This window comes from Ustilaginoidea virens, chromosome 3 (genome assembly GCF_000687475.1).
Source record: "Ustilaginoidea virens chromosome 3, complete sequence".
In the NCBI taxonomy this organism is placed as follows: Eukaryota; Fungi; Ascomycota; class Sordariomycetes; order Hypocreales; family Clavicipitaceae; genus Ustilaginoidea; species Ustilaginoidea virens.
The window spans coordinates 3,403,576-3,528,228 of NC_057318.1; the positions used below are offsets into that span (position 1 = coordinate 3,403,576).

The following is a 124,653-nucleotide window of genomic DNA, read 5'->3' on the forward strand; positions in this document are numbered from 1 at the left end:
CAACAGGGCGATTGCAGATCGGAAACCCGGCGGGATGAAGCAAGGGATGGCGCTTGGAGGGATTTCGGGGTCGAGACTCGGGACTCGGCAGCGAAGCTTGCGAAGCTTGCGAATCCACGTTGTGCGAAACATGACCTAATGGGGGGGGGGGAGGGGTTCATGACTGACTAGTCGGTCGTCCCTGGTTCGCATGAGACGATTCTGGCACCCTAAGCGTCAACGTGTGCTCCGTAGTAGGACCAACAGGTTGCCAAATGCCAGAGGTCCGAAAAAACGTGGGTGGAGAGAATGACCACGATGCGAAATCTGTCGGGGCGGGGGCGTCTCTGGCGGACGGTACATGGCATCTACTCCGTACCCCAAGGCGGTTAGCGGGCAGGAGTTCTGGTCCACTCAAGCTGATTGCGGCGGCAGCGGGCGGCGGCGGCGGCAAGGAAGCGGGGGCAGGCTCAGGACTCATGGGGGCAGAAGTACTCGGTACGGAGGGGCTGTGCTCCGTGCACCGGATCGAGACCTTTGCTTTTTTTTTTTTTTTTTGCTGCTGGCCGTGCAACCTGGTCCTTGCTTGTCTTGTCTGTCTTTTTTTTTTTTTTTTTTTTTTTAAAAGGTCGGCTGCGCCTTGACCGCTTCCGTGGATGCAATGCAGGCGATGCCAGGTGCTTCCGAGTTTTGACGGGTACTCCGTAGGTAGATATTCCTCGGACCCGACCAGAGACAGATTGGCGACAGTTACCTTGTCTCGTAGGAGGTACTCAGTACTTGGTCGCGTTGAGCAAGGTACCCAAGGTACCTAGGTACCTAGGTTAGGTACCTATGCCGTAGCGTGCCGATTGATAAGGAATGGATGGGGTCACGGAAAAGGCACCAGGCTATTAGGAGAGGTAGGTGCCCTTGGAGGTGTAGTTTCTGACGGTGAGGCGTCATGGGCAACGGAAGGAGGGGTTTTACTGCTACAGCGCGCACGCTTATGGTGATGCCGGGATAAGCTGATATCTCATGTTGCAAGACGTGCCAGCCTTTCCTCTTCTTCTCTCTCTCTTCTTTTTTTTTTCCCCCGGTCAGGGTCAGGGAAACGCTCCGTTGATATTCGGATAATTAGATGGATGCAGGTCTGCAGGTCTGCAGGGATCTGTTATAATGGGCTGACATGTGGGAACTTGTCATTCTAAGCAGGGCCGAGGCCCGGAGTACCGCCTGGTACCTAAGGCACCGGCAGTTTGCCGTTGCCAAAGATAACGCTAATTGCTTAAGTACCTTAGGTATTTATTTCCGTGCACGCAACATAACACGCGACTTGCACCCATCTTAGTACCGATCGAAATACATACGAGGAAAACTGTCCGGTTGCGAGATTGAAGATTTGTATGCCTACCTCTCCTAGCCGATAGCTATAACATAAGCTGGTAGGCAAAAAAGAAAAAAAAAAAAAAGGGTTAGGTGCCTTACGAGGTACCTCTCGTCCCGGCAGTTGGAAAACAAGCTCTGTCCACAAAAAGTACCGCGCTAGCAGGGGTCGCTTATACGCCCTGTAAAAGGAATAGTTGCTAAGAAACATAAAGTGCGCTAATTCGGCGCACAACGGCAGTTCGCTGGTGCGCTAATTCATTTGGCGCAGTCTTTTAAAATTGGCGTTTTAAAACTGGCGTACAATAAACATGGCAGGGTTTCTTCTACGGCAGTAATAGCTGCAACAGCACTGCTATAACAGCTACAACAGCCATCATAGCCATAACAGCTATGTAGAGGTTGTTTTACCTTATTACTCACCTACCATATCGCTATAGATACTGCTAGCTGGTAGGCGTATTGCTTACAGGTTGTCTATTAATCAAGTGCTAGTGACAAGGGTACATGTATCGATGGTATAAACAGGTACCTAGGTGTTTCACAAATCGCGAGGCGCACTTACTTGCATCACGGTCTCAAGCTGGCGCCAGGTCACGTGCCCCCCATTAAGCACCCGTCGGTGGGTCCTGGCACGTCACGGTCGCCAAGGCGCGTCTTTGGTTTTGTCGTGGGGCAACTGTTACCCGAGCCGCGTCGCCAATTTATCAATTCATCAGCACCATCAGCACCATCAGCACCCGACTTCGTAGCTGCTGCGAACATTCGATAATTCGTCAATCCTGGGCCGAGACAGATTCTGCCACGGTGCAATCCCGCGCCCAAGACTGTTTCGTAATTGCTTTGCTCCTCCCTCCCTTTCTGTTCCCTTCTTCCATCTCTCTCTCTCCGTCTTTCTCTCTCCCATCTCACTCTCTCCTTCTTTCCCTCTCCGTCTCTCTGTGGATTGGATCACTGCCACTAGGCATCGCGTCGACACGGGTGCGAGGCATGGCTACACTTCTTCCCCAGAAGCGAGTTCTGGGCGAGGCCGGCACTCGCCAAAATATACCCCCCTCGACTCCCGGGTCGACCAAGAAGCGCAAGACCAAGACGGACATTTTCTCATCATCACCAGCTTCCAGATTTACTGGCTCTCAAAGAGACCCCAGAGCAAAGCTCGGTTCAAGCCAGCCCAAGAGCACGTTCGAAACCGACGTCCTCGAAAAGCTAAGCCAAGACATATCGGATCTCAAGCGCAGCAATGTCGAAAAGGATCAAGCGTGGGAGCGTCCGCCAGTCCAGGACTTTGACCCGTCACGGGATAGCTTGTGTTTCCAGGCCATTGAAGCTGAGGAAGGCACCCTGCACGGGGGCAAAGCAACGGTGAAGCTGTTTGGAGTCACCCGCGAGGGCCACTCCGTCATGCTTCACGTCACCGACTTTAAGCATTACCTCTACATACAGGCTCCAGTCATGTTTCAGCCGCAAGATGTCAACGCCTACAAAGCTTATCTCGACTCGCAGATTCCTCAGCACCAGCCCGCCATTCACCGCGTTGACTTTGTCTGCCGAGTAGACATATACGGCTTCCAAGGCAACACGCAGAATCCATACCTTAAAATCACTGTTACCGACCCCAAGTTCATCAATAAAGTCAGGTCCACCATTGAAGGTGGTAATGCCAACTGGAAGGGCATGTGGAAGGGGGCTGCTGATGGCATCAAGACATATGACAATATTCAATACGTCCTCAGATTCATGGTGGACTGCAAGGTAGAGAAGGCTTTTTTCCCTCCAACCCACACCACCACCCCAACCCCAATACATTTTGGATGCCCCAACTGGGGTTCATGCTAACTCATCATGGCCTCGCAGGTCCAAGGCATGTCATGGGTCGAAGCGCCGGCGGACAAGTACAATCTCGTGCCCGAAAATCAAAGACAGTCCAACTGTCAGATCGAGGCCGAGGTACCCTACCTAGACCTGATTGCTCATAAACCGGAGGGAGACTGGGCCAAGATGGCCCCTCTTCGCATCTTGTCTTTCGACATTGAGTGTGCCGGCCGCAAAGGAATTTTTCCCGAGGCTAACCAAGACCCCGTCATTCAAATCGCCAATATTGTCACCACGTACGGTGAGAAGAAGCCGTTCGTTCGAAACGTATTCTGCCTCGATACGACAAGTTCTATTGTAGCCACGCAGATACTGGAATTCGACAAGGAAGACAAGATGTTGAGCGACTGGCAACAATTCCTCATCAAGGTCGATCCCGATATCATAATCGGATACAACATTGCCAACTTTGATTTTCCCTACCTGCTGGACAGAGCAAAGCACCTCGGCGTCAAAGGTTTCGAGTACTGGTCCCGGCTTCCAAGTGTTCAGACCAGAGTCAAGGAAACAAACTTTTCGAGCAAGCAGATTGGCAACCGAGACACCAAGGCTACCAACACCAACGGACGGCTGCAACTAGATCTCTTGCAGCTGATCCAAAGGGATCACCATCTGCGAAGCTATACCCTCAACTCTGTGTGCGCCCATTTCCTGGGCGAGCAGAAAGAGGACGTGCACCACACCATGATTACCGAGCTATTCAATGGCACGCCAGAGTCGAGACGACGCCTGGCACTGTACTGCCTGAAGGATGCCTACCTGCCGCAGCGACTGATGGACAAGCTCTCATGTTTGGAAAACTACACCGAAATGGCGAGAGTCACGGGGGTGCCGTTCAACTTTTTGCTCTCCCGCGGTCAGCAAATCAAGGTCGTCAGCCAGCTGTTCCGAAAGGCTCTGGAGCACAAGTTGGTCATACCCAACATCAAGTCGGATGCCTCGGACGAACAGTACGAAGGCGCTACTGTGATTGAGCCGGTCCGAGGATACTACGACGTGCCCATTGCGACGCTCGATTTCGCGTCTCTGTACCCGAGCATCATCCAAGCCCACAACCTCTGCTACACCACCCTTCTACCCGACAAGAAGCTTGCTGAAAGACTTGGCCTCGTCAAAGACGAGGATTACATTGTCACGCCAAACGGCGACATGTTTGTCACGACGAAGCAGAGAAAAGGCCTGCTGGCCGAGATTCTCGAAGAACTATTGACTGCCCGTAAGCAGGCCAAGCGTGAGCTGGCGCGGGAGACGGATCCGTTCAAAAAGGCTGTGCTCAACGGTCGTCAACTGGCCCTGAAAATCAGCGCCAACTCCGTGTACGGCTTGACCGGGGCTACGACGGGAAAGCTGCCTTGCCTTGCCATTGCAAGTAGCACGACCAGTTTCGGACGGCAAATGATTGAGAAGACAAAGGACGAAGTTGAGAGCAAGTACAACATGGCGAATGGGTATTCGCACGATGCGCAGGTTATTTACGGTGACACGGATTCCGTCATGGTTAAATTCGGCACCAAGGATCTGGCCGAGGCCATGAAGCTGGGTGAAGAGGCCTCACATTTCGTCTCGTCCAAGTTTATCCAACCCATCAAGCTCGAGTTCGAGAAGGTATACTTTCCATACCTCCTAATCAACAAGAAGCGATACGCCGGGCTGTACTGGACCAAGACGGAAAAGTATGACAAGATGGACACCAAGGGTATTGAGACGGTTCGACGGGACAACTGCTTGCTGGTCCAAACCGTCATTGAAAAGGTGCTGAGGATGATTTTGATTGATCGAGACGTTGATGGCGCGCAAGAGTAAGCTTTTCCCTTTTTTTTTTTTTTTCCCTTTGGTTGACACGGGGGGGGGGTTGGGTTCGGGGCAACGACATGGGAACCGCAGCAGAAGACTAACGACGGATACAGCTATGTCAAGGAGACGATTGCCAACCTGCTACAAAACAAGGTCGACATGTCCAAGCTTGTCATCACAAAAGCCTTGACCAAGGACGACTATGCCGCCAAGCAGGCACACGTGGAACTGGCGCACCGTATGAAGAAGCGTGATGCGGGTTCGGCGCCAGCTCTTGGTGATCGCGTCGCCTACGTCATGGTCCGTGGCGCTACGGGGGCCAAGAACTTTGAGAAGTCGGAAGATCCGCTCTACGTGCTGGAGCACAACGTGCCAATTGACACCAAGTACTACCTGGACAATCAGCTGGCGAAGCCCTTGGGACGCATTTTCGAACCGATCCTGGGCGAGACCAAGGCAAGAACTCTGCTGACTGGAGACCACACGAGGACGATTTCCGTAGCAGCGCCGTCGGTGGGTGGGCTGATGAGGTTTGCGAAAAAGACGCAGACCTGCATGGGCTGCAAGAAGCCGCTCACGGGCAAGCAGGAGAGCGGCGGCGCGGTCTGCTCCGACTGCGCGCCGCGAGTCGGGGAGCTGTACAAGAGAACGTTGGACAAGGTGTCGGATCTCGAGGTGCGATTCGGGCGGCTGTGGACGCAATGCCAGCGGTGCCAAGGCAGCATGCATTGCGAGGTCATCTGCAGCAGCAAAGACTGCCCCATCTTTTACATGCGAATGAAGGCCAAGAAGGATCTGGAGGATGCAGGCAAGGACCTGTCCAGGTTTGACCTGGACGCTGCCGCCATATGGTGAGGACGAGGTTTTTTTTTTTTTTTAATTTTTTTTTTTTGTTGCTCTTTTCTTTTCTTTTTCTCCAGTCTTTTTGTCTCACGGGGTGGCGGGGTTTGTTTTATGCGGGCGATTTGGAGTTTATGATGCACAGGGGTCAGTCACAACATGGGTCTCGACGGTAAACGTTGGGAGGTTTTTTTATTTTTTATTTTATTTTTTTTATTTTGTGGTCTCGTCGTCTGTATGCGTGACCAAGGGTTTCCGGCATGTCTCGCCCGGATGCAGAGTGTCGTATGAAGAGGCAGATGGGACGGTTAGTAAAAGTACCTAGTAAAGAGCGGGTTCGTGCCACAAGATGACGGACGTCGAGATTGAGGCTGCGGTCGCCTAGTGATTGGATGAATGTGCTGAAGCAATCGCAGGTCTCTGACGTCTCTGACTTGGCCATCAACCACTCGGGGGGGGGGGGCGGCGAATCAGCAACACCGGTGCGCATTGGCTGGCACGCCGAGTCCCCAAATCACAGGATGCATCTTGACGGGACGCATCTTGACGGGACGCCATCTTGACCGCTCATGTCTCCCAACTGAAGGGAACCTCGCCATTGATTATTTACACATGCCCTCCCCTCGCCCGCCGCCCTGTTCCACCCCGTCCGAAGCCGCAGGTATCCCAAGCCAGGCCCGTCCATCATCAGACACCGCCGACAGCTGGGCCGACGCGGCTCAATGCAGCGGTCTAGAATCCAGCTAGATGCACGCAGCAAGCACCGCCGTCCAAGTCACACAAAACGGACAAAGGAAAGCCTACAGCAACACGGACGGCTGAGGGCGGAGGAGGGGGAAGGGGAACAAAGAGAAGAAAACAAGACAAGGGAAAGAAAACAGGGCAAGAAGGGGGCGAAAAGATCATTCTCGAAGCTTGGACATGATGAAGTCGATCTGCTCCTTCACGCGAGGTCCGTACATGAAGTGAGCGGGCGTCAAGGCATACGAGCCGTTGCACATGCCGTCGGCATTGTCGCAGACGATGTGGGTTTTGGACTTGGGGAAATTGGCTATTTGACCTTGTTCCTGCAGCACCCAAAAAAGAAGAAAAAAAGAAAGGGAGAGAGAGAGAGAGAGAGAGAGTTAGCTAGGCCCGCGTGACACAAGTTGGACCAGGGAAGGGGGGGGGGGGGAAGGAGAGTGGCTGTCAACGTACCCAGATCATCAGAGGATCGCCATAGGTAATGGCAGCTACGATCCTGCGCTTCTGGCTTCGCGGAAGGCCGCTGACAGACCGGTGCGTGAGCGAGGCGCCCTGGCTGTATCCTCCGACCACGAGCTTCGTCTTGGGGCAGCTGTGCAGGATGTCTGCTATCTGCTTCTGCATGATCATGACGTCGGCCGGGTCGGCGCCCATGTTAAAGTTGCCCTGGACAGAGGCTGCGTATTTCACGCCTTGGACCGAGAGTCTGTCGCCGCCGAGGGCTGCTTGCAGGGCCTGCGCCGTTGCAGGACCAAGTGATAAGCCCAAGTCTCCCGGTTCGCCTGTTCCTCTTGCGAAGAGAAGGGTTACCTCTTTGCAACCCCCCGAGGATGAGTCAGAGTCGCCCGCTGAGTCGCCCGAGTCTTTGTTTTTCCCCGAGAGCGACGCTTGATCCGAGCCTCCGCCCAGGCTTGGGCCGGGAGTCCAACCACTACCGCCCCCAAGGCCGCCTCCATACCCAGGGAACAAGCTGCCGCCTGCGCCTGGGCTTAAACCGCCAAAACCGCCAAATTGCCTGCGGAAAATGCCGCGTCTGGGAATCTTGCCGCCGAGCCACGTCCGTAAAGTCGCGCCGCTGAAAGCTTTACCGACGGCCCCGACGGCCCAAGTGGAAGAGCTGTCACTGGAACGTTTGACGTGGTTTCCAGCACCAGCAGCATCAGGCATAGGGTTCCCGCCGGCAGCTTTACCGCCCGGTAGAGGAGTATCACTGGAGTCTTTGCCAGTAGCTGGGGGTTTATCGCAGGGAGGTTTGCCGCCAGGTAGAGGAGCATCAGTAGTATCCTTGCCAGCAGGTGGGGGAGTATCGCCGGGAGCTTTGCCGCCAGGTAGAGGAGCATCAGTAGTATCCTTGCCAGCAGGTGGGGGAGTATCGCCGGGAGCTTTGCCGCCAGGTAGAGGAGTATCACTAGAGTCCTTTCCAGTATCTGGGGGGGTATCACCAGAATCTTTGCCGCCAGGTACAGGACTATCACTACAGTCCTTGCCAGCAGGTGGGGGAGTATCGCCGGGAGGTTCGCCGCCAGGTAGAGGACTATCACTAGAGTCCTTGCCAGCAGCTGGGGGGGCATCACCGGAACCTTTGCCGCTATCACTAGAAGTGTTGCCAGTGGCGGGAGGAGTAGGAGTATCGTCCGAGTCTTTTTTCTCATCGCTGGAATCTTTGCTGCTGTTCTCACCAGAAGTCTCGCTAGTGGCTGGAGTAGGAGTGTCGTCCGAGTCTTTATCATCATCGCTGGAATCTTTGCTGTCGTCACCAGGAGCCTTGCCAGTGGCTGGAGGAGTAGGAGTGTCGTCCGAGACTTTAGCATTGTCGCCGGAACCTTTGCTATTATCACGAGAAGCCTTGCTAGTGGCTGGAGGAGTAAGAGTGTCGCCCGAGGCTTTGGCATCAACGCCGGAACCTTTGCTGTCAATATGAGAGGTCTTGCCGGTGGCTGGAGGAGTGTCGTCCGAGTCTTCATCGTCATCGCCCGAGTCTTTGCCATCGGATGAAGAAGAACTGCCACCGGCCCCGAGGCCACCAAGGCCACCAGGTGGAAAGCCACCACCAAACATTTTGGCCAAACCACCAAGGCCCCCTGCTCCAGAACCGCCGCCGAGTCCCTTGCCTAGGCCCCCCAGGCCACCGGGCGGAAACCCGCCGCCCAGTCCGCCTAGGCCCCCAGAGCCACCACCCGGCGGAAACCCGCCGCCGAGTCCCCCCAAGCCACCCGGTGGGAACCCGCCGCCGAGCCCCCCTAAGCCACCGGGCGGAAACCCGCCGCCGAGTCCGCCTAGGCCCCCAGAGCCACCACCCAGACGCCCAAAGGTGCGTTCCTTCAACTCGGCGGGGACAGGGGCGGGGACAGGGGCCGAGAGACAGGTCGAAGCCAGAGTTAGCAGGATGATTGGCTTCATAATGGAAGCGTGACGGATTTCTGAATGAATTTCGACTCGACACAAGTAACACCAGGCACCTGCATATTCGTGGGTTATGAGATTTCGTCGTCAAGAAAGCAGGCAGACGCTTATATAGTACGGCTGGTTAGTTCTCCGAGCTCCTCTTAGTAAGCCTAGCCTTGCGTCATGCTCTGTTCTGGCTGTTTTCATATATCCAAACCTCCGCATGATCGACTGTTCCAGATGACTGAAGACTCTGCCGGTTCAGGTAAAGACTGCCACGTGTGGCCATTGTCAAAGCATCCGTATGACATTTTCATACTGAGGCTAGTCAGGTACCGGGAGAAAAGCCGCCAGAGAGATATTGCAAAAGCGGAGTGGGTTTCATCTGGCCTCCTGCGGTAGCGTATCGTCGTTGTGTGAACTTTATCTGCGCTGCAAAAACAAAGCAGCTTCCGGTGCTGCTGAGTCATGGCACGGACTATGTTAGACATTGATATCTGAGACATAGTGCCAGTTGCCCGGGTTTGTGCTGGAGCCTGTTGATTCGCCAGATCGCCATGGTGCTTTCCATGCGACGGTGGGACGGTCCAGAACCCCAGAATAACCTGATTTCTACTGTGAGCAGCACTCATGAACCTATCGATTCAAGAGCTTGACGACTACTTTTGCCTGTACCCCTGTGCAGAAAATGAATAGAGATATAGCAGGCTGCGCAGTTTATGAAAGAGATTAATTATGTTTGTCTCAGTTACTCCACCAGCAATGTAAATGTCCAGGATTCAGGAGCATTGGCCCTTGGTCGGGTGAAGAGAAGCATTAAACTCTCTCTTCATCTGATGCGTTCGTTTAGCTGTTTGAAAACAGCAATTGAGTACCATTACCCATTGGTTTGTAGACCTACACACTCCCAAGCAAGGGGCTTCCATGCTCCCCGGCAGCATTGAATGGGTGTTGCAATGATACTGCGTAATTTGCTGGCGGCGTAGCATCGGTTGGCCCGTGGGACAATAACCTAGCCAGCTAGCTGCCCGCAGGGAGGAGGAGGATGATGATGATGATATTGTCGATAGGTCATGGCTGGTTCTGCGACTAGTGCTTTTGTGACCCTGTCGCGGGTTGTTGGCTTCAAAGGCAAGCCTGATCGATAGGTTCTGGCCATCATCGTGCGGAAAATGAAGTAATTGTGAATGACAGACTGACTACTCCGTAGACGGCCGCCATGGGTCTTGTCAATTGGAAACGGCCTCAGGTTTCAGCCAGGGCCCCCCGCCCTTTGATCAAGCTCAAGAACATGTGACGAAAAACGGCTCTGCATGGGGCATCTCCATGGAGCAAGTCCACCAACGGCGAGTCAGGGGTGGTCCGATCGCCGGTTGTTTCCGCTCATCATCGCATGTGCGGCCACGTTCGTAATGGAAATACGGCGTTGCAGTCGTGCATTGACCTTCTTCGGCCGAAGCAAGCAGAACAAGGAAGGACATCTGAAAAGGACAGCCAAGGATCGGAGTCTGGGGGACTCGGTGGCATGTGTTCCTGGGTCAACCGCCCGTTATGGCTTCTGAGAACTCGTTGCTCCATAAGTTCATATGCTTCTCCGCAAGCTTGAGTTTCTCACTACCATGCATGGCGAGCCAACCCCGACACCGGTGACAAGTGTTCCGTTCGTTATCAATCGTAAGATGGCCCAAGAATCAATCACCCAGAGGTCCGTGACTACGTTGGCTGCAGCCCTATCAGAGCCGACGAGCTGGTGACCGTCACCCAGGAACCAGCTTAGCGCGCCATGGTACATAGTTGTGCATGTGTCAAGGTGCTTGGACACCGAAGGTTGCCAATTTCGTGGACTCTGCTCACCCGTCTTATAATGCGAGAGTCAACAACACTGGTTTCTTGACGAAAGACTGTGCGTCGTCCGGCTGCCACGAATCCATAGGTGAGTAGTATGTATTGACGACAACCTTCTCCGCACGTTGCACCTGTATTGTGGGGTATCGAATGTGTTAGTTCATGTCTCAGTTTGTGTCTGCCAGTCAGTTGGCTGCTTTTCCACTGGTAAAATCAAAAGATGGCTCTCATGACCCAACGTCTGCCGAGAATGTAATTGTCCGGCCCGCCGGTGATCCAGCCACCGGCACCTCTACCAAAGCGTTTGTTTTAACTGCATCGTGCTGCCAAGCAAGTCTGTTCCTCATGATTCGTTACCCAAGTAAGCTTTAACTTTTCTGTTCGCAGCGACAAGAACCCTCCGGCGCGACTGATGGTCTATTTGCCGCCATCTTCTGCCTTGCTGAGTGACAAAAGAACCGGAATTCCGCTTCGGTTTATGTTCCGCTCTTCTCATCTTGCGGGGCTCGCCTGGTACGAGCTGTAGTGCATCGTCATAGCAGCCGGAAAATGCAGCTGCCAAGGACGGCTACCTGGCTGGCGGTGGCGCTGAGCGTCGGCCGAGTCGGGGCTCAAACGACGAAGTCTGATATAATTGCGATTGCGGCCTCCGACTTTCCACACTGCACTGTTCGTGGTCCCCGGTAAACACAGACGAAGCTTAAACTGACCAAGCTTCATGTCTAGTTGGACTGCATCCGACCAAGTAATCTTCTCGACTCGAATTGCACAAACAGCATATGCGCCTGCAGGCTTGATGACGCGTTGGATGATGCCCGGTCGTGTCTCCGACGATCTTGCGGCTATCCGGATATACTAGGTATGTTTCCCGCTTTCCGATCCTCGCTCTCTTTACTCCCAAGGCTGTATACGTTTTGGGCGGAGAAGAGAAGGAAAGAAGGGGAAAAGCTCACCGAGGTTTTTTGGAGTGGGTTTTTTTGGAGTGCAGCCGCGAAACACATCACCAGCTCAGCTTGTAACGGCCGGGATTACAGAAGAGACAGCGCTGGCGCGTATAAAGTGATGAACATGGCCCTCAGCATATTGACCGGCGTCGTCTGTATTTCTCGATTTGTGTTCAAACGAAAGTTTAGCGCTGCTCGCCGATATACCCCGGACGACTGGATACTCATGTCAGCCTTTGCCGTTGGTCTCCCCTGTGCCCTCGTCAATCGTCACGGTCTTGTACACAGTGGCTTGGGCAGGGATGCCTGGACATTGACGACGGATGATATTTACCATTTCGCCATATACTTCTACATTTTGGAGATTCTATACACGATCTGCATGGCTCTCATCAAGTTGACGCTTCTGGCCTTTTACCTCACGTTATTCCTAGCAGCCAGCACAAGCGTATGGACGCGCCGACTTTTGTGGGGATCAATAACTTTCCAAGTGGTGCTCGCAACAGTTACCATAATGTTGGCTGTTTTCCAATGCAGCCCTGTTTCATACTATTGGAAGCAGCTTGTTGCCTCGGATGCGTCGGCATCTTGCATAGCGTCGACACCTATTGTATGGACGAACGCTTCGCTGAATGTGGCGCTCGACATATGGATAGTCCTCATACCACTGAGAGAGGTGCGGAATCTTCGAATGCCTCTGAGGAAGAAGCTTGGCGTCATCTTCATGTTCTTGATGGGGACTTTGTAAGACCTGCTCCGCCATGTTGCTTCCCCGCAGGGGATGTTGTCTCCCCTGGAAATTCTAGAGCAAACGTGAATCATGTTGCTTCGACGCTAATCAATGGCAAAATAGCGTGACCGTAGTGTCAATCTTACGGCTGTCATCCATATATCTGACGAGCGCCTCCATCAACATCACGTGGGATTATCTCCCACTAGCATTGTGGTCCACCGTCGAAATCAACGTGGGCATCATCTGCACGTGCCTTCCGACCCTGAGACTGATATTCATGAGCATCTCGCCGAAAGTATGCGGTTCCCAGGAACCTCGTTCCAAGACGGTGAGCAAAAGTACAGAAGCGCAGTTGGGGGCAGCAGCGTCGAGGAGGCAAAGACGACTGTCAAGTCTGGAAACAAATGTTGGGACGGAGGAGGGAGAGTTGGGTGCATATGCCGGGCCGAAGTTTAACGTTGTCGTCACAGACCAAGAGCTTGGTATCCCTTTTTCTGAAGGAAGAGGTCATCAGGAGTAATAAAAGAAAAAAGAAGGTAGACAGACATGGGCGGGGGGGGGGAGTGTCTTCGAGAAATACGAGGAAGGTGGTGGTCTGGTCTGGTCACTTGGTGCCAACTCCACCAACAACCTAACGCTAGGTATACTCTGTACATAAAAAGGCCCTAGTAGGTACCTAGCTAGGAGGTACCTAACCGTGCCTAACCTAGCCTACTTGAGCACCTAATGAGCTATGTAATCACACGACTATCTTACTCCATCGTATTATCGTGATCAAGCTTTGCTCGGCTGAAAAGAGGTCTGTGTGTGGCCTGGTGCCTGCCTTTAACGCCCATTGACCGAGTCCGACTGACATGAAACAAATGCTCGCACCTGCCGCGGGTCAAACTCGTCAAACGAGGATCAAACCAACTGAATGAAATCCTCGACTCAAGCTCGGCAAAGCTTCCAGTTTCCAGCTTCCAGCTTCACCGTGTCTGTGCAGCGACATTTCTTGAAGGAATAACCCAACCACGCGAGACGAGACCCGCTTCACCATGGCAGCGTTTGGGCCTCCCCCCCTCACGGGCATCAAAGTCCTCGAGTTTGCTGGTCTGGCTCCAGGTTGGTTGATGACGATCCGACCGCGGACATGCCTTCATCTTGGAAACGCTTCCCCCCCTCTCCCCCTACTTCAAACTAACAAACGTCTGGTCACTCCGTCTCGCGATAATTGAGGCCCTTTTGCGGGAATGCTCCTCGCCGACGCAGGCGCGTCCGTCATACGCATCGACCGCGTCTCCTCCAATCCCTCTCTGCCCACCAATGACATTCTCGCCCGCCGCAAGGCCTCCGTATCCGTGGACCTCAAAACCCGCGCAGGCGTGGATTTTATCAAAGAGCTCGTTGCCCGGGGCGCCGACGTCCTCATCGACCCCTTCCGACCGGGCGTCCTCGAGAAGCTCGGCCTTGGGCCCGACGAGCTTCTCGGAATCAACCCCCGCCTCATCTACGGACGTCTGACGGGCTTCCGCCGCGACGGGCGGTACGCCGACATGGCAGGCCACGATATCAACTACTTGGCTGTGTCGGGAGTACTCAGTCTTCTCGGCCGAGCCAGCGACACTCCCCATCCGCCCGCCAACATCCTCGCCGATTTCGCAGGTGGCGGTGCAAACCTCGTTCAGGGCATACTCTTGGCTCTTCTTGCTCGCCACACATCAGGCAAGGGCCAAGTTGTCGAGGCCAACATGGTGGACGGATCATCCTACCTCGCGACCTTCCCGAGGCTCGCGCTCAAGACTGCCATGGGTGCTCGCGGTCGCGGTAGAAATCTGCTCGACGGCGGGTGCCCCTTTTACGATACCTACGAGACCAAGGACGGTAAATATTTCTCCGTCGGAGCTCTAGAACCGCGTTTCTTCGAGCTCCTCACCAAAGGAATGGGCCTCGAGGGGCGGGGCCTAGAAGAGAATCGCTTCAATGTTGACGAGTGGCCCGCCATTTATACCTTGTTCAAGGAAACGTTCAAGAAAAAGACTCGCTCAGAGTGGGAGGCCATCTTTGACGGCACGGACGCCTGTGCCGCTCCCGTCCTGGACTATGACGAGCTGGAAAATGACCCTAGCCGGGAGGGAGACCAGCGCCCCTCTGTGACGTTGCGTGGGACTCCATGTCTGGCAATCAAGCCGCGGCCAGAAGAAGAATCCGATCCCGTGAAGTACGGCCAGGGCTCCGGTGTTGCTGGGGGCGGGTACGTCTGTGAGCCGCTGGCGCCTGGTCATGGTGGACCCATTCTGCTGGAGAAATGGTTGGGGTGGAGGAAGGGAGAACACTATGATATCAAGGGGGACTTCTATGTGTTGAGAGGCGGCGGATCCAAGCTGTAACAAAGCACCTGAATCTCCCAAAATCGACGAGTAATGGATAGTACACAAAAATAGTAAAATAGACCACATGAAAAGGGTTAGAGTACTGGAACGACAGCAGCAGCAGCAGCAGCAGCAGCATCGACACATCTCCCTTGAAAATGCCACAGATTCTGTCCTTGTTGTTGGACTCGTTTGGCTGGGCTATTCAAGACATGACGACGGGACAATCAATAATGTCCTATGCAATAAAATTCGGCTAAATGCTTCATCTAGTCTCGTTTGCCCGTTCGTTCGTTCCATAGCTACCCGTCCAGCATGACCGAAATCGCCAAGCAACAGTATTCATCGTTCAACACACATTGCATCGACCCCTCCGTCTCATTTTCTGTAACCAAAGCTAAATTCAACCGATGCCACATGAGAAAGCTTCGTTTCTGCGTAGCGGCTCACAGGAAAACGAAATCGTCTAGAGGTTCCGTCCTCAAGACCCATGGATATCTTATCTTTTCGCGCTGATCTACTCTAACCCTTGTAAAACCACCCGTGGTATCGAGGAAAAAAGAGAATGGGGGAGTGGGACGAAGAATATACCTCCAAGCCTGATTACTACGGCAGTGACGCCACATCAAGTCTTCATACTCGCCATCGTCTTGACGAACCAACAAACCTGTTTTCGTAACAAAGATGTCGCCTTCTGCGTCGCAGTCACCATCCAAGTCTCTTTACTGGACTTGGCTAACGATTTCGCTAGCCTTGCCCAGCGACTCCACCATCTGTTGACACTCTTTTCGTCGGCGAATGGTAAAATCGCTCTCCTTCAGTAGATCGTCCAGCGTATCGGTTCGGTACATGTTTTCAAGAAGTTCGCGTTGCATCTCATCCTTGGTGAATCTAAACAGCACCGATTAGAATAGAATGCCAACTAGCCGCCATACCAGGCCCAATTCTGGACATACTGGACAAGATTAAGCATAATGGCCTTGGGGACCATGTCGATCATGGTTCGCTTGACAATGTTATAGTATGAAGATATCAATAGCTCTGTTCCATTTCAGCGTCGAGTCCCTTGTTCTTCTTTCTCCCACGGGGATACCATATCCGAAAACTTACTGATGACCTCAACCTCGATATTCTCGCGCTCAGAAAGAGTCCCGGAGGCCTTGAGTGTAGGAGGAGGTGCCTCCATCGCCGCAGCCTTCTTCTTGTTCTTGGCGGCGAAAAAGCTCCCGAAGAATCCAGCGTTGCCAGTGCCATCAGTCTCGGGGACCGTAGGGCTTCCAGTTCGTGCCGGCGTGCTGGGCACAGGCAGAGGCTTGCCAGTCTTGGGATCAACCTGGACAGGCTTGGAGGGGTTGTAGCGTTCGTTGACAATCGCCATGGCCTAAAAAGATGAGAAAGCGTTAGGACGAAATTAGGGAATGAAACCGGTTAGTCGCAAGCTGTTTCTTGCACCTACCCGATGGCCGTTTAAAAAGTCGGGGTGGCCAGTGTTGATGTAGCAAGCCTCCATAGCGACGAGATCTCGGACTAGCTTGTTCGTCGGCTCCATGGCCTTTTTGAAGAAGCCGATGACGACCCCGTGCATCTTTTCCTTGAGCTGAGGATATCTGCGGTACAGAGACTTGGCAAGAAGTTGCGACAGAATGCGCACCAACTCATCATAGGCCAAAGAGACACACTTCAAGCTAGGGTCTTCGAGGCGCTTGATTTGCTGCTTCACAATGAGCTCGAAAGCAGTCGTGCCGACAAAGAGGGCGGGAGAAGAACCAGAAGAGTTGTACAGGATAGTGCGAATATCGACATCTTTGACCACATCGAAGGGATCCAGAGCTTTGACGCCGTTTGAGTAGAGTTCATGGAAGACAAAACTGATACGGGCACCGCCGGACAGTTCCGTGCTAGACAGCTCCGTGTTGTTGCCATCGAGGACTGTGCGCCACTCGTTGGTAAACTCGGTAATGATGTTGAGAACAATGTTGGCACTGTTTCCGAGCATGGAAGGACCTAAGCTCTCCAGTTCCGAAGTATATTTCAGTAGAGAGCTGGAGATTCGGGCCTTGATGTCGGGAAGAGTCTGTTTGATATGCATCATCAGGATCAAGTTGAGTTTGCGCGCTAGATAGGGGGTGCCGCAGTATGAGCTCTTGTTCCGGTAAGCCTTGTGGTTTTCGAAGAAGGCCTTTTCGGCTTCTAGCGCTACGTTGATGGCCTTCTTGTTGTCAATGTCTCGTTGACCTCGGTTGACGACTGGAACATAGCCCAGCCGCAGGGGGATGACGCGGTTTGACAGTATGTCAATAACGTCGGTTCCCTCATCCATAAGATCGACCTTGGTCAAGACGCCAATGGTTCGTTGACCTTCGGGATCAACCTCGCGCGCGAGCTTCAGTCCATCCGAGTTGGCCAAATCAATGTTGGCAGCGGTAACGGCCAGGATAATGGCATTCGACTTTCCAATGTATTTCAAAACCATCTCTCGGATCTGTCGTTCAATATCGCGGGGCTGGTCTCCGACGGGGACTTTGGTCAGGCCTGGTAAATCCACCAACGTCAAGGTGAGCACGTTTGGAGAGTAGATGCGGAGGTTGATGGGGGCGGGAGAAATGCCAGCATTCTTTCCGACTTTTGACTCAGTTTCGCGGGCAATCTCCTCGCGAATCATGCCAAAGTCGTAGTATTTTTGGCCTGGAATATGCAGGAACTCCCCCCATTCGTCGGCATTGGCGGCTTTGTCGTTGGCTGTAGACACTTCATCGGCACTGACACCGTTTGTCTGCGCTGGTCGGTTGATGAGCTGCAGCACCAGGGGACGCCGTGTGACGATGCCAGAACCTCGGGGTAAGCTGTTGCATCGCAGGATGGTCAGCTTCACGGCGCTGGATAGGAGACTGACTGGGCATCAAGAACGGCGACCTACAAGTCTCGGCCCACAATATTTTCCAACACTGAACTTTTACCGCTGGACTGGCTGCCCACGACGACGATCTGAGGCAAATCGATGGGGTTGTTGACACCGACAGTCGCGAAGACATCTTGAAGCTTGTTGACAAGCCTGGGCCGCATATCAGCATTTTTCCACGATACACCGGCACGTTCAACGGGAAAGCGACATCGTCACCTACTGGATCAAGGCAGGGTCCGAGATACCACCCGGAGTCGCGAGAGAGCCGCTCATGGTTGCGTCAACTCTATGGCCTCGACCTATTCCGACAGTGTGGGTTTGCTATGATGTTGGATAGGGCTCTGGGACGTGGTTTTGTTGGACAGCAGCCAGCTGTTGTCGGAGTGGCGGTGCGTCGATTTTTAGCAACAGGAGCGTCTGTCACCAACAACAACAGGGGAAAAAAAAAAAAAAAAAAAAAAAAAGAAAGAAGGAAAGAAAGAGAGAGCCTTTGGGGTGTAACAGTTGCCGCCCAACGTCGGGAATAGAGGCGAAACAGTATCTTGGTCAAGAATATCGCGGTGCAGCAAGATGTTCCCGGCCGGGAATTGAGCAGCTGGATGTTGTAGCGGCAGGTCCTTGGAGCAAGTTGGGTTGGAGACGTTTACGTGATGGAACAGGAGTTGGTTGGTGTGATTAGCAAGAGCCTGACGAGGGAAAGGGACACCGAAGTGAAGGTTGTGTCGGTGTCCTGGCAGGGGCAAGTTGTAACTTGTAACCAATCTGGGCCTTGTTCCCTTGAGCTACGTGATCAGATCTACTCCGTACTGCGCCTTCGGGTCGGGACTGGGGAGCTCAGGCTGGTGAGGTACCCTATGCCAGACGGATTACGCACGCCGCTACAACAGCCGTTGGTCCCGCCAGGTACCCAGACTCCAGCCACATGTGGCGGGCCCTTGGCGCGGGTACAGCGTGACCAACAGGTACGAGGTATCTACCAGATCCTGAGCAGAACTACATGTAGCGACTGGGAGATTCCGAAACGTAATGTTACGCCGTGTTGTCGACAGTTGCTAATCCGCAGACGATATCTGGCATTCAAGTATTCAGCCCACTCACTGCCTTTTCCCTTCTCCTTCTTCGGTTTTTTTTTCCTTTCTTTTTCTTTTTTAGGGACGGCCATTTCCCTGCAGGTCCAGCGTTGTTAATTCTAACTGGAACTCTTCTCAACTGTTAAACATAGGGTCAATTGCACAGTGGTCTGCCGACGGAACAGTAAAGGGCCTGGAAGCCCGCGTGACAACTCCTTTCCAAGTCAACCGAAACCTGTCCTAGAAGCGCACCTAAAAAATTAAAGAAAAATAAGAGAGAAACGGGTTTGACGAATGCATGCATTCGATAGACCGATATGCACCGAGGAGGCTGGCTGTTTGGCAGTCGCTGTGGTCACTTGATGACCTGTTGGTGGACCTTATGACCTGTGACACCAACAAGACTGAATGTGACTGGCCTGGCGAACCCACTAACTAAACCAAACTAAAAAGTGCCAGGCTGCTGTGCCCTTGGATGCTGGACTCTGAATGGTCGAGGCACGACGCAAGATAACAGCTTCAAAGGTTCAGGGCGAGCAAGAAGAGATGCTTGACAGTTGGATTAAAGGGGACCCACCACCCTAGTGGTTCCGTTGCAAAAGCAAAAGACGATCATGTACGGTCCGTACGGAGTACTCTATAGACCGCGAAGGTCAAAGTACTCGGGATGGGTTTTAATAAACAAAGCAACTCCGGTTGCCAATCTCTATCATGGCGCCACGTCATGGGGAAGCGTCATGAGTATTGGCGATGTATAGTCGGTGTCGGTTCGACAGGGGTTTGCCGTTTGCCAAGGACCGACTTCAATGAGCCTACGGACTACTTGCCAGACTGCGTTGCGTTGCTCGTACTCGGCAAGGAAAACGGAGATACTCCGTACATGCCGGAGCATGGTCTGCTGGTATGAATGATATCAGCTGCCAGCATGGCATTGGGTCACATCTCGAACATTCAGCGGGGTCCGGGTCCGCAGTCCGCACGCAATCAGTGACTTACCTTGCCGGTCATACGTCTGGTCCGATGTGCACCGCCCGCCCGCCCGTCTGCTCTTATCGTTCGAACCTGGGGCGGATGTTGTCGTAACTCGTAAGCTGGCTGGGCCCCGAAGAAACGTTGGGTGCCAGCAAGCGGGAAGACGATGGCATCGTCCGGGCGTTGAGCGTTTGCACCCGCAGGGCAGGGGATGAATAGCGGACGGAGTCCATGTCGGGTTCCTGAACTCACCCATATGAGATTAGTAATGGGATAGTAACGAAACAGCAACCTTCAAGGCTTCATGCCTCGGCGGTTTGGAAAGGTTGGGTTCTTCATGGTCGACGTGCTGTGATGGGGATAACTTTGATAAGTTGAACAGTAACCTGGAGGATCAGGTAGGGTACATGTACCTACCAGACCCCATTGCATCCCGTAGCAGTGACTTATGTTTTTGCCTTTCGCCAGTAGCGCTCCGTACTAGCAAGCTACCTGTTGCCTGGTAGCTACTACCACAGGAGCTACGTGTCGATGGACGTACCAGGCCGAACCTAAGCCCCGCTCATCTCCAGTGCTGCAAGCTTGAGACGGCATTGAGGTCATGGATGCCCTTAAATGCCACATCGCCATGCCTAGTCCTTTTCCCTCCTAGTCGAGCTTCAAGCCTCCCCCCCCCCCCTCGGCCGGGCTGCTGCTGCTTTCCGCTGAAATCAAATGCTCAAATGCTCGCCGAGTCTCTGGCTGGTGCTGGGGCGTCTTGTGCCAGTGACCCCACTGACCGTGCCGGGGCCAGTGCCACGTACCCACTGGGCCACTGCTATTGACCCGAGTGTTGGACGGCCCAGCAGTGGCAGTGGTTACGTTCTATCAATTATCAAGTACCAGCAGACACCAGACACTACTTGTAGGTACATGTGCCCTCACCCGCCCGCGCTGCCGGTTATCGATTAGCCGCTTCGTTCCCAAACTGACAGAGACCTGACCCAGACGCACTTCCGGCCTTGCTGCAACTCCAACCCTCCGCCAACTACAACACCTACAACACCCGGACCAGACTCTTTCATGGTGTGCTCCAGTACTTCTGCCGGACTGATGAGCTGGCGTTTCCCATATCTCCCGGCGCCCATCTACAGAACGAAGCACGTCAGATAATATCGTCTGGGAGCCCAGCACGCTTTAGCTATTTGCAACCATCACCTCCCGTGTCTTGGTTCCTCTCGTCCTCGTCCTCGTCCTCGACATCACATGCGTGTCTAACCTGCAGGGCGTTTTAAAGTTGCGAAGCGACCTGGCCTTTAGCGCCGCCATCTACTTTTCCGTTGGCCTCTTTGCCAAGAACATCTGACGACTCGGGGCTTGTTTTGGTCATCACGGTCCTTGACCCCCAAATTTCTCCTCGAATGACGCCTCGACTGGTTACGACCCAGGTCACATAAGCTCGACTGCAACTCCCACCGCGGCTCGCCCGCGGAACGGTCGACGTGGACCAAATCTCCGACACTCGTTCCCTTCACCCCATTTCCGCCTCCGACGACCCATCCACTCCGCAGCCCCTCGAAAATCCTACCAGCACCGTCCTCTCAGCACCCAATCCCCCGCCGCTTCACCACTCTGATCCAAACCCGCCCTCTGAACCAGCTTCGGCTTCGACTGTGAATATAGAATCTTTCAATCCAAGACCGGCTCGTTCCTCCGGCCAGGTGTCCCAGGTGCTCGGCAGGCGAAGACGGCCGTCTGGCTCCTCTCCGCCGCAAGAAAGCTCCGGTTCGGCCTCTCCCGGCCAAGGTCTTGCTGGCGCAGATTCCTCTGCTTCCCCTTCCTCTAGTGGCCCACGCCTTTCGAAACGACGACGACGTGACAGCCCAGCCATGGCATCTGATACTGGGTCCGTTACGCTGTCCAACGGGAGTGCGATAGCTCGCTCCAATGGGTCAACTGGAGGTGCAGCTTTGCAACGACCGGCCATCGCAGCCGGAGTCACCAACGGTACACACAAAGCCGCTCCTCTGGCCGCAAATGGTTCGTCCAACGGAGAAAAGACTCCCGTGCCGACGCCGCGATCAACAACGTACTTCGGCCACAATAGAGAGGAAGTGACGCGGATCCTCATTCAAGCGCTGTCCGACATGGGTTATCAGGCGGCGGCCGAAAGCGTCAGTCGGGACAGCGGATATAAATTGGAAAGCCCTACCGTAGCGGCGTTCCGCTCCGCCATACTTGATGGATCATGGCCCGAAGCTGAAAACCTGCTGACGGGAGCTATTGTTTCAGGGCAAGGCAACGGAAATGGTGGTGAAGGCAACGGGCTCGTACTAGCACCAGGCTCGGACCGGGACGTGATGAGATTTCGCATGCGGCAGCAGAAATTCCTCGAGTTACTGGAAAAAAAAGACACAACCCGGGCGCTTCACGTCTTGCGTACCGAGCTGACACCGCTACACCATGACACGAGCAAGCTGCATTTCCTTTCGAGTCTTTTGATGTGCCTATCAACAAACGACCTGATGACAAAGGCAAACTGGGATGGCGCAAAGGGCGACTCTCGCAAGAAGCTACTCTCAGAACTCTCAAGTATGTTTGACTAGCCTGCCTGCACGCGAAGCCCCTTGGCAATGCCTGATTTGGCAATCTAATCCCGTGTCTCGCAGGGTGCATTTCACCGTCTGTCATGTTGCCGGAAAATCGCCTGGCTATCCTTCTCGAGCAAGTGAAGCAGAGCCAGATCAACACCTGCCTCTACCACACAGCTGCCTCATCACCGTCATTGTACTCGGACCACTTATGTGACAGACGGAACTTTCCAACAGAAGTAGTACTGGAGCTGCATGAACCCAAGGGAGAAGTCTGGCAAGTGCAGTTTTCTCATGACGGGTCCAGGCTCGCGGCTTGCGGTTCAGACGACAATGTTTTGATCTGGGAGACAACGACCTTTTCAGTCGTGACTAATCTCGCGATTCAAGTGCAAAAAGAGCATGCGTCCGGCGTGGCAAGCGTTTCGTGGAGTCCAGATGACTCCATGATTGTCACCTGCTCGCTTGATAACCATGCACGGTTATGGGATGCCAAGGTACGAAGGAAGTGCTTACCTCGGGAGAGTCTTTCCTTTCACTTGACAGCCCAACTGACGTACCAAAACACACACACACGAGCTAACGAGTTTTCTGTGCTTTAGACGGGATCGTTGCTCAAGAAACTCAAGAGATTCGATGAGCCGATTAGTGGTTGCGTATGGGTCGGTGAGGGCGATTCCTTCATATTGGGCACGTTGGATACTAAGCGAAGCATATGCACCTTTGATATCCAAAGCGAAGAGCTGCTGCAGTGGAACAAGGAGCACCGCGTTCAAGTGCTATGCGGCTCACCCGATGGGAGATGGTTGGTTGCAGCCGATAACGTCAAGACTATATACGTGTACAACATGATGACGCGGGACCTTGAATATGAGTTGAATCTGCTTACGGCGCCTACATCGCTAGCCATCAGCCAGGACTCTCGGCAGCTGCTAGTCAACAAGAAGGATAGTGAAGCACAACTCATTGACCTGGAGACGCGGAGCACCGTGCAGAAATATCTGGGGCACAAGATTGACGAATGCATCATCCGATCTATATTCGGAGGTGCGAATGAGAGTTTTGTGGTTAGCGGCAGCGAAGACGGATACGTGTTCATTTGGCATAAAAACATAGGGGCTGCCGTGGAAAGGTTGCCGGGTCATATTAAGAGATGCAACGGTGCGGCATGGAACCCAGCAGATCCGTGTATGCTTGCGTCGTGTAGTGACGAGGGTTCTATCAAGATGTAAGTGGAACCGACGCATCGTACTGCAATGAATGGAGTTTTTTTTTTTTTTTTTTTCCTTTTGTGTTTGAACCTTGTCGAGCTAACCCAAATGTCTGCAAAAAAAAAAAAAAAAACAGCTGGTCAAGTCGCGCCAAAGGCTTCGAGCTCAGGTCGAGAGTTCCGAGGACATCAAACGGATGGCGAGCCTTGTCAGATGTTGCGTAAAGGGCCTCTGTCGAATCAATCAATAGTACATGTCTTATTGCCAAATCAGCTTGATATCGAGGTCCTTGAGACAAACCGGTTCTACTGCTTCATTACGTGTTGTTGTTTCCACGCTTCTTGGTCTAGACTTTGCACACAACTGACGAATAGAATACATGGGCATGGGGTTCGGGAGGTTGAAGGGGCTTTTCTTGTCTTATAATGGTTTGAACCTTTTCATCTGCTGCTTTGTATCAAGTTTGGCTCAAATGGAAGATGCCGTGGAGAAGGGCAAGAAACTGGAGGAGTCAAATGTAATTTTCCCCTTCTTCTTCTTCTTTTTTTCTTTTTCTTTTTACACCATGGCTCGGTGCCCAAAGGCAAGCGATTTGGCAAGTTTCTCTCCTTGTAGTTTGAACCGTTTCAACTAAAGCTTCTGTCTCTCTTTTCTTTTCTTCTTCCCCCCGCGTCTACCGGCTCATTCCACTTTTGGGGTCTGGGAGCGTTCTGAAGAGGAAAAAGAAATAAGGGATAGAAAGCCAAAAAAGGAAAAAAACCCCATCTTTATAGCAAAGCACAAGCACAAAGCTCCAATCTGCATGGGTGAAGGGTGGCTCATGGATAGTCTAGGACTGTGGCTGCTGCTCGCTGCCCAGGGTACCTGCAGACGGCGTCTCTACTTGTTGGTTGAGTTGAGCCCTTTGACAAGCCCATTCCCGTGAGGTCTGAGCGGAGCGAATCAATGACGGAGAGGATGAGTGCAGCCAGATGCCCATGACAGCCACCTGACGACGACAAAAAAAAAAAAAAAAACAACAACAACAACAACAACGAGACAAAAACAAGCCAAAGCAAACAAACGGCACGCCTTAGTTGGCAGTTTGCCGACATGAGACGGCATCGAGCAACCAAACAGGTGTGCTTCCTTCCACTGACAAGTATACAGCCATGCGTGACGGGGACAGCGGCGGGATCTCAAGATTCCTGGGTTCGAGACAAGCATGACCGGGGCCATTTGCCGTTGGTCAATCTGGGGGAGGCAATACTCCGTACAGCATGGATGGTCCCGGTCGCCAGGGCAAGAAGGAGGCCAGCGCGAGGTTTTCGAGGGCATCTGCATCTGCATCTGCATCTGTATATGCAGGCCCGATGCCACAGTCGATGTGGCAGAGCCCGCCGCGGGCAGCCCAGACGACGACGCGTATGCGACGGAATCGTTCACGACGTGCCGCCAATCGAGATCATGGTGAGAGGCTGCGTAGAGGGCCCGGCAGCAGCAAAGTTTTATATCCTGGCCGTCGGGGTCGGGGAATGATACGATCGCATGGAGGGAGGAAAGGGGTGGGGGGGAGGGGTTGGTGGGCCTTTGGCGATGATTCTGTCAAGACTGGACTAGACTAGACTTTTGGTGTTGCAGAGCCATTAGTGTTTCAGGGCGGGTTGTTTTGCCCATATGATCTTGCGCTCACATGTGCCTCGGGAGGTACCTGGGAGGTGCCGGGTAGGTACCCGAAAAGAGAAGTACGTCCGACGTTGTTTCCATTGGCTGTGTGTGGTAAGGTGTAGCTTCCGTGTCGGACCCACTTTTTGCCGAGCACCTAGGTACCTCCTCGGCAACCAGCCCAGCCGCCAAACCTTTCATCACCAAAATCCTCATACTAGGAATTCCGACATATCTATTGGAGCTAATAAGTGAATTCATAAGCGTTGATACTATAGATGACGCGTTTTTCGTCTGCCTTACAAAGTTAGCCCCTAGGCCAAATTAGCGGGAATAGCCATGTGCCCCATGCAGCTCTTTGTAAGTCCGGAAATTGCCGGCGCCTATACCAATATACTATTTCTTAGTCTGCAGAGGTTACCCTTTTAATCTTCGGCTTTCTATTGGCTCCAAGCCTGATCCGTTACAAAAGCTACACCTAACACGGTCAAAGGGATGGCCGGCCGCCGTGCCCTCGGGGGCTACTCGTCCGGGTGGTCCCGGACAAAGTCACCAGGCACCCGCATTTGAAGCCAACAAGCCATCAATACCTGTTTCGTCTGGTTTCCAGCTCTCGAACCAAGCCTTAATCTGCCACCGCGGCGCCGGGAGGATCAGGTCACTCAACCCACGAACCCACGAATCCATGAACCAGGAATCGAGACAAGAGAAACGGCGACAGTGGCAGGCAACCCGCAACCTCGGCATACCAACCTTGGACCACGGTCCGCATAGAAGCATTGACAGATGAAGTCGTGGGAAAAGAAGAAAGAAAAGAAGGTGGATGCTTGCCGGACCGCTCAGCCGGGAAAAGGCACCGTCAGATCGTGCTTGCTCGGTTGGAAACCGGTTCGGCTCTTACGTCGGCTTCGTTTCGTTTCATCCAACCTCCTGGTTTTGTTAGTAATCTTCCTGGCCTGCTACCGACGCCGTAACTGCAAGGGCAGGGACAGGCTACCCAGCACCGCCTGTCTGTGCCTGCTCATCGCTCCGGGTTGACATGGAGTAGGTACGGCGCTAGGCCGCTGCTTGAGCCTTGCATATCAACCAATCGTCCAGAACTACTCCTGTACCGAGTAACTACGTCATATAGACGCCTACGCTGCATCACCTCGCCGGACCCCGTCTCGCAAGCTGAGGATTCATGCTAATTGGGGGGGGAAAGAACCATGTGATGATGGGACACGATGCCATTGCGTACTATTGTACCTGAAGATGAGGCAGGCACCCCCGCTTCTCTGCTGCCGGCTTTCATCTCGATTGCTACTGTTGCGGGCGCCCAAAAAAAAGAAAAGGAGAAAATATAAAAGATCGTACTCCCCGTGCTCGGACGACACGCGCAATTGCGTGCCTATCACGTCTTGGAGATATATTTAGCCCCGAACCCCCAGGGAAGAAGCACGCACTACGGACTACTCCATACGTAGGCGGACTTCAAGGATGAGCTAGTAAGCAAGGGAGACGGGCGATTTTTCGCATGCCCCAGGGCCCAGGGTCCCAGGCGATGGAGCCAACGGACCCGACGAGGCGGACATTCCCATGCTGATATTATAAAAAGCAGGGAACTTTCCGGCCCGAGCTTCTCCGATATCACCAAGTGCACAAACCACTTGACTTCTCCACAGCTCTCTCTCTGTTCATGTAGCACGGGATACCTAAACCGGACATGCCTGGGCTATGTAGCGAATGGACCCCAAATGAATTGTTGCGGCAAGGCCAACGAAGTGCAACAGTTAAGCAAATACACTGATGAAATGAAATCATCAAAGACCTGGGCAGCTAGCGTGTCATGGCGAGCCCCTATTGACCTTATTGACCTTACAGTATTGACCCTATTGACGGACTCGATCATGTTGAATGCATTTGGTCGGATCGAAAACCGCTTGGGCATCCTTGGATAGCTGCTGCATTGCATTGAGACACTCTCCTGCACCACGTGGCGCCTCTCAGAAGCCAGATTTCTTGCTCGCATGTAGGTCATGGCTGTATCAGATGTTCGCTGGCCAATTAACATAGGTCCTAGGTCCTAAGTGTTCGTTACAGGCCAGCCTCCTGGATTACATATTATGTATTATAGCTGAGGGTCGCTGGAACTGGCCGTCGTTGTGCAAGACGGGGACGGGCTCGGGTTCTAGAAAAGCCCGCGAGGCAATATTGAAGTTCTGTACTCCGTATATCTGTCCTGCATCGCAGACAACGGCAGCGTTGAACACAGCCCCTCTCCCCGCTCGAGGCGGACCAGTCGCCGTCTCTTGCTCGGTGTCATTCTCCTACCTAGCTGTCTTTGGTGGGAAGTGGAACGGGGAAAATGTCATGGAAGCGAGGCAAGCTTAAAGAGTCAATCTGGTCTGGCAGCCATTGAAGGGGGGAAACATGTCGGGGTGGATCCGCAATGTTGTGCTGCTTCTCTACGGATATAAATAAACATATTCCCTTTTTTAGAAAAAAGAAAAAAAAAAGGAAGGCAAAGAAGAAGAAAATGAAGAAAAAGAAAGAAAAAAGTTGCGTCATCCCCGAGTTGGCACACTGCTCCGTGCCTGCCAAACCCATCTATTAGAATTCAACACCGACCAGACGAAAGAAATCCCGCCAAGTCTTGGCGCACCCAAAGAGATAACACCTGGGTTATGTACGGAGTACCTACCTGGTAACGGTTGCATGCTGTCATTTCGCATGATGATAGGCCCCTTGCATCCTGACCAGAAAAAATCTGTTGAGGGCACGTGCAATATTGAACGCATCATGGGGGGGGGGGGGGGGGGCACCTTCTCCAACGAACGCGCACCTGCTTGCCACAAAAATGTTCGCATACATACAGTTGCATCCTGTCTTGTTTCAGCCTGGATACATGCCAATTTCTTCAAGCGAACCATGCGCCGCCGCCCCAAGTCTCCGGCAAAACCCGACCTACCTGTCACCTGCTGTCAATGCTGTCCGGTGCTTTCGCTGCCGCATGGAAACGCCCTGGAAACGCGACATGTTGCGTTTAATCACGGATTGGGGGCGCTTCTGGATGATGAACACCCAGACCCAGGATCCGGGCGCCGAGGAGGGTTTTGAGGACAGGGGCGCATCAATCCGCCCGCATTTGCACAAGCTGCCATTGAGGCTGCCCCACTCTCTTATTCCCGCTAAAAGTTTGGGTCCAGCACGGCCCTGCTGCAGCTGGACGGGCAGCTGGACGGACAGCTGGACAGACAGCTGGGCAGCTGGACAGCAGAGAGCACAGTCCTTTGCTCAAGCTCGCTCGCCGGCTGGCATCTTGACGTATGGATGGATGGATGGATGGATGGATTGACTGATTTGTTGTGGCAGGTTGATTGCCTTGCTGCGTCCTGGAATGGCTTCTGTCACTGCCCGGACTCTGGACTCTGGACTCTGGACTCTGGACTCTGGATTCGAATCTTAGACAACTCCCTGCCGCCTTGCCCTCGTCGTGCAGTCATTTGCCTCGCCCGCCCCTGTCGCGCCTCATTTCCCACAGGTCGGGAGACCCAATGCGGCGAGATCGTCCTTGGCCTGAAGGACGGAACTAGTTTCAACACCATCGAAAAAAAAAAATCGGGACCCCATCATAGCGGCATATCTGCCCACCTGTCTCCGTAACTCTCTTTTACGCCAATCTTCACCGTTGTTTTTGCTCTCGCCTTTATCCGTCCTGTTGTCTGTCTGTCTTGCTTGTTCCCCAGAAGTGCGCTACTGACCTTGGCATCGCCAACTTTTGTCAAAACTCCCAGCTCTTACGCCTTCACCCCGTTTGTTGCAACAGCTTCATAGGTCCAAGTTTCTCCATCCCTTTCGACGTCCCTTACCTGTAGAGGAGGGGAGATAAAAGGTCCACAAGTAAAAAAGGCAGCTGTCGCCTTGCCACAAGCGGAACCCAAAAGGCCCCGGACATCATCTGTTGAGACTCCCGTGCGGCTTTTCCAAATCAGAATGCGACTATAACGCCGGCTAATCTTGCTGGTGGCCTGTCTTCATCATTCCGGCCTACGAATTCTCGTCGCCAGCCATGGATAGCCTGGATGGCTATCTCCAGGTTCCTCCGGATCGGAGCCAAATTTTAGGCAGGCAATCGTGGAAGGTGAGTGCCATCCCTATGCTTCCCTCCCCCCCCCATCTGATCATGTTGCGCGGAGGTTTTGAGGTAGACTAGGCGTCATGGGGTCCCTTTCCTTACTTTACGAATCACCAAGTGGAATTATCACGACATTGACTTGCTCCAGACACGGTATATTGTCGTTGGTCCTTGCGCAGCATCCGGCAAAAGCTGGCAAGGAAGCTCCGGCTTCTGTCAGAGGCCTCGCGGGAACAGTGTCCTGCCAAAGCCTCTCACGAAAACTGCGACGGATGAGCTCTACCTATCTGTCTACAAGTCGAAAGTAGGTAAATTGCCTTCGAATATGCTGCATGAAGCCATGGATTAGCTAATGTCGCTCACAGGAGGATTCGGAGCCGATGCAGAAATGGCGGCTTGGCGATATTTCCGACTGTGAAGTCCAATCAGTTTCGCACCGTAAACAGGCTCCCGTGCTACCAACACTTGTCATCACCATTTCCGATACTCAGCGGAAACGCCGGTCCAGTCGAGCAACGGGCTTCATTTCAACGAATAAAGATTCTAGCGCGACTATACTGTTGTTTCGCACTCCGCCTCATGATGATGACCATATCAGTCTTGAGGAATGGTCGCGCGTCATCAACACAAGGAAGGCCTCCGCAATCGCTATCGGAAACCCCATGTCACCCATGTTTACGTCGCCTTTTCAAACACGGCCCAATGAGATTTCTGAGTCCCATCCTCGTCCCAGCAGCAGCAGCCGTGGCCTTCAGCATAAGAGCTCTACCGCTACGTATTCCACAGGCCCCTGGGACCGTTCCTTCACCTTTAGTTCCGAGTCCCCTAGTCTGCGATCGAAACGAAGCGACCTTTCGTCTCCCTCCAGCCACACTCATCTGACTCAAAACGGGTCGTACCCTATTCCGGAACAGCATTATACCACCATTATGCCAGGCGACATAGTAGCGTCGAGTCCAAACGGAGAGTATCAAGGCCAGTTCATCGAGGGATGGGCGGCAACTCAGCGTCGCTTCTCCGCGATGACTTCTCCGATACGGGGCAGGAATAGCATAAGCTCACAATCGCAGCAACGATCTATACTAGATGTCGCATCACCCCCTGCCCCTGGAGAGTCAATCTTGGACCGGGCCTTCCAACTCGGACAAATTCCTGGGGCCAGGTCCTTGGTACCCGGCGAAGAAAATCTCAGTTCTATCGCGCGATTTGATGCTCTGATGCGTGATACCGAGGAAAGAAGACGCAGACGAGAGACCATTCACCGAATCCGGCAGACAGGGACCCGGGTCGCTGTCGACCACGACGGCAAGACAATAGAGGACCGGAACGAGGACGGCAAAGACTTGGATGAATCCGAGTCGGATAGTGATGCATTCCCTCCGAATCTGTTCCGGAATGAGGAGCTTAGTGCAACACCCATGTCGCCATCTACCCAACGAGCACTGGCGTACATAGCTGAACGTCATGAACAGCGTCCGCCAATGTCAAGAACCCATCTCAGCTTCCACGCAGGCATTGCTTCAGCGCCAGCGCCAGCGCCGGTGTTAGCTTCACGCCCACATACCGCTTATGCCAAGAGCGGTCCAAATGCCTCACCAGGACAGACTGCATCTCACATGATTCCCACAGCCACAACTACTTTGACTTTACTTCCATCGCCCCGGGAGGAAGACCACGGTCGTTCGACCCGAAGTACAGAAAAACTCTGCTCCAACTCGAGTTCGAAGAGGTCGAGCTTCACGGAATTCACCAAGAGGCTGTCTAGCACCAGCAGCTTATTGCTAGGCCAGACCAACACGAGTGGAGCGAGCAGTCATGTGAGCAGCGACGAAGCCGACACCCAGAACTGCTCGTCTGCTCCACGGACGAATCTTGGTCTCCGCGGCAGTGGCGCTTCCCCGCGACCCAGGGACAGGTATGACCAGGACAGGCGTTGCGGCTGGAGAGGCAGCGTCAGTATGGTACGCCCAGAGGGAGCGTTTACTTTTATGAAGTGAACGATGAAGCCGAATCTGGGACGCCCATGTCGCGCTGGCTTGACGAGTCGCTCGCTTTGGTCAGCGGCTGTCCATGACGCAAAAATCAAAACGTCGTCTTTTACTTGCAGCCTTCTTCCCGGCCTTTTTTTTTTTTTTGTCAAATCGAACCACTTTAAATATTTGGAAGGCGTGGCGATCTCTTTCTCTTTCTCAGTCGCATATTATCTCGATTTTTGGGTTCATCTCCCTTTAACGGAGGAAATTACATCGACTTGTTCCGATCAATCAGATTTCGATACCACGACACAATGACTTGCTCTTTTCAATGACAGCATTTTGGAGATTGTTGAAATTCCTACTGAGTCCGACCTCGGCCCGTCTCCGGGAAAAAACCTATGGCAAGATTTACTTGGCAGCATGGGAAGATGGGGGCTCTTTCGGCGCCCGAAATGGTCAACTAGGTACCTATTCATTCCACATGACCCGGAACCACCCTTTTCTGTGGAGAAAGTCGTCTTGATGATCAAGATCCCTTCTCACCTTCATCCTCCCTCAGCACTTTTTTTTTTTTTTTTTTTTTTTTTTTTTTTGCAGCACGATCCCCGCGATGGGATACACAGGGGCGGAGGCACTGCAGATTTGGGGCTGCATAAGACCGGCAGATGATGACGATGAATGATGATTGACGACGAACGTTTTTACACGAAAAAAAAATAATACCATGCTTTATAATATCTTTTCTTGCATTCCATTTGTTTTACCCAATCTCAACGTGTATACCTCAAAAACGGCGGCTGTGGAAATGGCTGGAAAGCAAAGGAACAAATTTCGACCCTTGAGCGGAAACTGGCATTGTAGCGTTGTCCTGTCATATTTAGTGATATACGGTGGTGCTTACCGCTTACAAAATAAAAAGGCTGTATGTAGCAGGCAACTGGACCAGGGTTTGCATTTTTGCTTGGATGCCAAAATTGCTTGAATCGCTTGAATTGCAGCGCTGGGTCCGCCCGCTGCACTCCCGTGCCGAAACAGGCTGGCAAAGCTTCAGAGATGTACATGTAGACATACGTACAGATAGATTGGACGGAAGCAAACACGACAGAATGACTCTCATCTTCCCGAAATGGGGCCTCGCTTGTTCTCATGAGAGCCGTCAAAAAGAAAAACTGTTTCCTACTTTGGTATTTGACGACGTCTAAAGAGGCATCATGCTCATCGGCCAATCTTGTGTGTGCACGGTACGGCCCTGGTGACTTTCCTCCGAGCCGAGCGAAACGTTTGTTCTGGCTGTTCCGTGAACCAGTTGCTCAACCAATCAATCTCACACATGATGTTGACTTTTGTATAATTTAGCCTGTTTCGTTTCATCCTCACTGTATCCCCATGTCCAGAATGCCAGAACCACAGAAGCGTTTTACACTGTTCTTTGCTGGTGCGTCGCGTCGAATTGGACCCAGCCTTTCTTTACGCCCTTTTTTTTTTTTTTTTTTTTTTCATTTTTTTCAGCATGGGATTTAAAAAAAAAAGGAGAAAAAAAAAGTCAAACGAGTCGGTTTCCTTGCAGAAGCCCTCGTTTAACGGATATATTGTGCAATGGCTTGCTGTTGCTCAGGCGGAAGACGCTGGGTGATGAAGCCCTGGATAGCTCCGCTGTGTCGCTGGTTGGCTGCAGCCATGTAGTCCTTCACCCACGTAGACACGTTTTGGATATCGGGAAAGTCGTCCCGCGCCAGAGGTTTGCACGTGTTAAGAGCGGTGTACGTCATTCCGAATCCGATATCGTCAACGGATGCCTCGGATATGAGCTCGTCTCCTGCCCCCGCCACAACGGCGGGGGGGTTGGCTAGAAGGGATAGCAGAATGCGGCAGCTGTTGGCCCAGCCCTTCATGAACTTCTGGGCAAAGACTTGCGAGTCGCATACAGTCTTGGTCAAAGACACAACGGCTGTTTTGCGGTCGACTGGCTTGGCAAGTTTTTCCGTCTCGGCGAGCACGAACGGCGGGTATACTTGAGCAAAAGCGCGGCCATCCACCTGGTCGGATTGGTTGATGAAGTAGTCGGCGCCATATCCAGCTTCCAGCCTGGCACTGACCAGGTGGTAGAACCGAGCGAACCGAAGCTTGAACGAATCTGCAGGCGAGCCTTGCAGTTTGGTGTATAGTAGCTGCAGGATGGTTCCAAAGTATTGGCCCATGGCCGAGCTGTAGAGTGGTTAATTGGTTTTTGCAAAACTATTTTTGGCCCTTGAGTGGCGCGGAAATCACAGCAAAAGAAAGAACCAAGGGTGAAAAAAAAAAAAAAAAAAAGTTCGTAGCTCAGGCACATGAATCGACTTACGGTTCAAACGAGCTGATAATGGCGTCAAGTATGTCAAACGCCTGGGTCTCGGATTTCTTGAATCCAAGCAACTTCTGGAATATACCGAGGACGGCCTCCAGCTGGTTGCCTTGAAGGATTAGCTCCGATGTCTTTGGGATAACGGCCGACAGTAGCCGCACGCAGGCGGGGACGTTGCCACGAGTTTCCCACAGGGGCGCGGCGAGTAGAGGACCGAGAAGAGACTTGAAATTTTCTGAAATGCTGTCTGCGGGGCTTGACTCAATGAGTTGAGCCAGGATCTGAAAGACGTAAGGAATGAACTCGGTGACCTCTTCGGCCAGGATTTGGTTAAATGGTTCCCACAGCTTCTGGTTGAAAACAGCGGCATTGTTAGCGGAACAATATCGAACTAAAGCGCCCATTGCTTCGAAGTGATAGTAGTAAAACTTGGGGTTGCTTGGATTATGCTTCATAACGTTTGTAATTAGGATCAGATGCGTCAAGACGCTGTCCAACATGGGGGAAGCGCCATCCTTGATGACTATGAGGATTCGCATCACACATCGCATCAAAAACTCATTCTCTTGAAGCTTCGCGGCATTCGTCTCGCGCTCAATGAGCTTGAATAAGTGGTTGAGCAGATCCTTGGCGAAAGGCTCAATATCGGCTCGTGGGAACATCTGGCTTCCGGCATCATCTGTCAAGAACAACACACGTTCCACAGCAACGGCGGCATATGTGTACACGACATAGTTGGATGAGTTTAGGTTCTGGATCAGAGGAGCCAGAGCCACTCTCCATTGCTCTTTTGACAGTTGACTTCGGAACGTGTAGAGGTATTTGATGGCGTCAACTTTGGAGATGGGCTCGACGCCTTCGGTAGCAACAAGGTCTGACGCAATGTGCTGTTCGAAGAACTCGACCACATTCACCAACGGGTTGACTGTCTTGACACCTTGAGCTGCAGTCACTGCTCCCTTGGCCGCGATTGACAGAAACAGGTAGACCGCCGTGTCCTTGGCTTTCCAATCTGTCTTGCCCTGGTTGAGGTAATGGGTGATGTACTTGGAGACGGCAGTAGTGACTGGGGTTTCAAACCTTTCCTGCAACTTCCGTAAAAAGTCGGTGGACGATCGTCGCCTCGAGTCTGTGTCTGAGCCTTCCAGGTCTCGCCGAATGAACTCAATAGGCTCGTCTTCAAACATTTCAATGTCTGATTCGCGAAGAGCAACGTTTGGTAATATAACCTTTTCGACAATCTGGGACAAGACGTTCTCATCGTTAAACATAGCAGCGTGCTCGGCTACGGAGGCTACGGCGGTTAAAAAGTGCAACGTCTTGCTCACCAGGTTGTCATACTTGGTTTCGGTTCCGACGGTGGTCAACAAATTCCAGGCACTGGTGATGAAAGGCTGAACAAACTTTGAAAAGTCTTCATCATACTTGATGGTGTAGAGCTCCAAGACTTCGCAGATGCCAGCCTTGACAGTATCGACAATGCTGGCCTCATCATCATCGCCCGTTTCCAGTTGGGGGTTGGAATACGTGAGGTATTTGTGGAGAAGCCCGGAGATTTCTGGGAGGTGGTCTTCAAAGATGGGATTCAAGTCATGGGATGACATATCATGCAGAATCTTGATTTGCAGATCCAAGGTTTCGAACCATCTCTTTAGAGTCTCTTTGTTATTGCCGTGTTCGTCGATCTTTCTGTCTGTTGTCTGGAAATAATCTTGGTCAGCAACTGGCCGTTTGTGCTCTCTTCTTCTTCTTCTTCTTCTTATCTCAGTTCACCTACAGCTAGCAACTGAATAAAAGGTTGCCCAAACGTGTTTACGACGTGGTTGATTTCAATGTACAATTCGTCCGATCTGTTGAGGGGGCGCCATCTGTTGAAAATGGAGTGGGCGACTTCGAGAACCCCGACGTTGATCTTGGGATCGGTTGCAGAGAATCGACTGACAAGTTCCTGCGGACTCCATGGTTAATGCTAGAGAAAACTTCAGCAACTGGGAGCGGATTTACCTGGGTAAGTGTGTCCCACCGCCTCCAGAAGTCAGAGTCAGCGATGACGCTGATTGCCTCACCGAGCTGCTTCTGGACATTGGGCGGACTGGATATCATCAACCCAATAAGTCGTTCTTTTATGATTTGGACCTCGTCCTGCGTTACTTTGTAGTTTCCTTCCTCATCCTATGGAGGAAGAAAAAAAAAAAACCACCGGCGTTAGGGACCAATGGACGACGAGTGGTAGGGATGAAAGCGAGACGCACGACATAGTTGGAGCGGATGAAGTTCTTGAAGGCGAGAGACGCAGCTAATCGTGTGTTGGGGGGAAGAGAATCAGAGTTGACAATATTCAACAGCGCGAGCGAGTATTGGGGCTTCGTGGCCTCTTGCTTCAGTGCGTTTTCGGCTGCAGAATCGCGGTGGTTAGCCATCGAGGATATGGACGAGGAGCGGGGCAGTAAGAGATGGCCCAGCGATGGTGCCTTGACGTGCCTTTGCGGTGTTGAGCAGGATCAAGGGTGGCATTCAGCAGCTGGGAAATTTGACCAATATCGGCCGCCATGGTAAGACCTCGTCGGTGAGAGCTTCACTCTGGTTGGATTGTTGGAGAGTTGAGGATAATGCTGCCTGCGAACTGCAGCAGGTGGCTGTCTTTTTTCTTCTTTTTTTTTTTTGGTGTTTGCACAAGCTATCGGATTTCCATGGGGACGGGAGCGTGACAGGGGGTTCCATGTGAGTGGGGGGTGAGGAGGAGGAGACTGGAGCTTGAGGCAAAGAGTGCTCGGTCGGCCCAGTGCCAATCGTGAACTTTGCAAGAGGGTCATCGAAAGGGTGTTTGATAAAGCATATCATGAATGAAGTCGCCGGAAATTTTCTACTTTTCTCCCTAAATTTTTTTTGCTGATTCGACGATGTTTTCACGTCATGGAAATGGAGGTCCTTAAGTACCTCTGGACCAAGGTAAAGGCACCGGCATATTTCGGTCTTGCCAGCATCCCCCTCCTTTCCAACGATACTTCATTGCTCGTTCAGCTGACTAAACTCATGTAGTAGTTGGCAAGATTCATTAATATCTCATATACATAAGGTTGGTATTTATTCGAAAGATGAATTCCTGAAGGCTCGAAATACTACTGACCTGTACCTTCGAGGCCCACTTATGGCCCACAGCCCGCAGACAAGCAACCTAAGGTGGGACCGGGGGAGGTAGGTACCGAGGTATACTGTACCCGCACTCCGTGCATAGGATGTACCTTACCTACCTAAATAGGTGCCTAGGTACCTATAACTTCCATTCGCAACTGATGGTGACAAATTTTGGCTTCCAAGTTTGAGTGATGACTTATTGAATGTATGGATTCCAGCGTGCAAAGGATACCATGAGATACATTGTCGATTCTCGCTCAAACCATCTTGAAACTGATGCTGGTGACGGAAAGACCTGTCACAAGTTGATGTGGGGTCGATTATCAATTGTTTTGCAGCACTTGCCCGTTTCTCCCGCCTCTCGCCTCAACTTCAAGTCCAGATTCAGCCTCGTCTTGAATCCTAGCTTCTGTCGCTTTTCGTTGCTTGGTTCCGCCCACAGTCACCCACGCCGCCTCTGTTTTGAATGCTTTTTTTAATGCGAAAGATTATCCGGGCTGACCTTCAGGTAAGAAGCTGATTTTTCTCGCTATCGATTGTTATGTGCCAAGTCTCCCTCGCATTAGGTGCTTGGAAGTTGGGACTGGAACTTGGTTGGGGTACATGAGCGGCCCGGGACCTTGGCTTTATTGCATCCAGCCTTTCAAGAACGAGGGGTCAAGAGAGAAAAGAAAACAAAAAAGAAACAGAGCCTTTCCTTGTTCAACAGCCACGGCAGCTGATGCGGTGTCATCAACTAACATTCCATAGTCCGTCGCTGCCATCCACAAACCCTCTCGGCAGACGAGCATATGTCCCCGCGACCAGAAGATGAACCTCGCGCTCCAGATTCTAGCCGCCCCAGCGGCCTGGGTACGGTTTTCCGCAGCTTGACGAACAAGTCAATGAAGCATCCGCCGCCCCTGTCAGCTCCTTCGACCGCCTTGCCTCGAGCCGAGTTTATCAATGCGACTCCTACCAGCTCCCGAGAGCTTTCGAGCAACCACGTGGACGCGCTCGAACTCTTGAGGAATGGTAGTCCGAACGAACGAATCTCTGCCGCCAATAGCTTAAAACTCGCCATCACCGAGTATCCCTTGAATCCAATCCTCGACATCTGGTATGCTGGAAAGGACCTTATAAACCCATCAAATTCGCCACCGACGAGAGCAGCTGGTTGGGAGCTTTTGTCAGAACTTGCTAAACACTCATCATCGACCGATCTGGAACGGAGAGGCTATTTTCAAACTCTTTCCGCACCGTCCAACCCCGAAGATTTTCATCTCCAGCTGGCAGCTCTCGTGGATTTGACGAATCATGGTCGCGTGCTCGCCGGCTTTGACTACGAACTACTGCCTCTACTCACAGTTTGGCTTCAACAAGCATTCAATGCTGCCCGTACCGCGAGAAAGAATTCGCACTCCGGGCGTGTTGCAGGTAATTCTTCGCGAGGCAAGGCGACGGTTTTGGGAGAAGATGAGAACTCTGCTCAGCTATTCATCTTTCTCTTGGATGTTATCAAGTTCAGCTTCAACACTGCCGATGAAGCTGCCGTGACCGATCTCATCAATACTATACTAACCATTTGCGAGACTACAAGCCAAGAAGATGATTTGCGATCCGGCATCAATGTGCTAGATGCAATTGTCACATTTGGATCGATACCCCAGAGCAAGCTGAAGGACTGTGTTCAGGTGCTCAGTTCGATTTATTGCCTGGTGCCGAATCTACAGAAGAATTCGTGGCACACAATAGCCAATCTCTGCAAGTCTCACAATGGGCAGGCCACAGTTCGCATCCTGCTTGATACCCTCCGCAACCTTCAGCCAGGCGTCAATGAAAAAGTTACAAGAAAAATTCGCAGCAGCTTGGCTGTGCTACAGAAGTTGTTGACCAAAACAGCCGAAAAAGGATATCCTACCGTTCCCTATGCTTTACTAGTTGATGGTCTATCCAGCACGTTGAAGGCCACGAAATCATTGCTAGTATACGTATCCGTCTTGCAACTCATCAACTCACTCTTCGATGACGGAGATGGACGTGTTCACCGCTTGATCATTGATGAGGACTGGTCAACGTCTCTCGATAGCGCCGTCGAGTGTTATCGACGTGTCAGGGAAGCTGGCGACAAGCAACGAGGTTATCATGAACAGTTACAAGTCGCCAACGTCGACCGAGAGCTCTCGACCCTCATTCTGCGCTTAGACACTGTTGTGAAAGGACAGTCGGGCGAATTCATACCGCGGCAGACCGTCGTCAAGTTTTTCGCGGATGTACATAGGCTGCTGCCAGATGAGACTGCCAAGACGGTCCTTGATTACTTCCAAGAGTTTCGTTGCTGCTCTCCATCAGATTTGAGATGGGAGGAAAACTTGGACCTGGTGCTGGAAGCATTCTTTGGCAACAGAAGCCGCAGTTCCGATACCCGGCTCAGAGCCCTACAGGCTATGATGGATGCTTATGACATTGTCGACCTCGTAGGTGACGGAGCGGAGCAAAACTTCATCCCCAAACTGGCCAAGAGCATATTGCAAAATGTTGCCGAAGAAAGCGATGTTTTCGTCCTTGATGCGATTGTGTCATTGATGGTTTCCGTCATCATATCATGTGATATGGAACTATTTGACTTTATCATCGAGGCCCTACGAACCATCATCATGAGTGACAGAACCAGGTCGCCTATATCGTCACCAACCACGTCGACCATAACTTCTCCAACCGATGGTGACTCACCGGCGCCGGGACTCGCATCGCCGCAGTCGCCTTCCAGCGTCGCAACTGCAGGTTACGTGAGGATGTTTCTTCGCACTATGAACCTTAATAGCGAGAAGAGTGTCAAATTGTTCAGTGTTCTCGTTGGCATTGCTAGGCCGAGCCAGAATGAAGTGGATGCCAGGCTGACTGCGATGAAACTTCTCTTTCGTTTGCGCGCCGACTGGGCCAACAGGGTTTTTGTGACGGATGACCTTGACAACACTTCTTTGGCAACTGCTATGTGCCGCACTGACGCTTCTTTTGCCAAGAAGCAAGCTGAAGAAGCAATGCAGTCCTTCCGTCTGTGTCGGAGTGATCATGGCAATCAGTCTCGGACATCCCGTGGGGTATCCTTTGGACAATCTCCAATTCAAGAGCGAGGAGTTCCTGTGCGAACCTTGAGCGGCGGAAAAAGCTTGTCTGTGAGGTATCATCAGCAGTGGAAGTGCCCCGACGCCGGCGCATTGCCCGACGCGATTCCCAGTCTCATTAGCCCTGTCCTCGCTTCTCATGACTGGACAGCTAATGCTGGAGATGACGATGCAACAAACACGAGTCACACAAACCCCAGCGACAGGCTACCTAAATCCTCCGTTCTAAGCATGACCGTTTGGCTGGATGCTGTACTTGATATGCTTCAAGGCAGTGATTGGGAAGTCTACAGCTTCGCGCTAGTCCATCTGCCATCGCAATTGAGCAACCACGCCATCTTTGTGGATGCCATCCCACAAATACAGGCATTGCGGCGGATAATATGCGATCAGATTCGAACAAATTCCTTCCAGGAGCCTCCGTTTGTGTCTGGTCTTAGGCGAGCGGATGTGGCCATCTGCCTATTTCACAGCCTGACAATGATCCTAAGCTACCATGAGCATTTCGGCAAAGGAGACGAGGACGAAATTGTCAAAACATTTATTCTAGGAATTGGTACATGGGAAAGGACTGCCAAATACTGCATCCATGCTTTGTCGATTTGCTGCCACGAGCTCCCGCTGTCGACCAGCAAGTCCTTGGTTCAGATGCTTAATCAGATGGCTGCGAGTATCACGCAGCCTCATGTATCTGTACACATCCTGGAGTTCCTGGCGTGCCTGAGTCATTTGCACAATGTCTACGTCAACTTTAGAGAAGACGAGTATCGGATTGTGTTCGGGATTTGCTTTCGTTATCTGGAATATGCCAGGGATAAAAGACAGGCGAATCGAAACAGCCATAGCAGCGAACCATCGACTCCAGGAACACCGGGCACGGGCGTGGTTGCGGATGCTGCATTTACAGCTGCGCCCCCGGAAGAGCTCCCTCAATATGTTCACGCCCTGGCATATCACGTCATCCTGTTCTGGTTCTTGGCACTGAAGCTTCCCGATCGAGCCACGCATGTCGGGTGGATTGTGAAGAAGCTCTTTGCTGATTCCGACCAGAACGGACAGACGGCTGATGAACACGCCTTGACTTCTATCGACTTTATGCAGAGGGTTACGTACGCTGACGTGGACGAGTCCCGCGAAGACCCATACTTTACTGAGGATCGCTTCGGACGGATTGTGAAGAAGCAGTGGCTGGTCGGCAACAGCATAGTGACCATCAAACAAGCTTCCGCTTCGGGTTGGGCCCAGATTGTTAAGAGACAACCCTCAGGGACTTCAGCGTACACGATCCGCGAGTCCTACGCGTGTCCCCCACCTCATCAGGTAGAAAATCACGTCGACGTGAGCAGAGAAGGCCAAGCTAGCTCCAACGCGATCCTTCCGAGTCATATCCTCCTCCAGCTCATGTCGCCAGTACCTCAAAGCTTTGAGTCTGCGCGTCCTATCCCTCTACCAGACGATGACGCCGTGGATCGTGCCATTCGAGTGTTTGACCGGAGTTCTACAGTGGACAGCCACAAGATCGGCGTCATCTACATTGGAGAGGAGCAAACGAGTGAGGCGGAAATACTTGCCAACGTCTCTGGCAGCAGTGACTACACGGAGTTTCTGAACAACCTGGGAACCCTAACCAGATTGAAAGGTGCCACGTTCAATACCCAAGGGTTGGACCGCGAGTACGACACGGATGGCCGATACACCTTTTGCTGGCGAGATAGAGTGACCGAGATTGTTTTTCACGTCACCACGCAAATGCCGACAGACCTGGAACGAGATGCACAGTGCACACTCAAGAAACGGCACATCGGCAATGACTTTGTCAACATAATTTTCAATGACTCGGGCAAACCGTTCAGATTTGACACGTTCCCAAGCCAGTTCAACTATGTGAACATTGTTATAACGCCAGCATCCCGGGCGTCCTTTATCGCCACACGCACGGCCACAACATCTAGCGGATTACGTGGGCAGCCCTTTTATCGAGTTCAGGTCTTGAGTAAGCCAGGCTTCCCGGAACTATCGCCAGCGTCAGAAACCAAGATGATCTCGCTGAATGCGTTGCCAGGCTTTATCCGTCTTCTGGGCCTTAACGCGTCCGTGTTTTGCCATGTCTGGACCGCTAGAGAAGGCGGCGAACACATAAGCTCATGGAGTAGCCGGCTACGGGAGATTAAGCGTCTCCGGGAAAGGTATGGGCCGAAGACAGTGGTGCCAGTGGTGCCGTCGCCGCCACCTCCCTCTGCCTCGCATACGCAGCCCTCGGAGCTGTCCCGCCCAAGCAGCAGCGTCAGGGACAGCTTCAGTAGCTTGCGACGCACGAGCGTAGCCACTTTCTTCAGCAGCACGAGCGAACAGGCGTCCCACCGATCGTCTATGCTGTCAACGTCGACTTCGGCGAATGACACTGAAGTCGGGAACCCCAGCGGCACCAACCCGTTGATCGAGTCGGTCGACTTTTCCAAATGGGCTTAAAACCCCGTGGTCTTCCCCCAAGTCATGGAGCGCGAGTGTACGCGCTGAAACCGGGAGGGAGGGAAAGGACATGTGTGATGATGATGTGATGTTTCTATCCTGTTTATTGCAACATTGACGATTTGCGAAGGCGCAATTAAAAAAATGAAAGGAAGGATTTCTTCCGACACCAAAAGTTTAGTGATTTTCTCTTGACTTTGTTTTCTAGTTTCAACAAGGCCGGACTTTTAGGGCGGGAAGGGAAGTTGTATAGTTTTGGGATAACCATTCGTTGCCATGATTATATTTTCATTGTATTTAGTTCAATTCTGTTCTATTCTCCTTTCCTGGTCTCTCTTTCATCTTTTTCTCGCTGAATGGATGATAAAAAGGTAGTGACTGGACCGGTCCGACCAGCGGCGTCAAACGGTTAAAGTCACCCACGGGGATGATGGTAGAACTGAGATGTCAACGAACCGGAGAAGGAGACAGCATCACGCCTTCATTTCTCCGAGCGCCATGTGCGCTATGGAATCCGTCTTGAGAAAGGTTGATCACCAGACGGATCACCAGACGGCAAGAAAATAATCAAGCAGGGGTGCAGGAAAGAGCACACGCAGGCATGCTGTGCTGCTGTGCTGCTGGAATGCACGGAGACTTTGGCCCTGACGTGCGCTGTGGACCCACAATTGCCCCCCTCCCCCCCCCCCCCCCCCGCCAGCCAATCGATGATCGCCCTCGACTTTCAAAGTTGAGTTGAACGCGTTTGCACGAGCCCAACGAGCCTGCCATCCTCCGAAGGATTCAGGAACTTGTTGAATCAGAATAGGTACTCCCTCATTGTCATTGCGAGAGATACTCAACGGTATGGACTGACATGACACGCAAATGAGAGAAGGCGGCATGGTCCCCCATACACAATACGAAGCACAGCGCCGCCGACGCATCAACCACAATGGTTGACGACAACATCAACGATCTCATTGAAGATGTCATCAACGGTAACTCACACCCGCTCATGATGACGTTGGCCTACATGGGTGTGCTTCCAATTTCCGGCCGCGAATGCAGACTCACGTCTCTCGGTAGCATCCAAACTCCCCGCCAAAGGCCGCGCCATCAATATCAAGACGACCGTTGCCTCCCTGTCAACGCTGGCGTACGACAACGGCCTCGACTCTGCCGCCGTTGACAAGCTCGTTGATCTAGTCACCACTCCAAACTACCTTGACCAAGCAAGCTTGGCAGCTGTCGTGCGAAACCTGTACCCCGCAGAAAGGGTTTCGCATGATGTTGTTCTGCGCGTCGTATCCGCCTTGGGCCACGGCACCCTCAAAGCGCCTCTGGCGCTGCAAGGAGCGCTGCTGAAATGGCTCGTAATGGTGTACCATGTGCTGGAGACGCCGGGCGTACTGGCTCAAGCCTATTCTGTTTTGTTCAATCTCCTTGACACGGCGGCCATTCGGTAGGGGATGCCACCACCGCATAGTCTTGTTCTTAGCAAGTGGTGGAGGCTCGAGAAACTGACGGAGGAGGCTTCTGTTAGGCCCCAACTTGCGCATCTGTTGGCGCTGATCACAAGGAGAAGACACGTCCGCCCGTTTCGAATCCAACAATTGTGAGCAGCCCCCTCCCCCCCCCCCTCTCAGGTTTGCAAGACTATGCACCATACCAGAACGGAGCTAAAGTGCAAGGGGATCAGATTGAATCTGTCGAGACAAACAGGTAACGATCCGCCACTTGTGGGACTGCTCCGCGTGTTTAAAGACTACTACCCCGAGATTATCGTTGGAGAGGCCGTCCGCGGAAAAGCATCCGCGTTCAAGGTACGCTGCTGGAACCCGGCTCAGGTAATCCCGGAGGCAGAGAATAGGGACTGATTGATATGCTTCTTGGACGCAGCACCCGGATGTTCTGTGGCGGTCTAGACTCGGTGAGATTCAAGACGCGCATCGCCAACGCGTCGCTGGGCAGAGATCGACCGGACCGCAGAGCGGATTCAGGGTCAACCGGCCTGTCAATCGGGCTCAAAGGAACAAAGCTGTTCCTGTTGTATTGACCTCTCATGCTACCGAGGTAAGACGACCCGAAGAGAGGACCCACGCTTTGACGCAGCCTTGCTGAACATGGATAAAATTGCCTAGGACTCGGTAACGCTGGAAGAGGTTGAGGATGTGAATAGTTTCGTCTCGAAAATGGACAAGCTGGAGTTGCCCAATCAGCTGGTGGCCGTCCTGGCCGATCCTCTTCTTCAAAAGCTACTCATCTTGCGACCTGATCCGGAATCCTATCAGAGAATATCCAACTGGCTCAGCGCCGTGTTTGATGAAGTCCTGTCGGGTGACGCAGACGCAGCCACGCTGTGGGAGGTTCTCGATGTGGTGAGGGAGTTTGTTGTGCGGACAAGGACAATCCCTCCGCTGCTGCTGGGCTTCTTTACGCGGTTCTTTGAGATATGGGATGGTGAGGGACCGAGGGATATTGTGTTTGACATACTCGGCTTTGTGCCCATGCATGACTTTACAGGTAAAAAAAAAAAAAAAAAAAAAAAAAGAAAAAAAGAAAAAAAGCAGTCGGCTCCCTTCAACCCTCTTCCAGTCCTTTGCTGTCACTGACAAACAGACATGGCGACGACACGTAGAGCTGCATGAGCTATTGTTCAAACCCCTCGAAGCTGCAGTCGAGAGCTATGCTCCGGCTTCCCAGCTGAGTCTCCTCAAAATGTACACGCATCTCCTCCGGCACTGGACGTCGGTGCTGCAGTCCAGCGATGCAGTTCCCGAGAACGCAAGCGACGGTATCTCAGCCCTCGTCCGCCACGTCAACATCCTCGGCCTTACGCTCCTGCAGACTGCGCCATCTGTCGGCACGGACTCGCTGATTCTCGACTTTTACGAACAAGCCGCGCGTCTGGTCATCGACGCCAAGCTGAAGCGATATCTCCGCATCGAGCTGCCCCCTCCTCCGCTGATATACACCTTCCTCTTCAGCAACTCCCTGGCCACCCTGTCACGCATGTGCTACATCCTGGCCGTGTACAAACGGGGCATAGAAACCGCCGTTGCTACCCGGCCACGCGATCAAGCTGACGCGGGCGCGGGCGCGGGCGCTCGCCGGATCGACTCCCACACGTACGACCGGTCGTATGTGAACCTCTTCAACGGCTACATCATGGACATGTGCAACTGCTTGTGGAGAAGCCGCGCCTTCAACGACACGGACACCAACGCGAGAGCGTGTACGCTGGCCCCGGCGACCATCAACGCCATGGCCGCGTATGCCCTGTCGGTGGATCGCGCCTTGCCCCTCAATGCCTACTTTTCGCTGTCGCATCACCCGGTCCTGTGCTACCGGAGCATCGAGCGCGTGCGAGATCTCGAGGACGACGCGATGGAGCACGACGGTTCGATCCGGGTGAGGCACGGGGGCCCGGTGACGCAGAGCACGCTGACGAGGCTGGCCAACGCGGGGGGGATGAGGCTCAGCTGGCAGGATTATAGGATAGAAGTGCTGAAGAACCTGGCGGACAGCGGGTTTCCCGGGGTGGCGGAGCTGTTGAAGAATGCCATGACGGTTCTTAAGAAGTCCATGGATGGTAGGCTGAGCATTCAGGGAACGCCCATACAAATGTAGGGTTTATACGGTTTATATACTAGCTGCTTCGGGAGCAATGCCTGTTAGCTAGCCCCTTGGCCCCGTCTATTCTAGATAGTTGGAATGAGACGGCGACATGTATTTGTAATGAGGCGCGCTCACCCCCCTTGTGGTTGATGAAAAACGACCAAAGCCGGGCAAGACATGGCGCGGCACGCCTACCCCTGTTGAAGGTATGTATTTTGAAGCGCCGAGAATGCAGATGACGAAAAGAAGGACGGACGGGAAGGGGGAAAAAAAAGAAAAAAAAATGAAGAGAGAGAGAGAGAGAGAGAGAGAGAGGAAGAAAAGAAGAAGAAGAAGAAGAAAGTAAAAGAAAGAGCAGAGTTTATACCGCCTTTTGCTTCGACTCGTCGCCGTAGCCGCCAATCCCGATGCTTCCGAAATTATACGTCTTGCCCTCGGACCCCAGGTTGAGGCTGCTCCTGGGCCCCCGGGCCTCGAGGTCCTCCCTCAGCCAGCCCAGGACCAGCTCGCCCAGGCGGCTGTTGCCGGACCTGGCGACGGTGCCGTCGATGGACCCGAGCATCCTGTCCGTCTCGTCCCACTCCTTGACGGTGCCGAGGTGCATGTGCACCAGGTGCGTGGGCCAGCCGGCCAAGTTGTCCAGGATGTGGGTGGCGTAGACGACAGTGCACTCGCGCTGCTGCGTCTCGCGCTTCAGCCAGGCCAGGAACTCGGCGCGGCTGAGCACGTCGAGATCGACGGTGATCTCGTCGAGCAGGAGGACGGTCCAGGGCCGGAGCAGCCCCATGGCGAGCTGGACCCTGCGGCGCTCGCCGTCGGACACGGCGTGCATGCGCCAGGCCGTGTCAATGTCCAGCATGGCGACGAGCTCGTCCCTCCGGCGGGGGAAGGCGTCGCCGCCGACGGAGCGCAGGAGCTCCGTGACGCCAATGTCGTTGCGGACGATGGGGTTGAGCACCCATTCGAGGCCGAGGTACGTGACGCCCTCGACCGACTCCTTGAAGGGGTCGACGCCGCAGATGGCGATGGTGTTGCTGGGCGCGAGGCGCTTGCCGGCGAGGAGGCGGAGCAGCGTCGTTTTGCCGGCGCCGTTGGCCCCGATTAGGAGGGTGCGCGAGCGAGGCGGCAGGTCGAGCACGATGTTGCGCACGCCCGTGGCGTGGTCGGGGAAGCTGTACGAGAGGTTGTTGACCTGGATGCGGGGGGGGGTTGGTGGCATGGCGGGCTTGATGAGGCGACGACGGCGACGACGACGACGATGATGATATGATGTTGGAGGCGGGGGGGGTGGGTGCTTCCTGCTTGGCTTTGATGAGCTGCCGGAATGGCTTCAATCTTGGGTGAAATTCCCTTTTCCCCTGAACTGGATTTTTCTTCTTCTTTCCTTCTACTTCTTTTTTCTCTTTACATCGCCGTCCCTTGTCGTCGCTCCTTCCTTACCGTTGAGGTTGGCGGGGGCGGGGCAGGGCGGGGCAGGGGCTTCGTCGATTCGTCACCGAGGAACAGGGAGACGTTTGCGTTGTCATCAGTGGGGCTTCATCGCCAGGCTGTCATGGTACACGCACAGGTACACACACTCTTCTCTATGCGCCGCAAAATCCCCAAGCCAAGAATAATAATAGACGGCTAGGAGCTGTTAGAGCGATATAGTCGCGTGATTGGTCACATCTTGAAAAGGAACTGTCCTTCTGTTGTGATGTATAGTAGGGTTGCTTGCCTACTTAGGTACCTAGGTAGGTAGGTACCTTACCTAAGGTGAGGTACGTACCTAGGTACTTAGCGCAGGTCTCACGTAGGTCTCTCTTTCCAAGCATATATCTAATAAGCTATATAAAACAGTCTTGATTATTCCTTCGTTATTATTTACATATTAGGCACTAAGGAAGCCTAATAATCCCTTTTATTGCGTTATTTACAATTGGAACGAAAAAGCCGACGACCACCAAGACCCACGTACTGACCGTGACCGACACAGCTGTACAACCTACCAGTATCAAGGAACCTGAACGAAGATCCGAAAAGTGATTGCCGCTCTAAGGAAGGACCTCGAAAGAATAAACAAGAAAATAGAGCCTCTCACGAAACAAAGCCAACAAGTCAAACGAATCAACAATGGTATAGTCTTCTCACAAAAGAAATCCTACGAAATGAACGAATCAATAAAGATACAGAGTCACTCACGACACGACGCCAATAAGAAGAAAGAATGGGAATAAAAAATCCCCCAAGAAAATCGAAAATACGGCAAAGTGTTCAAGGGAGAACTAGAGACCGGAGTACCCAAGCACAGTCAATAGGATCACAAAATATGCCTAGAACTCGCCCCACGTTCCGCAAGATTTACAACCTCTACGAGAAGCAACTGGAAACGTCCCGCGACTACCTCGACGATCACCTTCATAAAGGTTACATTCGACCATCTACTTCTAAAGCAGGTTATCCTATTATACTCGTTCCTAAGTAGAATGGAATGTTACAGTTAGTTATCGATTACCGACGACTCAACGACATCACTCTTAAGGACCGCACACCATTACTTCTTGATCTGGGAACTTCGAGACCGACTTTATGGCAAATAAGGGTTTGCAGCCATCGACCTCAAAGGAGCCTACAACCTAATCTGTATCAAGAAAGGAGACGAATGGAAGGCAGCATTCAGAACGAAATTTGGGCTATTTAAATATCTACTTACGCCGTTTGGACTTAGGAATGCACCAGCAACTTTTCAGCGAATAATTAACAACATTCTATGCGGGTATCTAGACATATTTGTGGTAGTGTACCGGGATGATATCCTACTCTTCTCAGAAACCCTTGAAGAACACACAGAACACGTCCATAAGGTATTATGTGCACTTCAGACGGAACTACATGCACATCCCTCGAGTGGACATGAAGGAAATCGCAAGATAATGGATCGAATACTACGAATCCTCGACTCCCTAAAAGTCCCAAAAAAGGTACAAACAAGTATAGGCGAATGTATCACATGCGCACGAAGCAAAGCCGCACGCCAGACACCATACGGAGAGCTCCAACCATTGCCAGTACTAACGAACCCTTAGGACTCGATCCCATTCGACTACATCACAAAGATACCACCATCAAGAGAGCTAATGACCAAGACGGAACATGACAGCAGATTTGTGATTACAGACAGACTCACGACCGTACAAGGAAGCAAGCAACGCACAAGACTTAGCCTATGTGTTCTTACGAACAATTGTATGCAATCATGGACTACCGAACGAGATTATATCTAACAGAGGAACTACAATTACAGCAAACGTTTGGCAAGCGCCAATGGCACAACTTGGAACAAAACACAAACTCAGCACTGCATGCCACAGATGGAACGACTTGACCAAACACTTGAACAATATCTACGATGGTATATCAACTACGAACAGAATGATTGGGTAAATGGCTACGCATAGCGCAATTAGCAGAATCAAGCAAAGTATCACTAGATTACGCGAACCACGAAAATTACACGGAGAAATGAGAAAAAGAATTGGAATTCGTTAGAGAACGAATGGCCACTTACTACAACAAGAGGAGATGGAAGGGACCAATCTCAATCGTTTGGGAGGGAGACATGGTCTACGCACTACGACGAAACATCAAGACAACGTGACCAAGCGACAAATTAGAATTGAAGAAACTTGGACCAATTCAAAGTTGAAACAATGATTTCAAAAACCAGCTGCGAACTTTCGCTACCGAAAAATGAATTATGCGAATACATCCGATTTTTTCGTACCGGCGTACGTTCCTCGATACATGCATGTGGTGAACAGGGTTAGGATGCCTCTATAAAATTGTTGCCATCAAGTGGTGGATCCTTACCAATTCTGGTAAGGCGCCATGATTGACGTCGACATAGTGCGCCAATTCTGTGCCTTTGTAATAATGATTTATTTAGTCTTTAGCAGGGCATAGCGGAGCTCTGCTGGTTGGTGGCGCTGATATGGTGCGACGAATGACGCTAAACCAAAACGCCACATCGGTAGGGAAAAAGGATTAGTAAGAAGAGTTAGAAGAAGAAGAAGAAGAAGAAGAAGAAGAAGAAGAAGAAGAAGAAGAAGAAACAAAGAAACTCAGCCACAATGGCATGGCACCATTCCCCTTGTTGGACATCGGATAGATATTTGGGTAGTTCCCATGTGTTGATTAAAGTTATTCCGACCCGTCATGGTCTTGTCTTCTCTTCCCTCCAAGCCTTTGGCCTGTATGCTAGTTTCTTCATCTGTCATCATCTGTCATCATCGTCATCATCAATATATCCATATCATCTTGCCTTGACCACTCCCACCACTCGACTCAACAAGGAACTCCCTCAGGACGAACAACGAACAACGTATCTAAAAATAAAAGGAGAACGATTTCCCGGCAGGCATCATTCTACTTTTCAGACGTAGATAACCTCCAGTCGAGAGGAAGGAGGGTATATCGCTTCCCAAGTTGTCGTACTACAATCATCAAAATGCTACAGTCACTTCTGCTTGCGGCTCTAGCTTGTCGGGCCTTTGCCACTCCGTGCCATGCTCCCGAGCACTGGCTTTACAGCAGTGACTTGGACAACAAGACCCTGGACCTCCTGGATCGACCTGACATTGCCGGCGTCCAATTGCTCTACTCCTGGAGATCCCTCGAATCTGCAAAAGACGATTATGCCGAAGGCTTTCAGCTGTTGCAAGGAGACCTTGACAAGGTCCAAGCCAAGGGCAAGAAGGTCTGGATCCAGATTCAGGACAGGACTTTCGACCCCGCAAGAGACGCAGTGCCCAGGTATATGAAAACGCCAGAGTACAGGAACGGCAGTTCGCCGCAGGGTGAAGCCGACGCGCGCGGCGTTTTCGAGCCGCAAGGCCACGTGGCCGCGCACTGGGTTCCGGCCGTGCGCAAGCGCTTCCAGTCACTGCTAGATGCCCTGGGCAAAAAGTTTGATGGCAAGATTCACGGCATCAATCTTCCGGAGACTGCCATCGACGTCACGCCCAGCTCTCCGCAGAACCACGGGTTTACCTTCGAGGCGTACTTCGACGCCGCGCTCGAAAACGCGAAACACGCCTCAAGCGTCTTCCGCAAGACGTTTGCGGTCCAGTACGTCAACTACTGGCCCGGCGCCAATGGCAACGACGACATCGTTGCCGCCAGGAAATACTTTACGAGGTCGTTTGAGTTTTATGCTCGCAACCACATCGGTGTCGGTGGGCCGGATCTTGTTCCTGAGAATGCTCAAGGTCACCCGCCCTACGCGGGTGCAATGAAGAACTCATACCCCTTCATTCATGACTATGGCAAGAGAGTCCCCATTAGCGTCATGTCTGCGCAAGAGCCTGATTTCTGCCTCACCAACGGTCAAAACGGCACCAGGTTCAAGAAGGACGACTTTGTAAAGATTGGCGCATATCTCCACGCCCGAATTATCTTCTGGGCGACAATGGCGCCTTGGTTGAATGGGGCGGATGTTCCCTATACCGGGGATTTTTGCAAACCTTGAGCCCAACCAGCGACCAGACCACTTGGAATATCACCGAAACTTGGAGTTTTCTTCTTCCAAGAACAGAAAGAAAACACCCAACAAGAACAAGATAGAGACGACAGAAAAAGTCCTTGTATATAATTAGCGGCTAAACGGTCTCAAGGACAAGACCAACAGGAGAGGGACATTGTATTACGTCTTAGATACGACTAAATGCAGACGGTCGCATATACAGTCAGCGTAGCCCGCGATTGGGGCAGGGTAGAACAGAATCAATACTTGGAATAGTTACTGATTATAAGCCTCTTTTCCTTCGTAGTGCCTAGCTTAATAAGGCATTTATATCGAACATATATATATATATATATATGTATATATCTATCTATAGGAATCCTTAGTAATCCTAGCCTTATAGTAATTATATCAAGGATTATGCCTATTATAAACAAGTAGCCCTAGGGCGACTGCAACTAGGCGTCAAATAAATATATTATATAGACCAAGGAGGAAAAGAAGAGGACCTCTTAAGGTGTCCTCTACATAGTCTATTTATGTATATAGTAGCCTCATTCGCCGATTTCCTTCGTAGTTAATAAGGACCTTTCTGCGCTCCTCGCTTATATACCCCACTCTATGTGATACCTTCTTTGCATTATAAATCCGGATAACGATTGGGAAGTACGTCGTACGTACGCGGTATATCCAAGTGCTTGAAATCGGCTCACGCTAGGAGCTATCTACCTTCCTACCTACCTCCTGGTAACCATCATCCTTCCCCTTTTCCACCCTTTGCCTGCCTTTTCACGTCCGCAGCACTCCAGTATTCCAAGACTCACAGTCATGTGTTAGTCTTCCTCTCAGCTTCGTCTGCTGACTCCTTTGCGAGCAAACCAGGCGTTTACCCGGCCAGTTCACACAACATGACACGCAGCGGCCACGACTCTGTAGCACTACCACCAGCGTCACGCCATGACAGAAAAGGGTCCGCAACGAGTTACGACGACTGGCCAAGGAAAGCAGAGTGAATGGCCGAGTCAAGAGCATGCAGTACCTTGGCCCCGGCCGAACATTCGAGAAATCTTACCGTAGGACAAAACGACAGCATGTCCTGACAGGCCTCATCGTCGTCGTCGTCGTCGTCACATGAGAACTCGAGCCAAGCCGTGATTAGTTGCATACGTGGTCCCGTCTGTGGTGCGCGCATCTGCCCGTTACACAGGTTCCGAGCAGAGTAATCTGGGGTAAGATGGCTGAAGGTGGGTGAGTAATGAGGGGATAAATCTTGTCCTATTCCGCGGTAATGTAGCTCTTGTAGGTCGTACCTCACAAGGAAAACTTGGCCATCCTTGTGCTCTCCATTCCTTCCATGTGCGTCGCACATTCGGCCTTATCTTGACCGTGGCACCCGTTGCTCGAAAACGAGACGCAGATTTCTCGGACAAAGCGGCCCAGCCTGCCATGACAAATTAGAATAGAGCGGCTCCCCCCCCCCCCCCCCCCCCTTTTTTTTTTTTTTTCATCAAACGTACCGGCGTCATTCTATCCGGCCACGTGGGATCAAGTTTCCATTGCAAGCTCCGCAAGAGGACGTACAAGGTTGCCTTCAGCTGCAGGAGCGCAAACCTCTCCCCAAGACATGCCCTCTGACCGCCGTGAAAGGATATAAACTCTGCGCGAGACCGTCGGCGTCTGTACTCCTTCTGGATGTCTTGGCATGTAGTCCCCCATCTGGAGGGCCGAAAGGCATCGGCATCAGCACCCCAGGCTCCTGGGTCGCGATTGGTGGAGTAGCAGTTGTAGCCGACATAAGTGCCTTGTGGGAGGTGGATTCTTCCTCCAAGAAGAATGGGCTGGGCGACTTGCCGGTTGACCAGTTGACCTATGGGAGGGAAGAGACGGAGGCTTTCATAGACGACGGCTGACAGCAAGGGTATGGAATGGAGAGATTCTTGCGTCACGTCGTCGAGGGGCGAATCTTCGAGTGAGAGCTCTTTGTGTAATTGCTCTTGGATATGCTGTGCAAGAGAGACGGGGTCAGACAAGCAGGGAGAGTGGTTAGGCGCCATGCTTTCGTTTCTCTCTTCTTTTTTTATTTTATTTTTTTTTTTTTTAATTTGGGCGGGAGGATTTGGTTTTGTCAAAGAATGGGGCACTTTACGGGATGTTTGGCCAGCAAGTACAGCGTGGAAATGATGGCCAGCTGCGGATTTTCCTGCCCGGCCACAAACAGGACAGTGACGTTGTCCCGGAACTGCTTCTCCGTAAGGGTGCCGCTCCGTCTCGCTTCCAAGAGGGCGGTGGTAAGGGGTTGGCGAGAGGAATCAAACTTGCTGTCCTGGCTGGCCTGGTCCAAGGCCAGCACCAACTGATCGGTAAAATGGGAGGCGAGCCATCGAGCGCGACGGCGACTGGGAAGCCCTAGACGGTCGAGGAAGGGAAAGTTCAAGAAGACGGGCTTGAAGATTTCCCTTTTGATGCGGTACTGGATCTGGTGGAGGTAGGCGTCGGAGGATTCCAGCGTCTGTTGCCATCTGGTCAGCAAGGGGGTCACATGAGATGTCGTGGAGCTCTTGGGTGTGCTGTCGTGGCTCTCTCGAAAGCGTTTGGGCGTCTCCATACCCCAAAGTCGACGCCGAAATGGACCTGGGCAAAGTTGGCAATGGTGTATCTCTGTATGCAAGACTGGACACCAACGCCGCCGTGGCCGGCCGCGGCCTGGGCCTCGACGAGGACACGGCACAGCTTGCGGGCATTGACGAGCAGGACGCCGAGGTCGGGGGCGGCCTGCAAGCCCGGCTTGATGACGTGTCTGTAGGTGTGCCAAGGCTGACCGCGGCTGGAGATGATGTTGTCGCCCAGCAGGGAGGCGAGGACGCTGTGGGGGATCTTGTTCTGGTTGCCGCTCTTCTGATATACGGACTCGTGCCTGAAGACGTCGGCCAGAAGCGACGGCTGGTGAAGGAGGATGTTCCACCGCGAGGCAAAGAAGAGCTTGACGGCGCCGTGCTTGCGCAGAGGCCCGTCTATGTACCTGGCGAAGATGTCCTGCTGGTCGACGTCCTTGACGAGAGGGAGAAGGGCCACCCAGAAGGGGATGGTAGGGATGCCGCGAGTGTCTGGCAAGGGGAAGAAGAGACGGACGACGGCGTATGCGGCGGCGGCGGCCAAAGGGGCTAGGAGCAGGACAGTCACGGTCATTGCAACTTCTTGCCTATCGGGCAAAATACGAAAAAGACAAATCAACATTGGGAGAAGGAGAAGAAGAAGAGGAAGAAGAAGAAGGTTCTCCGACCAGAAAAACACCTAAGAAAATAAACCAGATGAGGCCAATTCAAATTAACTCTCGCGAGGTATTTCATAACCCCGACAGTAACCTTGCACAGTATCTTGTACAGTATGGAGTACAAGCCACAGCCAACAAGCCAGCAGGGCAATGGCCAACTTGGCAAAGTGCACAGTTTCAAGTCGCACCATGCTCATACGAGAGCACGCGACGCGACAGGATGATGTGCCTGTCACCTGGACCCGTGTAACTTTTAGCTACATCACGAGCGGCAAAAAAAGAAAGGATGGAAAAAAAATAAAAAAACAAGAAACAAAAGGGCGACCGCAGCGTCTCGCACGTTTTCATTCCCCACAACTCGACTCCATAATGTAGAACGATCAAGGATGATGACATGACAGCTGGAATCGATACATCTAGGTACGTGACAGGGATGTAACAATAAGCGGGCGAGTGCGATGCACAAAAGTCCATCGAGTTATACAAAAGTCACACAAGGAAGAACGCCAAGTTATACTTGGGTTCTGTCCTGGTAGAGGACGACAAACGCAGACGACAATATTTCATGATGTTGCTTATGATCTACCCCCCTTGCTACCTGCTACCTTCTTGTTTTGGTATAAAAAAGAGAGAGAAAAAAAAGAGAATTTCAGCTCGCGATGGCTCGTGAGTAAAAAAAAAAAAAAAAAGGGCAAAAAAGGCAAAAAAAAAGAAGGAAAAAAAAAACAACTTGCTCAAATACCGCGGCACTAGCCAGAAGCCCCCGGATCCAACATTTAGACCCAACACGAACGGGATCCATCAGCATCACGGCCCAGTTCTCAGCAGCAGGGGCAGAGGAGCTGCAAGGCTTGCTTCGTCCAAAAGCATCGAAAGCTTACGCTGCCAGCTCCCTTTGGAAAATAACTCCGCAAAAGAAATCCCGGATAAGGACAGGGAAGAAGAAGAAGAAGAAGAAGAAGAAGAAGAAAAAAGCCTGCTACAGGGGAAAACAAAGGCAGGAAAATCAAAGTTATCAACCCATCACCCTGACTTCCAACCTTGACGGCGAGTATCCGAGCCGGCTCTTCTTCTCCAACGTTACATCCATGGTCCCGACTCCCGACTCCCGACTCCTGCTTCTTACCACTCGCACTCACGTCAAAAGTTGATTTGACATTGCGTCCAGACTGCCGAGCACCGAGTGAAACAGAATGCACCCTTCCTCCCCCGCCCCGGGCGTGCATTTGGAACCCAGTCCAGCAAAAGCCTCCGTGCACAAACGCTTCGTGGCAGGCTTTGTCCGACGCCCCTGCGGTGATCTCATCGACTGCTTCGGCCCGTCCCAAGCCCAGGTCAACTCGGCGTGGTCTCAGATCCGGCAGCACGCCTTGCAGAGCCCGAGTAGCACCACCACCGCCGCCGCCGCCGCCGCCGCCGCCGCCGCCAGAGCGGCGTCTCTGACAACCGCCCACTTTGAGCTTGAGCTTGAGCTTGGGCTTGGGCTTGGGCTTGGGCTTGGGCTGGGCCCTGGGCTGAACGCCACGACGGCGCCCCAAGCACAGCCCAGCAAGCCCAAGCAATCCTACTCGTTGTATCAGGCGTACCGGCCCACGTCTCAGCAGTTTGTCGGCATCATCCTACAATCAGGACCCAGCCGCGAGCACGACGTCTTCTTCTCCCATCTGCTTCTGTCAAGCCTGCATGTCGACACCGCGGTGGACCACGACGTGCTCCGCGGCCTCGACAACAACGTCCACGTCCTCACAGATTCCATCGTCGACCTGTTTGACCGGCGTCTCCGATATGTTGCCAAGAACGACAAGTGGTCGTCGGGCGGCAAGGACGTGTTCCGCCAAAACGTCTACTCCTTCACCTCGCGAGGCGCAATGGTGGAATTCTGTCTGCCCGCCTTCCCCTGCAAGTCGTCCAGCCTGAGCAAAGTCTTGTCCGCGGCCCCGGACCGAGGCGAGTGCCTGGCCCTGACCAACATGCACGACTTTCTGCACGACGTGGAAGCCATCTATTCTCCGGGGGCGAAGCTCTGGATCATTAGCGACGGACACGTCTTTAGCGACTGCAGTGAGTTTGTCCTTTGCCTCGTTTCCGTTCATATATGTATATATGTATATATATATATATATATATTTATACACACACACATTAAATCTCTGTGCAATGGGCCCAAAAAAGAGAACAAAAGAAGAAGAAAAAAAAGCCCCAAGAGAAAGAAAAACCTTACTGAAGCGAAAATCTGCTAGTCGGTGTGGACGACGATGTGGTTGACGAGTACGCATCGCAGCTCAAGGCCATGAACGACCGCATCGTGGCGCTCAGAGACGGCAAGCACAGGATCGGCTTCAAGTCCCTGCCCGACTTGTTCAGCTGCGGTGCCCCCGACGGCAGCCTGGACGACACTTCCAAGATCGCCAAGGACCTGCCCGAGCTGGACCACCACATCTCCACCAAGATGAACCCCGAAGCCGAACTTTGCCGGCAAGTCTTGACGCTGGGATTCCAGCTCGACCAGGCAGAGTTGCGAAGCATCCTCTCGTCCCAGGACGCCGCCATGATTGCCCTCTACCGCGGATTCTCAAAGTTCATGCTGGAGGATCTCACCACGAACCAGTACACGCGCCATCTGAACCGTAGCCAGCTGAGGAAAAAATCGGCCAAGGTGGCCTTTGAGATGATTCAGGTATGAGCATGCCAGCATTGTCTTTTTTTTTTTTTTTTTTTTATCTCCTTCTCCCCACGACAGGTACAGCGTTGACGTGAACTGGATTTGGATGCCCAGCGCAACCAAGCTTACTCGAATCTTGTGCAAATGCTCTTCCCGCACCACGTGCGTCTGTCTATCCACGCGTAAGTCGAAACCGCTATGCGAGATTTCCCCCCCCGTTCTTTTTTCCCTATGCACCCTCTCATTACCCCACCTACCTACCTATATATGTGCATATGTGAAAATCATCAGTATGCACATGTTATACACGGTGCTTTGAGTTTTCCACTGAAACCCTCCCTAGCCATGACAATTCTGGCCCCAAATTCGGAATCCAGATGCTGGGAAAAGGAATCATACCCACCGATACGCTCCCCCCTGACGGCAAGGACGTCAACTGCTGCGACCAGCTGCATGTCCCTACGCCCTGGCACAACTGCGTCGTGGAGATGAGCGGACACGCCAATCTGTACATAACAAAGTCCGGCATCGCGCGACGGGCATTATCGTCGGTGGACTTGTCGGGCGGGATTGTGGAGTCTCCGGATCAGGGCCAGTATGTTTATATGGAGCGATCATGTAACTCTTTGTAAATTTGTTGGAGCCGGAACCGTCTTGCCAGGGCTGAGGTTTTTTTTTTTTTTTTGGTTCCTTTTCTTTCCCTTTATCCCCGCATTTAGATTCTTTTGAACTTTTCCAGTTTTTTTTCCTTCTTCCAAGCTTCTATTTTTTTTTTTTAAATTTTCTATTTTCATACTTTTTTCTGTTCGTCCTGCAAACATCAGCAACGAAATCTAGTGTGGCTTGAATAAACAATATCCTGACGTCTCTACGCCGTCGCATTCTTTGAGACATTTCTGCTGTCAACTCTTGTGAAACCAGGTTGTGCCTGTCCGCTGGGACTCGACGCCAAGGGCACTTCGGCATCCCGCATCCCCTGATCAACATCTGTCCAGACATACAACGCCAACGCCACAAGCATGAGCAGCAGATTAGGAATCATGGGGAACCGGAGGTTATGCGTCCTATTCTGGATAACGCCCTGCACGAGGGGATTAATCCACCCCGTGGCAAGGTCCAGCGTAATTTCCAGGCCAAAAAACGCGGCCTCGGACCCCTTTGGAATGAGCGATGCGTAAAGCACTCGGTTCAGCGACCTCAGCGCACTGCTTGTGCTCATGAAGAGGAAATCGGCGACCCAGAATTCAGCCTGATGCTTGTACCCGATGCTCACGTTCTTGCTTATTCCAATGCAGCCCCAGAAGACGCACAGGATGTTGACAGCGAGGAATAGATACGCCCAGCTCTTGATGTGTAACTTGGCGTAGCGGAAACTAAAAAGCCAGCCGAGAGAGCCCATGCATGCGAAAATGACCATCATGAAGGTGTAGACGGTGTAGACGTCGCTCCCTCGCTGGATGCCTGTCGTTTCGAGAAAAAGCGCGCCAAGGAGCTGGAGAAAGTTGCTGTAGCCAGTGTTCCAAAGGACCCAGCCTATGCACAGCTTGAAGGCGTTGGGATACTTGCGTATGGAGCCAATGAGTTTGAGCCCTGGGCACCGCGTAACGGTCAGTAGTCTGGCGTAGATTGGAAACGGCGAGTGGTAGGGACGTTGCGCGTACAAGTGCGCAATGGGAGCAGAAATATGCTCTTTCCTTTGGGCCTTTCGGCACCGGGAACATTTGGTAGCAGAATATGACCGATTATCGCGCAGACGACTGCCAGGAAAAGTTAGCACAGTAGTGGGAGCAGGGGTCTGGGAATCCTTTTTTGGGTGAAATGTTCTTACTGGTAAGGCATCCGCCTACGGTAATGGCGAGCAGGAAGCTGTTTAAAAATAACGGTTAAAAAAAAAAAAAGCCGCCATGTGTATTTTGCCGATTGCCTCACTTGAAATATCCTTCCGTGACATAGCTTCCTCGAGTATAGGTAATGATGACTCCGATAAGAAGCGCCAGTATCGCACCGAGATTACCAGATACCAAACCAAGAACACTGACAAGACTACCTTGGATCCAGGTCTGGTTGTCTGAGGTGGCCGTCTGTTCTTGGTCCTGAAGTCGGGCTCGCTTACTGAACCAACCGACCGACCTCATGAAAATCGGGATGTACGACGCTTCGATAACGGTGTACACACCAGACACAGTTGAAATGACGACATAAAGGGTAGACAGGGCGTTCAGATGGCTATAGTCGTTGCCTGTCAGCCCAGCAAATGGCAGGGCCAGGGCGCCAAAGAGATAGATGGAGCACATCATCATAGTTTTGCGGTAGTTGGAGAAGTCGGCCAGACCCGATGCCAGGATAGATACAACGCCCTCGGTGGCTCGGCTGATGGAACGGAGGTACAGCCTTTGCATGCGTTTGTCAGACATCCGTGGCAAGACTGGGAGGGAAATGGCAAGACTCACAGGTAGCTGAGATAGTCGACATCTCTGCCTCCCAGCTTGACCGCACATGAGATGGCACCTCTTCGGGCACATGGCTTATTGGTGCCGGGAATGTGTCCTACAGCATTGGCCGCCGATTGAATGCTGGCCGTGACATAGCTATTCACCATGCCATTGGTCGGGCCGGTCTGGTCATGGCACTGTTGTTTAGTGGTATCCTGCCTGGTGTTGTGCACGAGGGTTAAGGACGTCTCTCACGGAAAAGCACAGAATGAGCCAAGCCCAGAGGGCCTTTTTGCTGCTCAGCGGCGACGTCGTTTCGTCGTGGGATGCCTCGGCGGAATCCAGGTCGTCCTCGGTTGGATGGTGTTGGCTGACAGCTGCAGCTGCAGCCTTGTGAATTATTGCAGCATCGTCCTGACTCATGTCTGCGGGTGTGCCTGCGGGTGTGTCTGTCCGTGTGTCTGTCTGCCGTCTGTCTCTAAAGCTTTGTTCGATTATCGCAGCCGGGATGAGCGCTTGTCAGCAAAGAGAATTATCACGGGGACAGGGGACGCAAGAGCAAGAGCAAGAGCAGGAGCAAGTGCGAAAGTCCATGTTATGCTATGTGAGTCAATTTCTCTAGAGTCAAGTCTACTCGGCATAAAAGAGTTGAAAGTCTGGTAGCAAGTGAAATTGACCTCCAGTCGCACGCAACAAGGCGAGCTAATTCCTGCAGAAACTAAAAACCGCGATCATGTGGAGTCGCCTGGGTACTACGGAGAACTTGGGTACCTTGGTACCTACTTAGTCTTGGTGCAGCTGCCAGGATCATGTGGGGCAATGCAATAAGTCAGGCACAAGTGACATAAAGTTGGCAAGAACAGTTGAAACAAAAAAAGGTCCTTCCAGGTACCGGCCACTGGCCATGATGGCACTAATGCAAAGACAAGGGCAGGGGGCAGGGGGCAGGGGGCAGAGGGCAAGGGGCTGGGGGAAGGATTCTAAACTTGCTCATTCTCCCGCAGCCCTGCAGATGCGCCGCGCCGCAGGGGACTTTTTACGGAACCATTGTCTCCTAACCGCCGCGGCTGGTGGATCGTGGCGAATCCGTTTGGCGGTGATGCGATGCAATAGAAAATGAATTCCAGCAAAAAAAAAAAAAAAAAAAAAAAAAAAAAAAAAGGTTTTTAAAAAATAGAAACAAGGGGGGCGGGGGGATGGGGATGAGAGAGAGAGAGAGAGAGAGAGAGAGAAACACCCGTTGCAAACCCGTGCCATTCATTGTCCACTGCTCGCTCGTGACATGTCTGTCGACGGCACCTGCAATCGAACAGCCACAACTCCCAACGTCAAACATCATCGCCGAAAATCATCTCGCCATCCTTGACTTCTTTCCGTTGGTTCATGTCGACAGTCCTCTTTGTACGCCGTGGACATGCAACGCTCGCCATGCGCACAGCCCCATCCCTCACCCGTAGCAAGTAGTCATCATCAACATGATGATGATGATGATCCGGAGGCGATCCGTGTTCGAGATAGAGTCCAACAGCACACCGCCACTTCAATGTCTTCAGCCGACTCGGGCGTCCTTGACGCAACGGCGCCGAAGCTGCCTGCATCACCGCCACCCGTCTACTGCGCCTTTCCGCCCGCCCGTCGCCGCTTCATTCTGGCGGTAATCACCTTGGCTGGGATGCTTGGCCCCCTCTCTGGAGCTATATATCTCCCCGTGCTGCCGCTGCTGGAAAGAGAATTCAATGTCGGCAGCACGAGCATCAATGCCACGGTTTCCGTATTCATGGTCACCTTTGCCATTGCCGTGAGTTTGCCATGCCATGCCATGCCATGCCATGCCATGCCCCGCCGCGTCTGCGTTCGCGCTGCATCCGCGTTGCATCCGCGTTGCATTCGCGTTGCGCTATAGAATAAACAGCTCTGCTGACATGACATGACGGAACGTGACGGACGTGAAATTAGCCATTGTTCTGGTCCAGTTTTGCTGATTATGGCGGACGAAGACCGCTCTACATTGTTTCCTTGGCCATCTTCATAGCCTCAAATCTCCTTCTGGCGGTCTTGCCCAAAAACTACGGCGCCTTGTTGATTCTGCGCATCGTCCATGCCTTTGGCTCCGCGGCCGTCGTTTCCATGGGCGCAGGCACAGTAGCAGATGTGAGTCATCCCCCCCCCCCTGTAGCTGAGCTCTGATCTGAGCTACCGAGCCTGGCTGATGGAACGATAGATGACGGAGCCAAAGAAGCGTGCAAGTGCAATGTCGGTATTTCTACTCGGACCGCAATGTGGTCCTGTCCTTGGTCCGGTGCTGGGATCGGCCCTGGCTGGCCAGCTCAATTGGAGATGGATCCCAGGCTTCCTAGGTTCGTCACCCTCCGCAACGCACCTGAAACCGAACCGCGACTGCGACTGGAAGTCAGGAAAGAAAAGGAGAGTGCAGGAGTGGTTGACCATTGAGCTGTAGCGGTGTTTTGCTTCGTCTTATGGCTCATCATCGTGCTGATGCTGCCCGAAACACTGCGATATCGCGTGGGCAACGGAGAGATGTACAAGCATCAAAGCTGGGTACTGCTTCCCCCAAGGCTGTCCTCCGCCATGGTGCCGGAATCCGAGCGTGGCCCCAAGCCCCCCAAGCCGACCTTGCTGGGATACTGGAAGCTCTTCTCGTACCCCCCAATTGGCATCGTGACGGTCAACACCGCCATTCTCTACTCAACATACTTCGCCATGGCGGTAGCACTGCCGCATGCCCTGGAGAATGTGTACCACTGGTCTACGACAGAGGTTGGTCTCGGATACATCGCCGTTGGCATTGCCCTCATGATCGGTTCGCTCGTCGGGGGTAGGCTGAGCGACTGGCGTCGCAAGAACAAGGCAGCAGCGTCTTCGGATGGAACGGTCGAGCCTGAAAGCAGGTTGTACGACCAGATTTGGGGAGTGATGTTGTGTGTGGCTGGCACAGTCATGTTTGGGTGGTTTGTGCAAAACTCGCTGCATGTTTCGTCTGTCATAATAGCGACCTTTCTGAGTAAGTGCTCTGAACCGACAGAGGTCCTCCCTTGCCCCCCTCCTCCTTTCCTTTCCTTTCCTTTCCTCTCCCTTCTCTTGCTTCCTTCATTCGTTGGCGGAAATGGGCTGATGCGTGTTTTGCAGCCGGTTTCGGCATGAGTTGGGTGTTCGTTGCAACTACTGCGTTTCTTGGCGAATGTGCACCGCTACAGGCTGCTGGCGCCTTTGCTCTCGGCAACATGCTTCGCAACCCCGGGGCGGCCATTGCTTCTGTCGTGTATCCTCCCTTGGTAGCGAGGATGGGACTGGCGTGGTTCTTTACCGGCTTTGCCCTGCTGGATCTTGTTGTTGTGGGAGGTGCAGTTATAGGTACGTCTAGTCTGCTACCTGCACTTGAAGCCGAGTATCTCGTGCTGACGATATCATGGGTAGTCTTGCGAGTCAAGGGCGAGCACTGGCGGAGGAAAAAGGCAGGCAGTGCTGCAAAATAAACAAAAGGGGTTTGGTTTGCGCGGGGGAGGTGGCAAGGAAGCACTGGGGTGGCTCTCACAACAACAAAAGGAAAAAAAAAAAAAAAAAAAAAAAAAAAAAAAAAAAAAAAGCACAGTATCAAAAGACGCCGAAACAAAGCAGCAAGCACGGTCGGATCTTCGATTGTACGGCGGTTGAAGGATACGCAGCACCCGCGTTTCGGAAAAGCGAGAACCAGCAGCAACTGCGGTGTCCCAGGCCTCGATGGATGATTTTGAAAAAGCTCGTCGTCTACCAAGTCGAGCTCTCATGCTGACCCGTCCTTAAAGTTTCTGCTCTATTTCTTGCTTTACTTCAAACCCCCACGGGTTCTGGAGAATGCCTCTCGCACCGACCACGGCATCGCATTCTTGATCCAAGCGGGAGAAAACAGCCACCGAACCATTTCCCTTCCTCCTTGAAAGGTTTTCAACAATCAGATCCTCCGCAAATCTGCCGCGAAAACCAGCCCCTTCGAGCCTGATTTTGCCATTCAAACGAGCCGTTGCGTCCCCGTCGCCGCCATCGCCGTCCCCTCCAAGATGACACGTCTGCAGTGCAGGAAGCCCAAGGCCAACGGCTTCGCAACGACTAGTGTTTCTGCTCATGGCTCCCCGAAACTGCAAGGCGGCATCGACTTCGCTCAGGGCCCCGAGATGACCTGCCGCGCACTTGAGCTCGTGAGTGCTGCTGAGTTGAGCAGTGACTGATTTGCCTGCTTGGTGGTAACTCTATCCACGGACCCCGGCGGCACTGCACACCAGAAGCCCCAGGTCCAGGTCCAGGTTCCCGCCCTGCCCGTTTGACGAGCCTACGTGCATAGCATGTCAGCCGGTCCCGTGCAGGATTCCAATTTCCCACGTGCCCCCCCCCGCCGCCCCGGTCCGAGGAAGGGAAGCACTTGAGCCCAAGCAAGTAAACAAGTCGTCCTCGTTTTTTTTTATATAAAGTCCGCGCTTAGAAAGTGACCTTTATTTTTAGTACACTAAGTAGCCCCGCTTTACCTTACAATACATTTTTTGCTGCCAATAGATATCAAGTCCTTAGACTATGACAAAGTGATATAGGGCGTCAGAGTCGCTTCTGAGGCTATGGCGTGGGGAAATTGTGTGAAAAGGATGTGTGTGCAGTAGGAAGAAAAATGCGGTATATAGCTGCTTACAGAGACTATATGCGAAGATACAAGCGCGCGGACTTTATATTCAAAAAAAAAAAAAAAAAAAAAAAAAAAAAACGAGGACGACTTCTTTACGTGTTCACTTGAGCCTGGCCTGGCGGGTTCGGTGTTCATGGCAGAATGGGCTGGACTCGTGCAAAATCCAGGCGGAAATTCCAATTACAACCCAATCAGCTAATATAATCTGGTGCAGAAAATGGAGTGAGACTGTTTCGTATTTTCTCTCTATGTACGAGGTATCTCTAAACCTTCCACCTTCTAACGAACCCAACTATGGGCAAAGCCCGAAAATCACACCTGCTTACGCGCTGGCAACATAATGGAAGTCCTCTCCAAGAGGCAATATGGAAGGATGATAGCGACGCCTTCTACCCGCGGACCACTTCCTTAAAACTTGTGCAGCAGGCAGTTGACGAAGCCATCGTCGCAGCAGTTGATTGAGATGACGCGGCCGGAGCAGTCATCGCTGTCGTGGGTGAGTTCGCAAAAGCCCGTCTTTGCCTGGCATGCCGCAGGCGTTTTGATGTCGCGGAAGTTGGGGAGTCGGCAGGGGTATGCGTCGGCGCAGGTGCCCGCGCTGGCCAGGCCGGCGAGGCCGGCTGCCACAAGCAGCATCATGGTTTGGTGAAGCATGTTGACGTTTGGTGGAGCGTGGTGATGATGATGATGATGATGATGCAGTCGAAAACGATGGTTTCTCGTATGTGGAACTGACGGAAGACCGGCTTGTGGTGTTTTTGGCCTTGGGACTTTCGTGATGGGGAGTCGACCGGGTCCGTCCTCTTTTTATAACCTGCAACGCCCACGGAACTTACGGCCCCTTAGTAATCGCTGCATGACTCTTGCTCGTCTCTCACCATGCGATGATGCCTTCGTAAGCCCCAATCTCTGGGATGACCGTGAGTGGACCACAGGCCCTTACAGTGGCGAGGCTTGCGTCCATTCGGCCAAATTTAAACTTTGGACGTTTAAACTTTGGACGGGCCTGTTTCAACACGTCAGCCCTGCCAGCTCGAGCCGGAAATGCGGATATGTATGTATATACTACTATGCTCGGGGGCCTGTCTCTGTTTGGGTCCCAACATGCCGGTTGCCACGCGATTGACAAGGCCGGCAAGAAAGATGGCGGTGGCGCGGCTACATGGGCCGAAGCGGACCAGTAATACGGTAGTCCGTAGTAATGCGCTTTGATGGTGCTCGAGGCTTTGGGACCGTCATTTCTTACTGTCCCACGTTTTCTTCTCTTGTCTCCTCCCCCCCCCTTTCCCACCCCGCCCCCCCTTCAGGCCAGCAAATATAGTATAGTGTCGCGCCTGTTCGTCGCATTATTGGATCCCCGCATCGTCGGCTCGCCACAGGGGTTGCAGGGGCTGAGCCCACCAAGCCATATTCATATTCGTGGGCCGTGGCCGCCTGGCCCTCGTCGTGGCTACCAATGCTGCAACAAAACTGCATCGGGGAGAATAGTATGAGCCAGCCAGTTTCTCTGAGCGATGGAAACAAAGCGTCTTGAGGGCACCAGACAGCACCATGAGTCCATGACCCACGCACCCACCCTTTCGTTCGTTCCGTCGTCCTTCTTTGTAGCCTGGTGGCTGGCTGGCAGCTCGACTCAGTGAGCGGGGAGCCGTTCCATTTAGCGCGAGTTTAGTGCATCTCGAAGAAATTTTGATTATGTTAGCGTTGGAAGTCCCTTTGGCCAGAGGCAAAACAGGCTACGACTTACGACGATCAACAAGAGCAACCTTTTGCATCCAGTGCTGCGCCCCCCTTGGGCCCGCCCTCTGCTGGATCGAGATTGCGAAATGAGCAGACAACTTGCCTGGGGGAAAGTCTGTGGCGCTCGCCGCTGGGCCGGTATTATTTTACACTTTTACACATTTACAAGTGCGGAAGAGGCCAGGCAACGACGACTTTATTTCTGAGCATCTCGCTCGGCTCTAGGGAACCCGTCAGGACGTGGCCCTGATTGGGGGACGGGACCTGCCAGGGCAGGAGCGACTGCGTTCTGGTCGGTACATACCAGACATGTACCCACCCAATCGTTGTGGCCTTGGCAGCCAGGCGCCAAGGCCCAAATCCGTGACTTGACATAGTCTACGACTTCGGACAAGGAGCCGCCTGTCAAGCCGGGAATCGAGCCGTATGCCCGAGTTGACGGCAGCTATTCTGGACAGTGTATGGAGGACATGGCCGCTGTTCGCAGGGTCGCGTTTGCCAGAAGGAGAACAGCTGGACTACGCTGCTGATGCGTGTTTCTGCCATTCGGGCGCTGCACGGAGTAGGTTAGTGCCGACTGGCCGCTGCAGCGAGGTAAGTAAGCCACACCCCCAACCCCCCGGCCGCTCGGGCTTCGCGATGCCGACATGGCATGTATAAAGTCGACACGGCTGGTTAGTGCTTGTGGCCTTTCCCCTTCCGCACCAGTCAAATCAATAACTTCTGCTTCTTGATAGAACAACGTACGTATATCGATACGCCTCGCCTGCTTGCTGTTGAGCTGGACAAATGCTGCAAACGCGCATCGATACGCCGCTTACAAGTATGCTTGACGGCTCCCACACCCATCGTGCCTCACCAACAGGCCGCTCCGTTTCCAGTCCATCCTCTCCAAGAACCGGGTCTTGCCGCAACCAAAATCAAAACCGCAACCACAAACAAGCACACCAGCCAAAATGAAGACCTTTGCTACTCTCCTGGCTGTCCTCGGAGCCTTCACCGCCCTCGCAGCAGGACTCGAGATAAACCCGCGGTCTTGTACCACCAAAGCTGATGCTCTCAAGCAGGCTCAAAATGCAGGGTGCAAGAACGCTTCCGCCAAGTGCAATTCATACGGCTGCCAATGCGTCTGGGGGTGCTTTTCCCCGATAGGTGGCGGCCGCCTTACGTTGTGGACAAATCGATGTGGTACGAAGACGGTTCAGTATGGCTCAGACCTGCAGGCCATGGTAAGATTCTTCCCACGCCCTTTTTTCTCCCCTTCGGTGCGCTGCTAATCTAGGCATGCAGTGCTAGGTTCGTGGTTCGTCGCGCCCGTAGCAAATGCGGTATTCGCTGCATTAGTGGGCAGATTTCGCTCAGCTTCAACAGTCTAGATCTTGTCGTTGTGTGTATTCAGACCGCCGCAAACTCCCGAGCTGAAAGAAACTCCGGTATCCTGGGTTTCCGAGGAGACGTTGTGACGGGTCGGATGGCGAATATATCATCATGTCCATAAATGAACAGTGACAATGTGAGATGCAAGTTCACAGGTTCACGTAGAAATGAGTCATAGCAGCAAATTTCGATACATTATTTATATATATAAATATCTCACCGAGGCGAGGGCTACACAGTCCCTCGCCGCCGTGTAGGATTCAAAGATGGGAGGGATAATGGAATACTTTTGCTTCTGGTGACTTGCGCGAGGGGGCCGTTTCACTGTGCTGCGCCCGTGGTCATTGACCCTCGTCATCTGACATTTTAAACAGGATTCATGCTGGAAGCTATCTGTCGACATTCCCTGCCGCTTTGACTTGCGTGTTAGGGGAAAAAAAGAAAGAAAAAAAAATAAGACAAAATAAACGACACCTGCAGGATTCGAACCTACGCACACGAATGTAATGCCTTACTCACTTTTCAGAGTAGCAGGGCACCGCCTTAACCACTCGGCCAAAGTGTCTTCCTTACCAGAATGACAGGAATTTATAGCTAGATATAATATACTTAATTTCTTCCACATCTCCGGAATTAAATACACATCAACTTACCTGACCAGTTAATCGTATATACTGAAACATCTCCAATGAGAGAGTCTGGGTAAGTCTTCAAAATTTGCACAACCTGCAAAACAAGCATGACTTGCATGCCATTGCATCAAGCACAGCTCAAGGAACGGTACGAGGGTGTCAAAGTCCTCGACTCCCAAGGACACAAGAGGCATTAACGAGAACTCTTCCTTGGACCAGACTCTACCTGGACTGGAGCATTCATCCGTCCGACTCTGGAGGCTGCACCAGCGCGCGTTGCCACATTGCTGTCGACCTGCAGACTAGCCACTCCGAAGCCTGTACTTGCGCAGGCGTCATGCTGACGTGTCCGACCATCTTACCGGGAGGAGGGGGAGGGTGATCTGATTTGCTTTCCCACGTCCCGACCTATCCCTGCTTCCTACTTTTGAACTATGATAGTTTCGACACTGTAAAAAAGCACGAGTTCCTCTCAAGTGCGAGCGCAACTTGTCTTTCAGATCCCCGAGACGCGGCATTGTATCCCCATTTCCAGGATGCCAGACATGACCCAGATTGCTTGCCGCATTGGATGGCTGGTAATAGGCATCACCATCCTCCGAGCCCTAAACTTGCTCTACATCCACCTTCGTCCTTCAAGGTTCCACCGCTTCGCCCATGTTTCGCCCAAGGGTGACCAGCCTTGGGCCCTGGTGACGGGCGCCTCTGACGGTATTGGCAAGGCGTTCGCGCAGGAACTCGCAGCCCGCGGTCTCAACCTTGTCCTGCACGGACGGAATCACGCCAAGCTGACCCTCGTCATGTCTCAGCTGCAGAGAGCGTACCCAAAGAGATCCTTTCGCCTGCTGGTTGCCGACGCCGGCATGGTGTCCTGCCTGAGCTGCACTCGCCCCGCCGGCGACAACGGCGACAAGGCTCGCTCCGGGGACAAAGGCCCCTCAGACGCTGCAGCATCAGCCGTCGCAACCGTCGAGTTCTCCTCGATAAGGGAGGCCGTGGCCGACTTGCACCTCACCATCCTGGTGAACAACGTCGGCGGCGCCCCGAGCCCGGCTTTCCTCCCCGTGAGCCAGTCATCTCAGTCCGGCACCACGGGCAACATCAGCCTCAACGCCTTGTTTCCATTTCACCTGACGCGGGAGCTGCTGCCCCTGCTGGCCCAGAACGCCCCGGCTCTCGTGCTGAACGTGGGCTCGCTGGCCGATGCTGGACTCCCCTTTCTGGCGACCTACGGCGCCAGCAAGCAGTTCCTCATGACCTGGACGCGGGCGCTGGGACTAGAGCTGGCGTTCGAGGGCAAGGCCGAGCCGGTCGAGATGCTGGGCCTACGCGTCGGTAGGGTGACGGGGGCTTCTGGCCACAAGGAAAAGCCGTCCTGGCTGGTGCCGGACACTCGCACAATGGCCCGCGCGGCGCTGGATCGGGCTGGCTACGGCTCCGGCATCGTCGTTGGGCACTGGGCCCATGCGCTGCAGGATGTTGGCTTTCACTTGCTGCCGAAATGGGTGGGGGACAAGATTATTATTTCCTTGATGAGGCGGGAGCTGGCGACCGCGCAGACGAAACAATCGACCTCGAAGCAAGATTAAAGATGGTGCAGAGTTGGGGGGAGGGGGGGGGGGACCCTGTCGATTCGACCGTGGAGGCTGCTGATGACTCAAGACTGTGGATGGCACGGGTTTATTCAGGTGGACAGACACCCGTTGGGTCCTACTCGGTCTGTCTGCCAGTTCCTTGATTTTGATTGATCAGTCATTTCAGTTGTATGGTGATTTGAGGCTGGAATTTCATGGGCCGAACAAGCATCGTCGGATGGTCAGATTATTCCCCAACCAGAAGCGTTTATGAGAGTTGCTGCTACACCGAAGCAACCCGAAGACAAGCTCTAGCATCGCCTGTCCATGGTTGTCATAGCAGCCCGTTTCAGCCGTTATACTTTGCTGTGTGGTGTAATCAGGACATGGCTTTTTCCTATTCATATTTTTTTCTAATAATTACAGTTTGTGAGCAGAAGCCGATGCATCACTTGGGCCACAAACATGACTGGACCCTTGATATCGGGATGAATTGCGCAGATGAGGGAATAGCACGCGTAAGTGCAGCTTGGCAGTGAGTGTCAAGACCACATATATAGCTTAGCAACTTGACGGCATAAATGGCGAGGGATGATTAAACTGTACCTTGGGCCAAAAGGGAAAAGAAAAGAAAAGAAGAGAGAATAAAGCAGGAACCAGAATCACGTAAGCAAGCAGGCAAGCTCGCTCTTGTCCAAGGCGCCGGCAACATTATCTATCCTTGACCGCTCATGGATCCTGCCATGCCGCCTTTATGAAATCAAACTACTTCTTCCCAGCTTGAACCCCAACGTTGCCATAAACGTCCGGACAACGGAGAAAGGGGCCGCGGCTGCAGCCCTTGTGTCGGCGGAAAGACGGAGTTTCTCTCGCCTTGCTCACATGTTTCCCTCTGCGCCGTGCATAGTAGCCTCCGTCTATCCTGCTCTCCGTCAACGGCAAGTGAACTTGACGCTTAACATGGCAGCAAAGCTTTCTCGTGCCATATTGGACGACATGATAGCATCCAGGGTTTGCGTGACGCTGGAACGAATGTAGTTGAAATGAACCATCTCGGGGAGGGAATGCACAGAATACAGGTCTGATGTTTCTTTCCGTTCCGATGTTAAGCACATGACCAAGCTTGTCGGCGAGTTTGCCAAGAAAATCCGGGTCCCCTGTTGAAGAGTCATCGTGGACGGCTCTCGGATGCAGATAAACGAGCGATCCCTTTTGCTGAACGTGAACAATATTTCACTAGGAACAAGGACTATCAAAGAGAATAAATCCAATTTGCCCAGCCGTCTGGTTCTGCATGAGAAATCCATGCAAACGTCGAGCCTCAGACGCGGGAGTCACGCACGGCATGGCCAGGAGAGAAGGCTTTCCCTTTGTCTGCAGAGGCCCAAGATGGGTAGCAAGATGGAAGAAAGGCATCACAAGTGGTATGCTGATTGCGGACAGTGCCATTTCCCGAACGCAAGACCCAGAAGGCGTGCCCGGGATTTCCTCAAGGGACCCTGGATAACCAAGGGATAGCAGCCGAATCGGGCCCGACGCGCCGTCACCTGCAACCGGGAATCAAGAGCAATGAACAAAAGAGGGAAAAGAAGGCAAGCAAGCATACCGCGTACGAGGTAGGCGGTAAAGCACGAAGACGCAAGGAGGATCCAACATGCCAAAACCGGTAGCCACCCCCTCGGACAGCATCACGCGAATCCCTTTGCCCAGATACTTCGTTACAAGGGACAAGGAAAGGAAAACGCAGAGGGGGAAGAGAGTCGGGTTGATTTCAGTGACCATGCATCATTGGCCGCAGAACCGGGCAAACGGGAAATCTCCTCCACTCCTTCATCGTTCTGCTTCCATCAAGGACGGGCAGGGGGGTATCCGATCGACCAATAAGCGCAGGCAGTGCCCCGGGAGCGCAACACATCGTTGGCATCATGGCGATTTCATCATGATGAATACGGTTCTTACTCACAAGTATCTTTCCCCGGACCATTAGCTCCCAGCCCTCCCTGTCATGGCCCAAGGGGCTGTTGATGCTCCACCGACACAGTCCATCAAAGATGCATCACGCAGCGATGACTTCATGACGCACCTCTAGCGCTGCATAAAAGCCGACGCGGAAGAAAACTGAGAGAAATCATTCAGCCAGGACCTCTCTGGATTCCCAATGGTGAATCATTGCTTCCGACTGAAAAAGTTCCGATAATGGCTCGCAAAGTATGCATCACCGCCGTGGACGGCAACACGGGCTTCGCCATCGCGGAGCTCATCCTTGACCACCGCGACTTTTCCAGAAAGATCGACTCGGTGATCGGGCTGGCCATGGATCCCAACGCCCAACGTGCGCAGGAGCTCAAGGAGATGGGAGCCGTCATTGTGCACCACAAGCCCGGCCGGGTCAAGGACATGGCCATCACTCTCCGGGACTCGGGCGCAGACACCATCTGCATTGTGCCACCGGCGCACCACCAAAAGTACGACATTTGCGTTGAGCTGGTCGAGGCGACCAAGAAGGCTGGCGTGTCCAACGTGTGCCTCGTCAGCTCCGCCGGCTGCGACTACGCCGACGTCAAGAAGCAGCACCGGCTTCGGGAATTCATCGATCTCGAGACCCTCGTCCTGCAGACAAAGGGCGATCCGAGCACGCCAACCGGGGGCTCGCCTTGTGTAATCCGGTGCGCAGACAGAAGCACTACATCTTCCTAATCTTCCCTCCACGGACAAGGAAACTAAAACGGGAGACAGTGCAGGCTTCTATGCTGAAAACCTCCTCACTTACGCTCCGCAGGCCAAGGAGGAAGGAACGCTGCCGTTGCCGATCGGGGAAGATCACAAATTCGCTCCCGTGGCTCTAGGGGTAAGATGACTGGTCCCCCCTCTGCCCCCCGGTTTGACATCGCTTTTTTTATGCCGCAGTCATTAATGAGCAACAGGATGTTGCGCAAGTGGCGGCGCACGTTCTCACCGGCAAAGGAAAGCACGGATTCGACGATAGGCACAGAGGCCAGATGATGATCGTGACTGGTAAGAAGACGAGATCAAGCGAGCCCATGACGGCGAGCAGCAGACTGACGGGAAACTGCGATCCAGGTCCAAAGCTTTGCGCCGGAGCCGAGTTGGCCACTGCGGCGAGCACCGCTCTCGGGACCGAGATTAAGTTTGAGAATATTTCCCAGTAGGTCTCGCTGTATATGAAGAAGAGAAAATGACCACGGACGAGAGTTAGAGAGAGATATAGAAGCTGAATTGCTCGTAGGGCCGAGGCGAAGCGTGTCCTCAAGGCACAGTCTGACAGCGACCAGTCGGAACTGCAGTACCTCTTGGAATATTACAGCCTCGTCCGCGAAGGCAAGACCAACTACGTGTCAACCACGGCCTTTCAGTTTGTGACGGGCGAGCATCCCACGGAGCCTGATGAGTTTTTCAAAATGTACCAGACCGAGTTGAGACCTCACAAGAAGGCCAAGCGAAACCACAAGTAGGGGTCGGGGCTGCGTAGGCCGGCAGGGGGTGATGTGGTTATGAAAAAGATTCCATCCAACTACTTACCTATAGGTAGCTAGGTAGGTAGGTAGGAGGTAGGTAGAGGAAGTCGAGGACGGACCGTACGTTGCCTTTGCCGACCATGGGATGCAACTTTGCAACTTAATACTATTTTCTGTATCTCCAAGCTTATCGCAAAGGTCCCCGAAGCCCCAGTTCGATGAGTGTAGGGGCATCCTTGATTATGACAGTGGCTGGCTCCTTAGCACGCGTGTGGGTTCGCTGCAAAATGCAATGAAGCCTGCATTCCTTGTAAGCAAAGTGGCAAAAGGAAGTTCTAGCCCAGACGTGGGATATCTGAAAGCCAACTTGCCTCAACTAACCCAGGTGCCTGCTACCGAGGTAACCAGTACATGTTTGACCAAAAGCCATACAGACCAAGTGGTAACCGAATCTCGGACAAATCCCAATAAGACCGGCATGTCATCTGAGCGCTTTTCTCCTAGGCCTTGACTCGCAGTGCCAGGTGAAGAGAAAGCGGGGGGTCCTGCCGCAACGCTGTTGGAGAGGTTGCCTTCTGGATGTGGCTCCGTCTTGGTTTTGTCCCGCCGATCAAGTAAAAACCGCCGCTGTCCTCAGTGATACTTCCACCGTGTGCTTGGAGCTGCTCTTTTGCGGCATCGTACCATGTTATACACGCCATCACCTTGTAGGTTGGGCACAGATGGTGACCGAGAGGCAGCTGAGCTGGCGTGAGAGATGCATGTTGCTGAGTAGAACAGGCTAGGATCTTCCCACCGGAATAAGTCTTCGGCATTGGGTCAAAGGCGAAGTACACAAGCCGGAGAACAGGGGGGGAAGAGAAAAAGAAAACCTGCTAATCGAGACGTAGTATAAAAGAAATGTCTTGCTGCGAGACGTGTGCTTTGGTGTTGAAAGCCATCCAGGGCTGGCAAGTCCATGTCAAGGATGACGAGTCAATGCTTTTGGTATTCCACCCCAGCCGGCCATCAATCCGGTAAATATACCCAGCCGTTGGGGTGAAAGACAAGCACCACCTTGGCATCGAGCGAAGTTGTTACTGTGACTTGGGGTTGCTGCCAGTAAGGCGTACAAACCTAGCTTCTCCATGCCAGCCTCGGTCAGGGATTGGCTCCAATCGCGCAGTGAGGAACAGATCTGGGGGACGATGCTGATTCCTGACTCGCAGTAGCGCGGTAGTTGGCCATCTTGTCGCTTCTCACCGCTCATAAACTCCCGTTTCCCTCCAAAGCGGCATTGCATTTAGGCTTCTGCCCGCTCAGGCTGCGGCCACCGCGATTGTGATCCCCGTCCCCTGAGTTAGGCGGCTGGGAGTAGGCCTCAGCGTCTCTTTACCCTGGCGATTTCGAGGCACGCATCGACCAGCCTGGATGATCAAAGTCCCGGGGGGAAGGGGGGTGCGTTGCTATCCGACAAGCCGCAGAAACTTGGGGACATGGACTCATCATCATGTCTCAAAGTCATGGGAAGGACGGAGTAGGCTGCTTCGCAACGCACATCATCCATCCGACCCACGAAGGTGGAATCACCTTGTTTGCATCACAGCTGGCATCTTCTACAACGGCTCGGCACTATTCACGGAAAACCTTGTAGCATGCGAGGCAGGCAGCATCTAGGCAGCATCTCCTAGGGATGCCTCTGTATCGTCACCCGAAGCGGCAGTTGTATCCTTCAGTGTAACCAATTTCGGTGGCGCCTTTTCGACGGGCCTTTGAGCTGAACTCTCAGCTCAAGGCGCTACATTTGCCTCAAACAAGTGGCCTAGCTCCAGACCAGCCGTCTTTTGACGCCCACGTGGCTGTGCATGTGGGATGGAGATGCCACGGCAAAGGTGACAATTGCTCTTTCTTGCTGATCAATGTAAAATTTCGTGATGTTTCCTGTTTGATGGACAGAGATAAGGTGGGAAGCCCCCAGGAACAATTTGCTCTTGTCAATACTCTGCAGTATAACGGGGAAAAGCTTACGGGTCGCATCAGTCAGATGGGTTTGCCTCTCGCTCAGGCCCTCGCCTTGGAAGTAGGATGAGGGGTCGGAGCTTTCGATCCCGAATTCCTGTTGTGTAAGCAGGCAGGCAAGCCGGCTAAAGCTTTTGCGATTGCTGCTGGTTGACTCGTAGTTGTGCGTCGGGTTGGAATAAATTGCATTCGCCAGTGGCAGGCTTCTTTGCTCGATGGCTTAGATTTGCCTTGTCGCTCTTCGCTTGCAAAATGCTGCTGCACGAGAGTTGACCCGTAAGGTACGCGGTAAGGCTAGTACGAACAAGGTGGTTCATGGCGATATTGTGTGCTGTCAAGTGCTATTTGTTGACTGCGCTGACGATGACATAGAGACAGGCCTGCTTGTGCTTTTCCAGTTCCGCGACACAACTATCAGAATGCACAGGGAAAATGCGATAATGCTTGATTAAAGGAACCAAGTCTCCTCGAAGAGACTTATATTCCCAGCTATTTATAGTGGGAAAAGGGGTACCCCTAAGGGCCTACTAATTCAAAGGGAACTTAGTACATCCGACCTTAGATATGACTAATATCTATATTACAGATAAGCCAATTTCCCTCTAATACACCCCCTTAGGATATACTTTCTCAAAGATATCCTACCATATAGCTAAATTTAATACAAAGCAAGATAACAAATAGAAATATCAATTCACTCAAAACGATATACGCAAAATGATAGTGCTATTATTAAATAGGCTACCTATTCAGGGGTAAATTGGCCTAATAGCATACCTACGAAGTAAGGAAATAGCAATAAACTATAGATTCCAATTTTCTATAGGAAATAAGTGCAGCTATTGAAAAGCCCCTTTTAATCTAATTTTTTAGGGCGTCTTTTAATCCTTATAAGGTTCTTCCTCACTACCAAAATTAGTATCGTAAGACTATAGTCCGGCATCGTAAGATCCCTTTAAAATAATAAGCCTAAGCTGCTAGCGGAAAATTTCAAATTTCTAGCCTATTAGGGGCTTTATAAAACTATTAGCAACTATATTGCCCGTTGGAACCTATATAATATCGATCGTTTCTTTCTAAACCTCCTAATATAACCAATAGTAATAAATATCTACATAATAAAGCCGCGTTATAAGCTTAAAGAATTCCTCCTTTAATAGGCGAATAGTCTAGATATTATCGCATTAAATTATAGGGATATTAGTATATAATTAGAGCCTAACTTCCTCGCATAATCTCTTAAAAGTAATAACCTCTTTTGCCGTATAAAATATTATAAAAAGCTCTGCCTCTATTAACGATATTATAATAATATCTTATTGACCCGATTTATATACAATCGGGCCGCCAAAAAGCTTAATTATATAGCCTTAACTGCTTTATTGCATTGTAATATTATCGGCATAAGAAGTATTAGAAAATGCCTCTATTTCTACTATATTAGCCCGGAATTCTATCGCGGTATTCTTCTACGTATATCTATAATTAAGTGCCTTCTTTACGGCTTATAAATAGTCTAGACCTGGATTTTAAAGGAATCTTAATAGCTGCGATCCAATATAGCCTAATTCAGGCCTTATAATTATAATTGGATATATTAATAAGCCTACCATCGATTAGTATTGCTTCGTATTATATAGTTTAGTTATCCTATTGAATGCCTTAAGTCTCGTAGTATACAGCAGGTGCTTTAGAAGGCGGTCCTTAGTATTATTAAACGCAATAAAGTTATATTTTATCGCTAGCTTATCGAAATAAGCCCTTTATATAAGCTATAACTTTCCGGCTATATAGTTATAAATAACCTTAATTGCTAGGAACTACTATAATTCGCCGAGATCCTTAATCTTAAATACTACTATTAATACTATATAGAACGATTCGAATACTTCTATTTATAACTTATAATAAAATACGATTAAATTATGAATATAGAAGAATATAATAAGGAAGCTATCGATAAAAATATAAGGGTCCTTATAGACCTATTTAAAGTCTTATTGCAGTAGGAATTATAATAACTCTTTAAACTATAATAGTAAAGACCTTCGAAGCCTATATAGGGCATATAATAACCTAATAAATATAAAGCTATCGTAAAATCTATCGGGTTATTTGCAATAGATAGTCTCGTTAAGTAGTACATTAAGAAAAGCTATAATAAAGTCATATTAGTATATTTCTAGGTTAAAAAAATATATTAACGCTATAAGAAGCCGAAATATATATACCGTAAGTACTACTGCCTAGGTATTACAAAGATTATAGGGTTATTAATTACTATAAATATATAATCGTGCCTTATAACCAGTAAGATACCTATCTTAATCCTATTTATAGGTAAATACCTACTTTAGGTCTAATAGCTTAATCTAAAGGTCAATAGATAAATTATTTTGTTAAATAATATACTTAATCTCCCTATTTATAACCTTCGAATATTCTTTTTTTATAATAGTAATAAATTCCTCGCATTTAAGGTGCTTTTTAAGCTCTCTTTATATCTGTCAGAATGAAATTATTTATTGTTATTTTATTTTATTATTTTTGGATATCTATCGCCGATAATTCCTACGCATCGCCGCATCATCAGATTGAAAAAGGTATTAAGTATTCAGTACTTATATTTATATGACGGCTGCTAGTAAAGTTGAGTACCCAGTACTTACACATATTCCCTTACGCGCAAATGTATGATGCATTACAAATTGATCACACCACTTTATCGTCGCAAATCTCGATGCATTATAAATGCACATTTCGCCACATATCTATGATATCACAGTATGGTCACGATATTTACGTCAGATTGATTTCACTAGGGATGTTCTATGTTGGAATATTATGTATTTAAATCCCTAGATATTCCTACCCAAATAGTGGGAAGGAAGTATGGATGTATGCATGCAAGCAAGTATGCAGAATTAATGCACATCAGATTGTCCTTACGCCTTAATTTCGTATCTTATCTGTGCCGTTACATTACCTTACTGCGATTTTACTATTCTACTGCCTTTATCCTTCGTATACTGCATTATCTTAGCAGGCGAAAACGTTTGATAGTTATGAGCCCGGTTTGCACCCGGTAAATCGCTTTATTCTATCTATTTTATCCTATCGATTTCTCTCCGACTATTATTCGCATGCATTTATTGCCAGCTGCACGCCGACAAATTATCAGCTGGTCCGACGGATTGCCAGCTGCTTCCCCTTTTTATCGTGCACGCAAACAGCTGCACATTAACATTAGCCAGCTGCACGCAGCTGTGCCTTGGTTGCAAGAGTGCAATTACGCATTCTATGCAATATCAATCTTTTCTTGCTGCTATATTTCTTATACCTCTGTGCTAATACTGTTACTAGGACCGTATAAACGCGTGATAAATAGCGTGCAAATCTGCATAATCGCGCAAATTCTGTCATTTTATTCCGACCTTCGCCGCGCAATAGGCATACTGACTGCTTACCTGCGCACCTTCTATTATATCGTCGCTATCTTGCCAGACGATTTTCTACAATTAAATATTCTTTCCGACGAAGAAATCAGCCTCAGGCAAAAGTTCTGCTAGGGCACCCGTACTGCCATACAAATTGCTAGTATAAGGCACAGCCCAAAAGAACGCAGCAGTATCGACACATTTGCCTGCGCGAAATATTTCTTCTGACTTAGGAAGCCGGCAAGCGACTTTTGACTACTAAGGCCGGAAGACCATAAGTGTGGTATATTGTGACTGGATTGACCACCTGGATTAATCCCTTTTGCCTAGGACTATTTACCGGGACTATTTTGCCCTTTAGATTTACTTAGACCTTTATCCATTAGATTTTCTTTGACTAAGGCTAGGTTATTATTCTTTCTTATTGTTATTCTTTCCTATCTATCTTACCTATCCTACCTATCCTACCCATCCTACCTATCCTACCTATCCTGCCTTTCCTACCTATTCCATTATGGCTACCAATACCGACCTAGGGAACCCGGCAAACTTCCAACTGCTAGGCAGTAAAGACTGGTTTAAATGGATCTCGATTATTAAGAAGTTCGCTATCAACGAAAATATCTGGGCCTATATTAACCCTTCTGTGGAGAAACCTAATAGGCCTACCTTATAACAGCCCGTTAAGCCTACCGCTTCTACCATCAAGCCTTATGCTTCCTCTATCCTTAACCTTAACGATTCTGATTTTACTAGGTTGCAGTATATGACGAATGTCTATAGGACTGCCCTATAGGATTATAAGGATAAGAAAAAAGCTCTCGTCAATATCTAACGTTGGATTATCGCAACTATAGGCAACTACTACGATACCATAAGCCAGGAGAATGATATTGCCGCACAGCTATACCTGTTAAAACAACACTTATAGCCCACCACTTGGGACCATGAAAAAGATGTCCGCTAGCGCTATACAGCTGTACTGCGAAGTCCTAATAGGACTAAGATATCCAGCTGGATTACTTCCTATAAGAAAGTCCTTATAGAAGCTATTAATATTAACCTACTAGATACATAAGGACTCCGACCAACCCAGGATTTTATCGATGCCGTGGAATCTATTACACTAGCCTTTTCTAATTATTGGAAGAATAGAATCAAGGAAAAGCAACGCAATAATAAAGAAGGATGGGAGAAGAAGATACCTAACGGTCATTATATTAGTGATTTATTCAAGTAAGAGTTTGCCTCACAATAACAAAGAGCATAAGGTGCCTTTGCCTCTTTCCAGGATATAGATACCAATAAAAATCAATAAAAAACAACTGATATTACCAAGCCAAAACAACCATGCATTTATGGCCTTTTACATCGCTAGGAAGATTATTATGTTTTAAACCAGCAAAAGGCGCCTAAGGATTGGAAGCCCAATACCACTATACTTAACAAAATCTAATCCAAGTTTTCATCTGATTAGCGCTTTAAGGATATAGTTATTAAAGTATTGCAAGCGAAAGGAATTACGATTAATCCTATTGTGTTATAACCACCTTCTCTTTCTATATCACTAGGAAGTGCGTTTACTAGCAAAAATAGCAATACGTTATATAACCTTATACAACCCGAACCGACTATATCGTTAACGACTATTACCAGCCCACAGGCAAGCCTACAGGCATCCCTATCTATTACCAGCCTACAGGCATCTCTATTTATTACTAGCCTATAGGCATCCCTTCCTATTACTAGCTCACAGGCATCTCTCTCAACTACACCCTATCCACTTAAAGATTCCTGGATACTGGATAGTGGTTCTAATATTCACATCACTAACAATAAGGACCGGTTGCTAGATTACATACTAAACATCGAGCCCGAAATAGTATTTACAGGCGAATCTAATCCTTCTATACTAAGATATAGAAGAGTGCGATTAAATACTAATAAAGGCATCTTCGAGCTACTATACGTAGCATATATACCGACGTTTCATACCAATGTGGCAAGCTTAGAACGATTTATACATACGAATTACCACTAGAACTTATAGACTGGCTGGATTACACACAATAAGGACCGTTTATTTTATACCAACCAGATGTTTGGCCAGCAGGTTATTGAGTATAGCGAAGTCGCTATTGCTACTGCCACTACTACTACCACTGGGGATACTACGGTATCTTACCCAACTCGCACTACTACTACTACTGGGGATACTATGGTATCTTACCCAACTCGCACTACTACTACTACTAGGGATACTACGGTATCTTACCCAACTGGCACAGGGGATACTACGGTATCTTACCTAACTAAAGATACTACGGTATCTTACCCTTCTGACGATACTACGGTATCTTGCCCTTCCACATCTACTACCTCTGAGGATACTACGCCTCCTTCATCTATTATTAGTAGGGAAGACCCTACTATACTAGATAAAAATATATCTCCGTCAATCAACAATTCTGCGGCTATATAATGTACATCATCTCATCCCACTCTAACTACTATAGCGCCCGTTATAGCAGTGGCTATCTCGAAGGATACCCAAAATGCGTCTGCCTCGGAAGCTACGGCTACGATATGGCATAAACGACTAGGTCACCGCGATAAAACATCCTTAGGTATAGAGGATGAAGTCACAGCGCCTTATTCATCGGCATAAAACGGCCCAGCTAAACGCTCGGGGGGTATTACACAAATACGTGATATTACCGTTAATGAGAACAACTATAACAGTAGTAAAGCCACCGCTATACCACAACGACTTAAGATATACCTACCACAATATATCGACAATACTTCTGAGTATGAGGATATAGATGAGCTCTATATATCTCACCCTTCTACTACTGTCATACCTATTCCCACTACCCAGCCTTATATTCCTAGCCCAACCTTACCTTCGACTTCTATACCTACTAGTGAACAAGCTGTTCCTAGTAAACAACAATATCATACAGTCCAGCTACCTACTCCAGCTTCCACACATCCTTCTGAAGCAAGTACTGAGACTAGTCCTACACTACAAAGGTCAGCTAGGCTGGCTAGTAAAAACACTTCTAGTACGGCTTTTATCAGCAGCTTCTTTCTAGGTACCAAGAAGTGCCTACACCGACCACTTATACCACCTTAACTAAGTAATACCGACTTGCTAGATAGAGCTAGATCCTAGCCTATCTAGGGGGGTATGTCAGAATGAAATTATTTATTGTTATTTTATTTTATTATTTTTGGATATCTATCGCCGATAATTCCTACGCATCGCCGCATCATCAGATTGAAAAAGGTATTAAGTATTCAGTACTTATATTTATATGACGGCTGCTAGTAAAGTTGAGTACCCAGTACTTACACATATTCCCTTACGCGCAAATGTATGATGCATCACAAATTGATCACACCACTTTATCGTCGCAAATCTCGATGCATTATAAATGCACATTTCGCCACATATCTATGATATCACAGTATGGTCACGATATTTACGTCAGATTGATTTCACTAGGGATGTTCTATGTTGGAATATTATGTATTTAAATCCCTAGATATTCCTACCCAAATAGTGGGAAGGAAGTATGGATGTATGCATGCAAGCAAGTATGCAGAATTAATGCACATCAGATTGTCCCTACGCCTTAATTTCGTATCTTATCTGTGCCGTTACATTACCTTACTGCGATTTTACCATTCCACTGCCTTTATCCTTCGCATACTGCATTATCTTAGCAGGCGAAAACGTTTGAATTAATGCACATCAGATTGTCCCTACGCCTTAATTTCGTATCTTATCTGTGCCGTTACATTACCTTACTGCGATTTTACCATTCCACTGCCTTTATCCTTCGCATACTGCATTATCTTAGCAGGCGAAAACGTTTGACAATATCGCCGGCTCTTTAAGTATATTCGTAATATATAGTGCCTCTATTATAGCTAAAGGCTTTATAATAGAAGCTGCGAAAATATCGTAAGCTTTTCCTTTAAGCTTTATAAAAAATATATTATTAAAAGGAGTAATCGGCTCGAATTTATTATTAGGCTTAGGCGAAAATAATAGGGATAGTAGTATCGCTTAAGTAATAGCTTTTTTAGGGTAATCTATAACCTTAAGATTAATTTCTATTAATTAAAGGGTATTATATATATATATATATATATTACACTAGCTAAGCTATCTAGGGGGGGGATAAGCCCCCATCTAGCCTAGTGCTAGTACCTCTATGCCTAATCTATATAGGAAACCCGAGTGCCGGGAGGAAAACCTATATACTATCCGTAGTCGATAGTATCCCTTCGGAATCAAAGGGGGTTTACTATACATTACGAGGAGGTGTCCTATCGCACGAGACTAGGTCTGGCGGCAGGGCTGGGAAAGTATAGATAGTAGGCGCGCCTCGATAGGCGCGGTGATTTGCCTTAGTGGTTATTAGTTATTAGTTATTGGGTATTAGTTAGGCTCTAAGGTGGGTATGAATCGGAACCGATGTAGTTAATATTATTAGGTATAGGAGGCAATAGTAATTAGCTATACCGCCGTCGAAGCCTCCCCTGCCTACTGCTTAATCGGTATAGCCTAAGCAAGCTAAATTAGTAATTCTATTGCTATCCTCTCCTCGTCCCTATGCTAATACCCCCGCCCCCTCCCCTTTTAAAAGGAAGAGGGAGGGGTTAAAGATAATAGAATCGCCTACAAAGGGAATATTAGGTCTAGCCGCTAAGGTTAAACGAAAGATATATTTAAGATCTATAGTCTCCCCTTCTCTAGGGGGGAAAAAGAAGGAAAAGGAGAAAATAAAGGTAGCCCTTAATAATAGCTATAGTAATAGAGAGGGTAGTACAGAGTGAGTAGGGGTCTAAGGGGTTAAAGGTACTAAGAAGATTAAAGGTCTAAATCTATCGACCGTATAAATAGCTTATATAAAAAGGATATTCTTTCCCTATCTATATAGTCAATTGTATCTTTATCTATAATTATCTATATATATATATATAGTCTAGGGTTAAGGTATAATTATATCGGGTTACTATTAGAGCTAAAGTCTATATAAGCGGTAAGTATAATAGCTAGGGTGAATTATTCGAGCCGGTAGGTATTAAAGACCTATTTAATAACCTATTTAGCTAAATCTTTATTTTCGAGTATTTAGGTAATACTATATTTATCTAGTATGGGGCGGTCTTAAATATAGAGGGGAGGGTTTCTAAGATAGTTACTATACTTTAGGATTATATATTCGATATTTTCTATATTGGGACCGCATCGGCAATATAGGTAGCAGATAGATAGGACCTTTATCTTATATAGGAACTTATTAAGGCCTATTTTTTCTATTCTAAATTAGGTAAAAAGGGAGGACTTATATTTATAGAGGTTTTTATAGAGATCTAGTATCTTCTTTGCAGAGGTAAAGTTAGGGGTATATTCGGCAGTAAGGCGGTTCTTTAGCAGGTATTATACTTAGGTAAGTTGTTATTTCGATTACTATCTCTTTATCTATTTAAGAGCTAGAAAGTAAGTAGGGGATAGTTTATTATCCTAAAATAGAATCGAATCTTTAAGGGCTATATAATTTAGTATTCTATTTTTAGTCGGTCGCCTTTATCTGCGGATAGGTCTTTATTATAGCTAAGTCTGGATAATAGTATATATATTAGAGATAAGATCGGCTATATTATTTTCTTAGGTTCTAATAAGGAATTATTATTAGACTAGGTTAAGATAAAGGTCGAATAGGGGACTACTGCTTTAGTTTCTATAATTATATTAGGTATTACTTAGTAGGCTCCTATAACTATATAGAGGCATTTTGATTATTTAGCGGTTAGACTGTATATAATACCTTTTGCTATTTCTCCCGGCTTAGTAGGAGTATGCTAGATTCTAGCGCTAAAAGCGATTATAGTTCTAATAACCTATATATATAGTAGTTAGGCTTTACGGAATTAATATCCCTATATAGAGGCCGCTAAAGCGATAAGGGCAAGCTTCTGCCTTTCTAGCTTCTTTACTATTTAGGCCCTATAATTAGTCTAGTTAAATTTATAGTTAATCTCTACTCTAAGGAATCGGGCGTATTATATAGGTTAGATAATTATATTGCCGAGTCGTATTATTATAGTATTTAGTTAATGCTATTTAGTAAAGTATATTAGCTTGCTTTTTGCTAGGTTAAATTTTAGTCTAGCCTCTGCTGATTATTTTTCGTAGATTTTCTATACTTTCGAGAGGGTTATAATTATATCCCGTATTATTTTGCCGTATATAATTATATTAGTATCGTCTGCGAATCCTAAGGTTAGCGAGTTATCTACTGCTTTAAGTCTGTAGTATAAGGGTATAATATAAAAAAGGAAAAAGATTAAGGAGATTAGGGAGCCTTAGGGCACTCTTACTATAATTAAGAATCTTTAGGTAGGTTAGCCTTTAAAAAAGATTTTAATTAAGCGTAATATAGTAAAGCCTTAGACTTAGGCTACTATCTATTAGAGGGCGCTACTTTAGAAAAGGAGGTGTATAAATCTAGTATAGTTAATAGTATTAAATGCCGTAAAGATATTTAGTTATAGTAGCGATACTATTCCTTTATACTACTAGGTGGCTTTAACTGCTTCTACTAGGGTATATAGCACTATATCTATTAATCTATTTACTTTATTGCCTATTTATATATTTAGTAGTAATTTCTATTCTTTTGCAATTATTATTAGTCTTTTTACTATTATAGCTTTAAGGATTTTACTAAAAAGGTTTAAGAGGGATATTAGGCGTTAGGCTTTTACTCTTTAGTATTCCTTAGGTATTTTATTAGGTTTTCTTAATACTACGACTTTAGCTTCCTAAAACTATATTAGGTAGTAACTAGTTCTATATATAACATTAAGGAGTATTATTAGGGCTCTAAGAACTAGTTCTCTATAGGCTTTAAGGAATCCCACTAGTATACTATTAGGGCCTAATACTTTCTAGCTAGCTATATATTAAAGGGTATTATAGATATCTACTTTAGAGAATTCGTCTTTAAGGGCGAATATTGCATTAATAAAGCAAGAGAATTATAAGTCTGGGATATTATTAAAGGTGGCTATTAATATCGGGAAGAATTTTTCTATTAGTACTTCTATTTTAAAGGAATATATTTTTGCTTTTTATATTTAGGCTCTTTTGCCTTAAAGAAGTATAAGGATTTCTTTTAATTCTAAGGGGAGTCTACTATATATCTAGGCCTATTTCTCTAGGGACTATAAGTCTGCGTTTTTTGTTATAGCCTTATTAACGGCTTTTCTCTATATCTAATGCCTTTCCTATTAGATAACTTTAGTTTAGTTTATCTCTATTCTTTATACTATTAACTAATTAAGGCTAATATAGTCTTTTCTCTAATTCTTTATAGCCTTATAGGCCGCTATTATAGCCGACTATACTTCCTAGGTCTACTATAGGGCCCTTCCTAGCGGTTTAATTTCTCTTTTAGGTGCAATAATATTAGCAATAGCCTATAGTTAGGTTATAAGCTATTAGGCAAAAGCATCGATCTCTATAGGGGACTAGGGTAGGTATAAAGTATATAGGATAGCTATCCTAACTTTAGCTTTAGCTTAAGCGAGGATTTTATTAAGTTTCTTCTATTAGTATATCGGTAGTAGTTTGCGAAACTTATTTAGTCTTATTTCTATTTAGATTACTTAAGGGATATAGTTAGATCTAGTAATATCTATTGCCCCTATAAACTTTATATTAAGGTCTTTTATACTCTATATATAGTCGATAGTGCTATTATATTTGCCTAAGGCTTATCTAATTATCTCTCCCTATAGTATTATAAGGGTTAGCTTCTATTTTAATATAAGTTTAAGGAGGGTATTATAGCCTAAGGAGGTTCTATAAGAGCGGTCCTATATAGGGTAGTAGATATTAAAGTTACTAGTAAAGATGCTATAGGGGCGAGGGGTAGTTTAGGCGAATTCCTAGAGGGGGGTAGACTAATTTAAAGAAGGGATTAAGGAGTAAATAAAGTAGATATTAGTATTTTAGAGTATAATACGGCACTAGTCTAGACCTAAATCTATTGCCTAAGAGCTAGGAGTATATCTTTTATAGATATAAATTGCTACGCATCTATTATAGGCGGCTATTTAGTATCTACTAAGGCTAAAGTATAGGGGGAGTCTATTTAAGGCTACGAATTTCTAGAGGGCGATAATATCTAGTTCGGATTTATAATTAAAGACGAGGTATACTAATAGTGATTTCTTTTATATATTTTAGTATAGTACCTCTATTATTAGTATTAGGGCTAGGGGGTTAGGGCTCTCGGTATATTAATAGCGGTAGGCTTAGATAAATTAAATTAAAAGAATATAGTAATATTACTACTACTATTAATCCTCTTAGGGGCAATAGAGCTTTCTTTATATAGTTTGCCGATTTGTTTTTTTAGGGAGTCCTCCCTTAGGGAGTTACTAGCGAAGCATCTACAGCCTTTATCCTCTAGGATAAAGGGGGGAGGTATTAATAAGATGCTAATAGTTGCGAACTATATTAGTCTAGTGCTATAAGCCTATCTTGCGATATCCTATTGCCTGTTCGCTATAAGGCAGAATTAAGACTAAGCCGGATAGGGTTTTTAGCAGTTAATATAATACTCTCTTTTATTACTTATAATATTAGGGCAGTTTTTATCTCTATTAGGGTATCTCTCCGCACTATACCGTCTGCATCGAGGGGTCTTTATATAGTAATTCGCAATATATCTAAATTTAAAGCATTAGTAATACTATTTTAGGTGGATAGTTTCGTCGTATAATTTAGCCTTAAAGATTTCTATTTAGTAGATAACTTTAGTCTTATAGAGTCGGTTTACTGCTTTTATATTAGTTACTCTAATAATTAAGGGGGCTTTTATTGCTTTTTCGTAGGGTTTTTTTGCAGTAATTCTGCTAATACTAGGGCTATTAGCTTAGGCTAGGTTTAATTTAATATCTTTAATAGGGATATTTTTAGAGAATTAGATAGGGAATCCTTTAATAATAATACTAAAGGTATAGATATTTAGTATAGCTTTTATACCGAATATAAGGGGGATCTAGGTAGTTTCTATAGTAAAATAGGATATAGCTTCTATAAAGGTAACGACTATATCTCCGCTATAGAGTCGGCAAGCGGTAATAGCGTTAATACCTCTAGTAGTAGTATTTACCGCTTTTATAATCTCGATAGGGGTTCTCTATTATAGGTTTTTAGTAATATTATCTCCTTTAATTATTATTTTATAGTGGATTCTCGGCGGTATAAGTAAGGTGGTTAGTTTAAATAGTATAGTCGTTAGTATGCCTTTAGTAGCAATACTAGCCTAGATCGTTCTAAAGGGGATCTTTAAGGCAAAAGCTTTATTTATAGCGCTCTCTACTACTTTTTCTAGATTATTAGTTGTAATAAGGTTCGAGTTCGGGTTTAGGGCAGGATTAGTTTAGTTAATACGTTTAATACTATCGACTAAGCTAATAATAGCATTCTATATATTTCCCAGTATAGCTGCCGGGATATAGTCTGCGATCTTTTAGTAATACTATTTAAGTAATTCAGTTTCTTCTTAGGTTCCTATATTAGTTTATGCGATATTGCCGCTGATTCGTCTGTAATTATCGTTAGTAATAGTAATACGGTGGTTATAGTGGCTCGACTTAAGTCTACCCTTATTTCCTCCGTCTAAGTCTATAATTTCCGCCGCCTCGACCGCGCCTTCCTCCCGGTGCCGATGCGCTATTGGCGGACGGGGTAAGATAAGGTAAGGGATTAATTTAGCAACTTTTTGACTATTTTAGGGGTATATTCGCGCCGGTACCGAGGTGCGGGCGAAATCGCGAAAAGTTTTTTATTAAAGGGTATTATTAGTAGCTTTATTTTATACCTCTAGTGCCTATTTAATAATAGGATTATTAGTAAAGATATTTTTAGTTAAATTCCTAGATAATATAAATTCAAAATTATTATCACAGGCTCGGGCTACGCCCGCGCCACAATGTGGCTAGGACACGGGCTACGCCCGCGTCTAGCCTAAGAAGGGCAATAGACGGAGTCACGGGACTATACTAAGACTCCGATATATATTATAATCGGGATATAAATAGACTAGATAAAAGGTTCCTATTTGGATCCTTTTCCTTCCTCTTTAGTCTATTTAATATATATTACTAACGCCTATTCGCAGCCGCCCTAGGGCTAGTCCGTTATATTTAAATAGACTCTCTCAGCCTTACTATTATAACTCTATATTATAAAACTAATAATGCAAGCGTTATACGATATCGAAATAAACATGCCTAATAAGATAGGGGCAGACGGCATAGGGCAGTAGCGCCCCCGACGTAATATATATACCTAAATGCAGTAACTTTCCAAAAGAATGCAATAGATTCAATCGCAGATAAACTCTCTATAAGCCTATCTCGCAGAGCAGGCGAGTAAACCCTAACCGGAATACTAACCGGTCCTAATAATATAATAGGGCAGACCTATCCCCCCTACTACTCTAGATACAGCTTATACCTAACCTAAATGTAAGCCGATCCCGATAGGGGACCCTTTTAATAGCAAAAAGGCAATATTTACAGCCTAGCAAACCTTTATATAATATAAACTTAAGGTCGATAAAGACTTTATTAAGGACGAAAAGATGCAGTAGATATTTATCTTTTAAAACCTATCTTCTACAGTCTAATTATAAATCGCAGCCTTTTTCGAAAATAGTAAGGCCTACGATTATAATATAATAAAGTTCTTTAAATACCTTTAATATCTCTTTAAGGATTTATATCGATAGGATTATATAATTACTAAACTTAAGCACTCTTTATACTAAGGCCCTAAAGAACCTTTCGCCGCCTTCTTTATCTAATTTAAAGAAAAACTAGCGCTTATAAGAGGAATTAGTTAGCCTAAAGAAGTAAAACTTAAATACCTCTATTCTATATTAAATACTAAGATAGCCAATAAGATTATCAGACTTAGGGTCTCCTATAATAATTACTATTTAGTAGTTGACCACTATTATTAGATCGCTATTAACCTTAAGATTAGTATAACGACTAGGCGCTACCTTAATCCTTTTTGCAATTAATAAAATAATAACTAGGATATAAAAGATAATATGCGGATAATAGGTATTAATTAGTTTACTTTAAAGAGTAAGCAATATATAGCCGAATAGATCTTATAAAAGGTCTTTAATAAGTAACGGGAGAAGGATCTATACCTTTATTATAGTGCTTTTACCCACTATATATAGAAATACCGTTTGCAAAGGGCCTATAGACCGGGAATAGTTAAAGTAGCTATAGTAGACTCTTAGGCCGCTAATAATAATAATAGCAATAATACTTAAGGAAAAGAATAGCCCTTAAGCCTAATCTCGCGAGAGGGCTTAAAGTATATATTAAGAACCTTAATCGATTACGAAAAAGACCTTATATAAAGGAGATAAAAGAGATTATAAAACGTATAAATAGGCACCCCTTTTTAGTACTAATATTATATAAATCTTATACTTTTATTAATACCCTAATTGACTTAGGTTATAATTGCTATAGCGCTATAAGCGAAAAAACAGTATAATAGTTAGGTCTCTAATTTATCTGCCTATTATAATATAGGAAAATCGGAATAGTAATAGAGATTTAGAGCCGTTTAGGGGAATATAAAGAAATAACTTCCTCTATTATATATATTATTCGCATAAATATTAATATTAATAGCTAACTTTCTATAGTTATACTTTATATAATCCTAGGCTTTATCTATAATATTATCTTAGGTCTCCCTTAGATAGAATACTATAATATTATATTATAAGCGAAACGATATCGAATATAGATTAAAGCAGTAGGCAATCTTATTATCTAAAAATTAGTAGTATAATAGTCTAGCCTTACTATAGTTAATATTCTCAGTTTAATCTTCTATAGTATACTCTAATAGGTAAAGCATTTTAAAGACTAATTAACCTCTTTTATTACTATAAGCCTATAAGAGATAATATATATTCTCTATATTATGCTTCTGCTATATTAAGACCCTATACTATCCCTGTAGAAGCTGTAGGTACTACCCCTAGAGTTATAAAAATTTAGCGACCTATTTAATAAGGAAAAGGCCTCCGGCCTTCCTCTATACCGGGGTATATTAGACTATTATATTCGGCTTAAGAAGGCCCTAGATAGAAGTATACTAGACCTACTTTAGGGCCTATTATATAATATACTATAGGACTAGCTTCTTAAGGTTTGGAGGCAGGTAATTAACCTTATAGATAAAGGATAGATTTAGATAAGCTTTTTATCGGCGGCAGCTTTAGTCCTCTTAGCTAGAAAGGGGAATAAAAGGTAGCATTTTTATATTAATTACCGAGCCTTAAATAAGGTTATAGCTTAAGACTGATACCCCCTCCCGCTAATTAAAGAGACCCTATAATCGTTATCCTAAGCAAAGTAGTTTACTAAAGTTAATATATGTTGCAAAATGGTGATTCAGAACACTGTTGAAAATGTACTGGATACCGACAGTGGCGTACAAGGCGTTGCAGAATAAAACAAAGAGCTGGTTAAAGATTTAAAGCGCACAAGAGGTTGACCAGAGCAAAGATATCAGGGAAATCTGATTCTAATTGTTGGTGACTATTCTAGCTAGAAAGAGGGAATTTTGGGCATATTTCTACCATCTTGAAAAAGTGGTTGAAAATAATGAAAAACCGCAAAAATAGCGAAAAACCCGACGAAAAGTCGGTCTGCCCAACCGTGCCCAATATCCTACCCAATGCCTACCCAACCAAGCCCAGTGGCTTATAGCGGTGTGCCGGATGCCCTATAACAGCCTGCCGTACGGGCCGGAAGCCCTATATCGGTCTGCCGTAAATGACCGGTGTAGCGGGTGACTGTATATAGAAGGCCGAAAGTGCTGATTTGCCCATTTGGTAATCCCGTAGAAATGCGCCGCCTGTTGTGGGCCCTGTGGCCCACTGTGACCGGCCGCTGTGGCCGGATGTGGGTCGCTGTACCGGTGCCGTGACCGGCGCTGTGGCCCACTGTAATCGGCGTTGTGGGGCGCTGTGCCCCACCATAGCGCCTGGTATAGCCACCGCGATATCTCAACGCAGAAACGTCGTATGGTGGCGAGACCAGTACCAAAATACAGCTAAAAAGGCGCTGATTTCAACACCCCCTCTGATTAGCAATATGGCTAATCCTAGCGTTAGAATAAAAGAAAGAAGTCCCGTAAAAAAGAAGAAAAAATTATAGGGATTGCAGCCCTAATAATTGCCGAAATATGGGAAATTTCGGGCTTGGGAGTGGTTTGGTAAGTCCTTCGCAGGCATATCTATTGTAGGTAAATAAGATATTTTTACCAGGCCACCGTGGGCCTTCTTACGTATATACCGGAATTTAAGCAAGGTATGCTTAGTGCGGGCATGCTGATTTGGGTCATTTGCATTAGAAATAGACCCTTAGTTATCGCAGTATAGTGGTATCGGGCGTTGAATATCGACCTGGATTTCTTTAAATAAATTAGATATCCATTCTACTTCGCAAATCGCTTTAAGTATTGCATTAGACTCGGCTTTAAGCGTTAATAAAACCATAGTCGAAGACCGTTTTAACCTCTAGCTAATAGGCCCACTATTTAAGGTAGTAAGATAACTACTAGTGGACTTAGAAGTCAGCCGGCATCCAGCAAAATCGCTGTCAGAAAATGCAGCTAATACTACGGTAGCTTTAGCGGCTCGGTAACAAATGGCTGTATTTGCCGTACCAGCTAAGTAGCGAAAAGCGCCCTTAGCAGCATTAAGCTGTGTAGTGGAAGCCTGTTGCATATATCGTGACAGGTATTGCATTGGAAAGGCAAGGTTAGGTCTTAATATTATTATTAACCACATCAATATTCCTACCAGCTGCTAGAATAAGTGTTGATTACTAGTATCCAGCGGCGTATTATCAGCCTTAGACTTAGCGAGTATACCGGGCTGTAGTGGGATTAGATGCGGTTGTGCGTCCTTAAGGTTGAACTTCTTAAGGACTTCCGCAATAAATTGCGATTGGTGCAGCTATAATAGGCCCTTTTTTCTATCCCTAATAATCTATACTCTAAGAAAGAAGGAGGCAGGTCTTCGGTCTTTTATAGCGTAAACCTTATGGAACTTGGTCTTAAGCTGGTTAATATAGCTAAGATCCGGACCGATAATTAAGCAGTTATCCACATAGGTCACAATAAAGGTATGCGTTCCTTTATTATAGAAGATGGCAGCATTAGAAAGTAACGGCTTAAAACCCTCTTGCACTAGAAGGTCTTTTAACCGTAATTGCTACTCGCGAAGGCCTTATTTTAGCCTATATAAGGCTTTCTTCAATAGTATGACCTATGATACAGAGGGGTTATATCTAACCTTAGTAAGTAAGGCTAGAAGTCGACGACGCTGCAGTTCAGACTATAAGGCTGGATTAGGTAAGAGTAGGCTTTCTGCAAATTCTAAAAAACTAGCTGGAATCTCTATATAAATCGTCTCTAGCAGTTCACTATTTAGAAAGGCACTAATAAAGTCGATCTGCTCTATTTCCTAGTTGTTTGCAGCAGTAAGAGTAAGGATAATCCTCTATATTGGTGGGATCGAAGTAGAGGCATAGGTCTCTGTAAAGTCTTGCCCAGATACCTGCATAAAGCCTTTGACAACTAATCGTGCCTTATATTTAACCGGGTTATTATTCGCATTTTTCTTAACGCGAAAAATAGGCCGGTTACGCAATATTTTCCTATTAGTAGGAATACTAGTCTTAGGAATAAATTGGAAGATATTTAAATCGATTAATTGCTTAAATTCCGAAAATAAGGCTTTTACCCAGCTATCCTTATGTAGGCTGTGTAAGACTTCCTTCCAGCTATTAGGCATACCTTCTGGGGCCCGTTTTGCAGCCTTAATCTTTACTGTATAGCAAATATCGTATATTTGCTGGTAAAAAGCATAGGAAGGGGGGAAATCCTGTGTGGGAGCCTCTAGGGGGCTGCCTGGGTATCCGAAAATCTAGTCGTTTTTCGGCTGGGTGGGTGGGAAAGCACCCCATTAGTCAGTCTGTAGGTCAGACTATTGGTTAGACTGTTGGTCAGCCTATAGGTCTAAAAGTGACCTATAGTATCTATAACCTAGGATACCTTGTATGTCTTGTATCTGTGGCTGTATTCTTCCTTGAATTCTACCCCTAGTAGCCCTAACCTAGTATGGCTGAATAGGCACCTTTTCTAATACTCGAAATATTTTCTCCTATGGTCTCTCATTTGAGGCGATATCTAGACTCTCGAATTTTAGATATTCTAGTATAGGTAGCGTTTTACTATGGCGAAATACTGCATTTACTAGGAAGCCGGGCGAAAAGGCAGAATCTATTATATCGGAAAGTCGTAGAAAATTAGTGTGTGTGGGGCTTTGAGATTCGGACTATTGAAAATTTATTGTGTGGGGCAGGTCAGAATTTTCATTTGTGTGGGTTATGCCCACTTTTGTGATGGATTCGGAAAATCTCTGTGGTTGAGATTCCTAGTGATAAGAGCTTTCTGCATTTCCTAGTATTTATAGCCTTTTTGTATGGGAAAAAGGCGTAAATTCCTTAGCCGGTGAAAAAAGACCGTCTTGCCTAAGCTGAAAAGCTGAGTTAGGCTGAAGCGATTTGGAATCGAAAGACGGCGAATTACTGGGAAATGTTGTAGAGTGCTGTGGCAGGCTAATTGGTAGGAGGCCCACTAGTTGTAGTGGATCTGTATGCTGTATTAGGCCTATTGGTTGTGGTGGGCCTGTAGGCTGTGTTGGATCTGTGGCCTGTGGTAGGCCTGTGCCCTCGGCTATGCCTGAAATAGGCATATTTAGGCGAGGCGACTTTTAAATAGGCTCTTCTAAGGCAATTTAGTTATTATTTACCCCCTCTAAAATGGAAGATGGTAGGAAGTCGAATTTGCCCTCTAGGCTACTTAAAATAGGGCCTATACCTTTATTTTGGTAGGTGAAAGTAATAAAAGAGGTCTTGGTGACGACCTGGCGATATGGGATGTAGACGAGGTAGGTACTATTACCTAGCGTAGCTAGTAACCTACCTAACTCAGTCTAGGGGGCTAGCTTATAGCTGATAACCCGTTTTTCTGGAGGGATTAGTGTTGATATAAACTCGGGGTACCCAGTTATACGTAGGGTCGCGCGCGTGGTATCAAGTACCGTGAGGTTACCGGTTAAAGGTATGATTACTTCTTTGATTATGACTGACTAACTAAGAGGAAAAAAAGGAAGCAAAAGAGTAATTACACGATATGGCCTTTTTGTGCGTGCCGCTGTTACGTGCATCGGCGCAGTCGGGCCGGGCTGCCCGCGTGCCCTACCGGGCTCAGGGGTAAAGGGGCAAAAGGGGCCAAAGTGGCCACATCGTGCGCATCAGGTGTGCGCGGCACATCCGTCGCAATGTGCCCAATTAGTGCCCAATTAGGCACCTTACGACAGCGATTCCGACACTAACAGCTTCTCTCTTTATAGAAGCAAACATCGGAATCGCTAGGATGTAAGGCGCATACATAGAAAGAAAAGTGCGGCGCAGTCTCGGCAGGTTGTGCCGCCGATAACGCCATCGTGCCGCGCGGCCGGCTTGCACAGGCTCATACCGTACAACCGGTATATTGAATATCGCAGAAAAGGGGCAGCAGTAAACATAGGAAAAACGGCCGCATTAAACACAACATTAAACATAGGAAAATCCACACACTTACCACTCATTATATCACCAATACCTTCCAAACGCAGTCAGACATTAACCGGCCTCTTTACCCACCCTTCCACACGTATAACAGCCTGATTTCGGTCGATAAAGGTCTTAAGGGCTTTATTAGGCGTTCCCTTAGTTATTATATTAGCGAGATTATCATTCCCATTAATCCAACGGATCTTATAAATCTCCCAGCGCTCGTATGACTATCGTAGGGCTATAATATCTATTATAAGCCTCTTTTCCTTAGTAGTACCCAGCTTAACAAGGCATTCGTACAGCGAAAACGAATCCATACACACAACCGTGGGGATCTTCGGCAATCCCAGCCTACTGGTAATCATATTAAGGGTCGTGCCTATCGCATATACGATATCGACCCCTCACACCATACTATACAGCTCCGAAGCGAGTGCGCTACACATTATCCGCTTGCTCTTTGTAGAGCTATAAGTAATAATATTACTGGTCAGCTGGAAGGCGTTATTCGCAGTATCTACCTCATTCCCTAGCATAATTATATAACCAATCTGGGAGCTTAAATCTTTATTATTAGCAAAGGATCCGTCAATAAATACAAAGAGTTTAGCTATAGTAAGGGCCAGATTGATATACTGTAAGCTACGATCCTAGTTATCGCATTACTATTAAAGGCGCTTATTTAACCTCGCGATATCGTTAGGGTCAGGTTGCTGGTATTATGCCGCGATAGATAGGTCAAAAGACGCCTCGGGCTAGCAGACCGTAGCTATATAAGCACCGCGAGCGCGTTGTTCGATATAATTACGCTAGGCCGTAGGCGCATTCTTATCGATAGTGGCGATTTTTTAGCTTTAACCTTTCTGGCATAACGTCATTATGCCGTCGGTAGTGGCCGTTAATATATATCTGTTGAATATTAAGGGCATAGTTAGCAATAGCTTTGTCTTAGGCTTGGCGTTAAAGCCTGCCTTAGTGAGCTCTAATTCTTCCTATTGGAAGAAGGCATCGTTACTTAGGCCAAGGGTATCATCAGTCTGCATACCTATAATACTAAAGCATATAGTATCGCTAGTATCACCAGTATGGTCAGGAACGTTAGTACGGTTGGTATCGCCGGATATTAGCAAACAGGGGTCATAGGTTAAAGTGGTTATGCCTAACTTCTCGCGATAGTGCCGGAAGTATATCGCCCACTAGTGGGTGCCTGCCTCAGCTATTCCGTATAGCGGCTTGACCACTTCTATAATGGTATTATCGGGGTATTGATGTGCTATCTGCTTAGGTAGCTTAGCGATAATCGATCTATTAAGGGTAGTGGAAGATTGCATATAAGCCTGCGTGATATCATATATCTAAAGGAATAGGTTGTGAGAATGTTATAGTGATGGGGCTAATAATATAAGTAACCGTTGACTAGCCTGTTGAATTATAGGGGATTAAGTTAATATCAATCGCTTCTCGTTATCACTATAACCCTGTATAATAAGCCTAGACTTCTCATACGGGGTATCTATGCCTTTGCCTTTGATTTCTTATATTATATATAAGTTAAATAGGCGTTAGGCTCTATATTGACCGATATTAAAGGTGACGAATCGGAATATATTGCAGGCCTATAACGCTTCTATCTCTATACGGTTAGACTATTCGAAAGGGGCTCTAAGGGTTATAATCTTCCCTTCCTGGCGTAATTGGCTAGCAAGCTGTAGGTCGGCTTACTCTTTCGCGGTCAGGAAAGAGGTATCGATAATAGTACTGGAAGCGATAGTATTAATGAGAGCCTCTTCTTGGTCCTTATTAATTATAACGTCAGATACTACCCTTGCTAGTGATAGTAATACTGGCCGTAACGTCGGTATCTTAGTAGGGTTAGGGCCAGGGGTTGGCGACGATAATGCCACAGCTGCAGGTAGTCTGTTAGGGGTCGGCAATAATGTCTCGGCTGTAGGTATTATCGCGGCTAGAGGTACGGCTGCAGCCGGTATCCTGACTTCTAGCCTGCCGGGGCGGGCCGGGCCTTCGGCATAGACGATATCTTCGGTATCGTCGGGGTTGTAGTTATATAGCTTAATGACTATTGACCGGAACTTGACCGGGCTATATGGCATTTATATAATATAGGTCTCACTATCGAGGCTGATTAGCCGGTACGGCCTATGCTATCCACCTTTTTCTCTCTATACCTATATATCTGACTATAGGGGTAGTCGGTGGATAGGCCGTATATCTGGGCCGTTCCGTTAGGCGAGGGCATTATAAACTTGTCGCTTAGCGAGGCATTTCCTAGCTTTATTAGTGGCCTTTCGTAACGTTAAGGCGCGTTATAATACTAATAAGCTAGGAGGTAAGTCGTCTGTGAGTCGAGGATATACCCTAAAGACCAATAACGTAGGCACTAGACCGTTAGGTCTAGCGGAATCGTTAACAGCCTTTATAGCAAGCTGTAATTTCTGTTCTTTTGTTATTAGGTCGCCTATTTTGTTATTAATAATAGTATAGGCTTGGCGTAATGGGGCGTAATATCTTTCGACCTTGCCAATGCTGTTATAGGCTTCTATAGGAATTTCATCCACATTAATAGATAAAAGCCGGGCATTATAATGGAATTTAGTAGAAGTAAAGTTTGGTCCGGCATTGTAGACTATTTAATCCGGTAGGCTAAAGTAGGTATTAATCCAGCATTCCTTAAGGGCATTCTAAATATCGTAGGCCTTCTGCCTTTATGGATCAAGAAATCTAGCTGCCTGGAAGCTTATCGCGGTATCTACAATATATAATACCGGCCGATTATTAATATAAAGGATATTAATGATAATCTCGTAGTTGAATTAGCTAGTATCGTTATCCTTAAGCGTGAATTTGAATCGGCTAGGTGCTTTTGCGTTTATTTGGCATTAATGGCATATATAGGTGATGCTTTCGATGATGTTGCGATTAATATCATTATAACCAGCCTGCTGAAGCAATTTGGTAAGCCTATTGATAGAGGGATGCCCGAATCGACAATAAAGCTAACGGATTTCCTATGATAAGAGGTAGAAAGCAGCAGTATCCGTGGCATTAAGAGTCTACTATAGATATCCCCATTTCCTGATAATAGGGACCTTAATATCCCCTTGGATTAATAGGTTATCAATATTATCAAGCTTTACGCCCATCCTATCTATATCCGTGATAGAATAAAGGAAGGGGGTGCCGCTGTTAAGGACGTGGAAGGGGATGTTCCCAAATATCGTAGGGACATTCAGTATGCCGGAAGATATGGTAGAGCTAGCGCTAAAGTTTACCGTGTGCTTTTTATTAGTCGTCTCGATAGTCAGGGTCTTTATCAATCTTATTAGGGCCTTTGCTTAACCTAGGCCTGCTATTAATAAGCCGGAAGCGCTGGTATCCGGTAGGATTCCGCGGAAGGTGTAGTTACCGTACCGTTCTTCTTCTAGAAAGGCAGAATTACGGTCGGGTGGTGGTAAGGGCATTCGGAAGGGGTTAATCTATAGGAAGGCATATCGGCATAATTCATCCTATAGGGCTTGCAACATTTCGATAGATAAAGAAGGTGATGGTTCTATTTGCATAAGGGCTAGGAAGTACTAAGTGGCTGTAATTTATAGTGTGACAGCATTCTCTACATCCTATTGTGCATCCCCTGCCATTATGACTTCAATATCTTCAATAATATTATCAAAATCGGCATTTTCGAGGTGGCCTTAGTCGGCAGTCCCTTCGTATTCCTATAGGAAAATACGGAATTTTTTATTATTAGGGGCGGTCCGATTAGAGTGGTTCCTTAGCCATTATGCCTTTAATTCTTATTGCTCTTTATTAGTATAGTTGGATGACTAACATCCTAATTTATTATAAATAAAGCATCTTCTTTAATAGGGCCTAGATAGAAAGGCGCGATTTTATTATTGCCGTTAATACTACTGCTGTGGGCCGAATCAGCGTTAAGGGCGGGATTAACCATATCTACGGTCAGTAAATAATGCCACATTATTATTAACAATATCGTTAGTATCGTAATGTTATTATTAAAGGAAATAATGCTATTAATTTATATGAATTGACTCGTAGATAGAAAGGGATCGCTATAGGTTAGCAGTAAGGCCTTCGAATGTAGGGGTATATCGATACAGCGCCTAGCTACACTCAGGGGTATCCCTTATAGCATTAAAGACTTATCGGTGAAGTTCTATATTAGCTATAAAGGGGGGAAAAAGACCACAATATAGGCGTTGAAGTTCTTCTAATAGGATATTAAGGCATTCTAACTTTAACTTATCGGGATGTTTCGCAATAGTTAATTAGAGCGTTATTCTATTCTAATAGTGCAAATAGAATTGCTCTATACTCTTATTTTCGAAATGGCTCTTGACTTTGCGGACCATATCGTCAAAAGTGAGGGTATCACGAATGCATTTAATATTATTAAAGTAAAAGGTCTTAGTATCGCCGATAAGCATAATTTAGAAGGCTCTAGCTAATATATTATCGGGTAATCCTAGTAGGCGGCACTTACTCTTAAAAGAGATGACTTTTAGTATAATAAAGTCATCCATTTTGCCGCTATATCTATCCTCTGTGCGATAGCTGTATAAAAGGTCAGATATCTTCTTCGATATATCATCAAACCCGGTTCGGGTATAATCTTCTTAGTGGTATTATTATTCTAGAGGGTATTCTAGAACGGCTTATCGGTAGCCTTACGGTAGGCTGGCGGGATCTCTAGCTGGGTTATCCTATAACCCAGGTCGGTCCGGGTTTATCGGTACTCCTATTAAAACCGTCCGTTCATTAACCTAAGTAGGCCGATATTAGCGGGAAAGGCTAGGTGCCGTGCCTATTTTTAGTATTATTAGATGAGGATAAGGCGTTAAGGCCTATAGGCCGCGATACCGCGATTCGTGATATCTGGTATTAAGGGCGGCATTAGCTTGGAGGGTATCATCATCGGGGTCCTCTATTAAAGGAAGCATATCATCGGGGCCTATAACTCGACCTCTATTAGGCATGCTATAACCTCGAAGGGCATTAAGATAGCCGCCTCGGCTAAGGGTATAATCCCTAGGTTAATATAATTGATCGGGTCGGTCTTATAGGCTATAATCATCGGCCGTTACATATTATTAATAGCGGGAGCTTTCCCCTATTTCAAATAGCGGCCTATTGTAAATAGGCGTCTTCCCTTTTGGTTGTTAGGACCGGCCCCTTTCTTCATCGGTAGGGGCAAGGTCAAGGGGCTTTTTCGATATAGAGGGGGGGACGATAGGTTATTATGACTGTAATTGTGCTATTAGTATGACGAAGTTCCTTAGCGTTAACGGGGCTTATAAGAGCCGTAACGCGAGCCTTAGTGAGGGTATTCGCATAATTATTATGGGGGCTCGTGATAATGATAATAAGGGCCTTATGCGTATATATAAGGGCGTATTTTAGAGCCTTTGCATCTCTTGCTCGGTATTACCGATAGGTAGTAAGGTTTCCCTAGTAGGGTTAAGCCGGGATAGGAATACGCTGCAAGCAAATTGCCGGGTTACTTCCTCTTAAGGCCATTATGGATTCTATTGTTATTAAAGGCATTCAAGTAGTGTTGGTGTTATTAGGGAACCCAATACTCCAACATATACGCCGCGTTCCCGTAATATTAAGCGGAATTGCCGTAAAACCTAAGTATTAATACGGCGGAATAAGGCTTTATTCTACTCGCTATAATCCTCGCGGAATTATTCCCAGAGATTATCATCCAGGTGGGTGTTTTCCTCATAAGTATCTATAAGGAACGCGATACAGTTATATAGCTGTATATTCGTAGCATTATTAGGGTCGATAGGCTCTATAGCGTTAGTCTAATTGTCGTTAAAGAGTGAGGCAAACCGTTATATCCTCTTAGGTAGCTCTTATAGTTATTGTGATGTTAATAATGATGAGGCCATAGTGTTGAGATGAGGGTTTAAAGAAGGGGGGGGGGGGGGGGGGGGGGGATGTGTTGCAAGGAGTATAAGATTCACTCTTGCAAGGAGTGCAAGATTCGAAAGGGCTTTTACCATAGTGGTAAAAGAAAGAAAGAATAGGAAGAGGTTATAAATCGTTCTTCCTAGATGCTAAGGGTATCTTCAAATATCATGATATTTAGCGTAAGTTTCTTCCTCGTAATAGACGAAGGAAAGGAGAGGTCACAAATCGTTCTCCCTCTAGTTAGCACAGCTAAGATTACTCAACTGCCTCTTCGATATTAATATCTTGCTGATCTGTAATACACTATTCTTTGCGGGATATTATCCTGTGAGTGGTGGTTATCACCACTGATCAGTGTTGATATAAACTCGGGGTACCCAGTTATACGTAGGGTCGCGCGCGTGGTATCAAGTACCGTAAGGTCACCGGTCAAAGGTATGATTACTTCTTTGATTATGACTGACTAACTAAGAGGAAAGAAAGGAAGCAAAAGAGTAATTACACGATATGGCCTTTTTGTGCGTGCCGCTGTCACGTGCATCGGCGCAGTCGGGCCGGGCTGCCCGCGTGCCCTACCGGGCTCAGGGGTAAAGGGGCAAAAGGGGCCAAAGTGGCCACATCGTGCGCATCGGGTGTGCGCGGCACATCCGTCGCAATGTGCCCAATTGGTGCCCAATTGGGCACCTTGCGACAGCGATTCCGACAATTAGCACCTCTATAGCCGCACTAATAGCCCTAAAGCTAGTAAGGTTAGGTAGGTGGTAGTGCGTAATTTCCGGAAGTCCTTCTTTAATTCCTCGAAAGGTGACGAGGAACGGTTTAAGACTGCTATTAGATTTACTAAGGTAGTAATACTAAAAATCACTATAGACTAAAGGTAAGAAGGTAACTAAGACTAAAGTATAGTAGCTTTAAGTCGGTTAATGATGACCCGTATAGAGCGTTCTGCTAACCTATTTTACTTGTGAATATAAGGGGAAGAGGTTAAAAAATCTATGCCCTTAAGAGCTAGCCAGGCTGTAATAACGTCGTTAATTTCCTTACTACTATTATAGTGGAATTTAATAGCTGATTTGCCATAGCGATTCCGAAGACCTTAGAAGAACCCCTATAATACTAGGAATACTATAGGTCCCTCCTTATTAGGTAGTAAATATACCTAACAGAAGCATGATTTCCGGTTAATTAAGATAAGGCAGATAGGGCGTTTGTTGTATGGAAGAGGATTAATTTGGAAAATATTACCCTCTATAATATCCAAATAGTGTATCGGGTCTAGTATGGCTTTTGATGTAAAACGCCGAACTGACTTTGCCCTTTTATAGGCGATGCAGTTGAAATCAGAATCCTTTACCTTACTGAGATTAGGTAACCCTATGGTTAATGCATAGGTTTTCTTTAAAAGTTAGATTCCGATATGCCTAAGCCGGATATGCCAAAGTCCGGCTAATAATAGCAGCTTTTGATATTCTGTATTAGCAGCTGGTATTGGGGCAGGGTTGAGGGCGACTGGGGCCCTCTGTGGTGGTTGGGCTGTATTGGGAATAGCAGCCTCTGTTGGTACTACCGAAAAACCAGGACTAACTGGTGGGTCAGCTAGTAGGATTTCTTGCGAATTAGCTGGTGGAAGTGGAAGGTCTGAGTCAGCTGGTAGGGTAGGTAAATCCTCTGGCAGGGGATATTCCTCGTATTCTTCTAGGTTGGCTGGGGCAGGTATTTCGACCGAGATATTATGTGTAGCCAGGTGATTTTGGCTGGTATAGTGTAAAAACGGCGAATCTACCCCTTTTTGTTGTAAAAAAAAGCTATACTTCTTAAAATTAAGAAGCCTAATGCACTTATTATTGCTATTAACTAGGCTTTAGCCCTGAATATTGCTACGATTCAGATAGTGTTTAACGCCGCTAAAGATGTTAATATTAAAAGCTGGTATAAAGAGGGCGTTGGTTAGCTTTAAGGTGCCCCACTGAGGTGGGTTGGTGCCCTATAGTACGGTAAAACGCGCTGTGCCCCACCCACTGGGCTTGATTGGGCCACTACCTATGCTAATGATTGGTCTGTTTCCGGTATAGTGTTGGAAGTAGGTGAAATGCTTTTTATCGTTGATAATATGCACTGTAGAATTAGTATTGTAGAGCAAAGAATCTATTAGCGTTTTCCTACCGGATTGTGCACTATAGCTGGTAGCTAGGAATTGCATATATTCGCGGTCCTAGAAGGAAGAATAGGCTATCTCATTAGGTATAAGACTTAGAGTGTTATAATTCCCTAGTATGAAGGAATTAATAGTCTTTTCCTTTTCGTCGGTCTTTTATAGGGTATCTGCTTTATTAGCTGAATCTTTCTTTTCTTTCTTCTTCTTATTTTCTGGCTTACCTTATATAGCTAAAGAAGACCCTTATTGGGTAGAAGACCCCTGTTTCTTTTTGTTGGCGTTGGTAGTGTTTTTACTACCCTTACTAGTGTTGTTACTAGCTGGCTTGCTATTATTATTAGTGTTAGTAGCGGCACCTTTGACCTTTGCGAGGTGGGTGGTAGCCCTTGCTACTAATGATCCTTTAATGCGTTATTCTTCCAGTAAATCAACTATATAAAATTGCAGGTTAATATTTAATGTATTTCCCTGAGTATAGGCGATTCTCATTATTATATGGTACCATTCTGCCCACTAAAAAAAGACCCCTTCTATAGCATGTAAATACTGGCTGATTTGGTCGAAAGGTTGTATATAGGAGCCTAAAATTTGCAGCCTGGATAGGTAGCTATTAAAGGAGGTATTGAAAGATTCCAAGGTACCCTTATAGCCTGTAAAATTTAGTTGATGGAAGGCAGGGTATAGGTGGGTCTGCTGTACGTCTGATGAGTGAGAATACTATTTAGTGAGTAATATAAAGGCTGACTCTAGGTTAGTGCACTAGTTGATAGCGGCAGCTGGTCTTTCTGTGCAACTATTCTTGATAAGTAATAGTAAAAGTGCTTGCTTTGAGTCGTTAAATTTGCTGGCAATAGAAGGATCTTTGATAAATTTGGCGATGTTAAGTGCCCTAAGTTGAATCATAAGGGCCTATTTCTATTGGTCGAAGTTAGATACCCCCCTTAGCTTTTGGGATTCCTGGAATCCGTTGGCTATTTTAGCTAGTTCCTTAATAGCTATAGCGCTGACTTAGCTGCTAATACTGGATAGAACCGGCAGGGGTTGCTACTAGGCTTTGGGTAGTAATGGTGGGTTATTTCCTTTACCCATAGGGGTTTGGAAGGTATCTATATCTATTATATCCTAGGATGGTGGGCTAGTAGCAGGCTTGATTAGTCTGTCTACTAAGGTGCCCACCTTATTAGCCAAAAAATCGATTTTAGAATTAATTCGATTAAATTTATAGTTAAATTCTTTTCTTATTTCCTGTTGGTCTTCCCTAAGCTGGGCAATTTCCTGGTCATTATTAGATTCTTCTACCTCTGCCGTATCAGGGACTTAGTAGCCTGGGTTATTATGGCCTGGGTTATTAGTAGGAACGTTCTGACTGACCATTATAGGAAGAGAAAAGGTGCCGGAAAGTCTTAAAAATGCGAAGAAAATCAAGACTGAAAATCTAGATAAAACTAGAAGAAAGCTGCGTTAAGGAATAACCTTAGAAAATCCTGTTGTAAGGATGTGTTGCAGCTTGGTGTGGTAGCTGGCTTCCTAAACCTGGGATGATCAGTCCCTTATTAGTAGATTTCTAGAAGGTTAGCTGCCAAATGCGTTAAAATCCTAAGTTAGCGTAAAAAAGTCTTAAGCTGGAAGCCTTAAGACACCGGGCTTATAACCTGTTGCAAAATGGTGATTCAGAATACTGTTGGAAATGTACTGGATACCGACAGTGGCGTACAAGGCGTTGCAGAATAAAATAAAGAGCTGGTTAAAGATTTAAAGCGCATAAGAGGTTAACTAGAGTAAAGATATCAGGGAAATCTGATTCTAATTGTTGGTGACTATTCTAGCTAGAAAGAGGGAATTTTGGGCATATTTCTACCATCTTGAAAAAGTGGTTGAAAATAATGAAAAACCGCAAAAATAGCGAAAAACCCGACGAAAAGTCGGTCTGCCCAACCGTGCCCAATATCCTACCCAATGCCTACCCAACCAAGCCCAGTGGCTTATAGCGGTGTGCCGGATGCCCTATAACAGCCTGCCGTACGGGCCGGAAGCCCTATATCGGTCTGCCGTAAATGACCGGTGTAGCGGGTGATTGTATATAGAAGGCCGAAAGTGCTGATTTGCCCATTTGGTAATCCCGTAGAAATGCGCCGCCTGTTGTGGGCCCTGTGGCCCACTGTGACCGGCCGCTGTGGCCGGATGTGGGTCGCTGTACCGGTGCCGTGACCGGCGCTGTGGCCCACTGTAATCGGCGTTGTGGGGCGCTGTGCCCCACCATAGCGCCTGGTATAGCCACCGCGATATCTCAACGCAGAAACGTCGTATGGTGGCGAGACCAGTACCAAAATACAGCTAAAAAGGCGCTGATTTCAACAATATATATATAGCATTCTATAAAATCTATATTATAAAAGGCGATAAATACCTTATTATATTTCGCATATAATTCGGCCTCTTTAAGTGGCTTATTATACCTTTTAGCCTTACTAAAGCCCCCGCAATATTCTAATAATATATTAATAGGGCCTTAAGGAATACACTTAGGGATTTTACGACTATATACCTTAATAATATCTTTATTTATACCTTAGGATCGAGGGAAGACTATATAAGATATATTAAGGATATATTTTAATAATTTTAAGATGCCGGTCTTAACCTAGACTTAGAGAAGTATAATTTTACTATAATAGAGGTCTAGTATCTAGGTTATATTATAATAGTAGGAAAAGAGATCCGCCTAAACCTTAAAAAGATTAAGGCTATCTAAAACTAAAAAGCCCCTATAAAACTAAAGGGGGTCTAAAGTTTCTTTAGCTTTATAAATTTTTACCGCGATTTTATCCCTAATTTCTCCTAATTCGCTAAACCTTTAATTAAGTTAATAAAGAAAGGTATTCCCTTCTAATAGTTAGATAAAGAAGAGGAGGCATTCTAAGCGCTTAAGTATTACTTTATTTTATACCTAATTCTCGCTTAATAGGACCTTAATAAAAAGACGATTCTTAAAGTAGATAGCTTTAATACCGCCTTTAATAGCTGCCTCTCTTAAATTAGGGAGGATAAAGTCCTCTACCCTATTATATACTATTCTATACGCCTAATAGATACTAAACGGAATTATATAATTTATAATAAAAAGCTTCTTACTATTATCTTTTATCTTAAGGCATAGTTAGTTAAACTCTAATTAGTAGCCTTTTTATTTACTATTCTTATAGACTATAAGAATTTAGAGTATTTTACTCGACCCCATAAGATATTAAAATAATAGGCTAAATAGGCTAAAATACTAATACTCTTTAATTTCTATCTCTAGTATAAGCTAGGGTTGTAGGCTTAACGCCCTAATACTCTATCTTAATAGGAATAGGAAGCTAGTAGTATAATACTAAAGATTAGCTAAATCTTAAAATTACTATTGATTTTAGTATTTTACCTAGATTTAACTACTAAACCGGTTCCTATAACTATACCTTTAGGATTTAGCTTACCTAATAGCTTATATATTTTCGCCAATTCCTACCTTTAGGCGCTTTAGGATTAGGCTATAGCTAAGGATAAAATATATAGGGCATACTAGGTAGTAATAGCGAAAGGCAAGAGATATTTTCCGACTAAGGCTTTAATAAGGGAATAGATTGCAGATTATACCCTAAATGCCTATAGCGCGCTTCTCTACCGGGGGCAGATATAGCTCCCTTCTTTTAAACCCCTAACTACTATAGTTATATAGCGATACTATAAATTACTTACTGCGGGCTATCTAGGGAAGAATACTATATTCTAGCTATTATATCGAGACTACTACTTTAATAATATATCTTTAGCAGTAGCAAAATATATCCAGAATTGCCGATACTATAGGGCATATAAGAGCTAATAATTACGCTAGGGTCTACTATATTTATTATCTATTTTAGACCGATTTTAATCGTAGATTTCCATCGATTTTATAATAGATCTGCCTATATATAATACATCCGACCCACGATTCTTTATAATTATTACTAATCGCCTATTAAAGTATATCTAGCTTAAGGCAATATACTCTATAAAAGCGGAAGATTATACTAAATAATTCTAATAGTACTAATAGCGTTTCTATAGGTTCCCTAAAGAAATTTATTGCAATTTTCAAGGTTACTATAAAAGCAGAGCCTTACTAGCTAGCTAAATAGCATAAGACTGTCTGCAACCTGTGAACTAATCTTAGTATAATACTAGATTTTTCACGAAGTCCTAAGACTATACAAGTGCTATAAAGCAGGGCAAATGTAAAGGCAAGGCAAATATAAGATAACCAGAAAACGCAGGGAAGGTAAGAAGTTAAGAGGCATATAGTGCATTAATAGACTCGATTGTGCTGCCCTTCTACTATCTAGAAAGAAGGGGGAAAGCTATCCTATATATACACGAAGGAGGGGTGGGCCCAGGCATCCAGGGAAGCCAGTAAGAGGGCTCCCCGTAATACTCGCTATGATACGTCAGCAACCCCGCTATATCCGACCTTTCCAACCACCCTAACTACCGCACTAGTAATTAGTCACCGCACTAGTAACTAGCCACCACGCTAGTGACTAACCACCACACTAGTGGACTAGCCACCACGCTAGTAGGCCACCACGCTAATTTAGCAATGCCACACCACGCTAGTAGGCCGCCACCACGCTAGTAGGCAACCACGCTAATTTAGCAATGCCACACCTTTTCAACAAGGCCTACCTTACTTGATATACAGTAAATAATCCACTGAAAATCCTTAAGGTAAAAGGCAAAGGCCTAAGGTAATACTACCATAAGTCCAAGAGGCGGTATAAGGGCCAGAAGGTTAGTAGGCCAGTAGGGCATAAGGCCAGCAGCCTAGTAGGCTACTATAGGATTTTAACACCCCCTCTGATTAGCTACTGTAATAATAAGCTAATCGTCGTATAAAGGATAGTGAAAGAAAATGCAATAAAAGTGCTAAGGAAAAACATAGGAAAAACCTTAGTAAGTTAATATAAGTTAGTATAAGTTAGTAGGCCCTAAGACCTAGTAACTCGCGGAACCTAGTAAATTTAGGGCCTGGTAGTGGCTTGGTAAGACCGTCAGCAGGCATACTATTAGTAGGTAAATAGGTAATTTTAACTAAGCCCAGCTGGGCTTGCTCCCTAATATACCGGAATTTTAATAGCGTATGCTTAGTGCGAGCGTGCTGATTAGGGTCATTAGAATTCGAAATAGAGCCCTGATTATCGTAGTATAACGGTATAAGGCGTAGAATATCGATTTCCAGCTCCTTAAAAAGGTTAGAAAGCTATTGGACCTCTTGGATAGTCTTAAGTAATGCATCAGATTTAGCTTCTAAAGTAGATAGCACTACTAAAGAGGCTCGCTTAGAACGCCAGCTAATAGGACCACTATTAATAGTAGTAAGGAAGCCTCTAGTAGATTTAGAGGTTTCTTTACAGCCAGCAAAATCGCTATCAGAATAAGCGGTTATAATAGGCTGTTGATTGCTTTTATTAAAGCAAATAGCTAGGTTCTCAGTGCCTTTAAGGTAGCTAAAGCTGCCTTTCGCAGCATTTAAATGCACATTAGTTGCTTTAGATATAAACCGAGAGAGGTATTAGGTAGGAAATGCTAGGTCGGGCCTAGTCATCATCATAAGCCACATTATAGTGCCAGTAAGGCTCTGATAAAGGCTCTGATCAGTAGGGCTGAGGTCTTTTCCACTAGATTCATTTAGAATCCCTGGTTGAAGTGGAATTAGCTGAGGTTTAGTATCCTATAAGCCGAATTTAGCTAAGACCTCTGCTATAAATTGGGCTTGGTGTAGCCATAATAGACCTTCCTTCCTATTTCGTATAATCTGTACGCCTAGGAAGAAGGAAGCCGGACCGCGGTCTTCTATAGTATAGACCTTATGGAATTTCCTTTTTAGCTGGTTAATATAAGTTATATTTGGACTAACTAATAGGCAATCGTCAATATAGGTGACGATAAAGGTGCTGGTTTACTTATTATAAAAGACGGCAGCATTAGAAGCTAAAGGTAAAAAACCTTTACTAGAAATCAGGTCTTTTAGCCGGTGTTGCTATTCGCGGGGTGCTTGTTTTAGCCCGTATAGGGCCTTCTTTAGCAAGATAGCTTGCTTAATAGAAGGGTTAAATCCAGCTTCTTTAAGCAAAGTTAGTAGCCGTTGGCGCTGTATATTAGACCAAAGCTTGCTATCAGTTAGTAGACTTTCCGTAAATTCAAGAAATCCGTCAGGGATATCCATATAAATAGTCTCAGAAAGTTCGCTATTTAGGAAGGCGCTTATAAAGTCGATTTGCTCTATCTCCTAGTTATTGCTAGCAGCCAAAGCTAGTATAACCCTCCAGGTGGGTGGGATAGAGGTAGAAGCATAGGTATGCTGAAAGTCCTTTCCTTCGACTTGCATAAAGCCCTTGACAACTAATCTAGCCTTATATTTTATAGGCTGATTATTAGCATCCTTTTTAACCCGAAAAACAGGCCTATTGCGTATAATTTTCCTATCAATAGGAACGCTAGACTTAGGAATAAACTGGAAAACTTTAGTATCCAAAAGCTGCTCGAATTCCTTAAATAGTGCCTTTACCCAAAGGTCTTTTTCTTTTTCAGGGCATCGTAGCACATCCTTCCAGCTATTAGGCGTACCATCAGGGGCCTTTTTAGCTAGCTTACGCTTAGCTGCATAGCAGGAATCCCATATTAGGTGATATAAATCATAATTAGGGAGTAAGTCGGTAGGGCTGGTAGGGTTAGTAGGGCTAGCAGGTATAGCAGAGCCAGCAGGGCCAGCAGGGCCAGTAGGGTCAGCAATATTAGTAGGATTAAGGCTAGTAAGGATATCTATAAGGTCATCCTTTGCAGTAGCCGGGGACTGTATTATAGTATCTTCTGACTTAGGAAGGTAATCCACGGTGGCATTAGTGTTAGTAATATCATCCGGGGTAGCATTAGTATTAGTAACGCTGGTAAAATTAGTAGGGTCCGGCATGCTTTCTAGGTCATCCGGTATAGCATTAGTGTTAGTAATGCTAGTAAGGTTAGTAGGGTCCGGTATGCTTTCTAGATCATCCAGTAAAATAGCAGGTTCTTTACTGCTAGATACCCCCTCTGAACCTGTATTTTGCCCTTTGTGAAAGTCTCCTTCTAGGCCATTAGAAATAGGGCTTATACCTTTATTTTGGTGGATAAAGGTAATAAAGGTCGTTTTAGTAACAACCTTCTTCTTTAGAAGGTAGACCAGGTAGGTATTAGCATAGGTCTTTTTAAGTAGCTGAATACCTATATGCCCTAGCCGTATATGCTAAATGCCGGCTAATTGTAATAGCTTCTGATATTCTGTATTAGCGGCTATAAGGGCAGGAGTAGGGCTAGTAGCCACTACAGGATTTTCGCTAGGTATAATAGCGGGTTCTTTGCTAGTCGTATTAGCGGGTTCTTCGCTAGTCGTAATAGCGGGAGAGTTGGTAGTAGGGCTAGTAGCCTCTATAGGTTCCTTACTAGTCGTAATAGTAGGAACAGGGGTAATAGTGGTATCCTTAGGATCACTATAATCAGCAGGGTTAGTAGGGCTGGGGACCTCTACTGATATACTATTAGTAATAGTATAATGGCTGCAAGGTTGATATAGCAGTGGTGTGTCTATTCCTTTCTGTAGAAGGAAAAAGCCGTATTTTTCAAAGTTAAAAATGCCGATGCATTTACGGCTTGCTGACCAAAGCTGATTTTTAATTAGTACCCCTTTAGCGGCATAGTGCTTTACACCGCTAATAATGTTAATATCCAAGGTAGAAGTAGTAGGGTTAGTAACCTCTATAGGGTCTTCGCTAGTCGTAATAGCGGAAGGTTGGGTAGTAGGGCTAGTAGCCTCTATAGGGTCCTTACTATTCATATTAGTAGGACCGGAGATAGTAGGGCTAGTAGCCTCTACCAGTTCCTTGCTAATTATAATAGTAGGAACGTTACTATTTCGCCTATTAACTAAGCCTTGTATAAGGATAGTTAGGGTGTTCATCTGGGACTTTATATAGTCCATATCTAGCTGTAGTTGTACAGTAAGATCAGCTTTAGAGTCGGAATCCAAAGTGGCCTTATAAGTGGAAGGCCTAGACTGTGCCATTATAGTAGTTAAAAGTCGTTAAAAATGGTGCCAATAGCTGTAAAAACAGATGAATAACCAGCTAAATAGCTAGCAAAATAGTCGAGTAACTAGCTGGACAGCTAGTAAATATAGTGGCTAGTAGCCTACTATAAAAGGTAACCGCAGAGTATAGCGGTAGGTCTCAATATAAAAGCACAGATGCCGTAGGCGTTGTGCAAGTCCGTATTATAGCGTTGGTGTTCAAGGTGCTTATATGGTGCCGTAATATAAAGGTACTGTAAGTGCCGTAGGTGCCGTAAATGCCGTAGAAGCCAGGTGCCGTAGGTGCCGTAGGTGCCGTAATATAAAAAGGTGCCGTAAGTGCCGTACCAAAGATGCTATAAGTGGGAGAGTATAACAGGTGCCGTATAGTGCAGTAGGTATTATGCACTAGGAGTAAAGGTGTTATACAGTGATATAATGTAAAGAATATTACACTATAAAATCCGTAGGTGCCGTAGGTTACGCCGAAAATAACGTAAGGTTACGCTAAGAGTGCCGTAAGGTTATGCCGTAAGTTGCCGTGGGGGTACGCCGTTGATTGCCGCAGGGTAATACCGTAGGTAACAAAGGGTAAGCCAAAGGTAATAAGGGTAAGCCAAGGATACCAAAGGATAGCTATATTAGTAGTACTAATAAGCAAGAGAGACCAAGGGGTGAACACAAAAGAGGTAGGGTAAAAACAAAGAAGTAAGAACCCGGGCTCATAACCTATTGCAATTCTCAAGGTTACTATAAAAGCAGAGCCTTACTAGCTAGCTAAATAGCATAAGACTGTCTGCAACCTGTGAACTAATCTTAGTATAATACTAGATTTTTTACGAAGTCCTAAGACTATACAAGTGCTATAAAGCAGGGCAAATGTAAAGGCAAGGCAAATATAAGATAACCAGAAAACGCAGGGAAGGTAAGAAGTTAAGAGGCATATAGTGCATTAATAGACTCGATTGTGCTGCCCTTCTACTATCTAGAAAGAAGGGGGAAAGCTATCCTATATATACACGAAGGAGGGGTGGGCCCAGGCATCCAGGGAAGCCAGTAAGAGGGCTCCCCGTAATGCTCGCTATGATACGTCAGCAACCCCGCTATATCCGACCTTTCTAACCACCCTAACTACCGCACTAGTAATTAGTCACCGCACTAGTAACTAGCCACCACGCTAGTGACTAACCACCACACTAGTGGACTAGCCACCACGCTAGTAGGCCACCACGCTAATTTAGCAATGCCACACCACGCTAGTAGGCCGCCACCACGCTAGTAGGCAACCACGCTAATTTAGCAATGCCACACCTTTTCAACAAGGCCTACCTTACTTGATATACAGTAAATAATCCACGGAAAATCCTTAAGGTAAAAGGCAAAGGCCTAAGGTAATACTACCATAAGTCCAAGAGGCGGTATAAGGGCCAGAAGGTTAGTAGGCCAGTAGGGCATAAGGCCAGCAGCCTAGTAGGCTACTATAGGATTTTAACAAAATTATTAGCAACCAAGGATCTAACTAAATAGGATAATTTTAGACTATATTTTATAATTTAATTGGGACTAAATAACTCCTCTCGATTATATATTACCCCTAGACTGATAGCAGTATAAAACGGATAAACTAAAAGGTCTAGGCTGTCTTATATATTATAGTCTCCTTTAACTAATATAATTGGCTAAAATACCTTATAGTATATTAACTAGCGTTAAATAACTAGATATTATTAGTAATTGGTTTTAGTCTTAATTGGCTCCTTAATAGATTTAATATTCTAATAGTTATACTGCCTCTAGATATAATACTAAGTTTAATAACCCTGAAAAAGCAGGCCGCCCTATTTTTAGCTACCCTTTATAAGGGATAGGAGGTAGCCTAGGCCGCTATCGCCTTTATATAGCAGAGGCAGTAGGATGCAATTAACTATTCGCGCTATTTAGTGGAATATTTTTAAGTCGGGGATTGGGTATAGCTTACTTTACGCAATATTAAGATAAACCGGCCTTATAAGAAGCTCGACTAAATCTTAGCAAAATATATAGTTATAGCTATACTATTCCCGCTTAATATTCGATTCGATATCCTATAGGGTATTTACCTAATTTTCTATATTAATTTAGTCGAATGAGCAGCTTCTAACCTATTATTAAGTTAGGAAATAACTAATATATAACCTAGTCCCCTACTTATACTACCCTAGGACTCTAATCGGCTATATAAAGAATATAAAGTAGAAGAGATTTTAGCTATAAAAAATACTTAAGGTCGGGGGCAGAACCGTAATATACTTATTAAATAGAAAGGATATAATTTACCTATATAGGAACCCTTAAAGAACTTTTTAGAGATAGCAATATAAAAGGCATTTAAGGCTAAATAAAGGGATATTTAGACGCATAATAGACCTATATAGCCTCGGGATCGGATTTTAGATTTATAACTTTAATATCGTCTAATAATATTATTGCAATTCTCAAGGTCACTATAAAAGCAGAGCCTTACTAGCTAGCTAGATGGCACAAGACTGTCTGCGACCTGTGAACTAATCTTAGTATAAATACTAGATTTTTCACCAAGTCCTAAGACTATACAAGTGCTATAAAGCAGGGCAAGTGTAAAGGCAAGGCAAATATAAGATAACCAGAAACGCAGGGAAGGTGGAAGTTAAGAGGCATATAGTGCATTAACAGACTCGATTGTGCTGCCCTTCTACTATCTAGAAAGAAGGGGAAAAGCTATCCTATATATACACAAAGGAGGGGTGGGCCCAGGCATCCAAGGTAGCCAGTAAGAAAGCTCCCCGTAATGCTCGCTTTGCCACGTATATAATACGTCAGCAGCCCCACTATATCGGGCCTTTTCAACCACCCTAACCACCGCACTAGTAACTAGTCACCGCACTAGTAACTAGCCACCACGCTAGTGACTAACCACCACACTAGTGGACTAGCCACCACGCTAGTAGGCCACCACGCTAATTTAGCAATGCCACACCACGCTAGTAGGCCGCCACCACGCTAGTAGGCAACCACGCTAATTTAGCAATACCACACCTTTTTAATAAGGCCTACTTTACTTGATATACAGTAAATAATCCACTGAAAATCCTAAGGTAAAAGGCAAAGGCCTAAGGTTGGTAAGACTACCGTAAGTCCAAGAGGCGGTATAAGGACTAGAAGGTCAGTAAGCCAGTAGGGCATTAGGCCAGCAGCCTAGTAGGCTACTATAGGATTTTAACACCCCCTCTGATTAGCTACTGTAGTAGCAAGCTAATCGTATAAAGAATAGGGAAAGAAAATGCAGTAAAAAGTGCTAAGAAAAAACATAAGAAAAAACCTTAGTAAAAGTATGTTAGTATAAGTTAGCAGGCCCTAAGACCTAGTAACTCGCGGAACCTAGTAAATTTAGGTCCCGGCAGTGGCTTAGTAAGGCCGTCAGCAGGTATACCATTAGTAGGTAAATAGGTAATTTTCACTAAGCCTAGCTGGGCTTGCTCTCTAATATACCGGAATTTTAATAGCGTATGCTTAGTGCAAGCATACTGATTAGGGTTATTAGAATTCGAGATAGAGCCCTGATTATCGCAGTATAGCGGTATAGGGCGCAAAATATCAATTTCCAGTTCCTTATAAAGATTAGAAAGCCACTATACCTTACGGATAGTCTCAAGTAATGTATTAGATTCAGCTTCTAAAGTAGATAGTACTACTAAAGAGGCTCGCTTAGAACGCCAGCTAATAGGACTACTATTAATAGTAGTAAGAAAGCCTCCAGTTGATTTAGAAGTTTCTTTATAGCCAGCAAAATCGCTATCAGAATAAGCGGTTATAATAGGCTATTGGTTACTTTTAGTAAAGCAAATAGCTTGGTTCTTAGTGCCTTTAAGGTAGCTAAAGCTGCCTTTTGCAGCATTTAGATGCACATTAGTTGCCTTAGATATAAACTGAGAGAGTTATTAAGTAGGAAATACTAGGTCGGGTCTAATCATCATCATAAGCCACATTATAGTGCCAGTAAGGCTCTGATAAAGGCTTTGATTAGTAGGGCTAAGGTCTTTTCTACTGGATTCATTAAGAATTCCTAGTTGAAGTAGAATAAGCTAAGGTTTAGTATCCTATAAGCCGAATTTAGCTAGTACCTCTGCTATAAATTGGGCTTAATGTAGCTATAATAGACCTTCCTTCCTATTTCGTATAATTTGTATGCCTAGGAAGAAGGAAGCCAGACCGCAGTCTTCTATAGTATAGACCTTATAAAATTTCCTTTTTAGCTAGTTAATATAAGTTATATTTAGACTAACTAATAGGCAATCGTCAATATAGGTAACGATAAAGGTACTGGTTTGTTTATTATAAAAGACGGCAGCATTAGAGGCTAAAGGTAAAAAACCTTCACTAGAAATCAGGTCTTTTAGCTAGTATTGCTATTCGCAGGGTGCTTGTTTTAGCCCGTATAGGGCCTTCTTTAGTAAAATAGCTTGCTTAATAGAGGGATTAAAGCCGGCTTCTTTAAGTAAAGTTAGTAGCCATTACTGTTGAATATTAGACTAAAGCTTGCTATCGCTATTAGTTAGTAGTAAGCTCTCTATAAATTCAAGAAATCCATTAGGAATATCTATATAAATAGTCTCAGAAAGTTCGCTATTTAGGAAGGCGCCTATAAAGTCGATCTGCTCTATTTCCTAATTATTACTAGCAGCTAAAGCTAATATAACCCTCTAGGTAGGTAGGATAGAGGTAGAAGCATAGGTATACTAAAAGTCCTTTCCTTCGACTTATATAAAACCCTTAACAACCAATCTAGCCTTATATTTTATAGGCTGATTATTGGCATCCTTTTTAACCCGAAAAACAGGCCTATTGCGTATAATTTTCCTATCAATAGGAACGCTAGACTTAGGAATAAATTGGAAGACTTTAGTATCCAATAACTGCTCAAATTCCTTAAATAGTGCCTTTATCCAAAGGTCTTTTTCAGGACTTTATAGCATATCCTTCCAGCTATTAGGCGTACCATCAGGGGCCTTTTTAGCTAGCTTACGCTTAGCTGCATAGCAGGAATCCCATATTAGGTGATATAAATCATAATTAGGGAGTAAGTCGGTAGGGCTAGTAGGGTTAGTAGGGCTAGCAGGTATAGCAGAGCCAGTAGGGCCAGCAGGGCCAGTAGGGTCAGCAATATTGGTAGGATTAAGGCTAGTAAGGATATCTATAAGGTCATCCTTTGCAGTAGCCAGGGACTGTATTATAGTACCTTCTGACTTAGGAAGGTAATCCACAATAGCATTAGTGTTAGTAATATCATCCGGGGTAGTATTAGTATTAGTGATGCTAGTAAAATTAGTAGGGTCCGGCATGCTTTCTAGGTCATCCGGTATAGCATTAGTATTAGTAATGCTAGTAAGGTTAGTAGGGTCTGGTATACTTTCTAGGTCATCCAGTAAAATAGCAGGTTTTTTACTGCTAGATACCCCCTCTGAACCTATATTTTGCCCTCTATGAAAGTCTCCTTTTAGGCCACTAGAAATAGGGCCTATACCTTCATTTTGATAAATAAAGGTAATAAAAGTTATTTTAGTAATAACCTTCTTCTTTAGAAGGTAGACTAGGTAGGTATTATTACCTAGAGTGGTAAGGAGCCTACCAGGCTCGGTATAGGGCGCTAATTTGCGGCTTTTTACACGCTTTTCGTATGGTATAAGCACTTTAATAGCTGCTCCAATAGCCCTAAGGTTAATAAGGTCAGGGTAGTGCTCTGGTGTTATCTGGTCGTAATCCTTTAGTAGCTCCTGATAGGGGCTAGAAGGTCTATTAGTAACTGCTGTTATATTTACTAGCATAATAACGCCAGTAATTACAGCGGACTAGAGGTTAGATAGTAGCCTTAACCAGGCTATAGTAGCACGTAGCCTATCAGCTATAACCCTAATGGAGCGCTCAATTAGGCCGTTTTATTTATGAATATAAGGGCAAGAGGTATTAAAAGCTATACCCTATTCGATAAGCCAATCACTAAGCATTTTATTGATTTTATTTCCACTATTATAGTGGAATTCAACAGGCGTTTTACTATATCTGACCTATAGGCTCTGTATAAAGCTCTGTAATGCTTTAAAAATAATAGTGCCTTCCCTATTAGGCAGTAAGTAAAGCCAATAGAATCGGGATTTTCTGTCTACTAATATAAGGGCAATAGGTCGTTTATTGTATGGTGTAAGTGATATAGCAAAAGTATCACCTTCTATAATATCCAGGCATTTAGCTAGATTAGGTATCGCATCTTTAGAAGGTCTTCTAACCTTCTTAGCCTGTATATAGGCTAGACAGCAAAAATCAGCATCTTTAACCTTATTAAGGTTAGGTAGACCAGGGGTATTAGTATAGGTCTTTTTAAGCAGCTGAATACCTATATGCCTTAGCCGTATATGCTAAATGCCGGCTAATTATAATAGCTTCTGATATTCTGTATCAGCAGCTATAGGGGTAGGAGTAGGGTTAGTAACCTCTATAGGGTTTTCGCTAGTCGTAATAGCGGAAGGTTGGGTAGTAGGGCTAATAGCCTCTATAGGTTCCTTATTAGTCGCAGTAGTAGGAACGGAGGTAATAGTAGTTTCCTTAGGATTACTATAATTAGTAGGGTTAGTAGGGCTGGGGACCTCTACTACTATACTATTAGTATAGTAGCTGTAAGGTTGATGTAGTAGTGGTGTGTCTATTCCTTTCTATAGAAGGAAAAAGCCGTATTTTTCGAAGTTAAAAATGCCGATGTATTTACGGCTTGCTGACTAAAGCTGATTTTTAATTAGTACCCCTTTAGCGGCATAGTGCTTTATACCGCTAATAATGTTAATATCTAAGGTAGGAATATATAGTGCATTCTTAAGCTCTATAATACCCTATTTAGTAGGATTAACGCCCTATAGCATAGTAAATCGTGCTATGCCCTAACCAGTAGGGGAAATAGGGCCACCACTAGTAGTAATAACAGGCTTATTATCCTTCTTAAAGTGGTGAAAAGTAGTGAAATGCTTCTTATTATTAATAATATAATAAGTAGAGCCTATATCGTAAAGGAGGGCATTCTTAGGGGTCCTACCGCCTGATTTAGCACTATAGCTTATATCAGTGGATATAGTAGAAGAAGAATAAGATATATTAGTATCCTGGGTATTATAGTTGCCTATAATAAAGGCCTTAATATCTTGCTGATTGCTGCTGGAGTCCTATTTCTTCTTCTATTACTGCTTCTTTTTCCTATTATTAGTAGAATTATTCTTGCTATTATTAATAGAAGCGGTATTAGTAGACCCTTTCTTAGGGTCCTTAGAAGCCTTAAGCTGCTTAGGGTTATTATTAGCAGCCACCTTATTAGACCCTTTAGAACGCTGTTCTTCTAGTAGGTTAACTATAAAATACTGGAGGTTAAATTTGCTGCTATTAATAATACCTTGGGCGCTATAAGCCCTAATTATAGAGCGTTGGCGTTCAGTCTAGCGGGTAAATACCCCCTCTATAGCCTAAAGATACTAGTTAACTTAGTCGAAAGAGTCGATTTTAGAACCTAGAATTCTAAGGCGAGAAATATAGCTGTTAAATTCGCTATTAAAAGCTTCTAAAGTGCCCTTATAACCGGTAAATATAAGGGTGTGAAAGGTAGGGTATAAGTGTGCCCGCTATACTTCTAGTGAGTAGTAATACTGGGCTACTAGCAGAAGGTAGGCTTCCTCTGGGTTATTATACCAGTCTATAGCCTCTATAGCTTCTTCACTATAGCTATTCTTTAGCATTAGTAGTAGAAGTGCCTGCTCAGACTTATTAAAGTGCCTTGCTATAGAGGGGTCGTTAATAAAGTTAGCTATTTTAAAGGCCCTAAGTTGTATAGTAAGGGCCTGCTTCTACTGGTCGAAATTATAGGGGCTTTTTAGCTTTTGGGACTCCTTAAAGCGGTTGGCAGTCTTAGCTAATTCCTTAATAGCCCCATCACTAATTTAGTTGGTAATAGTTGTTGGTGGCGTTGTATAAATAGGCTCTTTACCCTTATATTTTATAGGCGTAGAAGGTTGGTCGATTTCTATAACGTTAGCTTTACTATTATTATCTTTAGTGGTAGTCTTAGTGGAAGGTCTAGCTTTAGTGGCTTTAGTAGACTTCTTGTTAATAGCCTGGGTAGCCTAGGAATCGTTATTTTGCCTACTAATTAGGCCCTGTATAAGGTCAGTTAGTATATTCATCTGGGATTTCATATCGTCTATATCTAGCTGTAGCTGTGCATTAGTATTAACTTTAGTATCGGATTTAGGGACCTTATAGGATCCTGACTCTACTATAGTGGGCAAAAAAGGTTTAAAAATCCGTTGAAAAATGGTGCCGATAGTTGTAATAATAGAGGAATAATTAGCAGAGAAATAACTAGCTAAATAGCTAGTAAAATAGTTGAATAACTAGTCGGATTGCCAGTATATATAGTGGCTAGTAGCCTACTATAAAAATAGCTGTAGATTATAGCGGCCGGTCTCAGTATAAAAGCATAGATGCCGTAGGCGTTGTGTAAGTCCGTATTATAGCGTTAGTGTTTAAGGTGCTTATATAGTGCCATAATATAAAGGTGCCGTAAGTGCTGTAGAAGCCGTAGGTGCCGTAATATAAAAAGGTGCCGTAAGTACCGTACTAAAGGTGCTATAAGTGGGAGAGTATAACAGGTGCCGTATAGTGCAGTATAAGTTGTGCACTAGGGGAAAAGGTGTTATATAGTAGTATAGTGTGATAGATATCACACTATAAAGTCCGTAGGTGCCGTAGGTTACTCCAAAAATAACGTAAGGTTACGCTAAAAGTGCCGTAAGGTTACGCCGTAAGTTGCCGTTAGGTATGCCGTTGATTGCCGCAGGGTAATACCGTAGGTAATAGAGGGTAAGCCAAAGGTAATAATAGGTAAGCTAAAGTTAATAAAGGTAAGCCGAAGATACCAAAGGATAGCTATATTAGTAGTACTAATAAGCAAAAGAGACTAAGGGGTGAATATAAAAAGGTAGGGTAAAAACAAAAAAGTAAAAACCCGGGCTTATAACCTCTTGCAATTCTTAAGGTTACTATAAAAGCAGAGCCTTACTAGCTAGCTAGATGGCATAAGACTGTCTGCGACCTGTGAACTAATCTTAGTATAAATACTAGATTTTTCACCAAGTCCTAAGACTATATAAGTGCTATAAAGTAGGGCAAGTGTAAAGTCAAGGCAAATATAAGATAACTAGAAACGTAGGGAAGGTGGAAGTTAAGAGGCATATAGTGCATTAATAGACTCGATTGTGCTGCCCTTCTACTATCTAGAAAGAAGGGGAAAAGCTATCCTATATATACACGAAGGAGGGGTGGGCCCAGGCATCCAAGGTAGCCAGTAAGAAAGCTCCCCGTAATGCTCGCTTTGCCACGTATATAATACGTCAGCAGCCCCACTATATCGGGCCTTTTCAACCACCCTAACCACCGCACTAGTAACTAGTCACCGCATTAGTAACTAGCCACCACGCTAGTGACTAACCACCACACTAGTGGACTAGCCACCACGCTAGTAGGCCACCACGCTAATTTAGCAATGCCACACCACGCTAGTAGGCCGCCACCACGCTAGTAGGCAACCACGCTAATTTAGCAATGCCACACCTTTTTAATAAGGCCTACCTTACTTGATATACAGTAAATAATCCACTGAAAATCCTAAGGTAAAAGGCAAAGGCCTAAGGTTGGTAAGACTACCGTAAGTCCAAGAGGCGGTATAAGGACTAGAAGGTCAGTAAGCCAGTAGGGCATTAGGCCAGCAGCCTAGTAGGCTACTATAGGATTTTAACAAATATAAAAAAAAAAAAAAAAATATTAATCTTTTTCCTTTCTAGTAAAGTAATCTAGTAAATTTTAGTATTTATCTTTTATTTCTTAGCAACTCTAGCCCTACTCCTATATTCCTTAATTCCTACTGCCTTTACTACTCTTACCCTTATCGGTATTCCCCTGCCCCCCTATAAGATTTAGTAGGGGGGCATATAGAAGAAGGGGGGGGACTATAAGATAGTAGGATAGGAATAATAGCAGTAGCATTAGTAGTATAATTAGCAGATACCAACTAGGCACAATATAGCTTAAATACCTATAATAGGGCGTAATAGGTCCGGGGGGAAATACTTATAATACCGGGCCGGTAGTAATAGAACCGGCTTTAGCTTATAGCGCGGTCGTCGGTATAGGGGCCTAAGGCGAGGCTATACCGGCATATAGGGAGGATACTAACTAAAGGGAAATAGGCAGAGTATAGGGCATAGGTATAGTAGGGGTGACCTAATATATAAAGCTAATTATCGCCTCCGCTATAATCTATATATTTTATTATTACTCCGCGAGTAATTATATAATAGGCGCTATAGAATTGCCGCTAGCCTATTAGGACCCGGTAGTTAAAGCAGAAGGAATAATAATCGTTATAGGTATAGCAGGAGTCGACCTGCTAATATTAGCAGCCGAGATATATGCAGAAAGGGCCGTTATAGTATGCTCTTACGCTATAGCCTATAGTTTATCCTATTAATAATATAGTATATTAAACTTAAGGCGAAGATAGGCCTTTCGGCCCGGGATATCTCCTACCTTCAGACGGGCGGCCTCTTTAATACTTTATTTCTTTTATGCCATATAGACGATACGCTTTATTACCCGCTATAGTTAGGGATTTATCGATATTATATGCTCGCACTAGATATATATCTTATATTTCTAATAGCATTAAATATATACCTAGGAGCGACTAGACTATATATAGACGATATATTCTCTAGTATCTATAGTATACTATATATAGGCGATATAGGCATACTCTACCTCCTTAATATCGTTAGTATTTAATCCCTTAGAATCCCCTTAGATAAAAAACTCCCCTATAATATGCTTCTTTTATAACCGCTAATATAATAATCTAATAGTAGGTAAGGGCGGCATTTTCCTAGCATACGAAGGTATCTAAGGTATAATTACAGATAAAGAGGGAGCTAATAGTGCTCCTAATAGGGTCTTAGGGGTAATAGCTATTAAAGAAGAAGAAGTTTTTATTAGTATTACCCCTACCGATAATAGGACTCTTATATAAAAAGGGGCGGGAAAATATAAAGAAGATAATAGGGCCCTTATATTAGGCAATAGGGGCTCTACCGAACTCTTATCGTTATTAGAAATAATAATAAGCTTAGAGCTAAGGGGGGAAATATACGATTGTCCTAAAGAGGGTATAAACTATAGCGGCTGCGATAGTATTTCTAGCTAGAAATCTCCTCCGCGCTTAGCACCTCTAGAGTCCCTAGTAGACACTTAGGATAGAACTAATAGGGTTATAAGAGGGTCTTAGGCGATAGGTATATTCTTATCTATTAATCCTCTAGACGATATAGCGATAAATCTAATATAATAGCAAACGGGGGGACCTAAATACCTATTAATACCAGACGATTTACTATATAGACCTAATATAAACGATCTAGGAACTTTTAATAGTACTACTCTATTAGTAGGGATGATTCTCACGATAGTAATAATGCTATAGACTTACTACTAAGAATAATAGCCTTAGTAACAGTAGGCATAGGGATAGAGAGAGGGAGAAAAAAGTATAAAAGAGAAGTAGATAAAAGAAGAAGCCTTAGTATAGACAGATTCCCGCCGATAGCTAGTAATAAAATTTTTTCTACTCTATAATAGCTGTAATACTATTCCTTTTAGCTAATAGCACTACAACCGGCTTTAATAAGATTCCATTATATCTGCCTAAAGTATACCGACTCTAGCCCCCACTATATTTATATCGGTTATATATTGGCATATTTACGCGCCCGATTAATATCCTATATATCTAATTAAGGTTATTTTTGAGGGCTATAAGAGGTTTTAATTGGGGGGCGATATATAAAGGGGATAATTTTGGATAATTTATTCTTCCGACTCTAAGGAGGAGGAGGGGGGTATATTATAGGCTCGGGCTACGCCCGCGCCATAATATGGCTAAAACTCGGGCTATACCCGCGTCTAGCCTAAGAAGGGCAATAAACAGAGTCACAGGACTATACTAGGACTCCGATATATATCATAATCGGGATATAAATAGACTAGATAGAAGGTTCCTACTTAGATCCTTTTCCTTCCTCTTTAGTCTATTTAATATATATCACTGACGCCTATTCGCAGCCGCCCTAGGGCTAGTCCGTCACAATTATTAATAATAGGCGTTTCTTTAATATTACTAATAAGGCTATTTAAGGCCTCCTTTTGCTATTTAGAAATCGGTAAGTAATATTTATCTTAATAAAAAAACGGTCTTATCGAATATAAGATAGCTAAAATTAAACTAGTAGCTTCTTTTTAATAAAGGCACCTAAATTAAGTACTAAATAGTCGAGATATAGCCTACTAAATATGTTAAAATCCTATAGTTGTTGCAATTCTCAAGGTCACTATAAAAGCAGAGCCTTACTAGCTAGCTAAATGGCACAAGACTATCTGCGACCTGTGAACTAATCTTAGTATAAATACTAGATTTTTCACCAAGTCCTAAGACTATACAAATGCTATAAAGCAGGGCAAGTGTAAAGGCAAGGCAAATATAAGATAACCAGAAACGCAGGGAAGGTGGGAGTTAAGAGGCATGTAGTGCATTAACAGACTCGATTGTGCTACCCTTCTACTATCTAGAAAGAAAGGGGAAAGCTATCCTATATATACACGAAGGAGGGGTGGGCCCAAGCATCCAGGGTAGCCAGTAAGAAAGCTCCCCGTAATGCTCGCTATGCCACGTATATGATACGTCAGCAACCCCGCTATATCCGGCCTTTCCAACCACCCCAACCACCGCACTAGTAACCAACCACCACGCTAGTGACTAACCA

General features: G+C 47.2%; 20 protein-coding genes across 20 annotated transcripts; 13 read left to right on the forward strand and 7 right to left on the reverse strand.

Annotated features, from left to right (window-relative positions):
- Positions 1 to 2,334: 2,334 nt before the first annotated feature.
- Positions 2,335 to 5,868, forward strand: UV8b_03823 (uncharacterized protein; the record flags this gene model as incomplete). Its single annotated transcript, XM_043141321.1, has 3 exons — positions 2,335 to 3,099; positions 3,202 to 5,018; positions 5,127 to 5,868. The coding sequence occupies 3 exons, from the start codon at positions 2,335 to 2,337 to the stop codon at positions 5,866 to 5,868; spliced, it is 3,324 nt and encodes a 1,107-aa protein (XP_042997255.1).
- Positions 5,869 to 6,755: 887 nt separating this feature from the next.
- UV8b_03824 (uncharacterized protein) lies at positions 6,756 to 8,655 on the reverse strand (the record flags this gene model as incomplete). Its single annotated transcript, XM_043141322.1, has 2 exons — positions 6,756 to 6,920; positions 7,051 to 8,655. The coding sequence occupies 2 exons, from the start codon at positions 8,653 to 8,655 to the stop codon at positions 6,756 to 6,758; spliced, it is 1,770 nt and encodes a 589-aa protein (XP_042997256.1).
- A 2,721-nt stretch (positions 8,656 to 11,376) lies between these two features.
- On the forward strand, positions 11,377 to 13,024 carry UV8b_03825 (uncharacterized protein; the record flags this gene model as incomplete). Its single annotated transcript, XM_043141323.1, has 4 exons — positions 11,377 to 11,496; positions 11,554 to 11,686; positions 11,816 to 12,515; positions 12,625 to 13,024. The coding sequence occupies 4 exons, from the start codon at positions 11,377 to 11,379 to the stop codon at positions 13,022 to 13,024; spliced, it is 1,353 nt and encodes a 450-aa protein (XP_042997257.1).
- Positions 13,025 to 13,541: 517 nt separating this feature from the next.
- Positions 13,542 to 14,873, forward strand: UV8b_03826 (uncharacterized protein; the record flags this gene model as incomplete). Its single annotated transcript, XM_043141324.1, has 2 exons — positions 13,542 to 13,608; positions 13,723 to 14,873. The coding sequence occupies 2 exons, from the start codon at positions 13,542 to 13,544 to the stop codon at positions 14,871 to 14,873; spliced, it is 1,218 nt and encodes a 405-aa protein (XP_042997258.1).
- A 704-nt stretch (positions 14,874 to 15,577) lies between these two features.
- Positions 15,578 to 18,030, reverse strand: UV8b_03827 (uncharacterized protein; the record flags this gene model as incomplete). Its single annotated transcript, XM_043141325.1, has 6 exons — positions 15,578 to 15,746; positions 15,812 to 15,896; positions 15,966 to 16,236; positions 16,312 to 17,698; positions 17,773 to 17,907; positions 17,978 to 18,030. 6 exons carry the CDS (start codon positions 18,028 to 18,030, stop codon positions 15,578 to 15,580), a joined length of 2,100 nt encoding a protein of 699 aa, XP_042997259.1.
- Positions 18,031 to 19,536: 1,506 nt separating this feature from the next.
- On the reverse strand, positions 19,537 to 20,226 carry UV8b_03828 (uncharacterized protein; the record flags this gene model as incomplete). Its single annotated transcript, XM_043141326.1, has 3 exons — positions 19,537 to 19,725; positions 19,824 to 20,041; positions 20,217 to 20,226. 3 exons carry the CDS (start codon positions 20,224 to 20,226, stop codon positions 19,537 to 19,539), a joined length of 417 nt encoding a protein of 138 aa, XP_042997260.1.
- Positions 20,227 to 21,667: 1,441 nt separating this feature from the next.
- Positions 21,668 to 23,601, forward strand: UV8b_03829 (uncharacterized protein; the record flags this gene model as incomplete). The annotated part of the gene is made up of 3 exons (XM_043141327.1): positions 21,668 to 22,370; positions 22,448 to 22,866; positions 22,972 to 23,601. The coding sequence occupies 3 exons, from the start codon at positions 21,668 to 21,670 to the stop codon at positions 23,599 to 23,601; spliced, it is 1,752 nt and encodes a 583-aa protein (XP_042997261.1).
- Positions 23,602 to 29,275: 5,674 nt separating this feature from the next.
- UV8b_03830 (uncharacterized protein) lies at positions 29,276 to 31,338 on the forward strand (the record flags this gene model as incomplete). Its single annotated transcript, XM_043141328.1, has 3 exons — positions 29,276 to 29,347; positions 29,460 to 29,645; positions 29,707 to 31,338. 3 exons carry the CDS (start codon positions 29,276 to 29,278, stop codon positions 31,336 to 31,338), a joined length of 1,890 nt encoding a protein of 629 aa, XP_042997262.1.
- A 1,556-nt stretch (positions 31,339 to 32,894) lies between these two features.
- On the reverse strand, positions 32,895 to 36,209 carry UV8b_03831 (uncharacterized protein; the record flags this gene model as incomplete). The annotated part of the gene is made up of 6 exons (XM_043141329.1): positions 32,895 to 33,522; positions 33,659 to 35,358; positions 35,436 to 35,606; positions 35,663 to 35,830; positions 35,911 to 36,053; positions 36,140 to 36,209. The coding sequence occupies 6 exons, from the start codon at positions 36,207 to 36,209 to the stop codon at positions 32,895 to 32,897; spliced, it is 2,880 nt and encodes a 959-aa protein (XP_042997263.1).
- A 1,375-nt stretch (positions 36,210 to 37,584) lies between these two features.
- UV8b_03832 (uncharacterized protein) lies at positions 37,585 to 42,366 on the forward strand (the record flags this gene model as incomplete). Its single annotated transcript, XM_043141330.1, has 2 exons — positions 37,585 to 41,890; positions 41,960 to 42,366. 2 exons carry the CDS (start codon positions 37,585 to 37,587, stop codon positions 42,364 to 42,366), a joined length of 4,713 nt encoding a protein of 1,570 aa, XP_042997264.1.
- A 934-nt stretch (positions 42,367 to 43,300) lies between these two features.
- On the forward strand, positions 43,301 to 45,978 carry UV8b_03833 (uncharacterized protein; the record flags this gene model as incomplete). Its single annotated transcript, XM_043141331.1, has 7 exons — positions 43,301 to 43,346; positions 43,435 to 43,810; positions 43,892 to 43,963; positions 44,048 to 44,171; positions 44,248 to 44,421; positions 44,490 to 44,871; positions 44,987 to 45,978. 7 exons carry the CDS (start codon positions 43,301 to 43,303, stop codon positions 45,976 to 45,978), a joined length of 2,166 nt encoding a protein of 721 aa, XP_042997265.1.
- Positions 45,979 to 46,327: 349 nt separating this feature from the next.
- Positions 46,328 to 47,185, reverse strand: UV8b_03834 (uncharacterized protein; the record flags this gene model as incomplete). Its single annotated transcript, XM_043141332.1, has 1 exon — positions 46,328 to 47,185. One exon carries the CDS (start codon positions 47,183 to 47,185, stop codon positions 46,328 to 46,330), a length of 858 nt encoding a protein of 285 aa, XP_042997266.1.
- A 3,267-nt stretch (positions 47,186 to 50,452) lies between these two features.
- On the forward strand, positions 50,453 to 51,472 carry UV8b_03835 (uncharacterized protein; the record flags this gene model as incomplete). Its single annotated transcript, XM_043141333.1, has 1 exon — positions 50,453 to 51,472. One exon carries the CDS (start codon positions 50,453 to 50,455, stop codon positions 51,470 to 51,472), a length of 1,020 nt encoding a protein of 339 aa, XP_042997267.1.
- A 1,305-nt stretch (positions 51,473 to 52,777) lies between these two features.
- On the reverse strand, positions 52,778 to 54,652 carry UV8b_03836 (uncharacterized protein; the record flags this gene model as incomplete). Its single annotated transcript, XM_043141334.1, has 4 exons — positions 52,778 to 52,907; positions 53,048 to 53,469; positions 53,613 to 53,975; positions 54,074 to 54,652. 4 exons carry the CDS (start codon positions 54,650 to 54,652, stop codon positions 52,778 to 52,780), a joined length of 1,494 nt encoding a protein of 497 aa, XP_042997268.1.
- A 1,278-nt stretch (positions 54,653 to 55,930) lies between these two features.
- UV8b_03837 (uncharacterized protein) lies at positions 55,931 to 58,031 on the forward strand (the record flags this gene model as incomplete). Its single annotated transcript, XM_043141335.1, has 4 exons — positions 55,931 to 56,798; positions 56,978 to 57,414; positions 57,514 to 57,581; positions 57,743 to 58,031. 4 exons carry the CDS (start codon positions 55,931 to 55,933, stop codon positions 58,029 to 58,031), a joined length of 1,662 nt encoding a protein of 553 aa, XP_042997269.1.
- Positions 58,032 to 58,267: 236 nt separating this feature from the next.
- Positions 58,268 to 60,254, reverse strand: UV8b_03838 (uncharacterized protein; the record flags this gene model as incomplete). The annotated part of the gene is made up of 6 exons (XM_043141336.1): positions 58,268 to 58,989; positions 59,061 to 59,156; positions 59,228 to 59,265; positions 59,329 to 59,790; positions 59,850 to 60,016; positions 60,087 to 60,254. The coding sequence occupies 6 exons, from the start codon at positions 60,252 to 60,254 to the stop codon at positions 58,268 to 58,270; spliced, it is 1,653 nt and encodes a 550-aa protein (XP_042997270.1).
- A 991-nt stretch (positions 60,255 to 61,245) lies between these two features.
- UV8b_03839 (uncharacterized protein) lies at positions 61,246 to 63,325 on the forward strand (the record flags this gene model as incomplete). Its single annotated transcript, XM_043141337.1, has 6 exons — positions 61,246 to 61,629; positions 61,788 to 61,982; positions 62,053 to 62,188; positions 62,290 to 62,853; positions 62,979 to 63,203; positions 63,267 to 63,325. 6 exons carry the CDS (start codon positions 61,246 to 61,248, stop codon positions 63,323 to 63,325), a joined length of 1,563 nt encoding a protein of 520 aa, XP_042997271.1.
- Positions 63,326 to 67,196: 3,871 nt separating this feature from the next.
- UV8b_03840 (uncharacterized protein) lies at positions 67,197 to 67,536 on the forward strand (the record flags this gene model as incomplete). The annotated part of the gene is made up of 2 exons (XM_043141338.1): positions 67,197 to 67,469; positions 67,531 to 67,536. 2 exons carry the CDS (start codon positions 67,197 to 67,199, stop codon positions 67,534 to 67,536), a joined length of 279 nt encoding a protein of 92 aa, XP_042997272.1.
- Positions 67,537 to 68,785: 1,249 nt separating this feature from the next.
- Positions 68,786 to 69,838, forward strand: UV8b_03841 (uncharacterized protein; the record flags this gene model as incomplete). Its single annotated transcript, XM_043141339.1, has 1 exon — positions 68,786 to 69,838. The coding sequence occupies one exon, from the start codon at positions 68,786 to 68,788 to the stop codon at positions 69,836 to 69,838; it is 1,053 nt and encodes a 350-aa protein (XP_042997273.1).
- A 2,181-nt stretch (positions 69,839 to 72,019) lies between these two features.
- On the forward strand, positions 72,020 to 73,296 carry UV8b_03842 (uncharacterized protein; the record flags this gene model as incomplete). Its single annotated transcript, XM_043141340.1, has 4 exons — positions 72,020 to 72,489; positions 72,560 to 72,671; positions 72,748 to 72,989; positions 73,071 to 73,296. The coding sequence occupies 4 exons, from the start codon at positions 72,020 to 72,022 to the stop codon at positions 73,294 to 73,296; spliced, it is 1,050 nt and encodes a 349-aa protein (XP_042997274.1).
- Between the last annotated feature and the right edge of the window lie 51,357 nt (positions 73,297 to 124,653).